This window comes from Punica granatum, chromosome 8 (genome assembly GCF_007655135.1).
Source record: "Punica granatum isolate Tunisia-2019 chromosome 8, ASM765513v2, whole genome shotgun sequence".
NCBI classification, from domain to species: Eukaryota; Viridiplantae; Streptophyta; class Magnoliopsida; order Myrtales; family Lythraceae; genus Punica; species Punica granatum.
The window spans coordinates 6,878,493-7,016,798 of record NC_045134.1 but is presented as its reverse complement, the minus strand read 5'-3'; the positions used below and the strand labels follow the sequence as shown (position 1 = coordinate 7,016,798).

The following is a 138,306-nucleotide window of genomic DNA, read 5'->3' as shown; positions in this document are numbered from 1 at the left end:
GAATTGTTCAACTCAAATTAGGTCCATTAGTCTTAAAAATTTCGGGTGTTGCATCGGTGTTTCTTTCGAGTGTTGGTCGCTAGCACCGCCGATCTCGAAGACTCGTCGACAAAGTCGGTGTGGACACCGGTAGAGGCGTCACGCGTGGGACGCTTGGTCGACAATTTTAAATATTCCAGGTACGCTTTTATTTACTCTTATTCTTCTAGTAGGTCTTGGAATTAGTTTCACGGGTATGAAATTTTGAATTTCTGTTCTTTTTTCGTTTCCGTTGCGCCCCGTGAAACTAGCAATTGGTATCAAAGCCTAGCTAGTTAGAATCTGAGTAGATAATAGCATAAAATATGATTTTATGCTTGGTACTGGTATGATTATGTTTGATAGTTGCGGTGCATGACTGTTAGACATGGACAATGTCCTAGTTGTGTTAGTATAATAGTTATACGTGTGGACTATTATGTAATGGTTACATAATAATGTATGGTGAGATCGATTAAATGTTAATAAGATTCCTCAAAATATTAAGTCCATATCCTTCCATTGTGTAACGCTCTTCAATACCAAGATCGATGAGTGCGTAGACCTTGCTCTCGCAGGATGCCCTCATCTATCCTAGTAAGACGTGGTGTTTACCAGTGGGCTGGACTTAACTGAGCAAGCCTAATAGGATTAGGAGTTCAGAGGCATGTAGTTGGGCATCGATCTATAAGATAGATTCGAATAAGGAGTTATTCACCCAACTAATCAAGAGTTGCATGTGATGCAATTGGGAAAGTGAGTTCCCTACCTAAATAGCCAGTTCTGGGTGAATCAGCCCTCGCTGACTCAGAGCTTGGTGATATATGGATCTTGAGCTACTATGAGAATGATATTCTCTGAATCAATGGTGAGGGTCATTGATTTGATATAAATAGTGGGAGCAATATTTAATAAAGTCCTCATTAAATATTGTTATGTCGTAATACTTATTTTGCATATTTCTGTGGTAGTTACCATGGCAGGGAGCACCTCTAGTACTTTCTGTTTGCGATCCGTCCTTGATAAGGACAAACTATCAGGGAATAATTTCCTTGGTTGGTATCGAAACTTGAGAATTGTTCTCACCCAAGAAAAGAAACTATATGTCTTAGAGCAACCTCTTCTTGCGCCACCACCTGACGATGCCCCCCAAGCTGAGAAAGATGCTTATAGTAAGCATCATGATGATGCCGTAAACGTCGGATGTCTCATGTTAGTCACCATGGACTCGGAGCTTCAGAAGCAACATGAGAACATGAAGGCGTACGATATGATCGTGCATCTCAGGCAGCTCTATCAAGAGCAGGCCCGACATGAGAGATTCGAGATCTCTAAAGCACTTTTTCAGGCAAGGTTGACTGAGGGTAGCCCGGTGGGTCTTCATGTACTCAAGATGATTGTGTACGTCGAGACTCTGGGAAGACTGGGATTTCCTCTGGGTCAAGAGTTGGTCACAGATTTAGTCCTACAGTCGCTGCCCAGCAATTATAGTCAGTTCATCATGAGCTATAATATGAATGACTACAATAAACCATTGCCTGAACTGCTTAACATGTTGAGAACAGCTGAGCATGATATCAGTAAGGGGACGTCTGTTCTAATGGTCCAAGGGACCAAAAGAAAGGGCAAGGGCAAGAGTAAAGGCCAGAGGGCTAAAGGTGCATCCAAGTATGACTTGGGTGCGTTGAAGCCTAAAGCCAAGGTGGCAAAGAAAGATTACTGCTTCCATTGTGGCAACACTGGACATTGGAAGCGGAATTGTAAGGTATACCTAGAGGAGTTGAAGAAGAAGAAGGGAAGTGAGACTTCTACTTCAGGTATCCATGTTATAGAGATCAATGTATCTACTACTTCTACATCTTGGGTATTAGATACCGGGTGTGGTGCTCATATTTGTGGAAATATGCAGGACCTAAAGAACAGTAGATCGTTGGCAAAGGGCGAGGTGGACCTACGAGTTGGAAATGGAGCAAGAGTTGCTACATTAACTGTAGGGACTTATCACCTAGTTTTGCCTACTGGGCTTGTATTAGATCTTAACGACTGTTATTATGTACCTGCTATTAGTAGAAACATAATATCTGTTTCTTGTTTGGACAAGAAGGGATTTTGTTTCACTATCAAGAACAAGTGTTGTTCTATGTACATGAATGATGTATATTATGGCAGTGCACATTTAAGTAATGGTCTGTATGTTCTTGATCTAGATACGCCTATTTATAATGTGGAAACCAAACGGCTCAAATCTAATGATTCGAACCCGACTTACCTCTGGCATTGTCGTTTAGGCCATATTAGCGAGAATCGCATCTCTAGACTCCATAAAGATGGATTACTGGACTCGTTTGATTTAGAATCGATCGAGACATGCGAACCTTGCTTAATGGGGAAAATGACTAAGGCCCCTTTTACTGGAAAAGGTGAGCGAGCTAGTGATCATCTGGCTCTCATACATACTGATGTATGTGGACCAGTGAACAAGCTTGCTAGAGGTGGGTATCTCTACTTCATTACATTTACTGATGATTTCAGTAGATTTGGATATGTGTATTTGATGAAATACAAATCTGAATCCTTTGAAAAGTTCAAAGAATTTAAGAATGAAGTGGAGAATCAGTTGGGTAAGAGTATTAAAGTTCTTCGATCAGATCGAGGAGGTGAATATTTGAGTTATGAGTTTGCTGACTATCTTAAACAGTGTGGGATTTTATCTCAACTAACTCCACCTGGAACACCACAGTGGAATGGTGTAGCTGAGAGGAGGAATCGAACTTTATTAGATATGGTTCGATCTTTGATGAGTCATGCAAACTTACCTGACTCCTTCTGGGGATATGCTCTACAGACAGCTGCTCTCATATTAAACAATGCTCCGTCGAAATCAGTTGAAAGGACACCATATGAGATGTGGTATGGGAAACGTCCCAAGATGTTTTTTCTAAAAATATGGGGTTGCGAAGCTTATGTGAAGAGATTGTCTTCGGATAAGTTTGGCCCTAAATCGGACAAATGTTACTTTGTGGGGTATCCTAAGGAAACTCGAGGATACTATTTCTATAATCCCATCGAGGGCAAAGTGTTTGTCGCTCGAACTGCGGTATTCCTTGAGAAAGAGTTTCTCTCCAAAGGAACTAGTGGGAGGAAATTAGAACTTGGGGAAGTTCTATCACAAAATGACATTGACAAATCGACGGGCGATGTTGCAGAACAAGTACCACAAGTTGTTGTGGCACAATTTTCTACACAGGTGACACAGGAGCCTCGTAGGTCTAGTAGGATACGTCATGAGCCTGAGAGATATGGATTTCTCGTGACTCAAGACAATGACGTATTGCTCATAGATAATGATGAGCCTACAACCTATGCGGAAGCCGTAATAGGCCCTGACTCTGAGAAATGGCTGGTGGCCATGAGATCTGAGATGGAGTCCATGTACACTAACCAAGTATGGACTTTGGTTGATCCACCTGAAGGGGCAAAACCCATTGGGTGTAAGTGGGTCTTCAAGAAGAAGACTGACATGGACGGTAATGTGATTACCTTTAAGGGCCGACTTGTGGCAAAAGGTTTCAGACAAGTTCATGGTGTTGACTATGACGAAACTTTTTCCCCGGTGGCTATGCTTAAATCCATAAGGATCTTGCTTGCAATTGCAGCTTATTATGATTATGAGATCTGGCAAATGGATGTCAAAACTGCTTTCCTGAATGGGAATCTCCTCGAGGATGTGTATATGACGTAACCTGAGGGTTTTGTCGATCCACATAGTGCCAGAAAAGTTTGTAAGCTACAACGGTCTATATATGGGCTGAAGCAAGCTTCTAGGAGCTGGAATCTTCGTTTTGATGATGCAATCAAAGAGTTTGGCTTCATCAAGAATGAAGATGAACCCTGTGTTTACAAGAAGGTTAGTGGGAGCATAGTAATCTTCCTGGTGTTATATGTAGATGACATACTTCTGATCGGGAATGACATTCCTTCCTTACAGTCTGTGAAGACTTGGTTGGGAAGGTGTTTCTCTATGAAGGACTTAGGCAAAGCTACCTACGTGCTAGGTATCAGGATCTATAGAGATAGATCCAGGAGACTGCTTGGCTTAAGTCAGAGTGCATACATAGATAAAGTACTTCGGCGATTTAGCATGCAGGATTCTAAGAAAGGGTCGCTGCCTATGTTACATGGCATAAGCCTTTCGAAGGCTCAGTGTCCTTCTACTCGAGAGGAGAGGGACCGCATGAATAGGATTCCATATGCGTCAGCTATTGGATCCATCATGTATGCTATGTTATGCACTCGATCAGATGTCTCGTATGCTTTGAGTATGACGAGTCGATACCAATCAGATCCAGGTGAAAGACACTGGATTGCAGTAAAGAACATCCTTAAGTACTTACGAAGGACTAAGGAGATGTTTTTGGTATATGGAGGCGAAGAAGAGCTCGTTGTAAGAGGTTACACCGATGCTAGTTTCCAGATCGATAAGGACGACAGTAGATCGCAGTCAGGGTATGTGTTCTGCCTGAATGGAGGTGCTGTGAGTTGGAAGAGTTCCAAACAGGAGACAGTAGCCGATTCTACCACAGAGGCCGAGTATATTGCTGCCTCTAACGCTGCAAAAGAGGCCGTTTGGATCAAGAAGTTCGTGACAGAACTTGCTGTGGTTCCTAGCATCGTAGACCCAGTGGATCTCTATTGTGACAACAATGGAGCCATTGCGCAAGCTAAGGAACCCAGGTCTCACCAGCGATCCAAACATATACTCAGACGCTTCCATCTCATTCGCGAGATCATCGACAGAGGAGATGTGAAGATATGCAGAATACCAACAGATGAGAATCTCGCAGATCCACTTACGAAGCCTCTTGTGCAGCGCAAGCACGAGGCTCACACTAGATCTATTGGCATTAGACAGATGCCAGATTGGCTCTAGTGCAAGTGGGAGATTGTTGGGAATTGGTGTATGCCCTAGAGGCAATCTATAATCAGTTCTGTAATATGATATCCATTTCATTATATTACGAGGCATATCTGTTATTGTGTAGATTGCGCTAAATATGATTTTACACAATAATGTCCTTGGAATAGTAGGTTCAATAGGCATCAAGTGTGACTTGATTGTGAGATCCTATAATTAATGAACATTATTCCTAAATGTCCATAGTCAAAGTATTATCGTTAATTAGGACAACGATAATACGGTTAGACTAGTGTGAGTGTTGATTGATGACCAAGTCTCATAGGTCATGGATATGGAGATATCAAATCACACCACATGTATACATTAAGAGTAATGTGTATTGGACTGACCCACCATGAGATTGCTACATGGGTTGTTACGTGACTGTCATTAGCATATCTCAAAGTGACTATAGTGTAATGGTCCTTTGACTTGAGGTCACCATAGATTCCTACATGTAATGTCATATACTTTGATACTGTCAAACGCCACTGTAACAGGATGGTTATAAAGACAGTTATTGGGTATACCACAGAGCATGGAGAGGAATGTGAGTGATCAAAATAGAATTTGTCCCTCCTACGAAACGGGAGCGATATCTCACGGCCACTTGGTGGTTAAGTCTAAAAGTGTATGCATACCCAAATGAGTCGATATAACGATATCGAGCTCATTTGTTCTGATAGACTTAACCGGTAAACCAAGAAAGAGAAATATTGAGCCATACAAGGATGTCATCGACCATGCCTTGGGCTCAATAGAGATATAGGGGACAATGGATTATATTACACGGTAATATAGGTCACGAGGTTCGTCGAGAAATTGACTTTCCGATTACTTGAGTAACGGTGATGCATTGCTAGATGCCGCTCACTGTTTGTAATATTGAAATAGAGATTTTGATATTACTATCAACGTAATTGGGAACCTACAGGGTCACACACTACGACTAAATTGACGAGATATTTTGAAACAAATAAAATTGTCTAATAGAGATTAGATGATTTAGGATGTGACTAATTAATCGGATATTTAATGAGATTAAATTTGTCGATTAATTAGACCCGATTTATTAGATTAAATGGACTAAATTGATGCACGATTAATGCGGTGACACATGGGCCAATGGTTTAATGACATTTACTTGGACACATGTCACTTGGAGCTTTGATTTTCCTTATCCCACATCGGCCAGGGATTTAAATTGCTTCCTCCCCTGTTGCTTATAAAAGGGGGGGCAGAGTACATAGAATAGATATATATGATATATATAATGTGTGTATATGCATATACTTTTTATATATAAAAGCAACACATATTTATATGTGCTGATATATGTGTGCGTGCATATATATGCATATAAAATATATATATAATTTGGGTTGAATTGTTCAACTCAAATTAGGTCCATTAGTCTTAAAAATTTCGGTTGTTGCATCGGTGTTTCTTTCGAGTGTTGGTCGCTAGCACCGCCGATCTCGAAGACTCGTCGACAAAGTCGGTGTGGACACCGGTAGAGGCGTCACGCGTGGGACGCTTGGTCGACAATTTTAAATATTCCAGGTACGCTTTTATTTACTCTTATTCTTCTAGTAGGTCTTGGAATTAGTTTCACGGGTAGGAAATTTTGAATTTCTGTTCCTTTTTCGTTTCCGTTGCGCCCCGTGAAACTAGCAGTTAATGTGTAGGGTCAATCCAAATGGTTAATTCTTTGAGGTTGGAGAGGTATTGGAACCACCCAGGCAAGTGCTCTGCATCCTCCATGTTATGTATGAATGGGGAGGGAGGTCAGTGCAAGGACAGATCTCGAAGATACGGAGGTCAACGTCATCCTCATCCTCGATGATCGAGTTTATTACCAGACGCAGGTGTTGACCATGCATGTACGAGAATAGTGGGCAATTAGATATGATGACCTTGACCTTGTAAGAGAACGCGGAGAGCATCAATACAGAATCCTCCTCCTCCTCCTCCTCCTCCAATTCCTCCCGACCTTCTTCTTGATCAATTCTATTGCTGCTCCTGCTCCTCCTCTCCCATCCCCTGAAACTCACCGAACCATCGAACTCTATTTCTTCTAAGAATGGAAAAGAGTTTAGACTGATGTGTCCCACTGATCTCCAATAATTCTTGGACTTGGTATCCAATTAAGGTATCATGCTATTCGAGAAGAAGATGGTTATTGGCCAACATAAATCCAATTCCTTGGAATGAAGCTCGCAGATGGCCAGTACCAACCATAAGCTCATGTGTCTGAGGAGCTATTAAAATACCCTGAAGAATCATTTACTAAAAAACAAATCCAATAGTTTCTTGGAACTGTAAATTATCTCAGGGACTTCCTTCCTAAGATCGCCCGACTCACTTGCTTACTCGAGAAGATGCTAAAAAAGGACGCCCCAGCAAGGGGGCATCCCAAACCAAGGCAATTTCGGAACTCAAGGCCCAGTTGCAGTCCCTGCCTCCTCTCCAGATACCTTCTATGGGAAAACAGATACTTCAGACAGATGCTAGTGATAAGTACTGAGGTGCAATCCTGATAGAAGAGCTCAATGGCAAATGCCATATTTGTGGATACAGGAGTGGAAGGTTCAAACCGTCTAAACAACACTATCATTCCATATTCATGGAAATCTTGGCGGTTATGAATGAAATAAAAGAAATTTGAGTTCCATCTGATCGGGCATAAGTTCACAATCGAGATGGATATGTCTTCTTTCCCAAAGATGATTCAGTTCAAGCAAAAGTAAATGCCTCATCCTCAACTTCTTATACGGGCTGAAGGGTACTCTAAGTTTGAGTTCGAGGTCAAGCATATCAAGGGAAAACCATTATCTAGGCAGAGCTCGAACAAGACGACAACAAGATATTTTAATGCAGTCGACAAGCATATGACTGAGGCCAACTTTACATGATCGTCCTTATCGGCTTGATACAATGGTCGACATTAATAATTCTACTAATCTAATAATACAAAGCCCAAACAGTCAGTGGAGATAAGGGGGAATCTCCATTATTTCCAAAACGGCTCATGAGATGGTGACATGCTGGGGTCAGGGTCATCTTCAGGCGAATACCACCACGGCTTTTCCCAAAGCTACTATTCTGCCACATTTAGGTCTTCTTTTGTCACATCTTTCTACCAGCCTTCATCAGACATTGTTGGTTGGAGCCAGTTAGTAGGGTCCCACAGATCATTATTGCGAGAACTTTGTCTTAGTTGGTTTCTAGTTGGAACTGATGGTTGAGTCGTCGTGTCAGCTGGTGAATTCAAATCCAACTGCATGAAGGCTTCCGGATTTGGAGAGTTTGGATCTTGGGAGTCCAATGAAAGGACCGGGTTGTCGCTGTTGTAATTTTCAAGGGCCTATTGAATTATGGGCTTGGTCAGCACATAATCTCCTAGATAGTCCCAAGGGACTTAGACAATTGCAGATGGCCGGATGACCTAGAGGATTACTCTGATCTTTTCACGGATCATCTTTTGGAATTCTAGGTATTGATCCTTGAGATCTAGAATATCTGTGGTGAAAGTCCTCCACATCTCAGAGGATTAGGTTTGTTGAAACCTTACAGGTTATTGACATAAATCGGCGTTAATAGTGGATGTGCATGCAACACAATATAGATATAAAATCCGCAAAGATACTAACACGTTTTTTCAAGCGAAATATAATTGTAAAGTGTCTGCATAAACGGTGTCTTTTTTTTTTTTTTGATAACGAGGAGTTTATTCTCCTCGAGCTCATGAACACCCCACGAGTCCATGGATCCAGATAAGTCTATGTTCAAGCACATGTATTGGTGGCCTCACCAAAGACTACGCACGAAATGGGGGATTCGAACCTACGACCTTGTAATCTACTTACAAAGCGTACGCACATGTCTATTTATCCAACTCTTATATATAATGTTAACTTTGTATGTGCAATATATATCTTCGACTATATATATATACTGACGTTCCTATAATATATCAAACAACTATATATATATATATATTATATATATATAGCTGCCAAATAAAAATTATAATATATAATGTTAATTTTGTATGTACAATATATGTCTTCGACTATATATATATACACACATTCCTATAATATACAAACACTATATATATGTATTATATATACCAACCAAATAAAAATTACAATACATATTTCATGATATCAAAACATATGTGTATTCCTATAATAAATGTGTATTCCTATAATACAATATTGTGTGTCATTTTTAGATTCCATTATATATTCCATATATATCAAATCAAATATATATAAAGGTGGTATTTTGGCTAATTATGTATACTATCAAAAGAATGTTATTAATATATTTTGGTTCATCGGTTTGTTGTTCAATTTTTATAATTTAAAAAATACTTTCATTGCTTTCCTCATAAGGCTAATAACGAAATATTCCTTTCTCTTATAAGAAAGGTGATACATATTTAAAAAGACGATGTGGTTGCGCAAAAGATGTGGTTGTCCAATAGAACCTGATATGGTTGACTATCCAGGGCCTTACCTTTCGCAAAAAGAAAAATCTCCATTTGCTTGCCTCTCTTGGTTCAACTCGTGCAGTAAATGTGTGTGGTGTATATATATATATATATACACGCACAAACGGCACAATATAAACGGTAATATAAATAATTAATATTATATAAATGGAAATCTGAATGGGGTTAATATTATAAGAATATATTTTTCCATAATGCAAAGGACAACTTTGAAAATATTATAAACTCTCGTTAATGTTGGTTTTCAACTCTATATTTTGTTACAATATATATTAACGGTAATTTGATTGCTACAATATAAAAAAAATCCCTAAATAGTAGCTAATGTATATAGTACATATTTTGTTGGGCTACATGCAAATAATATATATATTTTACTGCATAATTAATGATAAAAAATTTCGTTAATACATAAGTAATGACGTGACAAAGTGAGAGAGCTCCATTACTTATTTTTGAGGATGTGGCGGCATGAGAATTCTACTTGAATTTTATTTTCATATACATATAGATTGTTTGTTTTTATATATTTTTTTTTATATATATTTGTTCTTGCTTTCGCATATGTCTTCTAATTATTTATTGTCTTCCTTATATTGTTTCTTTCCTATTGTTCATAAGAAACGTGTATCCCTATAATTGGGAATATCTCCTACATAAAGATAAATATGCTTTATAAACAGTAAACATAAAAATAATTACTCGAGAAAATTCCATAAAAAATTATTATATTTAATATATATGTTTATAGACTTTATGATTCCAAATATGATCATCGTATTGCCTTCTATAGGAGATCATTATAACATCCAAGGATTTTTTGATATTTTCGACAGATAAATAATTTGATCATATTGCTTTCAATTGGAGTTCACTGTAGTATTCAAAAGATTTTATGATGTTTTCGATTTTTAAATTGAATATTATAACAAAAAATAATTCAGGAAGTTTTTCTTGATAATTTTATAACCAAAAATAATTTTAAATTTAAAAAAATCGAGAAAATTTCATTCCAAAATTGAACGTTTTGAGGTCATCTGACTGGGTTTATCTCGTCCTTGCTTTCATATATATAGATATAGATAAGATGATTTGTCGAATTGCTCTCCAATTTTTACACAAATCAATCGCATAGAAATTGCGAACGAGATTTAATTAAAAAAATGCAAGAAATATTTAACCAGCTCTCTCAAGATATGAGGAGCTGATCAACAACACGGAATGCGAAAAGTTGAGAAAAATTAAAAATGAATAAACATTTTTAACTAATCATTTTTCAAACTTGTCTGCCCATACAAACAGAGGGATTCCACAGCAGCTCAGCTCAGCCTCCAATAAGATAAAGCTGCTTCAGCATCTCAGCTGGTGTCTTCAGGACCAGATCCACCGACATGGAAGAACGAGCGACAAACAGGTGCTGCCGTCGAAGTAACTCCAAAAGATTTACGTAAATTATCAAAACTCTCCATAAAAATAAAAGCATTGGCTGTGTTCATCATCGAGAATTCCATACCTTTGAAGCTTTTGAACATGAATTCGTGGTTATTCTGCTGACAACTCGGAACGGTTGTCCCCTTTCATCCTTCAGCAAATTCGGATTCTATCTTTGCATAACATAATCTGTCCTATACCAGAAACAGAGAATATGAAATGGGACTCGCCCAAAAGAAGGATGATATTCCAAAAGATCCAAAATGTAACAGGAACTGTAGATGGAGAGATTAATCATTTAAACTCAATGAGAAAAGGTTTAAGAGAAAACACCTGAACGAGACCCACACCAAGCCGGCCAAGCCAACTTGATCTGCAATGTCCCACATATCGAAGATTAATTAATGAAGGACCCTCCTCTGTTAATCCTGTTTCGACAACCAAAATTAAGTATAAAGAGGTTGCTTGTGAAGAATAGTCCACTTGTATGGATAAACAAATTAATGTCGACATCTGACGAGGACGGCAAATGAGGTAGAAGTATCGAAGCAGAATCGTGTATGAGTAGTTTGTGGGCAAGGCCATTTCCATGAGGCCATGCCATTATATTTCTCTCTATACAAAACGAATTGAGATCAATCTTTTCCACCGTACATATTCTTTTCATGGGAGAACTCTAACTTATGACAAACATGAATTAAGGTATACCAGCCTGTCTGATGACGGAGCTTGGGATGTGACAGGCAGCTAGTTTCTTTGCCTCGTTGGGTTGCCTTAGGTGGAGCTTCAATAAAAATCAGAGAGATCAAGACAGCAGGGTCTCTAATAAAAGATTCCAAAAGACGCTGAATCAACAAGACAACGAGTTGGTGGGCGATGTTGCAAAGGCTAAATTTTGTGTGAACCCGCAAAGAAGAAGTTCAGGAGAAAACCCTAAACAAACCCCAAATTGCGCCCACCAAACAACTTCTCTCTAAAACATCCCCAAAGTAAGAGGTCAATCTAAGGAGAACCTGCCACCGATCCCAAATCAATCTCCCTCTTCCTGACCTGTTCAGGCCTCGATGAAGCCATGTTGAGTATATATATTTACTATAGTTAGGAGACAACTGATGGAATGGGCGCGCTAGTGCCTTGCCTTCTAACTGGCTGCATTGATGAGGAACAATGACTGCCAGCGAAATAAAGTGCAGAAAGCATGGAAAGAATGTAGCTTGGGAGGTTACACTATTTGTCCCCGAGAACATCTCTCCATGCATCCGGCCACCTAACGAGTGACAAAGCCTTTTCGATCTGTCAGAAAATAAAGGACAAAAATTGATAAGATTATTTCTTTCCACTGACCATGATAACATCATGGGACGAGAAAATCTTAATGGAAAGAAATAAGAGGCGACAGAAGAAGAAGAAGAAGCTAAACCTGGAATGGGAATGCTGATCTTTAAGATAAAATTTATCCAGCCTCTTCACATATGCTCAAATTCGGAAGTTGGTACAACAAAATCAGTAATTCATCAGTCCCTCTTCCAGAAACTCGACTTCAGAAGATGGATTTGTGAGCTTCAGATAAAATGATCTCGACAGCTTACAGAAAGTAACATACGTCCTGTTTAAATTTGAGGCAACCGAGGAAAGAAGAACAGACCATGAGTCAGAAAACTTGGTATCTCGATTACTCGTTAAATATCAAAGAAGTCTTATAACTTGCCATTTGGAAATGCGGCAGTCAGATCACTCAGCAGTAAAAGAGCTTTTTAGCCAAACACCGGAAGTAGGAAACAGAGGAAAAGGCCCTTCATATCTTCTGCAGATTGAGGTTTGCCAGAACTTTAGAAGAAAACAATGAAATTAAACTCAATTCGGTAACAGAACAATGAGCGAATGCAATGCAAAGAGAGTATTGACGATATGACAGTAGATTCTTTCCTGCTTTTTTCTATCCGTAAAAATGTAAATGGGTATTGTCGAGGAAAGAATTTGTGGTGCAGGAAGGAGAAACTCAGAATTTGCCTAGATCTATATTCGAACTCTCCATGAAACAACGCAAATAACATGTGTTAAGGAAGGAAGCATTGGTTAAACAGGTGAGTGAGAAATGTACAAATATTTAAGCAAGAATCATAAAAATGAGAATGAGAAATCATTGACCTCTGGAGGCCACACATTTATGTCCGGGATGTGAGAAATATTAGGCCAGTCCTCTCCGATGTCCCTTCTGCACCTTCTTCTCAGCTCTTCCCCGCAATTTGAAATCTCAAGACGTTTGAGTGAGGTAAGCTGTGGAAACCACTCAGGAAAAGCCTTCAGATCCCTGCAAATTTTGATTTTTAAGCTTTCGAGGTTGGTGAGGTGCTGAATCCACCATGGGAGAGTCTCCATTTTTTCAACCCCACTGAATTCCAACTCTCGGAGTTTATAAGCTAGTCCTTCAGGCATGTCTTCTTGATATCCTGACTCCCCCGTCGATAAGTCAAGTTCTGGACAGAGGGATATCGTCAACGACTCGAGGGCAGTTAGGTATCGGAGGATCGCCCACACAGGGGGAGCTTTCAGGCGAGGGCAACGGCTGATTGCAAGAGACTGGAGAGACGGGAGGGACTGAAACAACTCCACCGGTAAATGCTCGGAGTCCTTCACTTCAGAAATGGTGAGGCAGGTCAGTGCGAGGATAGATATAGAAGATAGGGAGATCAACGTGATCCTCGACGACAACGACGATGATGATGCTGAAGCATGGCGTATAGTTACATTCCTCAAAAGCTGCTTTATAATTCTGGTTAAGTTTTTCTTCAGATGCAGCTTTTGACCATGCATGTATGAGAATGTTGGGCATCCAATTATGATGACCTTGACCTTGTCAGAGAACACGGGGAGCATCAATAAAGAATCATCATCATCCTCCTCCACCTCCTCCTGAATAGCTTCTTCCTCTTGTTCAATTCTACTGCTGCTCCTCCTCCTCCTCCTCCTCCTCCTCTCCCATCCCCTAAATTTAGGCAAATCACTCAGATGTATTACTTCTAAGGATGGAAAGGAATTAGATTGCAGCGTCCCACTCTCATTCCCCGACAATTCTATCCTCTGCAAATTCATCAAACCTACTAAGTAGATTCTTTTGAGTGAAGGCAGCTGGTCTAGAGGTGGTAGACGCACGCAGTTATAACAATGCCAAAACTCAATACGGACTAGTTTATGAAGTTGAGAAATCCAGGATGAAGGCTGGACACCACCGTATCCTTCTATCATCAATCCCTTTAGATCTGGATGGGGCCGAAATCTTTTTAAAACTTCTGCATCAGCCTCCGTAGCTCGTAGAGGGTTCCACCTTAGCACCAATCGTTGGAGAGCTAACTTCTCAATTGAGAAGGAAGCTTCCAACCCGCTCGGAACACTTCTTTCAAACCATTCGATAGTTAATTCTTTCCTCAATCCAGTAAGTTTGCTCAACTCATTCAACCCTGCAGCAGCATCTCGAATCGAATCCTTCCCCACCGCAAATTTACCTAGCATTTGCAGATTAGTCAACTTCCCAATCCCCCTTGGCATATGTGTTAAGCCATCACATTCACTCACATCAAGCTGTCTCAAATTAACCAACTTCGTCAAGCCTCTGGGTAATCTCTCTAGACGCCTACAACCTCTAAGATTAAGCTGTCTCAAATTAACCAACTTCGTCAGGCCTCTGGGTAATCTCTCTAGCCACTGACAACCTCTAAGATTAAGCGTCTCGAGATTGCACAACCGGCTTATAGAGTTCGGAAGATACTGAAAATAAATCCCTGATAGATCGAGGCTCCTCAAATGCTTCAGTTTACCGATTGAACCGGATATCTCACTTACTTGTGCATATTGAATACGTAGCGCCCGTAGGCTTCTGAAACATGAGACATCCAAATAAATATCAGTGTGGCTTGTCTTGCTGGTGAGAAGCAGGGACCTTAATCTTTTGCCTCCCTCAAATCGGCTCTTCAACGCAAACGGATCGTCAGTGGATACATGGCGAGCTCCTTGTGGTAACTTTTTCTCATGGGAGCTGTCAATGGTGATGCAATTATCTCCTGCAACCGACTGTGCGAGGTCATGCATCAAATCATGCATTTTGCATCCCACAATGTTGCCATAATCATCTTCTTCTATGTCTTGGAAAAAGGATCTCGAAAGCAGCTCCATAAAATAATCATGGCCAACTTCTTCGAGCTGGGTCTTCCTATTGCCCAGGGGTTTGATAAATCCCTGTGCCATCCAAAGATGAATGAGCTCAGATGTGTCTAGCTCGTAATCTTTTGGAAACAAGCAGCAGTAAGCAAAGCACTGCTTCAAATGTGATGGCAGAAAATCATAGCTTATCTTCAGCGATGGCATGATATCACCTTCCTCCTGATTTATTCTCGATAACTCTTTATTCTTGAAGCTCAACCAGTCTTCCTCCGTATTTCTCAAAGATACCAACAATCGCCCAATCGTCCTGATTGCAAGGGGAACTCCACCACACTTCTTCAGAATTTCTTTTGCGATCTCTTCTAAATTCTGAGTTTTCCACTCGTATTCTTGCTTCCCTGCCATTCGCATTAGCAAATCGAGCGACTGATCCTCAGGTAAGCCCCTCAACTCATAATATGTTGGTGGTGTCATAGTTTTGACCACTTTAAGATGGCGAGTGGTCACTAATATTTTACTGCCTTTTGCACCATTCATAAGAAATCCTTCAAGTTCCAGCCATGTAGACCGATTTTCATTCCATACATCATCTAACACAAGTAAAAACTTCTTCCCATCGAGCTCTTCTCCCAGCTTTTTTGTCAACTCAGCCCCCTTGAGATCTCTATGTTCCCTGCCAGGAGTGGATTCTCGCACTATCTTCCTCATAATTTCCTCCGCATCGAAATTTGTGGACACACAAACCCAAAGCTTAACAGAGAAATATTCCTTAATGCTGTCGTTGTTGAATACCTGTCTTGCTAAAGTTGTTTTCCCGAGGCCTCCAATCCCAACTATAGGTAGGATAGATACATTCTCCTCAAAATCAGGATTGAGTAAAAACTCGATGACTTCTTTTATGTCTTCATCTCTTCCAACCACATATCGTTCATGCTTGTACGGATGCGTTTCCGGCCTAGGTTGGTTCTCCACCAAATTTCCAAGTGTATTATTACCATCGTTTCCCTCGGCCTTATAAGCGGACCTATCACTGTTAATGGCATCGATCCTCTCTCTAATCTCCTTGACTCGATGTGCCATCGTACTGGCATAAACAAGCTGATTAGAAGAGGAGAGAAAGATACGCACCTCATTCAGAACTCGCTTAACTCCTCCCACCACTCTCGGACGACGCAGGGCTTCAGTGGAGAAGTCATCCAACAGATCGTCAGCATCGTAAACCACAACTTTCAGCTTCTGAAGCCAGTCTTTCACGTCCTCAGCCTCGATCCGTCTCTTTTCAGCCTCACGAAGCAGAGCAGCAATAGCAGAGACAGTGTCCTGGAGTTTCTCGAGCTCGCGTTGGACACCGCATGTTAACCCAATCTCCTGGGCAATGAGGGAAACGAGATGTTCGGTGATGGAATCCACGATGCTCCCGAGGATCAGATCAGCCATGGTTTCTATCGGCCTGGACAAAGAGATTGAGAATGGAGCGTGACAGAGGAAGACCTTGACTCTGAATAATATGGGTACAGCTGAGACAGAGAGTCCAAAATGGGTACACCCGCAGGCACACTGCTTGCTGCCCCCGAGAAATATATATTTAATTGGGTTTGCATCTGATCTTTCTTGGAAAAAGCTTCCGATGTTAATGCAAGTATTCAGTACTGGTGATTCTGTTCGCACCGGAGGGAGATTTGCATCATCTAAACTAATCATTCAGGCACTGATGCTGAGAGTGAAGGCAAAATGGTGATTTGCATTCCCTCAAGTTGGTGACTTGTCATCACTGATTTGCAACTCCAAGAAATGCTCTGAATTTGTCTCAGCTTCCTCTCTAAATCCCTTGAATGGATCAGACCCATAGAAAAATCGAGACTTTAGCATCCCGAAATAGACAGCTTCCGGATGCTACGGTACCTATTGGATTATTGACTGATGGCATGCTGAGGAAAGTGGGTAGGAGAAGCATGAGTTTAGCAACAGAGGAAGCGCAAGAACTTTATCACATGTACTGAAGAGGAAAATGAACCTTTCTTCTATTAATGTTTGTGTTTGCCGCATCTCCTATGGCAAGATCCACTCCATTGGCAGAAGCAGAGGCGGAGGTGAAGCTGAGGGAGGGTCGAAACAAGTCGAGGCGGAGCTGCAGGGGGTTCTGGCCAACCTGGAGAGGCAGAAGGACGAGACCACGTGAAGACCTTCGGCTCCTAAACTGCTGCAGGAGATAAACTTAAAGCCCCAATGTCTGTAATTTGTGTTTCCCGGACTAGATACTCAGTTAGTGTTATCCATTCACACTATAGATCAATAAAAATCAATCAGAATTTTTATAAGTGGAGAATTCGTGGGGACGAGACTAATTTTCCACTTACAAGCATTCTGATTATGTTACTCATTCATAATATTTGCTCGTGTCTTTCAAGATCTCAATGTGTGTAATCATTTTGGTATGCACCATGGTCTCTAGAAGCTCAACGAGTCCTGACTAATCCAGTTCGAGCTAGATCGGTCCACTAATAGGTAAAGCTCTTCCGATCAAATATTTTCTCCATTTACAATACTTGAGCCTAATACTTTATTTAAGGAGAACAAATGCTGAATCGCTTTAACCAACCCTTACTATTAATGCGTGTAATCATAAATTTGATGAATTATTTCCATAATAATTTTTTTGCAACAAAGTGAGTTGATTTAAGATATCATTATTTAATTTATTCTTTTCTTAAATAAAATTTTGAATTGAAGTCTTGTAAACTGAGAAAATTCAAATTGAGAAATCTTTACCTTTTTAGTGGGCCGATTGGGCTCAATTCATTTGTCGGAATTTATAGGGCCTCTGAATCTTAGGTGGTGTATACCGAAAAAAGAAAAAGTTTTATGTCACCCTTTTGCTGCTTATCCTTGCTCTAGGATTAAGTTAGGATTCCAGAATTCCGTATCGAAATAATTACTGATCCTTTATGGCCAATAGGAAATTAAAATGATTTCTCATGAAATATATATTGTTAACGGCTATTTATAGCTCAATTTATCCACATTCTAGAGACCTATCCAAAAAAAAAAAAGCCACACTCTAGAGATCCCGAACATTATTATGATATCGAAAAAAATAATTTGTAGAATTCTATTGCCTCTTCAGTTAATGTACTTCCTAGCATGTACTTCAGTAGTATAAGCACATAAGAAAAGTAACTAAATATTAGGTTTTAGATAATAAACTCATACACATTCGACAAATTCACTTTTTAGAATAGAATAGACAGTTGCATCACAACTTTCACAATAAGAAAGTGAGGATTGGTCCATTATTTTGATCACTTCCATATGTATTAAACAAAACAGTATAGCACTCGAATATCCAAGCTGTTTACTGAAAAAAAAAAAAAGAAGAGAAAGGAGTAGAAAATGAACCTTATAGATTGAATGTTATATCTTTTTATCCGAGATATCTATTAGAACTGCTGCATTATAGTCCACTCAAAATGGTATACTAACGCGTCCAACTCAAAATAGCACGCGGTGAGTTGCAAAGGTCCTCTTAATCACTAAATTAAAGTCACTAGATAGTAATTCAAGAATTGAGTAATTGATGGATCTATGAATTTTGTCCAAGGCGGCGAAGTCCAAAGGAGTTTTGCATCATAAAATTAAGAGGGGCAAAATATGATAATTCCATCAAAAAAATGATAAATTGATAAAACTAAATAAAAACTTTGTAACTTTTCCGAGTTCCGGGGGAGTGCCCCCGGCGCCCCCCATTAAATCCATGCGAGTATACTAATGGCGGATTATTCCTAACCACGAACGGGATGGTTTCTCTACTACTTTATGGATGAATGGAAAGCAAATTCTATATGATGGCAAGGATTTGGATGATATTTTTTTCCCCCGATTACAGGGGAGGCCTATAGATATAGTAAAAGGTGGATGACATTTCCGTAATCGTCACCGTTGCTATAATCCACGCTCTTAGCATGCTTCAAGCTGGGGCCTGGGCCTGGGCTTGGGCTTGGGCTTGGGCTTGGGCTTGGGCCTGGGCCTGATCACATTTTCATTTAGGGATGCACTATTAACTTAATTTTGTGTCCGGAAAAGATTAAAAAAAGGCCTAATACCATTTGAATAAGAAAACCTGGTCAATGAGGGTCCCAAGGACAAGGAGTTTCCTGATTAAAAGGGAAAAAAAATTCTTAGGACGGACCGCAGAGTTGATCAGCTGTCCAACTAGTTTCATGCAAATATTGAATTATATATGCCGACCATAATATAATAATATCGCCATGCATGAAATTCTGTGAGAAAGTAAAAACAAAGAAAACCTCGTGACATGGGCTTCTGAATTAATTAAGCTCGAGTTGTATTGGGCTTATCGAACTTACACTGGACTACAAAGATAGACACTCGATTGAGCTCGCAAACTACTCATATTCTGAGAGCAAGTGAGAGCTTGAGCTCGACTCACTCGACTAAGAAGCTTGACATGAGCTCAACGAGACCAAGACCTTACCGAGCTTCCAGTCAGTTTCGTGTATCTGGGAGTAGGCTTGGTTACATCGTTAATTACCTATGAGAGACTGTGTCTGAAGAGCGTGGAGGTTCAAAGGACAACATTGTTGACCTTTGGAGCTAGTGAAAGGGCAAGATCTAGAACACGGTCATGAAATTTTGTAATAAGAAAGTAAATTCTCGTAACATGGGCTTCTGTTACGTATTTTCAGAGGAAAGAACGTGAAAAAGAGCATATTACAGAAGAAATGATATTCATCAAGTGTACTATAAGAATATACATATTTATTGACCACCATCACATATGATATATTATCTTAAAAACTTCACGCGTGAATGACATATATTAAAATAACGAGGTAACATAAATAAAAGCTCGATTCACTCTGCAATGTAATTCCAACAGAATTATGCAAACACATGCATCGTCGGCTGAGGTTCCTCGAAAGACATTAAATATAGGAAAGCAATAAAAATAAATATCATACGTGTTTGTCTATATATGCCTGTCTATGTATTCCTGTGTATGCGTTTGAGCAGTCTGCAATTGGTAGCTAGATGATTTATGACAGAAATATGAAACCATATAGTTTGCAAATTGATTCATCAAGAAGGAGGACATCGAGACTAATAATGTGATTTATTAGTATGACTGCTTAATCAAGTCATTTGATCATTGGAGACTACATCCATAACAAAAATGTATGACATATAAACTCTAATAATGTTCAGTTCATTTTCCAACCAAATACCAATCATGGTCAAATAAAACAATATATATACATATAATGCAAACTCAAACAATTATTTGTATTTTGTAAGATATTTTGTAATGTCATATACATTTGTATGTAATGATGGGCAGATATGTGCGCACCTGATATGTGTTAATATTTAAATTTCCAGGAGAAAATCTAGGCATATCATAGCAAGACAATGTCAAGCAGTTTGGACGTATAGCTAGATCCAGTAAACATATATATACATTTTTATTTCCTTTTCTGGACATATATATATATATATATACATATATCAGTGCATTAACCAAATCAATAGTTCACTGAAAAGAAAAAAAAATCAATGATTAACAAGCTATTTGTTAAGTGGTAGGCAATATTATTCTTTTTTGTAAGAAAGGAGTAAAATCTTACATGATCCTACCTATCTCTGACGTGGTGAGTAAGAATCAATGAGATTTCTTCTATGAATAATAATTATGGCAATTGTTCAAGTGACTAGCACTAATTTCTTTATTTCATGCAATCTGATTGATACTTCCTCACACCACGTGACGAAGTAAGATTACTCAAGCAACAGTCAAGTTAAGAGGTCCATCGAAAAAAGAAGTCGGTCCATTGCAATGAACAGTCAAGTTATGAAAGCTGACATGCGCCCTAATTACAACTGTATATACACGAAAAGAATCTGATATATGGGCAGAATTAATTGTAGAACCTATTAATTTTCACGTTATTTCAGAAAATGACCTCGACTGGACGGTGTTCTTAACTTGGATTGAATAACTTGACGACAAGCCCTTCTTTGTCCCTCTATCTTTCTGTCCGTTTATGCCTTAATTTTCACGTGACTGATTTATGAAATTTGAAATAACTGGGGCGGACCACAATGGTCTAATAATTTGTCCCTAATAAGGAATGTATCCAACAGATTACTCAAAACGAATCTATATATATAATTTTTTGCTTAAAGAGCTTTACGGCTACATCCGAATATGAAAGTGTGATGATGAACTCAACCAACACAGACACAGAGACAGATATATATATATATATATATATATATATATATATATACGCGATAAGCCGATCATATAAAATATTATCGTTACTTAGATTAACAAAAGTCATACAGCTACCATTCATTACGGACGCGCGGGTCAAAGACATAAAGAATAACATTAGCTAAAGGATCAATTTATGTACAAAATCATGTGGCTTGTTCATTTTTACAAAAGAAAACAAAAATATTTCAGTTTTGAAAAATAAAATCATGTGGTTTCATGGTTTTCTCAAATCAAGCCAACTCTTTTTTTTTTTTTTCCTTTTTTTTTCCCCAAATTTAAGTGAGACATGGGACCCAAATTAATTGAAAAGTTAGAGAATTAAGGTTAAACACTCGAAATTTACATTTGGTGGCCCCAATGTTTATTCTTTTTTCTCTCATTAACTAATCTACGGGGAAGAGATTAAATATAGCTGTTTCCCTGAGATTATCGCATTTCGTCAACTCAAGAAATCCGAGAGCTTTTCCCCTGTGCGATCTTCTCGTCAAGTGCCATTTGTTTATATCAGCAAGTCCTGGCCAATGGCGGCCCTCAGCACCGTATCGACCGCTAGTTTCTCCGAACATTCACGCAGCCTGCTTGAACTAGAAAACGTTACTGTTTTCACTTTGTCTACTTGATTTTGTGTTTCCAACTTCATTCTAGTGACTTTTTTTTTTTCCAATGTAGTTCATTCTAGTGACTTTGGAATTAATTTTAACGTGTTGATTAAGAAATAAGCTCATTTCACGGTGAAAGATGCTCTTTCTTTGCTCAGTTAGAATTGTTACTAGACGATACGAAAGATTAATTAAATATGGATTACTCGGGACACAAAGAGTTTCCGAATACTAGGTTACACCGTGAAAACAAGAACGAAAAAAAAGGGATTCATTTCAGATCAGACAATTCTCGTATCCTTCCACTCTGCTTTGATCCACGGCAGATGTATATATACATTATACAAGGCAAAAGAAGAAGAATGGCAAGAAATAAAGACAATTAAGACAAATTGAACAATAAGATCTCCAAGGAAAATAAACAATCATGTGAGCAATCAACAGAACCAGCTGTGAATTTCCTTCTTCAATTCTTGCCTTAAGTGAGAAGCCAGATTTCAAATGAAGAAATTTAGGACATAACCTCAATTATATAATTTTCTAATTCCAACCCTAAATTACACTTAAATTTGCAAAATAAAACAAGCTGGCTTGATTTGGGAAAAATATGAAATCACATGATTTTATTTTTCAAATTGGAAATGTTAGATTTTTTTTTGGGAGAAGATGGGTACACCGTATAATTTTATATGTGATATACTCCTAACTAAAATATGGAAATTGTAATTAATGTGGACTAGTTTAGGTGGCGTAGTATCTCTTTCATCAAGTAAGATATCGGATTCGAATTTTGTGAATGGAGAGAATCCATGAACGAGAGAACTTATTACCATAGTGAGCCAACCTAACTCGAACATGAATTAATCGGGACATATCGGATTTTTTGATGCCAGGTAGTGCCGATTGAAAAGAAAAAGAAAAATGAAAGTTGTATATTGGAAGGCAGTTAACCAGAAGATTTTGCTATTCTAATGGCGAGAGGGCAAACATGACACGAGTACTTCAGAAATTGTGATGAAGAAAACGAGAAGACCATATGATGGTTCTAGAATACAATTAAAGATTGTTGGACTGAAACTGAAGAGTCATTTCGTGCTTAGTTTTCTGAGTCGTTTCTGCACTAAATAGGTTCAAATAAGATGTCATTGGAAAGCCCTAGAAGTCTAGTTTCCAATGAATCAAACTGTTCGTAATTTGGAATTGTCTAGGAAAAGTTATTGTCATTTTCGTGAGTCGTGTCCAGAAAAATCCGAGAAGATAGAATTAGAGTTAATTGGCTGTCTTGGGAAGCTAAAAAGTCCTTGTGTCCTTGTTCTATAAATAGGATGATCGTGTAAGGATATGGCAAGTCATCTTTGAAATAATCAATTTATATTCTAGAGTAACTCATTCTTTGAGTTGTTCTTCTCTGACTTCGAATAACTTAGGTGGATTCCTAAGGTTCTTCGGGTCGTTCACTCGTTATTTTGGGGGCTTCATCCTCTCTTCTCTCCTTACCGCCATCAGATTGGTATCAAAGCCATGGTTCTTTCCATGGCGAACCGTCGACGTAGAGTACCTGACGTCAACGTGGCTCCCACGGAGCGTGACCTTCGTGATGTCGAGATGGATGAGCTAAGGAGGCAAGTGCAACAACTCCAACAGCAACTTGAGCATCTCCAAGCTAAAAACCGTGACGAGACACGTCATGGTTCGGATGTTGGCGAGGTTGGGGAGGTTAACCCTTTCCATGACGAAGATTCTGATTCGTCCACCGAAAGAGCTTCTCCTCGACTTGGCCGGAGGAATCGTTTTGAGGATTATGGTGTCAAAGTCGACATTCCCGACTTTGAAGGTCAAATGCACCCAGAAGATTTCATTGATTGGTTGGCTACCGTTGAACGAGTCTTCGACTTCAAGAACATTTCCGAAGAAAAGAAGGTGAAGTCAGTCGCCATCAAATTGAAAAAACATGCTTCAGTTTGGTGGGAGAACTTGAAGAGGCGTCGAGAACGTGAAGGAAAACGGAGGATTGTGACGTGGGAAAAGATGAAACGGGAGCTCAAGAAGAAGTTTCTTCCCGCAAGCTACATGCAAGATATTTTCTCTCGGCTCCACAACTTCAAGCAAGAGGAGTTGACCGTAGAGAAATACACCGCGGAGTTTGAGCATCTCATGATGAAGTGCGATATCGTGGAGCCCGAGGAACAAACCATTGCTCGGTACCTTGGCGGTCTTCGATCCGAGATTCGTAAGGTGGTCCAATTGCAACCTTATTGGACTTTCGAGGATGTTTGCAAGCTGGCCGTTCGTGTGGAGAAGCAATCTAAGGAGAAGAGTACTCATAAGACCTTGGGAAGAGACGGGGTCTCTAACCAGGGGAGTGCTCCGACTCCGAAGTCATCATCGACTGGTAAGGCTTCTTCTTCCAAGGCTACACCCGCACAAGGTGGCACTTCTCGCAACACTTCAAGCACGATATCAAAACAATGCTTTAAGTGTCGAGGATTTGGTCACATCGCTTCCGAGTGCCCGAATCGGAAGATTATTTCCTTAGTGGAGGAAGTTAATGATGAGCCGGTGTACGACACTTACGACGACGAGGAGAATGAGGTTGAGCAAGAAGAGGTCACTTATGGTGATCAAGGGAAGGCTCTCGTCGTTCAACGCATCTTGAAGTCCGCACATGTTGAGGACGATAAGTGGTTGCGGCATAACATCTTCCACACCCGATGCACTTCCCATGGCAAAGTGTGCACGGTCATTATCGATAGTGGGAGTTGTGAGAATTTCATTTCCACTACCATGGTGGAAAAGTTGCACCTCAAGGTGGAGCCTCATCCGGATCCGTACAAGCTCTCTTGGCTCAAGAAAGGTAACGACGTTCATGTCAATAAACGTTGCTTGGTGCAATTCTCTATCGGCACGCATTATAAGGATGAGATTATGTGCGATGTGGTTCCCATGGATGCGTGTCATTTACTTCTTGGACGGCCGTGGTTATATGATCGAAGGGTGATTTATGATGGCTTTAAGAACACCTACTCCTTTGTCAAGGAAGGTGTCAAGATTATTCTAGCACCTTGTAGAATGGAGGACAAGTCTAAGGCCGTCACGGGAGAAGGGAGCTCTTATCTATCCAAATCCCAATTTCTCCAAGTCATGGATTGTTCTTCGAAGGCTTATGCACTCGTGCTCTTGGAGGAGAATGAAGAACGAGGGGATATTCCACCCGTAGTGAAGTCTTTGCTCGAAGAATTTCGGGATGTGGTGCTCGATGAGATTCCATCGGGACTTCCTCCCATGCGGGATATCCAACATCATATTGATTTGGTGCCCGGGGCTGCTATCCCAAGTAAGGCGGCGTATCGAATGAGTCCAAAGGAACATGAGGAGCTTCAACGCCAAGTCGACGAACTTTTGCATAAGGGGTTGATTCGGGAAAGTTTGAGCCCTTGTGCGGTTCCCGCTCTTCTCGTGCCAAAGAAGGATGGATCTTGGAGGATGTGCATTGATAGTCGGGCTGTGAATAAGATCATCATCAAGTATCGCTTTCCAATACTGCGACTTGATGATTTGCTTAATCAACTTCATGGAGCTTCGGTATTTTCCAAAATCGACCTTAGGAGCAGATATCATCAAATTCGAATGCGTCCCGGATACGAGTGGAAGACGGCATTCAAGACTAGAGATGGTCTCTACGAGTGGCTAGTTATGCCATTTGGCCTCTCTAATGCCCCGAGTACTTTCATGCGCCTCATGAATCATGTGTTGAAAGCTTTCATCGGCAAGTTCTTGGTCGTCTACTTTGACGATATTTTGATCTATAGTACCAGCGTGGAGGAGCACTTGGAGCACCTTCAAGAGCTCTTTAAGGTGCTTCGAGAGCAACGCCTATATGCCAATCTCAAGAAGTGTCACTTCCTCACAAATAGTGTCAATTCCTTGGGTTATATTGTCTCTCAAGAAGGCATTCGCATGGATCCAAGTAAAGTGGAGGTGATCGTAAATTGGCCGACTCCAAGATCTCTCCAAGAGGTTCGGAGTTTCCATGGGCTAGCTTCTTTCTATCGGAGGTTCATTGCGGGGTTTAGCACTCTTGTCACTCCTATCACGGAGTGCTTGAAAGGAAATATTCGTCAATGGGACATGGTGCTGCCTCAAGCGGAGTTTGCTTATAACCGGTCTCAAAGCAAGTCTACCGGTAATAGCCCATTCGAGGTTGTTTATGGATCTAATCCTATTGGTCCGTTGGATTTGGTCCCTCTTCCAATTAATCACTCTTTCAGTAGTGATGCTAAAGAAAGAGTGAAGCAAATTCGGAGTATGCATGAAGAGGTTCGCAAGAAGATCATCCGGCAAAATGAGAAGTACAAGGAGCAAGCCGACAAGTTCAGGAAGCCGACAACTTTCAAGGAAGGAGACTTGGTATGGATTCATCTTCGCAAAGAACGGTTTCCCCAAGGTCACTTTGGTAAGCTCAAGCTTAGAGCTGATGGACCTTTTCGCATTTTGAAGAAAGTGGGTGAAAACGTATATAAGGTTGAGCTACCGGGAGACTATGGAGTTTCTGTAACTTTCAATGTCTTTGACCTATTGCCCTATGCTGGAGAAGACAAAGGGTCCAACTTGGGGTCAAGTCTCTTCCAACCGGGGGAGAATGATGGAGAAAACGAGAAGACCATATGATGGTTCTAGAATACAATTAAAGACTGTTGGACTGAAACTGAAGAGTCATTTCGTGCTTAGTTTTCTGAGTAGTTTCTGCACTAAATAGGTTCAAATAAGATGTCATTGGAAAGCCCTAGAAGTCTAGTTTCCAATGAATTAAACTGTTCGTAATTTGGAATTGTCTAGGAAAAGTTATTGTCATTTTCGTGAGTCGTGTCCAGAAAAATCCGAGAAGATAGAATTAGAGTTAATTGGCTGTCTTGGGAAGCTAAAAAGTCCTTGTATCCTTGTTCTATAAATAGGATGATCGTGTAAGGATATGGCAAGTCATCTTTGAAATAATCAATTTATATTCTAGAGTAACTCATTCTTTGAGTTGTTCTTCTCTGATTTCGAATAATTTAGGTGGATTCCTAAGGTTTTTCGAGTCGTTCACTCGTTGTTTTGGGGGCTTCGTCCTCTCTTCTCTCCTTACCACCATCAAATTGTATGGACGGAAATTAATGAGGTACGTTTTATATTGAAATTTATGCTGAATCCATCCAAACCTCTATCAGAAACACTTAATAATAAGGGCCATGGTTCTCATATATTTAATTAATTCCTTCTGCTGGATCCTAAGAAAAGAACGATAATAAAACATGAGGGGATCTTATCTTCAGATAATATACATTAAATTAAAAGTTGTATGTAGCGGCAGAGCAAGCACGTCCTCGCCTAAGTTTGGTTTCCATCACTAGAGTTACCGGTAACCCTTTATATAATTTTAGATTTCTTTGCATTAAGACTTATGGGTATCTCTCCTAATTGATAAAGAAAAAACTAAATGTAATGTGATTATATATTAAGGATAAATTATGCATAAAGTCATGTAATTCTAAAATTGTTTTAGATATACATCAGGAATTTTTTGGACATAAAAATTATGGAAGAGATTATTCTAGTAAATTCAAGAAATTATGCATTAAAAGTTATACTCTTCCCCACGAGTACACTTGTTACGCTCAAGCTTGTGTTTTGAAGAAATCGGTATGAAACCGATAATGGAGACAAAATGAGATCAATGTTGCACAAGGAATCTCTGCTGAATGCCGTAATTCATTAATCAGTAAAGCTTGCCTTTATGAACAAATGCAGAGGGATAATTCCTAGGAATATGTGTGTGTTTGGATTTTGAATATTTTTTAAGTTAACTCAAGTTAACTTTACTTATCTTCAATTTAATAATATAATTATTACTTAATTATTATTTTATTTCAACTATTCATTACTTTTTCACACTTTTTTCTTATAATTCAATAACACAATCATAACTTAATGATGTCTAGCCTAAAACAAAAATACTTTACAAAGTTACATGATTTTGGTGATACTCGAGATATAGGCAACTGTAATACTTCCTCATCAAGTTGGAGCGTGAGGATTCCGAACATCCGACTTACTGAGAAGAAATTGAAAATGCTCTGGTCCCAATGCCTTAGTAAAAAGACCCGCCAATTGATGCTTCGTGGAGATATATGTGGTAACTATGACGTTATTCTTAATACGATCTCGAATGAAATGATATTCAATTTCAATATGCTTTGTGCACTCATGAAGAACTGGATTGGCAGCAATCACTTGTAATTGTACTTTCATCTGCCAACATGATGTTCTAATAAAAGATTGATTTTTTACATAGTAGAGTTTCTTCTTCGATTTGTCCCTCGAGAGTTCTTTGTAGTGTTTGCATGGAGCAATAAAACCATCGGGTTCTGACCCGGATAACACGTTTCCCTTTTGCCGTCTGTTGTGGGACATTTCTCTCTGTCCTGAGATCCGTGAGAGGACTTTATGCGTTCCTAAAGAGGAGAATGAAAGAAATAACTTTGTTTTGCTTTATGGTGACTCTAAAATCCATCAAGTGAGCCTATGCTTGTGGATTAATCAAAAGATCAGTCCAATCTCGGTTACGATTATGACTTCTGAGATTCATAAACCCGGAAAAAATCATTAGGCAGTGCAAATGAGATTTTGTGATGCAGTTTGAAGACAAAAGATGAGTCAGTCATAGTCATAGCTCAACGTACCTTTTTTTGCTCTTCTGATCTGACTCTTCCTTGGGAGTGCAATTGAATTAAGTGTGAATTCAAATTCTTGTTCCATTTGAAGATACTGTAATGTGACCTTATGAGAGTCTGCTGCAATTCCCAATTTCTTAAATTAATTTCTTTAAAAAAAGAAAATAAAATTATGAGCTAATAATTGCAAGCTTCAAGTAACGATGGTTTAATTTTTTATATCTATATCAGCTCCTTTACGGAATTGGGTAAAAAGGCAAATGGAAAATTTGTATTTTGTCAATTTTATTTAACCTTATGTTAATAAGAAAAATAATTTCCTATGTTTTGAGTCAATTCCCTTTCGATACCTATTAAAAAAATTCAGAGTATGTCTTTTTCATGTACTATCTTTGTATTTAAAAATTGATATTTTTAAAAAATGTACAAATCCATTATTATTATATATATTATTTTAGACTCCTCTAATGAGATTGCTCATTCGTTTGAGTGAAACCTCCATATAGCTTAGTTCAGCTCATGATCATCTGTCCCTGTGACTTCCCATTAGGGTGTCTATATGCTTATGAGAGTAATTAATGAATTAAAAATTAAAAAAATTAAATAATGGCCGGATTGATTCATCCTTGTGATTTTATTGCAAGGAAAGGAAATTTCAATGAACTCACCGGGTCCATAAGCATATCGACCAAGGATGAATCAATGAATTTTCCATCCTACGTTAATGTCAGTGGATTGAGCAAGGCTTGTGGGCCATAGCTGATGTTTCCCAAGTTCGATTGTTCTTTTCCTTTTCTTTTAGTTTCAAGCAATCAATTAACTATTTTATCCGTTTTAATATGACAAGTGAATGGCATGTTCCATCTTTTGGCTGGGGTCATATTGTTTATTTTTTGATATGGTCGGGGGGATTCCTAAAAAATTTGAAGGTTAGGGGGCAAGCTCAAACTCATCACAAAGATTGGGAGGCAAAGTCCAATTTAATTGCAAATACGTATACAATGCATGAATAACACGATACGATACAGTAATGTGACAAATGAAACTGTTATTTTTAAATTGGCTTATATATATTTAGAAAAATTATTAAAGCACCTTAGTTGATAACAATTTCTTAGTTTAAGCAACAAACATGATTATTTGTCAGATGTACTCTTTTTTTAGGGTAATAATAATAATTAGTTTTCGACGTAAATAATTGTAACCGGTCGACTTGACTGTAGTTTGATTTCTGTTTATATTTGCTCCCTACTGTTAGTTCAGCTCTTTGGGGCTTTTTAGGGACTTAAGGCAACGGCTTTTCACTTTCCTGGAATAGTTTTTGATGCATAGTTAGTTAAGTGCCCGCTGAAGTTTGCCATACCGGGGAGTGGAAAACTGTTTTTTTTTTTTTTTTTTTTTTTTTTTTTTGCAATCTCATGTCCCTATGTTGCATGGAGAACCGGAAGTAGAACATGGTTTCCTCACGTTTCTGCTTAGGGAAAATCAGATGACCGGATAAAGTATGACTCGATACGCATGACATGGTCCTAAAAGTTTATGCTGGTGTTTTTCCCCTCGAATAATCTTTTCAAGTTTTTAGAGTGAATATTTTTCGCTCAGAATGCGTCATTAACTTTCTTTTGCTGGTATGTCGAGTTGGTATGTGGTAAAATCAGGTTTGTAGGATTCTTTCTTTTTGTTTTTTTGGTTGGAAAGCAATGACTATAATTCATTGATGAATTTTTCGGTTTCTTTGTTTTGCAATCATTTGGTTATGAATCTTTTGGTTGTGAAGGTATTTTTGCAAATGGAATGCCTGTATGACGTGGAGCAGCATAAGATATATGAATTGTTTCCACCACTTTGGGATTGCGATGTCTTATGTTTGTTTACTAAATTTTGGCTCTTAATTCAGGACGAGTCATGGCTGGAAAAGTTGTTGCTCCGGAATCGCTTTGTTGTGACACTAGGATTCCGATGTGAGCTTACTCTTGATGCGCTTGAAGATACTGCAACGCGACCATGTGGAAGCATAAATTATACCCATGCAATGCACGGGCTAATTTTACATGTAAAAGAAATCACTGTTAACAAACAACATTTTTCGTTCTCCATCATTTACGTTATAAACAAAGTGGAGAAAAAGGCCAGAAGCTAGATGCCATGTTCTCTTGGATCACAGTGACCACGATACAGAATCCTCTCTAGACCGTGACTCGTGCTAGATCCGAAATCCTGAAGCTGAGAACCTGCTCACAGAATGTTAAAATTACTTGACTAGACACAGAGAGGAGGAAACTTCTGCAAATGTGAAACGGAGACGCTGGAACGGCTCATCCGGTTTTTTCATTGAATAAGTGAAAGCGGAGAGACCCTAAAACGATGCGAATGAAGGGGTCGGATTAATTGCGAAAGAGCTGTTATAGACCTTATTATTTCCCTCCATGCAAACAGAGCCATCAGCTCGACAGCAGCTCAGCCTCCATTGAGATAAAGCTGTTTCGGCATCTCAGCTGGTGCCCTCAGAACCAGATCCATTGACAGGGAACAATGAGCGACAAACTGAAAGTGGAGACACCAGAAGCCATGCAAGTGCTGCCATCGGAGTAACTACAAAAGATCTACGTGAATTATCAAAACTCTCCGTAAAAAACAAGCATTGGCTGATGTTCATCATCGGAAATTCCATACCTGTGAAGCATCTGAACATGAATTCCAGGTTCTTTTGCTGACAACTCGGAATGGTTGTCTCCTTTTGAGGGGAAGGATGATTGAGCTGCTAGAGGCACATCTGGATGGCATTCAGAGTTAGCAGAAATTGGATTCTATTTTTGCTTCCGTCAAAGATAGAAGACAAGAAAGGCAAGATTCTCTTTGAATACCATAATTTGCCATTTACAAGAAATGGTACTGCACATGAAGAGCTTGAGCTAAATACTGTAAATAGGTTGGAGTGAAGGCCCTTCATATATATCATCTGCAAATTGAGGTTTGCCATAACTTCAGGGAAAAAATGACAGGGAATTTAAATTCAGTAAAAGAACAATGAACACGATGCAAAGAGAGTAATTGATGACAGCAGATTCTTTCCTTTTTTTCCTATCCGTAAAAATGTTCATGGGTATAGTCAAGGAAAGAATTTGTGGTGCAGGGGGAAACTCAGATGTGACAGCGAACAATGATAGCTGAGACCTACGGCCAGCAATTCGAACTCTTCATGAAACAATGCAAATGAGTCTGATCGATCCTTTCCTCATTCTTCTTTTAAAATTTATTGTAGAAAATGTATGTGAGTATTCCCATATATCAACACATGTTAAGGAAGCAAGCATTGAATCAATTAAACAGGTGAATTATACATGTTTTTAAGCAAATACTTAAGCATGAATGGAAAACTGAGAATGAAAAAGTTATTGACCTTTAGAGGCAGTGAGTGAGGGAGGATTTACTCCACTCTCCAGATACATCCACAAACTGGATGTGGGAAATCTTAGGCCGGTCCTCTCCGGTATTATCCGGGCGCCTTCTTGACAGCTCCTTCCCACCACCAAAAACTGTAAGACTTTGGAGTGAGGTGAGATTGGGAAACCACTCAGGCAAAGCCTTCAGATTTCTGCAGTAAAAAGAGTCCTCTTTCAAGTTAGAGAGGTGCCGAATCCACCAAGAGAGAGTCTCCATTTTCTCTATGCTATAGAAATTCGATTGTCGGAGTTCATAAGTGGCTGGTCCTTCGAATTGACGGCAATCGGGCAGCATGTCTTCACACTAGCCTGAGCATACAAACAGAGGGATTCAGCTCCACAGCAGCTCAGCTGAGCCTCCAATAGGATAAAGCTGCTTCAGCATCTCAGCTGGTGTCTTCAGGACCAGATCCATCGACATGGAAGAATGAGCGACAAACAGGTGCTGCCGTCGAAGTAACTACAAAAGATTTACCTAAATTATCAAAACTCTCCATAAAAATAAAAGCATTGGCTGATGTTCATCATCGGGAATTCCATACCTTTGAAGCTTCTGAACATGAATTCGGGGTTATTCTGCTGACAACTCGGAACGGTTGTCCCCTTTCGAGGGGAAGGATGATTGAGCTGCTAGATGCACATCTGGATGGCATCGAGAGTTCAGCAAATTCGGATTCTATCTTTGCATAACATAATCTGTCCTGTACCAGAAACGGAGAATATGAAATGAGACTCGCCCAAAAGAGGAACAGGAACTGTAGATGGAGAGATTAATCATTTAAACTCAATGAGAAAAGGTTTAAGAGAAAACACCTGAACGAGACCCACACCAAGCCGGCCAAGCCAACTTGATCTGCAATGTCCCACATATCGACGATTAATTAATGAAGGACCCTGCTCTGTTAATCCTGTTTCGACAACCAAAATTAAGTATAAAGAGGTTGCTTGTGAAGAATAGTCCACTTGTATGGATAAACAAATTAATGTCGACATCTGACGAGGACAGCAAATGAGGTAGAAGTATCGAAGCAGAACCGTGTATGAGTAGTTTGTGGGCAAGGCCATTTCCATGAGGCCATGCCATTATATTTATCTCTATACAAAACAAATTTAGATCAATCTTTTCCACCGTACATATTCTTTTCATGGGAGAACTCTAACTTATGAAAAACATGAATTAAACTCATCTATAACAACCTAGAGATCTTTAAGGTATACCAGCCTGTCCGATGACGGAGCTTGGGATGAGACAGGCAGCTAGTTTCTTTGCCTCATTGGGTTACCTTAAGTGGAGCTTCAATAAAAATCAGAGAGATCAAGACAGCAGGGTCTCTAAGGTTCCAAAAGACGCTGAATCAACAAGACAACGAGTTGGTGGCCGACGTTGCAAAGGCTAAATTTTGTTGAACCCGCAAAGAAGGAGTTAAGGAGAAAACTCTAAACAAAGCCCAAATTGCGCCCACCAAACAACTTCTCTCTAAAACATCCCCAAAGTAAGAGGTCAATCTAAGGAGAACCTGCCACCGATCCCAAATCAATCTCCCTCTTACTGACCTGTTCAGGCCTCGATGAACCATCCTGTAATGCAGGCTCCAAGCAGTGTCAATCATGTCCTTCAAATTCTGATTGAGCGTCCATTAATATATTCCTGCAAGACCGATATCCCGTTAATGATGACCGCATCATAGAATGGGATGAAAATTGACATATATAGTAATGTTGTTACTGATGGGATGGGTGCGCTAGTGCCTTGCCTTCTAACCGGCTGCATTGACAGGAAACAATGAGTGCCAGCGAAATAAAGTGCAGAAAGCATGAAAAGAATGTAGCTTGGGAGGTCACACTATTTGTCCCCGAGAACATCTCTCCATGCATCCGGCCACCTAGCGAGTGACAAAGCCTTTCCATCTGTCAGAAAATAAAGATAAAATTTTAATGGAAAGAAATAAGAGGTGACAGAAGAAGGAGGAGAAGAAGCTATACCTGGAACGGGAATGCTCGTGAAGATAAAATTTATCCAACCTCTTCACATATGCTGAAGTTCGGAAGTTCGTACAACAAAATCAGTAACTCATCAATCCCTCTTCCAGAAACTCGACTTCAGACGATGGATTTGTGAGCTTCAGATAAAAAGATCTCGATAGCTTACAGAAAGTAAAATACTTCCTGTTTAAATTTGAGGCAACCGAGGGAAGAAGAACAGACCATGAGTCAGAAAACTTGGTATCACGATTACTCGTTAAATATCAAAGAAGTCTTATAACTTGCCATTTGCAAATGTACGATATATACCGGGAGCTGAGTGGAATAAGAACAAGCTTCATTGATCAAAGTTATTAAATGAGACATTTAAACTTCCCCCTCTTGACAAAAGTACTGAACCGCGACAGTGAGATCACTCAGCAGTAAAAGGCCTTTCATATCTTCTGCAGATTGAGGTTTGCCAGAACTTTAGTAAAAAAGCAATGAAATTAAACTCAATTCGGTAAATGAACAATGAGCGAATGCAATGCAAAGAGAGTATTGACGATATGACAATAGATTCTTTCCTGCTTTTGTCTATCCGTAAAAATGTAAAGGGGTATCGTCGAGGAAAGAATTTATGGTGCAGGAAGGAGAAACTCAGATCAGATGTGACAGGAAGGAGAATCTAAAGACAGCAGTTTCGAACTCTCCATGAAACAACGCAAATGAGTCTTATCGATCCTTTCCCAAATAACATGTGTTAAGGAAGGAAGCATTGGTTAAACAGGTGAGTGAGAAATGTACAAATATTTAAGCAAGAACCATAAAAATGAGAATGAGAAATCATTGACCTCTGGAGGCCACACATTTATGTCCGGGATGTGAGAAATATTAGGCCAGTCCTCTCCGATGTCCCTTCTGCACCTTCTTCTCAGCTCTTCCCCGCAATTTGAAATCTCAAGACGTTTGAGTGAGGTAAGCTGTGGAAACCACTCAGGAAAAGCCTTCAGATCCTCGCAAGATCCAATTTTTAAGCTTTCGAGGTTGGTGAGGTGCTGAATCCACCATGGGAGAGTCTCCATTTTTTCAATCGACACGAATTCCAACTCTCGGAGTTTACAAGCTGGTCCTTCAGGCATGTCTTCTTGATATCCTGACTCCCCCGTCGATAAGTCAAGTTCTCGACAGTAGGATATCTCTAACGACTCGAGGGCAGTTAGGTATCGGAGGATAGCCCGCACAGGGAGAGCTTTCAGGCGAGGGCAATCACTGATTGCAAGAGACTGGAGAGACGGTAGGGACTGAAGGAACTCCACCGGCAAGTGCTCGAAGTTCTCCACTTGAGAAATGGTGAGGCGGGTCAGTGCGAGGAGAGATATAGAAGATAGGGAGATCGAAGTGATCCTCGACGACGACGACGATGATGCTGAAGCATGGCGTATAGTTACATTCCTCAAAAGCTGCTTTATAATTCTGGTTGAGGTTTCCGTCAGATGCAGCTCTTGACCATGCATGTATGAGAATGTTGGGCATCCATATGTGATGACCCAGACCTTGTCAGAGAACACGGGGAGCATCAATAAGGAATCATCATCATCATCCTCGTCCACCTCCTCCTGAATAGCTTCTTCCTCTTGTTCAATTCTACTGCTGCTCCTCCTCTCCCATCCCCTAAATTTAGGCAAATCACCCGCCTGTATAAATTGTAAGGATGGAAAGGAATTAGACTGAGGCGTCCCACTCTCACTCTCCGACAATTCTATCCACTGCAAATTCCTCAACTCAAGTAAGTAGATTCTTTTGAGTGAAGGCAGCTGGTCTAGAGGTGGTAGACGCACGCAGTTATCACAAGAATAAAAGGAAATTTCGACTAGTTTATGAAGTTGAGAAATCCAGGATGAAGGCTGGACACCACTGTATCCGAATATCCTCAATTTCTTTAGATCTGGATGGGGCCGAAGTCTTTCTAAAACTTCTGCATCAGCCTCCGTAGCCTTTTCAGGGTCCCAGATTAGGTTCAACGATTGGAGAGCTAACTTCTCAATTGGGAAGGAAGCTTCCAACCCGCTCGGAACACTTCTTTCCAAGTGTCGGATAGTTAATTCTTTCCTCAATCCAGTAAGTTTGCTCAACTCATTCAACCCTGCAGCAGCATCTCGAATCGAATCCTTCCCCACCTTAAATTCACCTAGCATTTGCAGATTAGTCAACTTCCCAATCCCCCTTGGCATATGTGTTAACTCATCACACCCACTCACATCAAGCTGCCTCAAATTAACCAACTTCGTCAGGCCTCTGGGTAATCTCTTTAGACGCTTACAATCTCCAAGATTAAGCGTCTCTAGATTGCACAACCCGCTAATAGAGTTCGGAAGATACTGAAAAGCATTCCCTGATAGATCGAGGCTCCTCATATGCTTCAGTTTACCGATTGAACCGGATATCTCATTTAAGCAAGCTTCACGAATACGTAGCGCCCGTAGAATTCTGAAACATGAGACATCCAAATAAATATTAGTAAAGTTTCTCTCGTTGGTGAAAAGCAGGGACCTTATTCTTCTGTCTTTCTCAAATCGGCTTTTCAACACATCCAGATCATCGGTGGAGACGTGGCGAGCTCCTTCTGGTAACTTTTTCTCATGGGAGCTGTCAATGGTGAAGCAATTATCTCGTGCAACTGACTGTGCGAGTTCATGCATCAAATCATGCATTTTGCATCTCCAAATGTTGCCATCAAGATCTTCTTCTATGTCCTGGAAAAAGGATCTCGAAAGCAGCTCCATAAAATAATCATGGCTGACTTCTTCGAGCTGGGTCTTCCTATTGCCCAGGGGTTTGATAAATCCCTGTGCCATCCAAAGATGAATGAGCTCAGATGGGTCTAGCTCGTAATCTTTTGGAAACAAGCAGCAGTAAGCAAAGCACTGCTTCAAATGTGATGGCAGAAAATCATAGCTTAGCCTTAGCGATGGCATGATATCACCTTCATCCTGATCTATTCTCGATAATTCATTATTGTTGAAGCTCAACCAGACTTCCTCCGTATTTCCCAAAGATACCAGCAGTCGCCCAATCGTCCTGATTGCAAGGGGAACTCCAGCACACTTCTTCAGAATTTCTTTTGCGATCTCTTCTAAATTATGAGTTTTCCACTCGTATTCTTGCTTCCCTGCCATTCGCATTAGCAAATCGAGCGACTGATCCTCAGGTAAGCCCCTCAACTCATGACATGTTGTTGGTGTCATAGCTTTGGCCACGCTAAGATGGCGAGTGGTCACTAGTATTTTACTGCCTTTTGCACCATTCATAAGAGATCCTTCAAGGTCCAACCACTTAGACCGATTGTCGTTCCATACATCATCTAACACAAGTAAAAACTTCTTCCCATCGAGCTCTTCTCCCAGCTTTTTTGCCAACTCAGCCCCCTTGAGATCTTCCTTGCCAGGAGTGGATTCTCGCACTATCTTCCTCATAATTTCCTCCGCATCGAAATTTGTGGACACACAAACCCAAAGCTTAACAGAGAAATATTCCTTAATGCTGTCATTGTTGAATACCTGTCTTGCTAAAGTCGTTTTCCCGAGGCCTCCAATCCCAACTATAGGTAGGATAGATACATTCTCCTCAAAATCAGGATTGAGTAAAAACTCGATGACTTCTTTTATGTCTTCATCTCTTCCAACCACATATCGTTCACGCTTGTACGGATGCGTTTCCGGCCTAGGTTGGTTCTCCACCAAATTTCCAAGTGTATTATTACCATCGTTTCCCTCGACCTTAAAGTCAGACCTATCACTCTTAATGGCATCGATCTTCTCTCTAATCTCCTTGACTCGATGTGCCATCATACTGGCATAAACAAGCTGATTAGAAGAGGAGAGAAAGATACGCACCTCATTCAGAACTCGCTTAACTCCTCCCACCACTCTCTGACGACGCAGGGCTTCAGTGGAGAAGTCATCCAACAGATCGTCAGCATCGTAAACCACAACTTTCAGCTTCTGAAGCCAGTCTTTCACGTCCTCAGCCTCGATCCGTCTCTTTTCAGCCTCACGAAGCATAGCAGCAATAGCAGAGACAGTGCCCTGGAGTTTCTGGAGCTCGCGTTTGACACCGCATGTTAAACCAATCTCCTGGGCAATGAGGGAAACGAGATGTCCAGCGATGGAATCCACGATGCTCCCGAGGATCAGATCAGCCATGGTTTCTATCGGACTGGAGAAAGAGATTGGGAATGGAGGGTGACAAAGGAAGACCTGGACTACAGATAATATGGGGGCATCATTGAAATGTGGATATGTACCAGTTACTTTTTTATAAAAGAAAAGGGAAAGAGAAAAAGAAGCAGCTAGGGACATTGATGAGCGTTGCTGGCCTGGACCCATGAAGAGGGCCCTGCAGCATTGATATCCGTTCTTTTTTCGACAAAATACTAGTTAAAATATTTAACTACAAGGGCTGCGTAAGACTAGTTGGCATTGATTTCCTCCAATAGACGCTTTTGGGTGCATTCAGCATCGTTTGGTTTTATTGCCCGTGAATGATCAAAGCTAATGATTAACCAAAAATATCTCTTCTTTACAGCCATAAGCCTTTTCTTTTTCCTATCCAAATTAGTCCATTCATTTCAAATACATAGAAGTTAAATATATTTTGCCCCACAACTTTTGATGTGAGTTTGGGTTTGCCCCCTACATTTAAATTTTTTAAGAGTTCCCTCAATCTTATAGGAAAATAAGCAAGGTTCTCCCTCAATCAAATTCTGATCAAAAAATGGCACATGCCACACACATGTCATGTTAACAAGAGCAAAATCGTTAATTGATTAACGATTTTGCCCCAATTTTGTAATTTCTTCTGCTATGACATGTAGTCACTTGTAATTTGTACTTTTATATAGCAAAGTTTCTGGTTCGACATGTCCCTTGATAATTTTTTGTAGTGCTTACGTAGAGAATTCTTTGATAGTTACTACTTTCAGGATTCATAAACCCGATAAAAAAAAAATCATTAGTCCGTGCAAATGAGGTTTTGTGATTACAGCTTGAAGACAGAAGAAGAGTCGGTCATACTCAAAGCTCAACGTGAATTGGCTTATTTGCTACTCTGATTCTTCCATGTGAGTCCAATTGAATTGGATGCAAATTCAAATTCTTGTTCCATTGGAAGATACTGTAACGTGACTGTATGGAATTCTACTTCAATTTATAATTTTTTAAATTATTTTCTTAAAAAATAAAATAAAATAAAAATTATGAGCTTATAATTATAAGCTTCTGGTAATGATGGTTTAATTTCTTATATTTATATATCAACTCCTTTACGGAATTGGGTAAAAAAAAACGAACAGAAAATTTTTATTTTGTCGATTTTATTTAAACCTTATGTTAATAAAATAAACTTAAATAATTTCCTTTATTTTGGGACAATTCTCTTAAGACACCTAATAAAAAAGCCTGAGTATATGCCTTTTTCATTTCCTATCCTTTTATTTGAAACTTGTCATTTTTTAAGAATGTGCAAATCTATTATATATATTATTTTAGACTCCTTTCAATTAGAAAATTACTTTTATCGTTTGGGAGAAGCCTCCACATAGCTTAGTTCAGTTCATAGTCATCCGTCCCTTTGGCTTCTCATTATTTTGTGTAAGCTTATAAGAGTAATTAATGAATTGAAATTTAAAACTTTTCAGTGAAATCTTTCACTAATTTATTATCTTCGATTCTCAAAGTCATTGATATCTCATCTTTTTCAGTAAAATATTAAATACAAATATTTAAATGCAAAGGTCTATGTAGCACATGTAAGAGGACTAGTTGGCATTGATTTCCTACATTAGATGGTTTTGGGGGCTTTCATCATTGTTCCATTTTATTGCCCACGAATGATCAAATCCCATAGGCATTTCTTCCTTTTACTTTTTTTTTTTACTTTCAAATTAGTCCGTTCATTTCAAATATATATACTTAAATAACAGATACAATACGTAATATGAAAACACCAAGTTTATGACGAATGGAACTATAATTTCTAAATTGACTTATATATAGAAATTTATAATTTATCAAAACGCCTTAATTGATAACAATTTTGAGTACAAGCAACAAACATGATATATTTTGTTTTTGTGCATAAATAATTGTAAAAACTAAAAAAATAAAAAAACCCTTTAATTAACACAAGAAAAAAGAAAAGAAAAAAACACAAAAATTAGTAATTTAAGTATCTTTCACTTCATTTCTTCGATAGAGACCAGAAGCAGAAGCTGGAGAGAGTATCTTCTCCTCCTCTGTCAACAACAGGGGTGTGCACGGATACCGGGTGTACTCGAAACCGATATGAACTTACCCATTAGGGTAGGATCCGGGTAGCTCGTATTGAAAATAGGATAGGGTCCGGGTATTAAAATAAGGAACTGGTGACAACCGATTCCTGTTCCGATTCCGGCATAAGGGTACCCATGACCGTAACCGGACCAGTACCCGAAACCGGATGATATTATTTAAAAAGAAAACAATAAAGTTCAACTCCCTGTCGCCCTGCGTCTGTCGTCTGAGACTTCGAAAACCCTACTCTGCTCAGACTCTCTCGACTCCGATTCTCCTGGTTTGTTTGATTTTAGAGTTAAGTAGAGTTGAGTTTTGATTTTAATTGAGTTGTAATGATTATGTTGTTGAATTATGAGAAAAAGTGTGAAAAAGTAATTAATAGTTGAGAAAAAGTAATGATTGTATTGTTGAATTGTGGAAAACGTAATGGATAGTTGATGAAATTTAATATTAAAAATTGAATTAAATGGTTAAAAAATTGAAGAAAAAGGAAAATGTACGGTGCGTTTGGTTTTAAAGTTAAAATAATTTTGATTTTGATTGTGGAAAATGACAAATGAGTTGGGATTATAAATTTGACTTGGGAAACGTGTGTTTTTGTTGTGTAGTGCGTTTTAAAATTTTTGACTTGGGAAATGTGTATTTTTGTTGTATAGTGTGTTGGAGTTAAAGTTAAAGTTAAAATCAAAGTGATTTTAACTCCCAAAACTAACAGGTCGGTAATATTTGTGTTGTTGATTTTTGTTGTGTAGTGAGTAAAGTTAAAGTTAGAGTTAAAATTTAAAAAACTCGATTGTGAAACCAAATGGAGCGTTAAAGACCGCCCAATCCCCTCCGTCTCCAACTCTCCTTCAAGTTCTCTAAGGCACCGCGCGAGGGTTTCCTTTTCTCTTCCTTTTCTCCAAAACCCTAGCAGTCGGCGGTCGCTTCCTCTGGCCATCCTATGGTACGAATCCATCCCGTGGTACAAAATTACAAATCCATCCTCTGCGCGGGCATTTGTTTCATTTACATTCCTCACTGGTGAATGCATTAGTCCATAACTAGGAAATGGTGCTGAATTCTTTGTTGTTTGGCTTTGTTCCTGTTATTATTTGGTGGCTGTTTCTCGAGACCTGATTGGATTCCTTATCCAACGAGCTAATATGCTTGGTCCTTTAAAAATTCAAGGTGCTTTAATTTGCATGCCGTAAGAAATTAGCAGTTTCAATTTTCAAACGCATCCAATTTAGCTGCAGGCCCTGTGTAGTGACAATTCTAATTTGTTATTTCAAAATTTGTGGATAAGAGAAGAGTAGATGCTACTTTTCAATTCTGTTGCAAGACAAAAACTTACCGTATCATATCGGAGCGCATGAACAATGTATTCCATGCTCTTGTATCTCCACTAGCTTCAGAAGCCTTTCTTTCTTCTTCCCTCTGTTGCTTGAAAGTTTTTAGTGCTCGGTTTGAAGAGTAATCACTGTATAGTAGGAATATCAAGTTAAGACTACCTCAACCACTATAGTCCAGATCAGATGCATTATAAAGCAGGGAAAAACCAAATAAAATAAGAGGAGTAGATGCTACTTTTCAATTTTCAAGCAAGTCACATGCATGTACTATGTGCTATCATCGTGGAAAATAATTTTGAGAACTAAACCTGCGACTCCAAGTATGTCAGCTTGCTGCAACTAAGCATGAAACTAGAGTTGATACGTCTGTCAGTTTTTTTATTCAAGTTTTGATGTCAGTGAAGCATTCTCTCGTGAGACAACATAATGCTTCTTTGATCTTTCATTGGTTATGCTGCTACCTGACTTTGTATTCTTATCAATTGCTCGTTTCTGCAATATCTCTATCAATTTTGTCCATGCACTTGAGATCTGATGTTATTTGCAAGCATTTTCTGCAAGATTGCTGCACGATTTAGGTGTAATTTTACACAAGTTTGGGCATGACAAATTGGATCAAGCAGTGGTTTGGTTTCGCTGGAGTCAGAGTTGGCTCCTATTGTATTAGTGTCAAAATGTTTTCTTTTCGCAAAGATGTTTGATCAGTTTTTCTTCTGTGATGGATGTGCGATTTCCATTTCGATCTTAGAAGGTGCTGCTTCATTGGTGAAAATGGGAGGACCAGATTATTTGGCAAAGGAACAATTGGTGGAAACATGAACTGTACTAGTAGATCATAAAAAAAAAATTCTAAATTTGGTTTCTGATTAACCTTGCTTGGTTTGCAGGACAAATCGGATATGCCCTTGTATGTGTTGAGCAAGTGCTGAATGAGTGTCAGGAGAATTTTGGTGATTCGTGTAGGATTGTTCAGACATATATTACTCAACCATGTTTGTGTCTCGCTAATTTTTTTTCAACGTTTAGTTCATAGATGTATTGTAAGAACATATTTACCCTTTGTTGTGTGAAATCGTATTACGGATGTTTAGTTCTATACATGGATTGATGAGATATATTATTTTTATTATTATGGATTAATCTAAATCTATGTCGATATTATATTTGCCGTGATTATTGATTATAGATGAAATATTTTTTATTTTATTTAGTGATAAAAAAATTTACAGGTTTCAATAGGATATTCGGAACCTGTATTATTCCGGGTAGATTCCGATTTCAGGATTCAACAGTGTAGGGTCCGATTCTAAAATTTTGGAACCGGTCTTCACAGGATAGGGTTCGGGTTCGGATATGGTGAAAAAAAGTATCGGAAACGGTCTTCACCTCTCTCTTCCCACCATCCCCAGGGTACCCAGATCTCTCTCCTCACCCCTTTGAAACCCTTCACTCAATTCTCGTTTCTCGACTTCTGGGGCGATCAAAGTTGGCTCCTTTTCCTCTTGACTCTGTGATTTCTATTACCGATCACCCAATTCTCGTTTCATCTTCTCGTTCTCCGTTTTCCAAAACGATAATATGACGCACGCTCCTGGCCACAGAAAAAGTTAGATCGCCATTACTTCCTCAACCAACCATCTTATGTCGCCATTACTTCCTCAACCAACCATCTTAAGCCGCCATTACTTCCTCAACCAACCATCTTAAGTCGCCATTACTTCCTCAACCAACCATCTTACATCGCCATTACTTCCTCAACCAATCGCCATTACTTCCTCAACCAACCATCTTACGTCGCCATTACTTCCTCAACCAATCGCCATTACTTCCTCAACCAACCATCTTACGTCGCCATTACTTCCTCAACCAATCGCCATTACTTCCTCAACCAACCATCTTACGTCGCCATTACTTCCTCAAGGAACCATCTTACGTCGCCATTACTTCCTCAACCAACCATCTCACGTTGTCTTACATTCGAATGCTTTATTTCGGGCTTAAAGAGCAACCCATATATTTTTATTTGCGGGAACGGTCCAGTTTGAAGTCCACGGAAGAGGCCCATAGAGGGGGAGCCCAAGCTTTTCCAGCTTCCGCAGCTTAAATAATTTGATATAATTTCCATTTACATTTCGATTTTGTAAACCTTGCATCGATTCTACTTATACTTTAGATTTTGACAGCTTTGCATTAATTATTTACAAACAATGTTTCTCCAACCTATCAAGTCGAAATGCTCCATAGCCAAATTCTCCAAAATTTACATCCTATCAACTTAAATAGGAATTGCTGCCATTACAGCTGGGGTTCAGTTCAATGCAATTGTCACATCATTGATTCGGAATCGAGAGTTTTTAAGTTTATTCCTCATCTATTTAATTCTTTTAATTCTTTTATTTCTCCGGTATGAAATTCCCGATTATATTCATGTGTACCTATCATTAAAAAAAAAAAAAGAAGGGAAAGGTATGCGCTACTTTTTCATGTCCTCCTTACTGGTGATTGAAAATATTTTACAATGGCTGCTCCTCCATTTTCTGGTTATTTTATTTTATTTTTTAATTTCCCCTTGTAAAGCCAATATTTGTTTGGGTAAAATAAAGATAATAATTTGACTTGGGTTATTTCGATCGTTTTGCTCAAATAGATCAATTCTATACTATCAAAAACTCGATTATGACTTCTAACACTAATGATTTTACCTTTTTAATTTTCATAGCGAGTCAACTCACTCTAAAAACTTAAATCTAGTAGACTGGTATAGGAATAATGGCGTAACTTCACTTCTCAATTTGATCTGCTATTTCTCCTCAAAGTCTGTTGGGATGCCGAGAGACCTGCGAAGAGGTCACTGGGGGCGGAGAATACTGACCGGTCAACTTCACTGTAGTTTGCTGATACGATTCCCATGTTTGGTTTATGTGTATATTCGCTCCGTACTGTTAGTTCAGCTCTTTGGGGCTTTATGGTTTTCTCGGGGACTTACGAAGACGACCTTTCACTTTCCTGGGATAGTTTTTGATGCATAGTCCGCTGAAGTTTGCCATACTGGGGAGTGGAAAACTGGTTTTTTTTTTGCAATCTCATGTTTCAGCTTAGGAAAAATCAGATGACCGGATGAAAGTATGACTCGATGCGCATGATATGGTTTGTGCTGGTGATTTTGCCCTTGAATCGTCCAATCAAGTTTTCGGAATGGAAATATTTTTCGCTCGAAATGTTTGATCAGGTTTCTCTTGCTGGCATGTTAAGCTGTTATGTAGTAAAAGCTTACATGTTTGATTTTCTTAGAAACTTTTGTCTTCACAAAATAATTCATGAAATTCAAGGCAGGTTTGTAGGTCAAAATTCCGTTACTACCGTTACGGGAAAATGACATGAATGCTTATGTGGCATCTAGTAGCCAAACGACGCCGATTGACCGTGCACATCAGCACGTACGACGTCGTTTATGGCCTGAAATTTTTTTTTTAAAAAGAAACCCGAGCGAAACGACGCCGTCTTGCTGCCTCTCCCTCCCCCAACTGAACGGCGTCGTTGCTACCTATCTCCTCCCTCCCGCCATCTGCAATCAAAATTAGGCCATAAATGACGTCGTACGTGTTGACATGCACTGTCAATCGGCGTCGTTTGGCTACTAGATGCCACATAAGCATCCATGTCATTTTCCCGTAACGGTAGTAACGGAATTTTGACGGAAGTACCAAAATGTTATGGATTCTAGTTTTTCAATGATCATTTTGTTTCAAAATATCTTTCAAATAGTAATTTGTTAGTTTTAAAATCTTTCAATGATTATTTTGATAGTTTTCTCTTTGATTTTCTTAGAAACTTTTGTCTTCACAAAATAATCCATGAAATTCAAGGCAGGTTTGTAGGATTCTTTGTTTTTGTATTTTGGTTGGAAATCAGTGACTATGATTCGTTGATGAATTTTTCGGTTTCTTTGTTTTGCAATCATTTTGGTTATGAATCGTTTGGTTACAAAGGCACTTTTGAAAATGGAATGCCTGTGTGACGCGGAAGGAGGAAATTACTCCAGTAGAGGATCCTGTGATTTCCTTTTCATGAATTGTTCAATCTTTCAAATTGCATAGCTCTTGCAGCATAAGATATATGAATTGTTTCCACCACTTTGCGATTGAGATGTCTTATATTTGTTTGTTAAATTTTGACTCTTTATTTAGGACGAGTCATGGCTGGAAAAGTCGTTGCTCCGGAATCATCTGCTGCTTTTGAGTATGACCTATTTGAGGGCGACGCGGACAATCTACGAACCATGGTGGCTGCTTCGAATCATTCAACTCCGTGGATTGACTCTGCAATGTTCAAGCTTAGGCATAGGATTGGACGGGGCCTTTTTGGAGATGTTTATTTAGCAACTCGCCACCAGTCTGATAAAGATTATGAACAGTTCCATTAAGTTATTGTCAAGATGCTTCGCCCTGTTAAGGAGGATTGTTTGAGTACTGTGTTGGACAGGTTTGATAATGTTTTCGCGAAGTGTCAAGGTGTGGGAGGCGTTTGTTTGTTGCATGGAGTATCAATTATACGCGGAAGAGTGAGTTTTTGAGACCTCCTCTCTTTGGTTTTATTTAACACTGCTCGAAAACGCTATTGCTGCAGTGCTATCGTTGGCTTGGTAAGAAATTTTTGTTCCTGCTTGTTCACGGATTTGCTTTGTTATGAAGTTCTATGAGGGATCAATCGGTGACAAGATGGCCCGCGTTAAAGGAGGCAAGCTTTCACTTCCTGATGTTTTGAGGTGAGGTACTGGCAAACCCAGGGCTAGTAATCTAGCATACACTTTACAGGATCTTTTCATAATTCCTTGTCTCCCGATGAACTTGTGCTTATATTGCATTTGTACCCTTAGCTGGAGAATGGGAGCAACATTCTGGAGCTTTTGTCAAATCTACTCAGTTTCTTCTCACAGCAACTTAAATCTATTCGTGTTTATGCAGGTATGGCCTCTCTTTGGCTGAGGAATATCGGAGCTCCACTCGAAAGGTATCCTAATCCTTAATCTCAAGCCCTGCAACTTCTTATTGGACGAGAACGACCAAGCCTTTTTAGGAGATATTGGAATCCCATTCCTTCTGCCTGGAGTTCCATCGCCGAGTTCCAATACTATGACTCACACCCTTGGAACACCGAGCTACATGGCCCCTGAACAGTGGCAACCAGAGATAATGGGCCCTGTTTCTTTAGAGACTGACTCATGGGGATTTGGGTGTAGTATTGTGGAGATGTTGATGGGATGTCTGTTGATGAGATAAATAACTCTGTTGTGAGAAAGCAAGAGAAGCCAAGAATCCTAGTGGCCTTCCTCCCCCGGTTGAGAATGTTCTCCTTGGATGTTTTGAGTAGGATTTCAGGAGCAGGCCTCTCATGAAGGACATCATACAGGCATTCAAAAGGTAACTTTCCCGGGAGAAACTAACCACTACAATGCTTTTCTTTAAGTCAGTGCTTAATACGGGGTTTGAACAGAATCACTGGTTCTAGTATTTGATAAGTAAGACGAGAATTGGATCAGAATCAGATTTGAATGAGGCTAATTTCAGAAAAACTTGTTTGAGGTCAAATTTCTTGATGAGACCTTATTGAAGAATGTATGAGCATACTGAGAGAGCCTTCATGTTCTTCCTGAAAAATGGTTGACTCCGAATTTCTGCTGTTCAGTAATAATGATCTGTGGTTATGAGCATAGATACCTAATGATACTATTATTGCAGTGACTCTAAAAGAGGTTGCCTAAGAACTATACTCTCAAGAATCGACATGTACAAATAAATTTGTGAAGTATCTCAAATCTAATCAAGTGATCAGCAAAAGTGTGATTTAGTTGATTATCATTCTACTGCCACTAATGTAATTGCAACAAATTGTCCAGTGTTTTGAATGGGGACTATAGCGTTGCTAGACGAAGAGCTACAGAAGATAAAGCTGCTGATCTTGGATACCCCAACAAATTGTCCGGATCTTGTGTGTCTACCCCAACGGGTCTCTACTCGTGAAGTTTCCTGGGCTACTGATGTTTGGGGCCGAGGAGGACACTTTTGTGGCCGACCCTTGTGAGGTTGAGCTTGTGTCGTTTCATAACTCTTCGGGGATTGTCAAAAAGTACGGACCCCTTGAGGACTTCCACTGGGCTGTGAGGCCCGCTATGATCGCGCTCTGCCTCTCTGCGACGATAAAATTCGTGTCATTCGTTCTGGGACAGTCAAAGAGGAGGCCACATGGAAAAGAATCTCAGACAGAGGCTCAGAGCCAACAGAAACCCGTCATTGAAGCGGTTGTAGAAGCTGCCAATGGGCCTGGTTGGCTTCCCCTACAATTGCGAGTTTGATGTTCTGACAAGGATCAGGGCTGCTGCATATCAGGTTTAAGTCGAATGTCATTAATAGATTAGCAGAACATTGGCCGATGTTAAATGAATTCATTCTGCACAGGTTGTGATTGTTCACTTTCATTGCAAGCAGAAAACATTGTTGTCCAGGGAAATATTGTAAATATTTGAACTTTATAATTACAAAGTACTTTCTTCTTCCAAATAGCGAGAGATTCGGCCTGAATGAAGTTGAGGAGTAGGTTGAGCTTTTCATTTGACAAGGCTTGACCTGGTCTTGCTTGGCTGAGCTCGGCACTGATCTTCCGGTCTCGGGACGAGCTGTGGGCAGAAACGGCAGTTGTTGGGATGGCAGGGTAATCACCTCTATTGGATGCAATCTGCTTGAAATCCACCTTGATCCAGATTTAACCAACGATTGGTTAGAGTGAGTTTCTTCTAACGGGAATGTTACCAGGACCGATGCGGTTTCTGTATTTTCTTTTTCCTCAATTTCCCCTTCATTTTCTCCCTTTGAAGTTTGCACTGCCCAATTATAAATATCGAGGCCTCGGCTTGTTATTTGGAAGGGAGGAATTCTGACAAATATGGGCCTCGAGACCAATCTGATATTAAAAGCCCAATGCCACTTTGGATTGCAATTACAGGGTGCGTAATCTAATCCAATAGACTCGGTTTGTTGCTTATAGATCCTTGACAAGAATTAAAAATGTGACATGAGCGTGAAAGGGATTCAAGCATCAGTTTTCTTTTTATAAGGGCTAAAATAATTTATTTTGGTCTTTTGACTCCCTATTGTAGGGTGAATCTAGAAAGATATGAAAGAAAGATCTCCCTCTAAGTCGTACATACAACTTTCATCGAATACGGCTTTTTATAGAATTCTATATGTATCCGTGAGATCGAGCATGTAATTTTATTTACTCACTATATATTGTTTGTATATTTTCATCTGTTGTCCAAAATTTTAAACTGATAGATGATGAACTTTGTAAACTCGTGATTGCCTACTTAATATTTTCATAAGGGACTCCTAACTCTCAACATTCATCTTCACATGACATTTTGATATGCACTCGAGTTGGATTGACATGATGCACTTTGATTGATCTCGAAACTGGGTGTGGCGTGATACGAGCATACAGGATGCGTAACCTATTCCGATACCAATTATTAGATCGGGATTGTTTGGTATGGGAGTTAGGATCTAATTCTACTTCACTCTAGCCGCTAGAGACAAAATATGTAATACTGGATTGAAGAATTTATAATTAAAAAATTGATGTGATAATCGTTATGAAAAATTATAACAATGCCAAAACTCAATACGGACTAGTTTATGAAGTTGAGAAATCCAGGATGAAGGCTGGACACCACGGTATCCTTCTATCCTCAATTCCTTTAGATCTGGATGGGGCCGAAGTCTTTCTAAAACTTCTGCATCAGCCTCCGTACCTAGGGAACGCTTCCATATCAGCGTCAGTGATTGGAGAGCTAACTTCTCAATTGAGAAGGAAGCTTCCAACCCGCTCGGAACACTTCTCAGTCTTTCCAAGCCTTGGATAGTTAATCGTTTCCTCAATCCAGTAAGTTTGCTCAACTCATTCAACCCTGCAGCATCATCTCGAATCGAATCCTTCCCCACCGCAAATGTACCTAGCATTTGCAGATTAGTCAACTTCCCAATCCCCCTTGGCATATGTGTTAACTCATCACAATCACTCACATCAAGCTGTCTCAAATTAACCAACTTCGTCAAGCCTCTGGGTAATCTCTCTAGACTCCTACAACCTCTAAGATTAAGCGTCTCTAGATTGCACAACCCGCTTATAGAGTTCGGAAGATACTTAAAATCATTCCCTGATAGACCGAGGCTCCTCAAATGCTTCAGTTTACCGATTGAACCGGATATCATATTTATGCCTGCACCATCAATACGTAGCGCCCGTAGATTTCTGAAACATGAGACATCCAAATGAATAACCTCTCCAAAATGGAAAACCTCATTGGTGAAAAGCAGGGACCTTAATCTTTTGCCTCCCTCAAATCGGCTTTCCAACACCAACAGATCGTCAATGGATACATGGCGAGCTCCTGGTGGGATACTTTTCTCATGGGAGCTGTCAATGGTGATGCAATTATCTCCTGCAACCGACTGTGCGAGGTCATGCATCAAAGCATGCATTTTGCATCCCGAAATGTTGCCATAAAGATCTTCTTTTATGTCCTGGAAAAAGGATCTCGAAAGCAGCTCCATAAAATAATCATGGCCGACTTCTTCGAGCTGGGTCTTCCTATTGCCCAGGGGTTTGATAAATCCCTGTGCCATCAAAAGATGAACGAGCTCAGATGGGTCTAGCTCGTAATCTTTTGGAAACAAGCAGCAGTAAGCAAAGCACTGCTTCAAATGTGATGGCAAAAAATCATAACTGAGCTTTAGCGATGGCATAATATCACTTTCCTCCTGATTTATTCTCGATAATTCATTATACTTGAAGTTCAACCAGTCTTCCTCCGTATTTCTCAAAAATACCGACAGTCGCCCAATCGTCTTGATTGCAAGGGGAACTCCAGCACACTTCTTCAGAATTTCTTTTGCGATCTCTTCTAAATTATGAGTTTTCCACTCGTGTTCTTGCTTCCCTGCCATTCGCATTAGCAAAGCGAGCGACTGATCCTCAGGTAAGCCCCTCAACTCATGATATGTTGGTGGAGTCATAGTTTTGACCACTTTAAGATGGCGAGTGGTCACCAATATTTTACTGCCTTTTGCACCATTCATAAGAAATTCTTCAAGTTCCAACCATTTAGACCGATTTTCATTCCATACATCATCTAACACAAGTAAAAACTTCTTCCCATCGAGCTCTTCTCTACCTATCTTCCTCATAATTTCCACCACATCAAAATTTGTTGACACACAAATCCAAAGCTTAACAGAGAAATATTCCTTAATGCTGTCGTTGTTGAATACCTGTCTTGCTAAAGTTGTTTTCCCGAGGCCTCCAATCCCAACTATAGGTAGGATAGATACATTCTTCTCAAAATCAGGATTGAGTAAAAACTTGATGACTTCTTTTATGTCTTCATCTCTTCCAACCACATATCGTTCATGCTTGTCCGGATGTGTTTCCGGCCTAGGTTGGTTCTCCACCAAAACCCCAAGAGTATTACCACTATTTACCTCGGCCTTATAAGCGGACTTATCACTGTTAATGGCATCGATCCTCTCTCTAATCTCCTTGACTCGATGTGCCATCATACTGGCATAAACAAGCTGATCAGAAGAGGAGAGAAAGATACGCACCTCATTCAGAACTAACTTAACTCCTCCCACCACTCTCCGACGACGCAGGGCTTGAGTGGAGAAGTCATCCAACAGATCGTCAGCATCGTAAACCACAACTTTCAGCTTCTGAAGCCAGTCTTTCACGACGTCAGCCTCAATCCGTCTCTTTTCAGCGTCACGAAGCAGAGCAGCAATAGCAGTGACAGTGCCCTGGAGTTTCTCGAGCTCGCGTTTGACACCGCATGTTAACCCAATCTCCCGGGCAATGAGGGAAACGAGATGTTCGGTGATGGAATCCACGATGCTCCCGAGGATCAGATCAGCCATGGTTTCTATTGGCCGAGAGAAAGAGATTGAGAATGGAGGGTGACAAAGGAAAACTTGGACTCTGAATAATATGGGGGCACCATTGATATGTGGAGATGTACCAGTTTACTTTGCTTTGAAGGCAAGCAACAAATTCCAGCATACTCTTTATAAAAGAAAAGAAAAGAAAAGAGAAAAAGAAGATGCTGTTTATCATGTACAATAGAAGAGATTCATGGCCTCAAGTACTGCTTCTGAAGATAGGTTTTAGCATCTGATCTTTCTTGGAAAAAGCTTCCAATGTTAATGCAAGTATTCCTAACCGTACTTTCATTTGAAAGACGACTCGCTGTACTTTCCCTGCTACACGTTTCCCTTTGGCCGTCTATTGTGGGACATTTCTCTCTGTCCTGAGATCCGTGGGAGGACTTCACGCATTCTCAAACACGAGAATGAAAGAAACAACTTTGTTTTGCTTTATGGTGACCCTAAAATCCATTGCGTGAGCCTATGCTTGTGGATTAATCATAAGATCAGTCCAATCTCGGTTACGGTTAGGACTTTTGATATTCATAAACCCAGAAAAAATTATTAGCCAATGCAAATAGGACTTTTTTGCTCTTTTGATCTGATTCTTCTTTGGGAGTGCAATTGAATTGAGTGCGAATTCAAATTCTTGTTCCATTTGAAGATACTGTAACGTGACTGTATGTAAGTCTGCTGCAATTCCCAATTTTTTAAATTAATTTATTTAAAAAAGAAAATAAAATTATGAGCTGACAATTGCAAGCTTTTGGTAACGATGGTTTAATTTCTTATATCTATATCAGCTCCTTTACGGAATTGGATAAAAAAGCGAACGGAGAATTCGTATTTTGTCAATTTTATTTAAACTTATATTTATAAAAATATATAAATAAATAATTTCCTATATTTTGGGTTAGTTTAAAAAATATTTTAAGAAAAAAAATAAAAATAAATAAACAACTGCAAGGATCTTGGGATGGGAGTCACTGTCGCCCTCCACCCACCTCATGAAGTCATAGGTGACCACTGAGGCCGTTGACAACGTAGTTGGCAACGACCGATGAACCCTCCTAAGTCCTTCGTTGAGACTTGGGAAATTTTAAGGAAGAGAAAGAAGAGAAAAGAGAGCCCTGAGAGTTGGGGGGTTGCACTGGCCACCATCAGCCCCCACGAGATCATTAGTAGGCTCAGTGATCGCCAGTGACATCGTGATCATGGCTTGTGGCCAATGGCGATCCTCAAAGCCCCCTATTGAGAGATTGCCAGAGAGAATAGAAAGAGCTAGGGGACCACCCATCCCCACGAGGTCACCAACAACCTCAACAGTCACCGGTGTCTCGTGGGGGTGGGTGGTGGCCGGCGGCAACCCTTTTACCTCATCTCTTCTCTCTCTCTCCCTCTCTTTGTCCTAGTACTCTCAACTCTCTAGTCTCAACAAGGGGCTTTGCTACAGTCAGTCACAATTTGAAAAACAAGGGTTCAAAAGGGAGTAATTAGGGCAAGTCATCCAAAGAGAAAATTAACTTTGACAAGTAAGTCGAAAATATATATTGATCTTTTTTTTAAAAAAAAAAGAACAAAAACTTCTTAGATCTCGTCAGACCAAGAAAAAAATGGTGGATCCAATTGGAAGCCCCTCCAATTGTCATTTTCGCGTCTTTAAAGAATCGATCCTCGTACATGTACTCTGTGAGATTAGTATTTTAATCCGATAATTTGCAGCAGAAGAAACGGTGCCTTCCGAATTCGTTTCTTACAAGAGTATATGCATCGTTTGATCACCCAAAGCATGTCCCCATCTCTTGTTTTCAATTTTTTGCCGAATATCTGAATTTTCATCATCGATGGTTTCCCATGTGGTGGGACATTAATTCTTAGGATTTCAATTACGTTTCTGATCTGAGTATGGGAAAATGTCTGGATGCCCGACGGACCAATGCTCCCATTATCCTCAGCACTTAACAGTTAACTATCCCTATTCTTTTTATGAATTCAACATTAAATTACCCGCTCACGCTGGAACTACTTTTCTATCATGTACATTGCACGGATTCGTTATCTCAGTACCTATTATTTTTTATGATAATAAAATAGTAATATATATAAAATAATAAAAGTTGGGTTGACTCGCCAAATGATACAAACGTAGGACGGAGGAGAGCTATCGTCAATTGACCTTTTGCATTACTGCAAAGAACAATTTGATAAGTGTCATTGTATCGTTATACCACCTCACTTTTAGAAACCGAAATAACATGCACTTGTGGAGATGGGAAGCCTATGCTATAATGAATTTATTGGAAAAAAATCAGCAGATGAAAAAATATAATGAATTTGTAGAATCGGTGTCTGTAACATATTTTAATGGAATCGACAAATATTCCATGCACTTTCTTGATTTTACACGTTGAAGTTAATCTTTAGCACTGGCACTGAAGGGCGCTATAATGAATTTATATTGAAAAAAATCTGCAAATGACAACATATAATGAATTTGTGGAATTAGTATCTATAACATTTTCTGATGGAATCAACAAATGGTCATGCACTTTCTCCATTTTACATGTTGAAGTTCCTCTGTAGTATTGGCACTGAAGGGCAGGCCTCGCTTGGAGGGGTGGTCCTTTCTATCACATTATCAAATCAACCTTACGGCAAGTGTATTCATATTCTACGTTATTGCTTAACGAATCCACTGGAAAGTAGTTTCCTTTGGACTGCTCTCTTGGGAGTGGAGACTATATTTGCTATTAAAAATTAAGGTGTTTCTCTTGTGGTTTGGCATTACTTAAGAAACAATAATATGGGTTATCAGTCTGGTGATTCATATCATGATCTTAATCTTAATATTCGAAGGTAAATTTGTGACATGCGATTTGTTGAGAATTGTGTATTGAATTTTGACCTGATTTTGTATCTTATTTTATAGAATCAAATATCTATCTTTTGGTTAGGTAATATCTTGAGAATGTCATATTTTTGGATATTATTGATAGAGATTATATGGAATATTACGTTGAGAGAGAATTGGGATCTATATATATGTATCGAGAGCTTTGATGTAAAGTGTGGGGAGAGCATTTAGATAGTGGAAATATTCATGAGATAAGATATCTCTACGAGGGGTAAGGGTTCCTCGTTTGTGTTTGACCATTATGTCTGTTAGGGATGCACTCGTATTGTACTCCACTTCATATTTCTAAGTCAATTAGAAGTCACCGCTGAGCCTCTTTGCCCGTGGATATTTCCTCCAACGTTTCCACCGCGTTTGAGGGTTTACCATGTATATCTTGTGTGCAATTTATTCTTGCTTCCGCATTATTTTCATCGATTATTGAGTCGATTCCCTACAAACTAATATTAGAGCTAAGGTTATGGCGTTTCTGCGGTCGACTTAATTCCAAGTGGCTACAACGAAGTTTGACATCGAGAAATTCGTGGACACACCAAGATTCAGCTTTTGGCTTCACGAGAAGACAACAAGGGTTCTGACGATTATTCCAGTTGTCTTGGTTGGTGTGCGGATTGAGCGTCACGGTGTTCGTATCGGTCTCGAAGTTTTGGGAATTTCAAGACAAGGTGGGGATTTTATTGAGAATTGTGTCTTAAATTTTGATGCAATGTTGTTTCCTATTATTGTAGATTTAGATCTCTATCTCTGGTGAGAGAATATTTTGAGAATTTTGTATTTATAATTATTTTCGATAGAAATCAAATAGGGATTTTCTATTGAGAGTGAATTAGAGTACTATATATATGTATGGCGAGTCTTGATGTAAAGTGTGGGGATAGAGTTTAGAGAATGGGAGCATTCCTGAGATAAGATATCCCTACTAAGGGTTAGGGTTTCTCGTTTGTGTCAGACCATTGTGTCTGTTAAGGACATACTCGTATTGTACTCCACTTCATATTTCTTATTCAATAAGAAGTCACCATTGAACTTCCTTTTTTTTAATGAATGTTTCCTTCAAACATTTCCACCGCAGTTCAAAGTTTACTACATATATCTTGTGTACAATTTCTTCTTACTTCCACATTATCTCTGCCAATTATTGAGTCGATTCCCAACACGATTTTTGTTTTGGTTCTAGGTAAATGGTATACTGAGCTAAATATGTTGAAGATTTAAGATTGCTCATATTTTGCGTTATATTCTTCTTGGTAGTTGGAGTCACTTGATCGATTGCACTATAATTTCAACTTGAGAGTGGGAACAATTTTTCGCGATTATATGGGAAGAATTCTGTCATCCATTATTTGTGGCCATATTAGTTCTTACTTCTTTTGATTATAGATGTACGAATGATGTGCGTTCATTGAATCGACCACACTATAAGATTGTGCGGTTAAAAAGAAGGTTCTGTCATTTCTATGAAGAGCTGATCAAAGTGATTTGCCGGAAAGTTGCTTCACTTGGAAAGCATAATTCTACTGGTACAATTTAAGATTGAGCAAGATTGGAACTCTTAACTTTGAAGAGGGAAAAAAATTATGCTCAAATCGAAGGTATGACTTGTTCACTATGGATTTTTTTTTTTAACTTCAATTGATATATTGAATATGGTGCAAAAATGAAAAAAAAAAAAACAAGTGATTATATATCTTACAAAAGAATGTGGGTAATTATCTTAAAAGTTCCAACTTAAATTTTAATTTTTATAATAAAAAATGAAATTCTACATTTTTGAACTTTAACGGTTGTCTCTCTCCTTTATGATATTAATGGATTCTATGCGTATTTTTTGGTAGATTTTATATTTGTATATTTAACAAATATTAAAACAAAAAAAAATCTTTTGACCTAATAATTTTAGCCCGCGCATATTTTCTAATTTTCAATAATATTAGACTATGTATAAACGATTCAACAATAATCTTGCAACTAATTATCTTATTCAATATACATTATATTTATTTAATAGTCAATCACAAACAAACATTTATCACGAATATTTAGTTCATATATTCACTTTACAAATTTATTTTTGTGGTGAAAATAATATTTTGTGACATTTTAATTTCAAATATTAGCTTTGTTCCTTTTTATGGATTATAAATTCATAAAATTAGTGATTTTTAATAATTTTTAATATTTTAAATGACCTTAATTTCATAAAATTAGTGACATGCAACTATATTTTTCTGAAAATTATAATAATCAATAAATTGCCTTTTAGTGCTATCTTTCGCGATGAACCAATTTGTTATCATAAAATTATATGATTTATCTAGATTTTTGAATGAAAAAAAAAAAACTTGCTCATTAAGTCATTTGGTTTGATTGACTACCCTTTGGCTTTCAACAATTTCAGTTTAGATTTTCAAATTTATAAAATTATGCATCGTCATTTATATAAAACAATTCTCACAGAAATATACATAAAAATTAATTTGAGTACTACATTTCACCTACAAACTGATAGACATTTACTTGTTAAATATTTTTAAAATTATATTATTAGATTTTATGGATGTAGATTTATTTAATGTACCATTTATACTACCATACACATCAACGTCATTTGAAATTCCATATAAACTGCTCAGGTTCAAGTTCGAAGACATCCATTAGGCTACATTTGATATCATCAACATAAAGCATCAAAAAACTCAATCCACTGGAAAACGAAAATCAAAGGATCCTAAATTTCAAGTGTGCAGTTGAATATGTACTCTGTTATCTCAGCTCTTCACTTAATGTGTTCCTTCCCCCCTCCTTTACGCGAATGACCTCCGTCGACTTCTCTCTCCATTCATAATGACAATTAGCAAGACCAAGACACTACCTCAATTCGTCAGGAATAGCAGCAACTGACGTGTGCATAAAAAGATCTACTCCAATTGAAAATCCTCATGATTCTATAGAACACCAGTCTATCTTTTCAGTGTTACAAGGACAGTAAGGTGAAAAACTAACAGCTACACAACAGAGCTGATCACATCCCGACTAAATGATCGCAAATTCCTACCAAAATTTAAATAAATTTGTAGCATAAAACACAAAAAGGAAACGAGATGGGCACCGGCCAGTTATTCCAGCTTTATCCTGTCCATATCATTCATCATGCCTTCAAGCTGTGAAACGGGGCCAGAAATTTCAATAAATACTCCATCTAAATGTCAACCTTGATGACATAATAAATGAGAGGATTCATCAACTAAGGTTGAGATGAGTACCTTGACAATCTGGCGCAGGAAGAAGTCCCCATATCGCTTTGCAGGTTTAGACTCGACAACGTGAATCATATCCTGCGTTCAAGAGGGAGAGATGAGACACATACACTCGTCACAGGCAGTAACTCGCCTTGTCGTCCTATTCAGCCACTGAAAAACTTTTCCAAGACTATTCGCAAGCATGGACTTGCACAATGAAAAGCACAATAGCATTATCCAACATTCATGCTGGCTTACAGGCTGGAATAATGAGGGAATGAGATTGAATTAATTGATGCATGTAGACACACCGCATGCAACTTTGAAAGACCTCTTGCCAGCTGCCCTTAGTATATAATCTTTAAGCTTCCAATGAAGGGATTGTACTATGCATTACCTAATGCAAACAGCACAGCAACCCCATCGACCCACCAAAATAACATGGAATTGTAGCAAAGCTGATAGATTTTTGTCAATTTTGACCCTAAAGCCAGAACTGTCCTACACAATTTGAAGCAAAAACCACTTCTTTGTCGTTCAGGATTTTAGTTTCATCGTTTGACAACTTAAAGAGTTCTTACAAAAATCTTATACAAAACCAAAATTTGGTTTAATTAGGTTTTGGTAAAAGATCTTAATAGAACCAAACTATGCCCAACACTAGAAGAAATGGCTATAAAAATCTTATAGATGGAATAAGGAAATGGATGGTAAACATACATCATCGATGTAGAAATCAATATCAGCATTTGAGATGATCTTTCCATCTGCATCAACTGAATGTGTCTTGTGCTTATATGTCAACAATATAGTTCTGCAAGAAAGAATTTTGGCACGAGTATCTTTAAAAAGGTAAAACGAATTAAAATCCATGATGTCAAAAAGAAATTTGTTGTAAATCATACCGTAGGGTAGGTTCGTCCACTTCCATGTAATTTGCAAGCTTGGCAAGGGAGATGGTCGAGTACACTTTCAAGAAAGTCCTTACACCAGACAACAATTGCTGCTGTTTGACTTCATAGAGGAATAGCTTTAATTGAAGTCTATAGGCATCCTGGAAAAAAATTTGACAGCGTGAGAAGAAAGCAAGATGATTCTCCATCATAACCGAACATTAGCAGTTGATTGTTTCATCCATTCTATCATAAAGGTAGGTTAACAAACTCCTATGAACATCTTAATCTAAAAAAAAAAAAAAAGGAGGAGGAAAGATGAACATAAGTCAATTAAGGCATCACAATTGAAAATAGTAGAAATTTACAACCATCAGTATATAGAACCAATAAGCGGCAATAAGTTGTCCAAAAATAGTCCAGAACAAACTGCTCACACATACAAGATGAAATATATAATCATGCACCTGATTGTAATTGACAAGGGGCTCTTCAAAACTCGGAGCTGAGGGTGTAATGAATTTTGGGCAAGCATAGGAGAAAAGCTCATCATAAATGGCAAAAGCCTCGTCATCAAATCTCTGCATTCTGGCCATCTTTTCACCGTACTTCTCCCGCAACTGGGAGTTCACAGTTTCATCAACAAGATTAACTTGGGGGCATAGAGAGAGACAAATAGCGAGCAAGGCATACATCTGCTCGTTCTTCTTCAGTATCTGCTCATACTGGGAAGACTTCTGGTGATACTGCTTGGTCTTATAAATATAAAGAAGAATTTTATTGAATTCCCTTATTGCATCAACATACCTGTCAAATTAACTCAAAGACTGAGTGGCTATAACGCCTAAATTTGAAACAAGTGAAAGAGCAAAAATAACTGACAAGTAGAAAGCTAATACGAACATAGTTTGACAGGGATAATATCTATAAGCATATATACAACACACATATATACAGAAAGGACAAAAAGAATAACTAATAATCGAGTTACTACCTGTAGGCTCGGAACTGTTTTTAATTGATTGGAAAATGAAAAGAAACACAAGTTGAGCATCGCATTAACAAAATTTACTCTATGTGATAGACCTATAACAGCTTGCATTTTCATGTTTTCATATACCCTTTCAATATAATAAAATAAAAAAGCTGGAGCTATTTACACCTTTGAACAATATCAACTTGCAGCATATTGTAGAATGACAGTAAAAATATATCACAGCAACGATCATTGGGCAAACATACAGAGCGAATGTGAGAAAGACATACCTCCTCAGCATGAGGCAGGCAAATCCATAGTGATAAATGGTGGCAATGTGGCTTCCTATGACAGTAAAGTAGACACCTTGCTGGCTTATGTCAATTGGCTGCAAGCACTTGAGACCAGTTTGATAATCACCTAACAGGCAATGAACTCGGAGCAATCCTACCATGCTGAAATATCCCAGCACCTTCACCACATTGCTCCCACCATCATAGTGATACCCGTCATTAGCAGTGAATTGTTCCAGGCCAGCCTTCTCCCGCTCCAAAATCTGAATGATTGCAGACTTCTCCACAAGTGCTTGCAAATAATTGAGCACACCATACACATTCCAGGCCTAGGATAATACAGTTAGGCATTAAATACAAACAGAAATACTAACCTATATGCTGAAAAAATTCAATCAACCTAGATAGAGGGGCATTGAGCATGGTAGATGTACAAGTAAACTCCTCTAGAGAAAGTGCACAATGAATGGAAAAAGAGGCGGATATATAAAGCAATTGCCAATTTAATATGTTATTTGAGAAATGATGGTTTGCAAGCATTCCAAGATTAGACACTACCGGATATGCACCTCCCATATAAGATAGACAAATGATGAGCTGATTTTTGCTTTCGAACTACAATTACCTGATCATATTGCCGAAAGAGTGCAATCTCCTGTTCTGTCTTGTTCTTCATCTTTGCCCTGTATTGACAGAAACTCTGGAACTGGTACACAAACTCATCCACCATATCCCACAACCACTGGTTTGGCAATTGCATATTCACCACTCCATGCAGCACAACCTTAAAAGAACGAGAAAATTTATTTCAAACCATCTATATTTCAGGTCAACCAAGAAATAACAGAGACAACAGCCCATACATGCAGAGATGCTCACTCCCAAAGAAACAATATCATAACTACTTGATTACTGAAATGCTAATAATTAAAATTCACTTCCGGAAATTAGGATAATTCTCCTATCTGGGTGTATAGTCAATCATAGGAGCAAACTATCAAAATGTCCTCGGCTATCCATCAATTGTTCTCAAAGGCAGAAACATTAATATACAAAAGTTGATAAACATGTAGTAACCATATCGCACTCCCTGCCATGCCTTGAACATAGCCAATAGTTTCTCAATATGCACCACTGAATTTGTCATAACAAAGTCAAATTTAGCATTCGTACCTGAAAGAGGCTGCAGTAGTTGTCCCAAGAATCGATCCTCTGCTTCAATGTCGGCGACAGCCTCGCATACAAATGTCTAAACCACATCTCGCGATACAGCAAGCAGAACACGTGGTCGTTGTCAACATAGTGCGCCACAGCATCGACGGACGGCCACGGGGTGTCCTTGAACAGCCTGTCCGATAGAGTGTGGAACGAGGTCTCATACATCTGGTGGATCTCATACACGTTCTTCTCCCGGATGTGTCGGTACAGGTGGACGACGAAGGACTTTACGGAGTCGGGCACGAAGTTGGGGTCGTAACCGACGTCCTGCTGCTGCGACTGGCGATGGCCATCGTCGTAGCTCCCGGCCGCCTCGTCGTAATCGTAGCTAGCAGACATTGTCGCGGAAGGGTGACAAAGCTCACCGTTCAGCTACGGATTGAGCTGAAATCCACACAGGGATGTAAAACAAACGGAACTGAGTTTGAGCAGATGGAGTAATCGGGACCCACGGCCAGATTCGAATTATACCGACGCCGAGAACGGAGGCATGTGATTAAGCTACTACCACAGAGCTAACGAAATCACTGCAACAGATCAAACACATGGAAGAGAAGATTACCGGCCGGCGGCGAGATTCAATGGCGGGATCTGCGACGAGACTGCGAGAACGAGCCGAGGAGGAGGAGACTTAGGGTTTAGAGAGAGAAGAAGAGAGATGAGATGAGAGGAGAGTCCACTCCACAACAGATAGTCTTGGGCTGGGCTTTTATTTATGGGCTTGGACATATTCTCTAAACGAAGCCCATAACTTTATTTATTTATTCTTTTTAATTAATTTTTATTTGGTTTTTGTTTATTAATATTCATGAAAATAAGAGCTAAGAAGTACTACGTTTGCTCCTAATCTTGCCGATTTTTTGCCGTTATTGTTGAATGAAAAGCTTTTCTTATCATAATTTGCTCAAGTTGCTCTAACCATTCTCACTATTCTGTGTTCGATCCATCTTAGAGTAGTACAAAATCTACATAGAAGCTCAATTTTCTTAACCATATGCGTAATCTCTTTATAGAACCATCCACACATCCCGCCATTGTCTCCTTCGTTAAAAATACTTGTAAGATACTTGTTCGACCTAAATTCTGCTCTCCTAAGCTCCTAAAGAATTAGCCGGACACTGATGATTCGAGACTGTATGTTCACGCAGAACGTCCATGGTAAAATAGAATAACTCGGAAATCGTGTATATATGAAGAGAAAAGGCAGAAACAAAGATGCTATTGCACCATAAAAGAGCCCGTAAACGAAATATGAACATCAGATTGGTGAAATTTCATTACTAGAAAGCCCAAATACAGAGATCTCGGTGGAAAACTCAGAGTCATCCCTTTGCCTACTTTTCACTTCATACGAAACCCAAATACAATTAGTATTCACAAGCTACAACTATGAGGTGTCACATATAGGCCCGAATTCTGAGATATGGCCTTTGCCCGACTTGTACAGCAGCGGAGAGACGCATTTTGTCATATCAGTTTATCAAAATTGAAAGGTTGGGTGGGTAGTGTATGTCAGTAAACTTCCATATGACTCAAGACTCACACTCTCTGCTTTGTGGAGTCGATGCGGTCATGCTGCGGTGCTTCCATGTAACTCTCCGGCTCGTCTTCTTCGTCCGAGGAGAGGAAGGAAGAACCCATCCATGACTTGAACCCTTCATTGACCCGTCTCTCGACATCTGGAGTGACTTCCAAGGGATTCGTTTCCAGCATCTCAAGCCCCAAATTCCGAGCTCCGAGCTCTCCCTCATCAAGGATTGCAGCAGCTTTCCTCCTCAGGAAGAAAGCTGTTCCTCCGTATAAGGTCACAAGCCCCCAAGATGCTAGCTCATAGCACCAAAATAAGGGCACGGAGCAGCTGCTCCCTAGAGTGAGGAGGCTTGAACCGAGAAACAAGGCAAGGAGTCCAAAAATTATAGCAAAGACAATGTTGAGGATGGAGAGACAACGAACCCCACCTACATAATAGGTACAAATGAGTATCATGAAATGATAAGTATGCTATAGTTCCAAATGTAATTTCTCCTCAAACCTATCCTATTAACCAACTAAAGGCTCAATTCAAAATATAAAGTAGCCAATAACAACAGTGTAGAAGTTCAAAGGGCAGATCACACACCCCTTCTGGAAGCACAGTAATTGTTTTCAACCACCTTCAAGCATCCATGTCTTGTTGGTGCAGAATAAGCAACAAGAATGCCTGAAACATTTACAGAACTCTGAGCAACTGAAAACCGACAATGTCAAGTACTTTGCCACAAGTAAAAGATTCAATAGCAGGATCAGATATACAAAGATAAACTAGAAAAGCAGAAAGGAAAGTGTTCTTAAAGGGGAAAAGTCTATTCTTGAAGTTTCTCACTGAATATTGATATGAAATTTCATTTTTCCCACAAGCAGGCTCTCTAGAGATGCTTAATTCATACCAATCGGGTGTTACTTTTGCCAACAAATGCGCGACTCCAAAACCCGCTTCTAGGAACTTATTTCCATTAAAACACAATGCCAATACTTTATCTATAGCAGCAACTGCATTATTTTGGAATCAATTACAGTGACAAAATCGTTAGCACTCACTTTCCCTAGAAAGACAGCTATCATAATACTACGATCTAACGACACTTGTAACAGGAACGTAAAGTGAAGAGGAACAACATAGGCACAAGAAGGAACAGCAGCAGCATATCATGACTTGCTTACCGGCAAGAAGATAAACAGCGGAAACTGAGAAAATGATCGTCGAGGGCACGAAAAGAACTATCCAGAAATATTCAACAGTCTCAGCATCCGTCAAGTAGAAAGCCCCCGGCAACAAATCTGAATCCCGGTGTTTGAGATTAATCTGCAGGGGCTGGAGCCTCCTGTCCCTGCAGAACGGTCTCTTCGCGGGATCACTCGGAAACACTATGTTCAGGCTAATGATTGTACAGGTCATGACAACTAAACAGATCAAAGAAACCGACAGCACCAAGGACGGTCTTTGGAGCTTCGTCCAAGCTTTGTCCTCGTCCCGGAGGCTCTCGTACTCGTGCTTCGGCATGAATGCCTGCCGCAAGGCGTCTCCGATTATCGACATCTCTGATTAAACTAGCTGTTGTACCTGAACTTCTAATGCGATCTAGGGATCTAACATAAAGAACCCTGAGGTGGAACTCAACAGGAAACTCGGTTGCCAAGATCGCTTCGAGCCAATGGAAGCTCAAATTCAAGAATCCCAGCTGAACACAAAGATCCAAGAACTGGAAGCTTAGGGCTTCCGAGGTTTTTGAGCTGAAGAAGAAGAAGGAGAGCAGAAACCACCGTTTGCTCGACCGGGACGGAGATATGGTCGACGGAGGAACTTCAGTGGATCAGAAACTCTGCAATTGAGCCCGATTGGGAATCCGCGGTGGGGTTTGGGTCAGGGTATCAAATCGAGCAGCAAACCCTAATTTGGACGGACTCGAAATCGGAAAGCAGAAGATGCTCTCCGCCGGCGGGTGAACATCAGGGCTCGTTCGGTTGTGGAGTTTGAGCCTGATCGAAGACCGTTGATTTTTAATATTTGAGAAAATGTTTTATTATCATCGGGGTTAATGATATAATAAAATACGATGTTTCCACGAATCCTTATTTTTAAAAATTAAAAGTGTATGGCTAAAAAATGATTGCCTTTGAATGGATTGTTCCGTTTTGATTCAAAATGCGATTTTAAGATCTTACTTTAACTTAATTTTGTCCATAACAAAACAAAATAATTCATACAAAGTCAAATGGTGAATTCTATTTATACCACTCTTTTTCAAAGTTAAAATTACATAATTTATACAAAATCAAAAAGTAAATCTTATACATAATCATTTATATCACTCTTTTTTTAAATCTGATTTTAATATGTTACTTACAAACCAAACGGATCATAAAAGCCTTTTAAAAAAATTAAGGAAAGGTAATGTTCTGTTGATACCAGGATTGATAAAAGGAATCGCTAAAAATGATTGTTTTAAATATTTCTTTATGTTTATATATTTTATATATATCTAAATAAGATATATCTGCCTTTTACTTAGGATTTTGGAGTAAACTAACAAATGCTGATAGATATTAAAAACAAAAATATCTCTAATTTGCGCAAATATAATAATTACAATTTTCAAATAATTAATGCGGTATCAATAATTTATTAGTTTTTTATTTGCTGAATAATTGATGTTAATTTGATGAAAAATACTTACTTGAATAAAAAATTAAGTAGAAATATTAGTAAATGAGAAAAAAAGATATAAAGGCTGGAAAATAATTTACAAATAAAAATTGTAAATGCAATTTTCAAGCAAAATGCATTAACAAAAATGTTATGTAAACCGTACAATGAATGAGATCATTTATATTATAATTTTTAATTTTCCAGGTAGAATAATAACCTTAATTTTAATTAAAATAATTTTATTCATTTTATTTTATTATTTTAAAGTATAAATTAATGCTTTTTTGAGTAAATAAACCATAACTACTTTTTTACGTAAATAAAGTATTTAATATTACTAACTCAATACGGTGAAGTCAACATCTTTTGTTCATTGTTGTATTGAGAATGATAAAAAAAATTAATATTTATAATTATAAACTAATTAATATTTTTAAAGATCCAATTATTAATAATAGAATATGTAAGGTTCTGTTACGTAACGATTCCGCAACAGGAAAAATTGCCTTGGCGGGACCTGATGGTGGCCGGCCGGCATAGAGATTCCCAGTCACTGCGTGATTGATTCTCTCATAACTCAGTCTCGTCTCTGTTACTGATCATCAGTTCTCATAAAGATACAGACTCAAAGATTCCTACTCTGCTGCTCCCATGGCGTCGTCCCTTACCTTCTCTCGGGCCCTCACAAAAGCCAACGATCGCCACTCCGATCACCCAACGAGGATCACACGGCAATTCCCCTTCGCAAGACATGGGCGTCTGCTCCCATTGCGCAGACTGCCGAGGGCACTGATGGGCAGCAATTCGTCTTCCCGAGCTGAAGCTCTGATCGGTGACGACTCTTCTCTTTTTACTAAGCTCTCCTGTCTATAAATCTTTATCCGTCGTAGTTCGGTATTTTCTGGAGTGATACATTACATTTAACGAATTTGTTGTGTACAGATTCAGGGAGTCAAGTAGCGGCAGCGGATGTTCCAGTACTCGACGGCTCGGAGGTTATTAGTTTCCTCTATCTAATTAGTTCGTCGAAAATATTCATTCTGTTTCATATGTTTATGGACACTAGCTTCCGCCATTGCCTGGTAGTCGGTTCTTCAATGTTACTCATAGGCCTTTCATAAATGTCTAGTCCGGTATTCATGCAGTTCTTCCGAGGACCTCGGTCGTTGAACGTGCAGCCTCCTGTTTGATTGAATAAGCTCACCAAGTAACATGGTATTCGGCAATTATGTTGTTTTTCTGCGAGGCTTTAGGAATATCGAACTTTTGCGTAAGATCAAGACGGAACACTTAAAAATGAACCTTCGTAGCAGCGCACAAGCATAGAAATCTCAGTAAAATGATTCGTTCTCTGTGTTGGGAATTGAGAGCCTAGAATTCGAATGCCGCAGTCTGTTGAGGTGAATATCGCAATCTGATATCTGTTAGCAATTCTGTTTACTTGTTCAAATAGGTAATCCAGAGGATGAGGGCAAGGCGAGAGGACTGGCAAGGCAAACAACAGTTTTTGGCTATGTACTCGAGTATTCTAGGTGGAATAACGACGGATCCAACTGCAATGTTGATCCCGATGGACGACCATATGGTTCATAGAGGGCACGGTGTGTTTGATACAGCGGCGATAATGGACGGGTTTGTAAATCTTGTGCTCCCTGAAAAATATGCCTCCCAAGTATAGTATGTTTGATTAATCTTTGATTGTTCTTATATTAGATTTCTCTACGAGCTGGACCAGCACTTGGATCGTATTCTAAGGTCGGCATCAATGGCCAAAATTCGGCCCCCCTTCGACCGTGAAACCATTAGGCAAATACTGATACGAACGGTGAGCATCTCCAAGTGTCGAGAAGGTTCCCTAAGATATTGGCTCTCAGCAGGACCGGGTAACTTCCAGCTTTCTTGCTCTGGCTGCCCTGAATCCGCCTTATATGCCATAGTCATTCAAGACCAGTCGCCCTTCGACTCAGGGGGTGTTAAGGTAATTACGTCTTCGGTTCCCATAAAGCCGCCCCAGTTCGCCACCACCAAGAGCGTGAACTATCTTCCAAACGTGCTCTCAAAGATGGAGGCCGAGGAAGATGGGGCCTTTGCGGCCATCTGGCTTGACGGTGACGGGTTCGTGGCTGAGGGCCCGAACATGAATGTGGGGTTTATCACGAGGGAGAGGGAGCTCTTGATGCCCTGCTTCGATAAGATTCTCAGTGGATGCACAGCCAAAAGGGTGCTCAACCTCGCAGAAGGGTTAGGGAAGAAGGGTGAGATTCGGGGAATCACATTAAGAGATGTCACAGTGGAGGAAGGGAAGGCAGCCGAGGAGATGATGCTTATTGGTAGCGGGGTTCTCATCAGACCCGTGGTCCAGTGGGACAATCAGTTGATCGGTGATGGTAAGTGCTCTATCCTACAGTCGATGATGTCGCTTAGTAGTTTTTCTTAGCTGCAGTTCATGTAAAATTGGATGTCTGCAAGTTTCTAATCTCTCTTTATTGCTGTTCTTTGAAGGCAAAGAAGGTCCAGTAGCTCGGGCTCTCCATGATGCTATTGTCGAGGACATGAAATCCGGACCATCCTCAGTCCGAACTCCTGTTCCTTACTGAGCCCATGTTCGCAGCATTTCAGATTGTCACTCGATATGCAGCAAGTCGGGATGCGGGTACGAGCAAAATACAGTTGTTGTCCAACTTAGTCCAGTGGCTGTTGTTAGAGTGTTAAGTTTAGGACGAAATTTGTATGTGCAATGTAGCAACGTTACTGGCTATTGCTTTCTCTGGTTCTCTTCCAGACTTCAAACTGAAACTCCACATTCTTCCTCATCCTTGGCCCATTTTTCCTGAAAACTGATATAGTCTTTAAATTTTCCATTGCGTTTCACACTGAAATTGAAATTTGACATTGGTGGACAAAAAGGAAAACAAAACACTTATAAAGGAGCTTTCTGTGGCGAAGCAAAGAGATGTGGCAGAGCCGCAATGAAATGTTCATACGACAACATCCATTGGACTTGAGAATGAATGTGAATGAAGCAAGAGAAACCCAAACTGCCGAGGAAAGAATATATACTATACCATGGTAAAGTTTTGTTCCCCCGAAGAAAGAATACTATATCACGGTCAAGCTTTGTTCCCTTTGTCAGCTGAAATCAAACCTTGCTCTCAATCTTGATCTCTGATTTCTCCTTGCCCATTCCCTATCGACAATCCAATGTTCAAAAATGGATCGGGACTAGAGGTTACACCTCCAATGACTGCCTGAGACGATTGTTTAGTTGATGCAGCTGGAAAGGCTACCGTGCCATTGGAGTAAGGCTCCTCGCTGTGTTCCTTCCTTTTGCTTCCACCATTCACGTCCATAGCCACTGGATTTTGCTCGTTTCTGGTCTCAGTCCGGAGTGCTGGTCTCAGTGCCGTACCTGCATCGATCTCAAAAATTTTATTTTCCTTTAAACTCCCTATAATCTTCTCCACACTACCCCGTGGTTACACCAATATGCTTTGGAAAGTCTAGACTTCTGTTAAAAGAGGAAACTCACCGTCAGTACTCCCACCAGTCAAACTGATGAGCTTGGTAAGAAAATCACAGAAATTTGTCAAGACGAGTTTCTCCTGTTCTGCATAGATTGTGGAGTCACATCTATATGAATTATTACTTGTGATTCGGGTACGCTCGGTAGTCCCCTCTTGCAACCCTTCTTCGAGAAATAGAGAATCTCTCTCATCACACAATAGAGCGAGAGTTCCAGGAGACATCGGCCTCTCATTCTGCTTATTATCTACATCTGATGCAGAGCTACTAGTTTCATCTCTTTGGGATCCGATCCTACAAAAGTGATCTCCGGAAATGCCACCATCCTTCTGACTACAATCCGTTCTTTGGCTGGGCTCAGAAACCGGGAGTTTGAGGTCATTCCTCTCTGCTGGCTCACCAAACTTGCGTTCTTTCTCTGTAAAAGTTAACCAGCGACCAACATGTATCAATCAGTATTAGGGTACTACAATGAATCTGTGCTCAAACTAAACAACAATTTGACCTGTTATCAAATCATTTTAGTCGATTAACTAACATTTTAAAGCTTATGATCATAACAATTGCAAACAATCATGGAATATATATATATATATATGGTCTAAAGTACATCATACATGTATACTACACTTTATTGAACAAGCAACTTACCTAGCAGCATCTATTTCACAAATTGCAGGAGTGAGTTGGGGTTTTTTTTCCAATATTGCTCATAGTAAAATAAGGTTGAAAATTAAATAGTATATTATATAGTATATGATTTTCCGATATTGCTCTAGTATTTTTCATAACATTTATAAGTATATAAAAACTAATGTAGAGTTAAAAAAGATTTTTTTAACATTAATAAATTATAAATCAATAATTACAAAAAGGAATGGTCAGAGGAGAGAAGGAATAAAGTTACGGTGGAAAAGAGAGAGAGGAGACAGAAAGGAGTAGAAGGAGTTGGGAAGTTGATAGGGAAGTATGATGTACGGAGTAGTTAAAAATAATGGGAATTGATTAATTTATCCTCAACTATATAATTTTCAACCTTATATTACTATGAGCAATATCGGAAAACAAGCCCCAACTAACTCCTCCAATTTGTGATAGATATGCGGCTAGATAAGTTACTTGTTCAATAAAGTGTACTATACCTGAATGATGTACTTTAGACCCATATATATTATATATATATATATATATTCCATGATTGTTTGCAATTGTTATGATCACAAGCATTAAAATGTTAGTTAATCGACCAAAATGATTTTTAACTACTCAGTACATCATACTTCCCCATCAACTTCCCAACTCCCTCTACTTCTTTCTATCTCCTCTTTCTCTTTTCCACCGTACCTCCCTTCCTTCTCTCCTCTTACCATTCCATTTTGTAATTATTGATTTATAATTTATTATTATTTAAAAAATCTTTTTTAACTCTACAGTAGTTTTTATATACTCATAAATGTTATGGAAAATAATTATACATTTGCAGAGATTTTAAAAAGTATTAAAAAAAATTATGTCAAACTGCGCAACCAGTACTGCATCTTGTATAAGTCAAATGATTGAGCAATACAATAGTAAATTCTAAATGCAACACTAAAAGGATTTATAGGAGCAAAATTGATTATTGTATATAATGTTGCAATAAAACTCGATAAAATATGAGTGCAAAGAAAGATCCGGAGTTCAAGTCAACACCATACTGAAGTCAATACCTGCATGTGTTTTCCTAGCATCTCTAGAAGTGACAACCAGAAGTGAGCAGAGCTTCTTTATATCTTGTAGTTGGAGAATATTCACCAGCGGTGATCTTCAGCCACAACCAGCAATAGTATGTCAGTTTTTCACATGATAAATTGAGGGAGGGGGGTTGGAATTCCCTTCCATGCATGTAGATACTCATATAAAAGCATAAAACCTGTACTTGGAATATCGGAGTGCTATATTGGCAGTGTCAGCTGCAGAGACAGGAAGTGAAGCAGCAGATGCTCTACGGTTGTCTTCCTAAAGAATTCCAACAAAAAAGATAATAAATAATAAATAAAAACACATCATATCATGACAGATAAGAAGATGGGCGATTAGGCACACAAGGATGTAGTATTCTCCATCTATGATCTGAATCACAACAGAAAGGAAAGAAACATTCCTAGAGTGTGCATCCTACAACTATGCAGAAACATAAAATGTAATATTTAAAACTGCTCGAAATAATAATATCTGACTGACTGAAAACATGATTTTGTACTTAACAGCTGCACATCTGCTTGCAAAATGATGGTAGATGTTAGTAAATTCTTACTAGTATTCATATAGCAACTAATCCAAATCAGTACTTCCGCGTTCAAAATCATGCAAGAAACAGAATACCTGTTGAAGTTTAGCACTTCCCTGCATGGATTTGCCATTTGTTGTTCCACTGAACATACTAACTCTACTCAGTGTAGGAGGGACACCATAACCAGAGGAACCAATAGCACCACAGATAGCCGCATTGGCTGCTTGTTGGATGTTAGCCATGCTATCGTGGCCAACATGATAAAGAGCTGTTCGTTCTTTGCTTCCTTCAAAGTTTCTGCAGTCCTTGCATCTGCAATTGTCGGAGCACAGAATACCAGCTTGGAAGCACTCACAGTACTTCTTGAGGCATCCTGATTTCTTGCACTGACAACCTTTGTAATGCTTTCCAACTATTTGAACTGCTTCTGCTTCATCCTGGAGTATTTTCAAATGGAGAAATATTTGACACAAGCTTTGTTAAAATAGTTTTTGCGACAGGAATCAAGTTTTCTATTTGTTGACAAGAGATGCTCCAGCTTCTATCCTTAGCAAACAAAAGCTTACATTCTTCAATTAAGATCAGCCAATCCTTGTTGAGCAAGGAAAAATATTACATCCTGTTTTTTACTTAAAATAAGATTCACACCCTAATGCTTCAACCTTAAAAAGTCTGAACCGGCATAATCCACAGTTTATGAGAGCAGGAAGTATGATGACCAGCCAGGGTCCATGGCTGAGAAACGCACAGTGACTGGCTCATACAAATGCAGTTTAAATTGCAAATAATTCTAGAAAAAAATTAAGAAACAGAAATCCAGCATGAAAGTCTAGTAGCAGTTGCAGCAATCAATCCGCATCCATAGAGGCATGTTGCTAGGCAAACAAAGATGTGAGCAAATTATCATTTAGTAGATCAATAAATGCAAAAGAAATTCTCTTAATCTAAAAAAGTCAGATTACGTACCCCACAATCCTTTAACCGTAATGGACTGCTATCAATCTTTGGTTTAAACGCATTTGGGTTCTTCCCTAAAGTTAATTCAACTGCCTCTTGCCTGACAGCCTCATTTTCCACATTATTCTGACAACTGGTGCAGTTGCAACCATCACAATACATCCCAGCAGCATAACACTCGCAGTACCTAAGAACTGACAAATTCAGTATATTCTAGGAGGAAAAATGAAAGACATTGTCCATATATAGATTATAAATAATGATTCAGCAAAGTAAGAATCTTCTGAATCATACTACAACGGAAGTAACATGTTGAAAATTGCTGAAGAAGCAAGGATCCACTTACAGCTTCAAGCACCGGGAACTTTTACAGTTACATCTCTTCTGTTTCTTGGGTGTGCCTCCTTTCACTTCACTACTTAACCTTATGCGTGATATGGGAGATTCTTGCTGCCTGAAAACAAAACGGAATCGGGGAATGATTTAAAGAACGTCAAGAAATGAACAATTAAGATCATCCTATTAGGACAAAAGAATATAGCCATTCCTAAATGCTAGGTTAACATTATAAAATGAGGACTAATCAAACATTATAAAATCGATTTTTTTCCCTCATGTGAAGGTCAACATATTTGGTTCAACTTCTCGATATGCAAGGTTTTGAACTTGCATTTGCGGAGCATGTTGAATAGGTTAACACCTAAACCTCTGGCAAGAGTCATGGTGCTGAAGGTTCAATCCCACATTTCTTGCCATCGAAGGTAACATCACTATGGCTGTATCTGTCGTGTATTTGTTATTTCATTAGAAACAGCATATCGTCTCGCAAAAGCTAATTTTTATAATGTCTCCAATCTTAGTCCCTCTTTCACACTTCTTCAAAATGCCACACTACAGAAATTGAAGTAATTAACTTCAAATCCAACATTTCCTGGATTATAGCTCAGATGGATCGAGAAAATTAATAATTTAGAATACGAAAGACTTAACCTTAATCCACCAGAAAATTAAACTCATTTTGGTCATGTTCAACTCGATCGGCTGCCTCCAAAGAGTATCGAGCAGTGTATAACAAGAATTACGAGTACTTACGAATCCTGTGCGGCTGGTGACAGAGGTCTGTGCGCGGGATGTGGTATCCGAGGTAGCAAAGGCGGTGACTTCACCAGCATCTGTGAAGATGACTGCACCGGTGATTGCGGCAAAGGCTGCTGCAACTGTAACGGAAACTGCACTAGCCGTTCCGGTGGCTGTGAATGGGACTGCGCCGGCTTCTGCGACACTGACGACGACTGCTGCGGCTGTGACTGTGACTCACACTCCAACCCCAAACCAGACCGTAACTGCAGCTCCAACTGTAACCGCGACGGATTCCGCGGCTCCGACGACCGCCGGAGTTGCTCCGGCGATGCCGCATTGGCAGAATTCCTGCAAGCCGCGGTGAAGTCCAGCTGCCTGGCCAGCTTCCGCGGAGCGACCTCCGACACCGTTTCGCCCGTCTCCATCACTCCTCGAGGAAGAAAACTCGAAGCAGCTGTCCGCCTCCGAAATCACCGACTAAATTCAGCAGGCACAGTGAGCGAGGACCGGCGAATGCCACCTCGGAGAAGAATCGCACCTAAGGACACGGCACGGCGTCAAGTAATCTCATCAGTGTCCGCCGTCGCCGGAATGTCGGCGAGATTCTCCCGCGGCCGCGAATCCGAGCCGCCGGACGGAGTGGCTTTAGGTTTAGAGAGAGAGAGGGGGGAGAGAGAGAGAGAGAGAGAGAGATGATTTCAGAGCTTTTGAAATTTTGACTGTTCTGTTTCTTTTCGGGAAGTCAAAAAATTTGATTATAAATCTGCATCAGTGGGACTGGGGAGGTGGGGGGAGGGGAGCGATCGGACGGTGCAGATTGAAACCTTCAGTGGGGGAAGGGCGATCCTGGCCGTCAGTGAGGGAGGGATTTGGCGCTAGTAATAAAGGGAGGGAGATGGTGACGCGTGAATTGGAGGGAAATACACGTGTACGGCTCAGATGCGATCGTGATAACGGGCGTGGATTTTTTTGTACTTGTCAATTTAATGAACGGACAATATTTGAATTTGAAAATCTTACCTACGCACTTTATTTGAAGCACATGATTTAATGAGAGACATACTCCCGGTGCACCATGAGCCCACCTAGCTCGATTGACCTGTACTGCACCAACGTGGCAGTTCCAGAATGGCTGAATCATCGCACTTGTCGGAGTTGACTTGCAATTGACCTCACAGTGAGGAATCTTAAAGAATTAAATTATATATATATGTAGTATATTATATAATTATAAAATAGAAGACACTGAAAACAAATAGACATATGTGTATAAAATAATAAAATAACCACTTAAAAATGGAAAGAATATTGAAATTTCCTATTTAGGGATGTTATGTGATAATTGTGGACTAATTCGTCAACTTTTTTTCTTATGTATTTCTCTTTCAAGATATTGAGGAAAATAAGGTACGAAAGTTTTATTCCTAATATACTGCCAAAGATGATAAACTACTTAGATGACATTTCGAAAGCATATTATATATGTTTTTTTTAATAAAACATGTATCCTCTTTGCATCGATATTAAAAGCTGCAAAATACTGAATCCTCAGAAAAATATATCTGAGCATCCTTCCGATATTCATATCTAATAAAATTTTCTTGAATGTGCAGTTAGAAAGATTTTTATGATGATTTTAAAAGCACTCGGAGGATAAAATATATATTTATAATTAATTTGAAAATTCTCTTAATTAAAAAATGGAAAATTGACTCTAATATGAATTGTAAATTTACATAATATTCAAGAATTATCTAATATTTATGAATATTATTAAAAAATTTACGTGAATTTTTTTAAGATGATTTATGCCTTGTTTGGCTTTAGAAATTGTTTTTAACTCAATCCCACTTATTTTCAATTCAACAACACAATTATGACTTTTTCCTTTTTAAAAAAAAAATTAATCATTCAATTCAATTTTTAATATTAAATCCACTCAATTATTCATTACTTTTTCCATAATTCAACAACACAATCATTACTTCATCATTACTTTCTCTCAATTATTCATTACTTTTTCATATTTTTTCTCATAATTCAACAACACAATCATTACAAATTAATTAAAATCAAAACTCAATTCAACTCTACTCAAACCAAAACATTTTCTTTTGGTGAATTAGGGGGTCGAAATCCAATTGCATTAAACTAAACAGTTTGAGAAATACAAAGTTGGGGTATGGTGTCCCTTATAATGGAATATCCTCAAACGAGAATAACAAAAGAAAGTTAAGTCCAGTAGCACAGTTAACGATATATCAAATCTTAAGGAAAGAGACAGTTACTTTTAATAATTTGCCAACCAATCAGTACATTTGAAATACATACACGTGCACATTGCCGTCCAAGAAAATATAGACTGTCTGTCAATTGTCGGATCAGTGAATAATAGCTGTTAGCTCCCACAAGAAAAGGATAGATGTTGCATGGACTTTGGCATAATGCGCAGAAAGAGTAGTATATAGAATATCTTCTTCTTTTTTAATTGAATAGAGACTATAGAATGTCATCTGCAATACTGAATATATCAAAAATTCTTTCATCGACGCGATGAATGAATGGTTCGTAAGATTTTCATAGTTATTGGATCAACATGGGGTCATCCAAGCAATCGGTCATGAGGCCCCGCATGAACCTTGTCCAGGTAATGCACTGAGCAAAGTTCCCATGAATATATTATTTTAGACCACATTCCCTTTTCATATTTGCACAAAACCGATGTTAATGTTATTTAATTAGTTGTACAGAATCCAAGATGCACATAATCTATGATATATAATATATATGATGAGATATATCTACTTGAATTAGACCACACAACTGATTAAAATATATGTGTTTCCCTCCTTTTAATTGATCCGTTTCAATGACTATAATATAATATATAATGTATATCAAACATTAGAAAAGGATGGGTAAGATCTAAGTTTGATCCTTATGCTCGGTCCAGCTGGTACAAGAACTACATGTGAACTGAACATAAACACTTTTTCCCCATAAAATGTAAAGTCTAAGTTTGATACTTATGATGGGTATGAAAAACCAGTTGAGTGGCATTTATATCCATAGTCCATACTTACGTTTTCGGAGCTATTCGTATATCGAAAGAGTAATTCATCAGACAAGACCCGGTCTACAATATGTCATTGATTTAAACAGAAGGACGAGGATACAAACTAATTCTTTTATACTCGACGTATTGTTGTTCCTCTTGATGAGGACTCCATCCCGGACGTATTCTGGGTGCAGGTATTACTCTAAGGCCGGCCCATAGAATAATCGAGTAGATATAACTGGGTATCCTCGCCATCTCAATGTGACAGCAAAAAATCTACATTGGATGAGGGTGCCATTCATCATAATTAAGTTGAACTACAAAAACATGTCGGTCATTTTCTTTCAATCTCATATTCTCCTCTACAAGAGGGGCGCTGACTTACGAATCGTTCGGAAATGCAGTCGTCTTAGTTGACATTTTCTCAATCTAGGGTGTCAACTCGTCACGAGAATGGAACTTGCCGATCGTTAATTCGAGAAGTTGATGAACTTAACGATGATTTGTCTTGGCATTAGACCAAGCTTGACGCAATGACGCCATGCATGTCATAATTCTCTTAAAATCAAAACACGAGCTCGTAGTTGTATGCCTTTCTCTGATTTAATTATATAAGAAAATCTACATCAAATTACAAACGATTATATAAAATGTGCATGTGTGTGTATTTATATGTATATATATATGTATGTATGTATGTATGTATGTATATATCTTGTCGACCGTGGGATGGGACTAATTCGTACAACTGTGTGTAGTGTGTGTGTGTGTACAGGCTCCATTATTATTTTGTGTAGGCAATAATGGCAACTAATCAAACTTTTGTGGGGCAGCCCTCTCTCCTTCCCCTTCTGATCTTTCCTCTGCCACGAGAAAGAGATCTCCTCCTCCTTTCCCTCCCTCCACTATATTTATATTAAAAGTATCGAAAAAAAAAAAAGGAATCACTGTCCCATATTTTTACTTTTACGTCGTTAGAAATGGAATAATGGTTATTGTTACACTAATTTATGGTTACACCAATTTTAGGGATAATAGCTGGAAGGGCATGGGTTTCAAATTTTGAAAGATACTATAATATGGTCCTTTAAAGATCAGTCTTTTTAACAGATATACGATCATGGACTGGCTGGTCCGAGTTGTCCTGACACCGCTTACGGTTGAACCAACAATATTGATCGACACTGAAGGGATATGGGCGAATTTCCCTCTAATTTTGGTCTGCATGACGAGTCTCTAATTTTGGTCTGCATGATGAGTGCCATTTGTGTATGTTCTCAAGTGAGCTTACAAAAACATGTAGATGGACATAGCGTTTTTGCCCGATAGCTTACCCAAACTTAACTCAGGTATCATGTTTCCTCGAGAAAGGGATGTCCACGTAATTCAATAGCACACGATATTGCTTGTGAATGAAGAAGTTTCAAGTTTAACTCTTGACCGTGGGAATACCTAGCTATTTGCCTCGCTGTTTGACTTTTTATCATACTAGCTAAATCTTTAACTTCCCTTATAATCGAAATATATATATATATATATATGCCATCTCTCCTCTGTTATTATTATTATTATTAGTATATCTTCCTCCAATTTAATCATTTCATAGAAGGCCCTCTCATTTTCATATATATTTTATTTCATTTTTTTTATCTTTCATGTATATATATACACACGCACTGACTCTAACTCTATTTCTTCACAGTTCACAATAACATTCGAAAAGAATCGAGATCTACCCAATTTATTTAGAAACTCAGAAAATTTTATTTAACTGTAAAACACTAACCTGCGTACTTGGGCATGAAAAGTGAACATGAACACATGGGTCATGCTCTCGTTGCCCGCGTCAGACTATATGAAAGACTAAGGTACTGTAGTTTGGGCGAGAAATTCTTTTAACAAAGATGAAATGTTATATGGATAAACCCGAAATTTTGAGGGAAATCACGAGACTGATATAATTTACTCTTTCAAATTGAAATTGAAATCCCGTAACTATTTTGGCAAAGAGGCGCGACATACGTTACTGGCGGGGAATAACCTTTTTCTTTTCTTTTGTTTACGAATTCGAATTATATGAATGGCTTTTTTATTTTTCTGTTCTAATATAAGCTGATGAGGTCGAAGATTACCTGCCATCAGAAATGGATAAAAGAAAAATAAAGACAATAAATAATTTGCGCCTCCTTAAATAATATTTCAATATTAATAAAGTTCTTTTTTCTTTGCAAATTATTGGGTATATTTCCACAAAAGGTGGGTTTTTTTCTCAATTTTCTGTCCCCTCATGAACCCTAATTTGCACAGCGACGTATATATAGTAGCTTTGATTCGGCTCGGTTTCAAATGGAAATCGCTTGTACCTACAGTATCTTCACCGCGAAGAGAATGGTATCATCTAATGTTTATAAAAACTCTGATGATTATCAGAGCATGACTCGTTGAACAAAATGCAGTTCGTTTTTCATAAGGATCTCCTGCAGAAAATCAGCAGAACTGCACCTCATTCATGTTGCAGAATCCATATTGGATGAAAACAAATGACGGGCGGAACGAACAGATTAGTTGTTTCAGGATATTTCCTGATCAGCGAACAATAAGAAAGAAAATTTCGGTCAGACCATTAGCTGTGAATTCAAGTAAAGCAGCAGCTGAATTTCTGCAAAAATTGATGTCTTAGGAAACACAAAAACTGAAGTAGGAACCAATCTTTCTTGATATACGGAATACTATGATTTAATTGGTTCCATGTAAATTAACTTTTAACAACAATGTTCTTCTGAAAAGATGTATGAATTGCTGCAAATATACTTCTGCAATCATGATCGAATAAGAGGGTTTCAGCTTCTAGTGAAGAAAATTCTGCCCAATTGTTCCTTTATATCCCGAAACTCCAATTTTCCATTTCTTGTTTGTGCCGATATGGAGCCCGGAGTTTTGATTGCGACCAGGAGAATATAACTGTGTGATGTTGTACTTTACCCCATAATCAACCACTTAATTGGATCTTGGTCAGTCGAGATTCGCCGAGGCGATATTACTGCAAAAGCCAATCAATAAATTACGATTACAGGAAAATGATTAATTAGCTAGCAAGCTATTGATCTTATAAATAGTTTGCATGAGTAATGACGAAGGAAAATTTCCGAAAGAGAGGGAAAAGGGGTCCTTAAGTCATGGTGATGGCATTTAGCCATATAAAATTATACTTGTGTGTGTGTTTTTACTTTTTGTTTTTGCTTTTTAATGATATTTTGGAACTTTGCCTAATAAAAGGAAATATAAAGAGGCTTCCTCAATAAGAAGGGTGAGGTATCCCTTTCAACCATCAGATCCGTCTATACATACACACTCATAATTTCTCTTCTGATCTTTACGTCAAAAATCCCCATCAATTCCCATCGCATACGTATACATACCACAAAAGAATTAAATATATATGATCCACCTAAGTTCAAGCAAAGAAAAAAAGAAGAAGACCTCCCTAAGGTTCTTGCGCAGATAAAATTACAATAAAAATATCTCAACTTTCTTTTTCTTTCTTTTTTCCTCCAGCCAATCGGTACATTTTAGCCCTTTTTTTATTAGGGTTTCATACAAACACGCATTTCACGGTAAACTAGCCAAACAGTTTGACCATAATTGAAAGGGGTTACCATACTCTGAATTTGTATTGCTTAACTTTTATTTTAATGCAATTGTGCTTCACAGCCAAATTCACTAAAAAAAATGAGAGGTGATTTTTCGATCTTAGGCAATAGTTTATAACATAATGATTTTCTTGGATCTTAGGCAATAGTTTTTCGACATGATTCGATTTTTTTTTGGATAGTTGACATGATTCTTTATGTGAATGGATAGAATGAACGAGATGTACCAATTAATGTTATTAATTTTATAGTTATAAGTACGCAGCTATTAGTATTAAACTCGAGCACGAAATTGGCACTATATTCTCATCGAAAGGAAAAGCACTATATTGTCTTTATATTTGTGTACATGTACGTACAAACATATATGAAATATATATATGCAATTATGAATTATGAGACCTGACTTCTCGGTAAACATGGTGGACAAACCGATGTAAGAAATCATTGGTGTTTGGTATCACAAAGTGATATATAATAAACAGTCTTAATTTTTTATTTATCACATCTATCCATTTATGTAACTATAGTAGATTTTTATGATAAAACACAAAAAAAAGGCCAAATAAAAAATGGTGAAAAAAGAGAAAAGGGTATATTATCACCAAATGTTCCGATCATGAAGAACAGTATGTGTTTGCTCACCAATTGGATACTTACTAAAACTGGTGATAAGATTCTTTACTCTTACCAGTCTCAAAAAAATAAACGCGGTACGGTTCAACCACAACAAGAAAAGTATCACTAACCAAACGCATAAATGAGTACAAATCGATCAAAATATCGTAAATTATTGATGAAATTATTATTCCTAACCCAAAGTTGACTAGGTATGCCTACTTCATCATGAAATTACCCCCAACAATTGGAAACCCTAAAATTGTGCTGACCTAATCATTCACACTGGCTTTGAGCCTTTGATTGACGCGAAGGGCCTCAGAAAATGGGTCTAGGGTTACAACTTAACGCACACCCAACCAGCAAAAATAAAATAAAAAAACAAATTACAAAAAAAATAGAGCAAATAAAAAAATAATAGGCGGAATAAAAGGCTTTATTAGGGTTTTCTAAGGTTAACAACCGCCACTCTCCTTGGTAAACCGTGAAGCTCACGCTCCAATGGGGACAGGTTTATATGCAAAGGCATCTTTTGGGCCGGTTGACACACGACGGGGACTATTTTATTACCTCCCCGGGCGGGAGAGCGTGGGGGCACGCGCTGTGGGTGGTAACAGTAACTTTTTTTTTTTTGCTTCTACTGTTCCTTTCTTTCTGCCGTTCTAGGGTTTCATAGAGAGGGAGGCCACAAGCGATGAGTTAATGGAAGGTGATAAGAACCGCACAACTTAGCCATGTGTCGGCCCCCCAGTGGTCAATGCTGCTTCAACCCTCTCTCTTTCTCTCTCTTCCCTCTCCACTTTCTCTCTCTATCTTTTGTCTCCTTTCCACATCAATGAGAGCATCGACTCTCACACATATACATACATACATACATAGAGTTGAATGCCATTCATCAAAACATATACAGTATAGATCCACGCATATATACTAGAGTGTGTGTGTGTGTGTATATATATATATAAGAAACATAATGACTACAGAGTTGCTTGAAAATAACACCTTTTGGCAACTGTGCAGCTGGTAATAATAAAGGTTACTTATGTAGATTTTGCTATAAAAGGCCAGAGATTTCGTTGTGAACCAAGTCATGCATACACCTCGTGTATTAATAAGGCAATCTCTTCTTACATATTGAGCCTATTAAGTACAAACATTTATATAAATTTTAAACGCACAATATGTTTAAAACTTTTCACGCGCGCGCGCACACACATATATATACATATGTTGTTTTTTTCTACACATAGTTTAGGAATATGCAATCTCACTTTCACATCTATATGTGCGTACGTGTAGATGTATATAGAACGATTTGTATGTACCGAACAATGATATCATATGTACAATAGTTTGTTTATACGAAGTAACCGTGCTATATGTATCGCCATACATAAGCATATCGACTTAAAACTTCCATTCCAAAATTTAGTCATATGGTTATGTAGAATACGTGATACTTACTAGAATGAAAACGAATATTAGAACCTATAGTCATTTGATGTTGATTCATGATACCGATGAACTTAACCTTATCTGCAGGTTGAACATAATACTCTAATTTTAGTTGAATAAGACCGTTAAAAGGAAAAAAAAAGAGAGGATAGATTTAATTTTAGTTGAATATAATTACATTTAGAAAAATGTATTGTAAAATAAATAAATAAATAAATCAGGCTATCTCAAACACTCCTCCCTAAACACTATAGAAACCCTAAGACATGTAAAATGTACGTAGCATTTTATGATGCATGCGTGTAGATGTACATATACATGTATGCATGGAACACTATGGAGTGCATGTATGTATGATTATGATGGATGGAAACATGCATGTGCAATGTCATCATCATGGTGGAGGTGGTGGTGGTGGGAATCACAAACGGCAAATGGCCTTCACCATCCCACATGACTCCAAGCAAATATACAAATTGGAAAAATTAGGAAAAAAAAGAAAGAAAGAGAAAACCTCATTTCAAGGCAAAAAAATGAAAATAAAAAGATAAAAACAACAACACAACACACCCCACACTCTCTCTCCTCTCCCCCCCCTCTCTCTCTCTCTAAAGAATCGAAAACCTTACCCACCCAACCTGTCCTCTCCTCTTCTTCTTCTTCTTCTTCTTCTTCTTCTTTTAGGGTTTCTCCACTGCACGCGCACTCAAATTGCAGCCATCTGCCGGAAAATCCCCGCCACGGGCCCGCCTCATCTCACTCCCCTCGGCATGCTCTCCCCGGAGACCCCAGTATCGGGCCGGCCCGTCTCGGATCCGGGTCGAACCGACTCCGCCGCCCGGTTCACCTAGCTCCCGGCTCACCCCCACCCTCAATAAACGGTGCGTCCCTCAGCTCAGCTGCTGGTCAGCTCCTCAGCTCCTGATCGGTCAGCTCACCGATCAGCTGGCTGGCTCAGTCGTGAGCTGAGCTGAGCTTCTTGAGCTCATCTGGGTTTCTATTTTTATCCTCTAATAATTCTTCAATTTGGTTCTGAAATTTTTGCCCTTTGGGCTGTCTCTCTTTCACCATGGAACCGATTAGATTCCGCTCTTCGGTCTGAAGGCATGGCTCGATGGGGGGGAGGCCCGGTGTCGTGCTCACGGGCAAACCCTAGTGATTATGCCTATTGTTGGATCGGATGTGATTTTACTTTTATTTATCTTTTATCTATTTTGATTAAATTGGGACTTTTTGGGTATATACAGTGGAGGGTTTGGTTCAAGCTTGGATCTTTTTTGGTCATCTGTTCAGCCTTTATCATTGTCCCCCACCCCCTTTTTTTTAAGGTGCCCCCCAAAAAAAAAAAAACCCTAATTTGTCCTTTTTTTTCCCTTCCAACTCTTAACACATTTCCATCTGGGTCTGGGTTTTGTCCAAGTTGTATTCATCTGACGACTGCTCCACCTATATTGGTAAGTAACATCAGTGGATGGAGATGTCGAGATCTGATCGATGGCTAGCTGGCTAGGGTTTTGAAATTCATCACATGGTCACACTGAGACCACCTCTTGGTTATGTATTCTGAAACAAAATCTGTTATTTTATGTGCTAAACCGTGGTTTCTCGGTCATTTAGAAACCATTCTTGAGTCGGGTTCCTCAGTAAGTGTGATTGGCATTGTTGTTCTTCGTGTATGGGTCTTTCCTAAATGATCGTTTCTTAATCATGCGTGATTCGTTATTGAGTTGCGCTTGTATAGCTGTCAAATATTATTGACAAGTACTGGTCTTGCTGCAATGTTGCTTAGTACTTGCTAGTAAATCTTTGTTTATAGTTGCATATGTGTTTGTTGTGTAGTTCCCCATAATAATATTCAAGATGGAGAGCAGCTCAAATCGTGAGGGGGAGGAGGGTGTCCAGTGCACCCGATCATTGTCAGGTCCTAATTTGAAGCATGATGAATCGTTCATACAGATAGACTCAATATCGATAGATCTCCCCAATGTTAACAGTAAGAATGACAAGACAACAAAGTGTGAGCACTTTTCTATACGGTAAGCACTCGATGAGATGCTATGCATTGTTCTCTACGTACGTGTCTCTTTTGCTGATTAGATCATAAATGTTGCTTGATCGCTCGACAATGAAAATAATTATACAGTGGCGGTTGTAGTAAAATGTTATAGGACGTCATGTAGGTGGTCTGTGAGTTGCAGCTTATATGGTTTTGCTCATTGAGAAATTACTTTGGACTCCTCCTTTTAGTTGTTGATTATTTCTACTCTTTGATTGTTTGTGCCATGTTAGTTAATGATGCAATATATTGCAATAAGATTTTACTTGCGGATCGATATAATATTTGGTGCCACAATTATTTTGAAGCATCGAGTTTTTACTTTCCTTGAGTTGTTACAATATTGGAAGTGGCTGGGCTATTGGTGATGATTAAGAAGTATCATAATTTAATATTCTTGACATATTGTGTTGGCACTTTGCGCAGCAAATATGTCTCCGATATGCGCTTAAAGGACGATAAGGCGTGTTGGCCGTTCGAATCCAATACGAAATCTGGTCCCACAGAGTTACAGTCAAAGTACCCTCTTCCTCCACTCGATGTGCCAAAATTCCGTTGGTGGCAGTGCCAAAACTGTCTCCAGGGAATTTGCGATAAAGAAAATGGAAAATCGGTGCTCGTTAACGACCTGAGCGTTGAATGTAATTCTGATGGCCCATCGTGCACCGACATTGCCTTGACAAGGAGTGAGACTATGGTGCTTGTCTCCGATTTTAAGCAGATTCTCATATTAGATAATGGTGCTGATAAAAGAGAAGCTGATGCTGATTGTTTGGTTGGAGTGACTGCAAATGAGCCCCGTGCTTTGTTGCGTAGTGATAAGAGAGAAGAAAGAGATGGTGGAAGTGATGCTGCTGTTGAAGGTAAGACTTAACCCAAGATTAATTAGTTTGGGCATTCTTTAATTTTTGACTCTGGAGCAATGAGAAGTCTCTCTCCACGTAGATGCCGCTGTTAGTACAGTAGCTGATTCCTTGAAAGTATATTAGCACTGTCTTTCCTTGAAATTTAACAAATTCACATGCACTTTTTTTTTTAAATGGGTCGGCCATGATTGGGGGTATTGTAAGAAACTTACATTGAGTCCTTGTCAGACTGTTAATTGTTTGATGCTTTGGTTTTTTGGACAGTTCCCGAGAATGGCTTGGAAGATAATGTTTATTCAGAACCTTGTAGACCAAATCCTAATGCGGCAAAAGTTAATGATGTGTCCCAAGGGCAGGAACAAGAGGCAGAAGATGCAGGTAAAATGATGTCTATGATGATTCCTAGTACAAACAGCAGGAGTTCAGTCTAAAACTTGAAAATCATTGTTCTCCATATGGTTTCTGAAACAGTGTGTCATCAATCAATATCAGTCAATCACAACAGAACTGGTGTTGCAGGTTCGCCCAAAAATCTTCAATTGCAAGGAGATGCTTCTCATGATTGTGATCGGGAAACGAAGGAGATCAGGTATTCTCAAACTTTATCGGTAGCTGTTGATGGGGTTAATGGTGGACCTGACAGTCTCACGGTTCGGCAAAATGGGCATACCTCTGATGAACTTCACTACCCGTCATCTGACAGCGCAGAGGTCGGCCCTGGTTATAGATCTCGAGATAAGCCTGGTGCTTTACACCGTAGAAAAGTACGAAAGGTGAGGTTGCTGAGTGATTTGCTGGGTCAGAGTGGAAATTTGAATATGAATAATATCAGGAGAGAAGAGTCTCCTTTGCCTGCAATCTCTGATGCATCTGAAGAATCTGGTGCGAAGAAGGTTTGCCCGGGGAGGAAAATGAAGAGGAAGTTTCCTCTGGACAATGAATATAAGGCGGTTGTTTCGAACAAGGATGCTAATGAAGTTGAAATTATCATGGGAGATGCTGAAGAAAATCGGAAAGAAGTCGTGGGTGATGTATTTGCTAAGATGGATCCAAGAAGTTTGGTGAAGAGTGGGTGGACTGTGCATGGGGAAGAAGCGCATTCAGGATTACTTAAGAAGAAAAGAAAGAAGAAGAAGAATGAAGTAGAACCCCTCCAACCTGAAGTTGCAAAGGCTGTTGTATCTGAAAAGGAAAACGATGCGTATTCTTTGATGGGTCATGTACGTGCACTGAAGAATGACTTGACTAAACATATTGATGACGAGAGCATCAGAACTGTAACAAAGATAAAGAAGAAGAAGAAGAAGAAGAACAAACTAACCCAAGAATCTTTCCAAGAAAAAATTAGTGAAACAAGGGGCAAAGTTGCTGTTGATGTCTCTACCACATCATATGGCCAAGATGCATTAACGGGGAGAGAAATGGGTTCTCCATTCTCTTCTATGCTTAAAATGGACGGGAATTCATGTATGTGTAAGAAGAAGAGTAAGATGCCTCAGGGAGAAGATGATCATACTGCCCGAATATCTCAGAGTAGCAGTAGTAAGCTCAGAGAAGATTCGGTTACTGGGATCAAATTTGGGCTGGTGCAAAGCCCTGCCACCATTAGATTTCTTGCGGATGGTGATGGTACTGTAAAGAAGGGCATCGGTTTTTCTTCATACGGTGATAAAACTGAAGCAAAACATGGTCTTTCTCTTGATTATGGGCCAGCTTCGACAATGCCATGGCGACAGGTAGGTCCAGAAGAAGGTCAAGTTCGTAAGGAAAATACAGTGAGCACTCATCTGGAGCCAAAATATGCTTCTAATAGGCCGGATGAATTTTCGAAGAGGGGAGTTCATCATAATCACACAAGCAAGGAGCCAACTTATAGCATGCCTTATATAAACGAGAAGCAGAGTTACACCTCTCAGTTCGGGGATATGGGTCGTTTTCTGATGCCACAAAAGGTATGGTATTAATATGTTCATCTTGCCTTCTTTTTCTTAACACTGCAAGCCTAAACTCTGAATTGTCATGTTCATGCTACTCTACGTAGGATCAGAAAGTTATTCTACTGCCTAGGATTCTCTCTATTGAGTTATTTTCATGAGTAATGGGAGATTTTTGTTTTTCCGGCCAGAGGATGAAAAGGGTTCATTTAGACATTTTTTGTCACCGGACCAGTATAATAGTCTGGAACAAGAACTTTCATTTTTCTCTGTTTTCTAAGAAAATGACAAACTTTCTTTTGCTTTCTATGCAGGAAATTTCTGTTGCAAGTAGCAAGGGAGAATTTACTGGATCCAGGGAGAAGTCAACTGTTATGAAGAATCATAGCAGCAAAACATCCACTAAAGCATCTGCTCGGGGAACTTGTTCGGATGATATACCGATGGAAATTGTGGAACTTATGGCCAAGATTCAATATGAAAACTCTCTCCATGATACCGTAACAGATAAAACCCAATTGGATACCGGGAAATCACCAAGTTACCAGAATCTGAGGTATGGTGATGAATATAAGAATGGGGAGCCAAACTTGTCGCACAAAGAAGGCTTTACGAGAGACCAAATTCAGCCGAAAAATGTGAAAAAGCTGCGCAATGCAGAGCACAAGGCAGCCGATGTCAACTATTCTCCCCACATGAACACAAATGATCCGATTATGAACCAAGTTGAACAAAATCACTCGAAAGGGCATGGCATACTATTTTCCCGTTATACTGAGAAGGCGAGCGGGAGCAAAAGGAATGAAAATACCATGGCTAACCATTACAAGAAGTCCTCTGTGGCTGTTGAGGGTTTATCAGCTTGTAATACGTGTCATGTTGCAGGAGCCGCTGAGGAGCCATTCCATCTCTGGTCATCTTCTACGATTCCCATCGTCCGCACTCCTGCTCAGAAAAATGTTCCTCATAATGCCATATTTCAGTCTTCAGGTTTGAAGTCCCCTGGGTTAAAAGTTAGCAGCAAGTATGAGAAGCCAAACAAGGGCTTCCTTATGGAGAATTCCAGTGCAGAGTACTCACATGCTTATTCCAGTGCGGAGAACTCACACGCTTCGAGACCAAATGGGGTGAAGGGTCAAAGCTCGTTAGGCTCATCGGACTTCTACTCAAATGAGAAAATACCCGCATTACATTTGCTTAGCCTCATGGATGGTCGTTATGGTCCGAATATCAAAGGAAACTCAAGGCTTGCAAAACAGCCTTCTTCGATTCCTTGCGGGTACCCTCCTAAGGAGTTAAACTTTGGAGCATACAGGGCATCGGAGACGTTGAGATGCCCGTCTTCTGATTATCGTACCATAAATTTCCTTGCTTCAGGAAAACACGACAACCTTTCATCTGCAGTCCCGATAGGCTCATCTTCGTCATGGTTTGAATCACATGAAAATCTCAGAAATGGAGTGATGGGTCAGGTCCCACTCAAGGTTCGTGAGAAAGGGAAGAACAAATGCTCTGATCTCATTGGGTCGATTGGAGGCTTGGGCTCACAAAAGTATGTGCCTTCTGGGTGTATTCCTGTCTACCATCAGGAGACAAAAGAACTCATCGGGGCATCAAATTCTGTGGTATATCGGTCGAAATGTCCTCCTGTGGATAATTCTGAGAAGGAGCACCTGAGAAGTACTACCAGCTCTGTTTGGCCTCCGAGATACAGTTTGGAGATGGGAATTTGCACAGTTAACAGAAACCCAGCTGAATTTAGTGCTCCAGAGGTGGGAAATGTGTACACAATTGGAGGAAGTGAACTGAGGTTCGGAAAGAGAGTTCGAGCACCGGAGTGGTCTGCAGCGTCGATAATAGACTTGGAACGACCAAAGCGAGGGAGGAAAAAGAAGATTGCCACCGCAAATCACCAACAAGCTGAGCATCCTCAGATTCTGTGACTGACTCTCTAGCCCAACATTCTCAGGTAGCTGCTCTAAAGTTCCGTTTGTTAGTGAAAATTTCAAAGCGTCAGCATTCATGTGGAAAAAGCACATTCGGATCCACCGCATTTGTCGACTTTTCTTTCATTTTCGTCGTAAAAGAAAAGAGAGAAATGGGTCTCTTCGCAATGGCCAATTGCTGTCTAAATCTTCCAGATCTGTAGAATTTGTCTTGTATCGGAACCGGGAGAAATTATTCCTTAATCTGAAGTCGCTGGTTGTATATGTCCTGCTTTTACTAACTCGACCATCCGTCTATTTCTTCACAGGCAGGTTCTTCATTTGCCTACCAGAAAGAAATCGAAACGACAAGAATACCTCAACACCGATCAATATACTGCCGCTTTGTTACTACACCAGATTTTGGTTCAGTCAGGAGGCGGCCCATGCTCGTTTCAGAGAAGCTCTGGAACCCCTTCCACTCTTGTATTTTATCCATAGATCCGTGTTTCTACAAAGGTAAGGCCTGTAAATACAGACGAATGTCTTCATCCTTTGTTTAATTTTGGTCATCGCGCTTCGAATCTGCGGAAGTCCTCGAGAGTCTGAAAGCATATAATCGGTCCAAGAGCTGCTTGGTCGGAGACAAGTGGAGGTTCGGACGGAGGTATTTAGAAGGGACCCCATGGGGGGTTCGACAATAAGTTAGGAGTTTGCTTAGCACATACACGAGTTGTAATATAACAGTGATGAAACTTAAAAAGACAGACATAGGATGCTTGTTTTGTTGTTGAAGTGTTAAATTCAGTCGGCAAATAAGAACACCGAGACATCAGATTTTGGGGAATGTCTTGTTTTTTGTTTTATTTTTCTTATGTTTTTATTTATATATGTTGCTTGTCTGCAAATAAATCTTCTTATAATATGCTTAAAAATATTAAACAAAGAGATATACAAATAAGATCCCAAAATTGCTATCTAAAGTTTTAAGGAAGATCAATGTCGGACTGAAAACATTCTTTAGAACGATTGTTGTAGGCTCCTGCACAAGTTACCGCGTGATCCTCATCAATCAGCAGCTGCCCTTATGCATCGCTGGTGGCGGAAGTTCACGTGTTTCTAATCAAAGATGATGGCGTGAACCTGCAAACCCGAGCCTCCTTGTACATGAGCCCTTGCCGGCAAAGGTACCCTTTGCTTAGGCTGCAATGCCGGTCCTCTGAGCAGATGCAGAGCCCTTCCAGGGCACACCCGTCGCCCTTTTCACCTTCCTTCCCGAGCAAGAACTCGTCGGACCACTCACTTGAGAACACATTCTGTGGGTCCAACTGGCTCTTTGCTTTCAAGAATGCTGCGAAATTCGGGTACTTCTGGGCCACTCCAATGAAGGCGACCTTCCTGTTCTTTGCCCAATGCGGCCTTGCACCGTACTTGAAAAATGCCATTTGCTCGACTTCCTCCCACACGTCCTGGTTCAACCTCGGGGTCGAGGCCTCATTTGCTCGATAATAATTGAAGTCCACCACAACCGAGTCCTCGGTTTGGCCCAATGGAGCCTTAGACCCTTTTATGAACCTAATCAGGAGACCGTTGTATATATCCACCCCGCAAAAGTTTTGCGGGTTCAGGTCCCTGAGCTTTTTAACATCCCTTATGAAGTCCCCGAACTTTTGGGCCGGGAAGATCGCCGTGCTTTCATAGAAGAAGAGGCCATCGATCCGTGGGTCCCAAGCGCAGGTCTGGTCAATCCTCGCAGAGGATGTGTACAGGCACGATCCAGAGGTCTGCATCTTCCCCTGGAGGCCGATCACCGGGTAGCCGGTGAAGATTAGGCCATTTTTCAGTCCGTTAGCTATCAGCTTCTTGTAAGCTATGGTCGTGGACGCCAGCAAGCATTTGCCAGCCACATTCTTCGCACTCTCCAGCGATTTCTCTGCATAATTCGCAAAAGAACACAGTTCTTGTTAGTTGTCGCAGAGAGGTAAAACGATGTTCTGCCAAGACAAGATCATACCGGGACTTCTTCCTGCTTTATCTACAAACTCAATTCGAAAATATAACATGAGCCGAAGAAAGGGCATTAGTGCTTAAGATAAGTCTTCAGTACTTACCGGTTGCTCGCACCGACTTAGAGACGAGGACTGAATTGGACTGGAAGCCGAGGAAGTCGTAGATGCCATCCCCCGACTGGTTCAGAGGCACCCTGAAGTCATACCTATAGACGGCGGTGTGCTTCGACGGGTACCATGTAATGTCTGCAAACTCGTACTTCCTGGCATGATCCATGAACATGTTCTCCAACCCTTCGTCCCCGGTGAAGTTGTATGTGATGCTTCTCTTAAACCCTTTCTCTAGTGACAGCTTCACCTGTCATTCGCCAGAAAATCCATAGGTTCTTCAAGATCGTCTTGACGCATCATTCAACTCGATAATAGCATGGCAAATTTTCTTAGAACGTGACCAAGGTTGTCAGTTACATAGTCAGTGACCATTAAAATCTCAACATGACCATTATCTTTTCTTCAGTCCATTACAGGCATATGAAAAGTCTCATAAAGATTTCCTACAACTCTGATGAAACCTTTCGCTCCAAAAACTGTCCGAGGACCATCCTGTGTCAAGAAACGGTTTTCGGTTGCGGAAGGCTTGCCCGAACCATAGAATTTTCGAGCGTAATAATACATTTTTATGCCTTATTTACGGTCTTTTGAAATCAAGCCATACCTTAGAGATCACACCCAGGGTTCCCAGGGAGACCCGGGCAGCATCGAGGAGTGGATCCTGGCCCTCTAATCTGATGATCTTTGCGTAGCCGTCCGATTGGGGGGCTGGGACCACGAGGCTGAGGCCAATCACGTGGTCGTGAACAGCGCCACCGCGTCCCCACCATGAGCTGCCGTGAGCCCCGGTGCAGATGAGCCCTCCCACGCTCACTCCCTCCCAATACGGCGCAGCCACCAAGCTCAGCCCCGCCTCTTCAACCTATTAAATTAATTAATTAACATAAAATCTCGTTAATCAATTCTTAAGAAAATAATTAAGCCCAGGAAAAAGAAGTTGACCGGAATCGTAATTTCTGAAAATTAACTTATGATAGACATGATCGTAATGGAGCAAGTTGAAATATTAACGAAATATGATTGAACAAGTGAAACATGCTTTGCATGACGAATGACTAGAGCGAGCAAGTCATGACCACGTGAAAAATCGAGACACGCAGTTGCGTCTCGAGCCGTAGATAAAAAGTGTCATAACATAGACATGAATTCTGATGAAATTAATTAATCACATAGTTGGTCCCCTCACACCTTGTCAATGAGACTCCTCAGCGGAACCCCAGAATTCACGGTGACAGCCAAATTCGGGACGTCGATATCGATCCCGGAATTGTACTTCTCGGTGCTTATGAGGATAGACTTGTTCACGGAGTCTGTTCCGGCCGGGCACGCCAGTTTCGAGATGGTATGAGAGAATTTGCTGACCACTTTCACCTTCAGCTTGTTCCTAACTGCGCTGGCCACAGACGATCTCAGCTCTTCTTCCGTGGTTGGATAGGCCACGTTGGAGACGGTACAGTCCTTCCGGTCGCCCCACATGCCGTACGAGTTGGAGAGTTTGCAGCCGGCGGGCCCGCAGAGGATCGGGGACTGCGGTGGCATTGCTAGGAGCCCGGGGACTGTGATCATTACCTGGACCCATAGCAAGATCAAGAGTAGTTGTGATGACATGAAGAGATTCGATCCGTTTTTATTTTCTTTCTTTTGGATGAAAATGTTTGGTTTGGTGGGGGAGAGAGTGGGAATGGAGGGAAAGGGAAAAGAAATACAAAGGGAATGCTTTGAAGAAAGGCTACGGAACAAATTATTTTTGGGTTTAATTGGGCATAATAAGGAATTATATATATATGTTTGCTTGTGTTCTGTCCAAAGCTGTCATGGGAAATTATTAAATAAGAAAACGTATATGAAATAATCGAAATTGCTTTGCTGTAGTCAGAGGAATAGTATATTGGCACTTTTCGGCAACTAAATGGGCCATTTAGAATTTCGACAAATATATAATAATAACACCACTACTTTGTGATTACCTTCCAAATTAATTAATTAATAGAAAGGATAATGTGGAATATATATATATATATAATCATCTATATATGTGTCTGTGTTTCTATATGATCTTACAAAGGGAACTTTATGTATTTAATCTTCATTCAGTAATGGCAATATATCTTATTAGTCAAGGACATTTTCTTGCAATATATATCCATTTAATGAGCAATAAATATCGATATAGAAAGCTAACATTGATGTTTCTTAAACTAAATTTAAGATTTATGGGAAGATAATCAGTGAGTGAGTACCTTTATATGTACCTGCCCCATTGGCCAGCTGTTGTCAATGGGAAATTGGAAACTTCAGCTAGCCATACATTATACGGCAATGATTTAGAATTAAGTACCACTATTTTAGGAAAAATGAATATATTGATTCTGTAAAATAAAGATTTTAAAACCAAGCATGATTATTTCAAGTGGTTCGGCGGTTGTTTTTCTTAAATAAAATTTCGAGTTTAAGTATTGTGAATAGTGAAAATTTATGTCAGGAGAGTTTTACCCTCTTAGTGGCCCGATCTGGCTCGAACTAAATTAGTCGGGATTCGCTAGGTTTTTAGGTAACAAGGTATATATATATATTTTAAAAAAGCTATTATGCATGGCATGTCGATCATTATATCAATTGCAATATTTTGTTGAATAAGTCTAAAATTATTCCATACCTTTTTTTTCGATGTGAATCATGATATCCGAAAGTCCAATTAAGCCCCGGCTAATCCAGTCGAGCATGGTCAGCTCACTAAGGGGTAAAACTCTATCAGCGTGGATTTTTTCCATTCATAAGACTCGAACTTGAGACTTTATTTGAAGGAAACAAACGTTGAATCGCTTGAATCAACCCATATTCGTTAAAATTATTTGATACCTTTAAAAAACCAGTTCCTTGCGTCTTATACCATATATATGAGCACTTTCTTGTACATGCTTATACATGAATTCCACCATGAAAAGCTTCTTAACTATAATTAGAAGTCTCGCTAAACCCTAATTATTCTAATTCTCCTTCAGAAAGCTTTAAGCTCAGAAACTGCTATTTCAACAAGCTTACCAAGCAAATTCACTTTACAGAATTTGGACCTTAAACAGAAGAATTTCGAATACCATTTTCGACTTTTCCCTAGTTATTTACATGGTCGTATACAAGCAGGTAGATATAGATATAGATATTGATGGATGTAGTCATTGATATAATACGTTACGTGTATGTGTTTCTCACAATCTTTGGTCTTTTGATCCGCGCATTAATTAAGATATGGCCCTACTATGTATATACACAATGGCAATGAACATACATTTCATAATCTCTTTTCAGTATTTCGCCTACCAGTTTCAATTCGACCAAACATTAATTACAAAGAAATTAATTAAACTAGTCTCTTGATTATGAGGCCTCACATACATGTTCTGGCAACCCCGTTTAGCTAGGGTTACGGTAGCTAGCTTTCTTGCAGCGGTGCGCGTGGACCCGGCCGGCCTAAAAGTAGGGAAGAGGGAAGCTTGGCAGAAGGCATTCTCATTTACAGGAAAAGGGGGAAATTAAATTCGGGGCCTACAGCGGGGAATAATGGAAATTTCACAGACCAGATTTTCGAAGCTATTGTTCAAAACCGCATATATCGGTCCTCAGTGTTTCGAATTTTCGAAAATCAAATCGGCCTAGAGTAGTGATCAACAATGGATGATCGCTTCAAATTTACATATGTCATTAATGGGACTTGGCATTATCATGTGTAAGGTATTTCTTTAGATTATCATCAAGATATAATATGCTGTAAGTAATATTGTGAAATCAGCAAACCCCAAGAAATTTAGTTGGTGACTGAGGAGGAGCTAATGTATCTACCGATTCTAGGTTCGAAATTTCTTGGGGGTCATTGGAGCGCCTTTAATATGACTACCCACTCCGTGCGTCGTTGATGGTTCATGAAACCTCGGGGAATTAATTGGGCAAAGTCCGAATATTCCCGGATGCAGGGAAAAAAAAAAAGAGAAGAAAAAAAAAATATCAGCAAGAACTTAGCTTATATGCCTTGATCATGAAGCTGCCAGCTAGCTTTTTGGATGGGTACTAACCCACTCGAAATTATTGGCACGGTATCTCCCCAGATGTCGAACCCCTCATTGAGTGGCGCCGCATTTCCCACTTCTATGCTTAGAGAAAAAAGTCGCATGGAAGCGTCAACATTAATATTTTATACAGTTATTATTAATGAAAATATTTCTTTGCGTATCTTAAAGAACACGTTAATTTAGCCAATCACAATGATGCGATTCAATAGCAAAATTGAGTTTTCAATAGCATACTTTACTTATAGTGCAAGATTTTAAAATTAACTGAAAGTATCTTGTACGTACATCATAAAGAGATATCGAATGGTAAAAGAGATCGTTAATCATTAGTTAAAAAGTGTCGAGTTTGACTTTTTTGGTGATGTGGCACTAAGTAATTCTCACGAATATATATGCTAGTTCTAATGGTAAATGATCTGCTTGGAATGACTTGGAGAGGAATTATAAATATGCCTCAAATCACGAACATTATAAAAAGCATAAGAATACTCAACGTAGGAGAACGACTAGTATGAAATGAACCGTATGAACTTGGTAGCGTTAAGAGATCAGCCAGAGCACCCCGATCGATAGTCCCCGAGTTGATGGCACCAAGACGAGGTAATTCGATGCATCTGTGCCTGAACTCTAATTACCAGAATTCCCGTCTATATTTATCGTATGTACGTATGGTGAACCCCCCCCCCCCCCTACCTATATACTAAGCAAGTGAAAATAGCCAATTTATCCTAAATAATAGGTAAGGACCAATGTAATCGTGCCATGTCCGAGTTTGTCAGTCTAATATGAAACCCTAATCCCAAGTCACAGCTAACATACATGGGGCTTATTGAAGTCCTCGGATTGCCCTGGAGTCCCATCCCATATTGAATGATCTGAATCAAACGTTCAACGAGCCACCTTCCCCTTCAGGCCCATATTGCGTGAGCCGGCACGACTTCCACCCCTATGTATACCATCGATCGTCACTGTGACTATGTACAAGAAGAAGAGGCCGCGTGCTCTACGAGCTCCGAGCTACAAGAAGAAGAGGCCGCGCAGTCTTTACCTCTCAAGTAATGGAATGAAGCTCAAAAGGTTTTTACGGTCCCCGTAATGTTATTTCTTCTTCGTAAAACTCAATATGGTGTCTTTGCTTCCACTTCGTGGTTTGGGGGGGGGGGGGGGGGGGGGGGGGGGGGGCGGGGTTGTGAAAATCAACTTTGGCTTCATCTTTCTGAAAAAATTTCTGACAGTTTTTTACCCAACAGATTAGAGAGAGAGAGAGAGAGAGAGAGAGAGAAAAATAATAAAAAAAAACTCTCGTCCCCACCACATGTGAATCCCTGACAATTACAGTACCATAGTAGATTGTAATTAGTACGAGAGTAGATTTTGAAGCAAAACACGAGTATTGATGTTTCTAAGGAGGGCATAGGTGTTAAAAGTGAAAATCGAATCCAAATTCTCTTTGATTTCAAGTCAATATTTGACTAACCGAATGTTAACTCGGTTGGTTTTGAAATTATATACTTGGAGATTTATCTTTTGTACAGAAGTTACGTGGATATATAATTATACGTATATATATATATATATAATAGATTACATAAATTATTATAGTTATATGTGTACATATAATGCATGAGATTGATGATGGACTGACGAAAACAACTCAGCTAAATAAATTGTAGACGAGCGAAATCATTTTCCTTTCTGATGATGTTAACCCCACGGAGACAGAGACAGACAGTGGATGAGTCAAAGATCGATTATCGTTGACCGGGCCCCACCGACTGAACCTCAGATCTATGATCGACCAATCTGGGACCGTTCATCCTCCCTCCTGCGACAGATCCAACCGTCCGTCCCCGCTCTGCTGCAGCAGCTTCAGCAGCTGGGCCCCTTTCCTCCTGCACCTGGCGCTGCAGTCCCCCTGCAGGGCCAGCACCACCGCCCGCGCCACCTCCTTCGGCGGCGCCACGGCCGCCAACCCCTCCTCCCCGCCGCCCCCGAATATCACCGCCATCACCCCGATCGCGTGCTCCCGCCCCCGCCCCTCCATCCTCGCCATCATTGCCACCATCACGGGCACTGCGAGCGCGTGGGCACGGACCTCCGCCGCCCCCTCTGCCACCGTGCACATGAGCTCCAGCGCCGCGAGGGCGCGCTCCGCCGACGTTACGTCCAGCTCCATGGCCAGCTCCACGACCGCCCCGACCGCGCCGACCTCCACCGCCACGCGGCGGTTGTCTCCCGCCAAGCAGAGCGCGAATAGGATCTTGGTGGCGGGCTTCGCGCTGGGCTTGGTGCGCATGCAGTTGACGATGCGGCGCATGAGCTCGGCGGGGCAGGGGGGCTCCGGGGGCGGGTTGGGGATGAGGGAGCGCTCGAGGAGGTGGAGGGCGGAGAGGCGGTCGGGGTCCGGGGAGCCGGGAGAGAGCTGGAGCTCGGCGAGGTGGAAGACTTCTTGGAGGTTGGCGGCGGATATGGGCGGCGGGAGAGGGAGAGGCGGGGGAGGAGGCCGGGTGGGTGGTGATGGGCGGAGGGGGGAGGTGGGGAGGGGGAACTTCCACTGGGTGAAGGACTGGGAGGTGGAGGCGGAGGAGGATGACGATGATGACGAAGAGGAAGGCTTCGTGCCGGTGGTTGTAGGAGGAGGTGGGGGCGGAGGTGGCGGTGGAGGGGAAGGAGTGGTGGGCGGAGGAGGTGCCGCCTGGGGGTGGTGGGAAGGGGAGGGGGAAGGGGAAGGGGAGAGGGGCAGGGGAGGTGGGGTGGGGGCGGCCGGGGGGCTTGGGGAGGGTGGTTGGGGGGTGGCACAGTGGCGGAAGAAGGCGCAGGAGAAGAGGGTCCTCGGCGGAGGCTTCAGCTTGGAGTGGTGGTTGGTTTTCATGGCTGCCTTGCCTGCCTGCCTGCCTTGGAAATGGAGGGAAGAATGGAATGGGGTCAATTGAGAAGGGCAGAAGACAAGGTGGGCAGAGTCAATTTATTTTTCCCTTTATTATATTTATTTATTTATTTATTTTTGCAATAAATTGAGTTTTTTTTTTCACCTTATATTCAGAAACTCAAAAAATATTGATTAATTCAATTAGAGCCGAGTTGGCTAGTTAAGAGATAAACTTCTATCAACATAAATTTTTTCTATTAATAAGACTCGAATTCAAGACTTTATTTAAGGAAAACAAGCGCTGAAATACTTGAATAAACTTTCATTAATATATATTTTTTCTTTTCTTTTTGGATATATAAATAATTAATTGCATTATAAGAAAAAACAATTGAGGAACAAAACAATCTTCTATCTTGTGCTGGGATTAACTGGGAAAAAATTAGTACTTCTCAGCGAAAATGATTACATTAAATTGAAAATAAAAAGGCACATGAAAATAATGGTACAAATATACGAGAGAAAAGAGAGAGAGGGATGGCTCAGCTCAGTAGCCAGTACAGTAGTACTCAGAACTTTGCTGAGAACAGAGGGGTGGTCCCCGCCAAAGGTCGATCGCAGAAATAGGAGTCCAGGACAGACCGTTGTTAACATCGTCAATTTACGGCAGTAGAAATAATAACAATAATTCTAACATGACGTGTCACATTTCATGTTTCAATTCAAATATTTAGTACTTTAATTTAAGTTGTTATGATCCGTTTGATTTTACAATTATTTTTTTAAAATTTTAACTCGAACTTTAACTCTACTCACTACACAACAAAAAGGAACAAGACAAGGAGGGGGGGGGAAGAAGGGAATTTAAGGGGGAATAGGAAAGGGGGGAACGAGCAATTACTTTTTCATAATTTAATAATACAATCATTACTTTTTATCAACTATTTATTACTTTTTCACACTTTTTCCCATAATTCAACAATACAATCATTACAACTCAATTAAAATTAAAACTCAACTCTACTTAACTTCAAAATCACACACACCATAATAATGTTTTCATTACTTGTAATGAATTATACATAGTACTAAACCGTTAATCTAAAATATTAAATACTTGAATCGAAGTAAAAGTAAAAAATTGTAATAATGACATGTCTAATGACATTAAACAGTTAAACTAAAAGTACCAAATATGACTTGTTATCATGTTAGCAAATCTTTAATAATGTTAGGCGAATCTCTAATAATAAAAAAGGAGGAAGTACATATCGATACTGCTTTAGTCAGACCACTGAGTTATTATGAATATTATTGCAACGCCTTATGATAATTCTCGTCAAAATTAATCATGAGATACACATTAGTTCCTCACTATCAAAAAAGTAAAGAAAAGAGGCTACGGGTTCGCAATTTTCATCCATCAGTGCTCTTTCAGAGAATTGAAGAACGACAGCATAACATCGGAGTCACTCTTGACATATCTCACAATTCGTGGAGATAAATAACGAGCAATGTTTAGACACGATCTAAAAATCCCGATTTTACAAAATTCTTGCAACAGGCTAAGGATTGCCCCGCTGAGAGGAGAATAGTCGCTTGCTACATGCTACAAGAATTGAATATATAAGTTACAAGTTAAAAGAGCCGTATTCTATGCGAAATTCAAGGTAAAAGAATGCAGGAAGTTCAAGAAGGGAAGAACTACGGGAAAACGATGAGACATGGCCAACCTCATCTCCACTTCTCTTGGAGCTCTTTCCTCTCGGACCAAACCCACGTGACGAAGATCGCTGCAATGAGTGCTACTATCGTGATAAGAAGCAGTGCGTAACTGAAGTCCTCTGTGAGGGAGTCATAGGTCCTCGAGGGCGCGAGACGGGTGAAGAAGATATCGACACCATATGAGAAGACGAGGGTTGTAGACTCCAGCTTTGCAGGTACAGTTACTATGCCTCGGAGCCCTTCAACTTTAAGGGCATGTGTCACGTAAGACTGCACTCAGAGGGAAGAAAAAGAGGAGAATGGATCAGTGTAAACGGATAGTCTTGCACCAAACTGGGCCCTAACCGCGTCTCATGCAACCTGAGACCCGCTTAGTTATCAGCTTACACAGCATGAAAGAGGAGGAACGGGCTAAGGTTCTGGACCTTCTGGAAGAAATAGGCCAATTTACCTAGACTTTTCTCGCACTATAAACGGCACAAGCACTACTTTCTATTACGATACTATGGGCAATATTTGTGCAGTCTGAAAAGAATATAATAACAGACCTGAGGTATAATTGGTAATGAGTCTGTAAGAGGTATAACTCCCTCCTCTTTCTCGGCTTGTGAAGGATTAAGTGAACGACGGGGATCCAAATAACGCTTGTCCAAAGCCAAAACCTGTAATATCCAGATCCAAAATGTAACTGTTGGACATTTTATTATCGAACTGCGCTTTCAAGAAGCTTGTCTAGTTTAAGAATCTTAGACCAACCTGATCGCTGATAGTACCAATGAGCAGCTGCTTCGAAGTTATGCCCTTGGCAGTTAAGGTCACTGTTATAGCTTTCACTGAATGAGTGAAAAAGTAGGACTGTGACTTTGCTACAACCTCTGGTCGAGAGTAAGAAGATGTGGGTGAAGTGAGATTATGCTTTCCCACAACGAGCTTCAGGACATCTTTGTTGTCCTGTGCAAATCAATATATAGTATATTAGAATCAAATAAAGATCACAATAGTTTGGTAAAGCTACATCTTCCAACGACATCAACTTACTGCCCGAGACTGGTCATATATCTCGATGACAGACATCTCATATCTATGGGCTCTGAGATTGAAGTAGTGGTAGACAACCCAGTTCTCACTGAAAACCTAGAGAGAGAGAGAGAGAGAGAGGATATGCATAAGGAAAAGTCAGCCATTATGACACCAAAAAATTAAGAAGTTAAATTCTTTCTTCTCTGTCTTGAAACAAAAAGTGAACAGAAGTAGGAAATCTTACAGCGTGTACTGGTGCTTGACAGCCCTGATGAGTCATACGCTGCAAAATACGGCCTGTTATGGTATCAATAAGATAGACTACCAAAAATGACTCATCTGGGATGGCCGATCCGATCTCATGGCTTGCTTTTGGGGAAGCTGTTGCCACAAAAAGAAGATTCTTCGATATGTATTTATACATCAATTCTTGTTCAGCCATTACCTTTGCCTGAGTGTGAACCACCTAGAAAATCCACGATAGCAAAAATATAGAACATGAGTAATATATGCAGAAGCACAGCCTGCTCAATATATACATACATATATATATATACATATATCCTCCTCAATCTAAAGCAACAAAAAGCTTCAATTCCTATTATTCTCCTTGAATAAGAATTTCAAAATTCCTCCTTGTTTGGAATTTTGGAATTATATCTCAATAAAAAAATCAACGCAAAGGTGCTATACCTCATTTAATTTTTGGGTGACTGTTGAAACAATCTTCTCTGATTTCCCAGGAAATACAACTGACCACAAGTCCCTGGGTTCAAAGCAGTAGTCACCTGCATCCTCATGAACGCAGGTTCTCTTTATCGCATATCCCCGGATAATGCTCTTGTCGGCTTCAACAGAGTACCAATAAATGTTTGAACGCTCCTGTTGAAAGATACTGAGAGCCTCCCGAGATCGTGGGTACAAGTGTACACGCTGTTTAGCATCTATCAGTAGGTGCAAACGCTGTTCTGTTGAATCTGTGAATGGGAGGGGAATAACTTGCAACACTGAATGAACAGGACCCACAGATTTAATCTCAGATCCTGTATATGCATCAACAAAAGAGAGAATTCCCGGAGCATCCAGGTTCTGTTGACATCTGCCAACAACAAGAACAGATGGATTTTCATCCATTGCATGGTGATGGGGAACCTGCCAAGTATAAATACGAAGGCCGGTTGGATGTTCACAAGCCTCAGATTTACGCAGAGATTCCAACAGTCGAGACCAGATTATGCGTCCATCTCCAGTGTGTAAGGCAAAAAGTTTGCCACCCCGAGTAAGTACTATGAGCAATTTACGAAAGCCATTGTGGTCTCTAGTCATTTTGCTCTTCTCAGAACTCTTCAGCCTCATCCCTTGGATTACTACCATATCTTCAGGGCTTGCAAGCATCAATGTTCCCTTGAGCTTCAGAATATGCCCCTTTCAAGGAGAATGTAAAAAAGAAGACAGCATAAGATGATGGCATATTCCAGAATATACAGAAAACTGTACTGGACCCTAATTATGAAAACACTGTTTAAATTTAAGAGTAGAAAAAAAAAGGAAGGAAAAATTATTATGTTAAAACATGACACCCCACAAAAACGAGACTTTGAGATCGATAAGAACATCATAGATGCAAATTGAATACCTTGAGCCACTCAAAAAGGTTTTGCTCTACTTTTGACACAGAAACACCATCTTTCTCCACAGGTAGTTCGGATGTTGTCACATCTAAAATTGACGCGAGCCCGTCCTCCCTACCCCATACAATCTCACCCTGCTGTACTAATAGAAGTGAATGATCTTCCATAACAACTAATGCCCTAAAACCATGTGATCTGTCTGTCCGGATATAGTTGTTTATAAAGACCTTCCGGACAAATCCTCTCTGGTGGTCCATATTGATGGTCTCCTTGAGCAAATTAGTATTCCAGTCGTTGCCAAGCTTGACAGTGAATTCGACCTTATTATCTACCTGTTGAACAAGACCAACAGCATGCCGACCATCTGAGACTGATAAGGCGTCACTAATAGCTGCTGCACTGTTGATTTTTTCCAAAACATCCAACTTGCCATCATTACTGATACTTATGAATGTTATGAGCTTATTAGCTTTAAGCGCAAACATTCTGCCAAGCTTCAACGCTAATATCTCCACTGGTCCAGCAAAATCACCAACGAGATTGGAAATAGGCTTCTCATTAATGCTAAGTCCTCCACCTTGGAAACTTATTGTTATCAAATGGGACATGGCTGCGTCCAAAGCCACAAGCACATCATCTGAAACAAGTAACGTATTCCCAGAAAAACCACCAGCAAAACTTGCGGTGTCATGGTGCATCACCTCTCCATTTTTCCCATTTATTTGATACGCATCAAAACTGGAAGAACCAACAAAACCTAAAACATAAACCACATCTCTTCCAGGGGACTGAATAATCTGTTGAACCTCAAAGCTGTGTAAAAGACATGGACATAAAACGTCAAACGTGAAGGTGGATTTAGTGAAGATCGCAGAAATTTGATGCAATAAATTCCAGGAAGTCAAACCTTGCATCAGCAAAATCTTTCTTCCAAAGCACCTCACCGTCTGCGCTTGAAACAGCAACTAGACAACCTTCACCGAAAGCTAGAATTGTGTTGTCCTTGTCAACTTTAGAATTTGTCTGACAAATATTATAGCCAAAGAATCTTTAGAAACCATGAAGTTTACCAAGTAACAAACATATACACCATCAGCAAGAAGCATTACAGAGAAAAAAAAAAGAAAGAATAAAAAAAAAAACACTCAAGCTAAAAATCAGAGGATGCAGTGAGTTGAATGCACATTTTATCCAAAAACATGTCCACAAATAAACACCAAGGAGGCTTGGCACAAAAGCACATGAGATAACAGATTAGCTACTTGACCAAAAAATCTCCTCATGATGGAAGATAAATAAATAAAAAAAGGTAGTTAGAAACCTCCAACTAGATTCGAAATTGATGCAAAAGCATAAAAAGATTAATGAAGAAATAAATAATAGATTCAATTACATATAGGACATCCATTACCCCTGATAACAACAATGACTTTGAGGACTTTGAGCCACGAATAAAAGTTTCCCAGACCATCAGCCCATCTGGTAGATTCCATGCTCTAATAGTACTCCCATCCGATGATAGGGTAATCACAACTGGTAAATAACAAAAGCAAAAAAGCCTTTAGGGAATAAATTGAAGAATTTCAATATGACTTTACGTGTAATTCGACAGAAGAACTTCTTAGAGAAAATAAGCTTAAAAATGTCCACAAAAATTAAAAGCACCTAATGCCTGTTAATAATGATTGGGAACAAATCTTCGTTTTAGTAAAGGACAGTACAGAGCAAATCACGAACAAAACTAAAAATAAAGAAATTGAGAAATGGTTGGCATGATAACAAAGTACTTAGCCAAAAACTTTAGTTAAGAAATACACAGGTCATACAAAAAGAAGGCAAAGATAAAACATGAACATTTAAGGATGCGATGACATTACATTTTCCAAGCGCAACATCAATTGCATCCACAACATCATTGGCCCCGAGAACACGTCTCCAAACTGCAAATATCCACCATGTATTAGCAAGTGCAGATTTGAGAAACAGCAATATATCAGCTACTGAATGGAAGTTAGTGTTACACTATTAACTATCTGGCAATAGCTTCAGCATTCTTTCTCAAAAGGTACATAGAACTATAATTTGGCTATAGCATTTATTTGCCATGGAACTCTACTATAAATACATAAAATTATGAAGATCCCAGCTGGAAAAGCTTCTCACAGGCAAGAAAACTCACAAATATCCCCGTGCCGTAGATCAAGTGAGGCAATAACATTCTCTTCGGTCGACACCACGACACGCTTCCGTCCAGACCTCTGTGTATGGAAAACTGCATGCTTCACCTTGCCAATGTACTTCTGATGCCTATGATTATTATATCGCAAAATATGTAAAAAAAACAAAGATGTTCACTCAATGAGTCAGATTAATTAACACATATTATTTAAAAAAAAAAAAAGCACAGGGCACTCATTTAATCATAATTAAGCGATGAAACTAAGAGCAAACGAGATTTATAGAATAGAAGCGCCTTAACCCACTCGACAATAAACAAATGGCACAATCTTCACAAATCCCAGCTGACACAGTGAACGAATTCCTATGGCTGTAGAGGTGTTTGTTTTCCATATTAGCATTTTATTCATTCTCACTGCATCCTCATCTTACATTGACATCGGCAATTGAATGAAAATTGAATGAAACAATCTCAAAGCCTTCAACTTTTTCTTCATAGTTGTGTTTGCAAACAAATAAAACAGATAGGCAAAGGCAGTAGTCAAGAACTGTTCATCAGATTGCATACCAAAGGACTCCCAACTTCTTTTCTAATTCAAATTCAAAACATGTCAACACATACAATAAATCAAAGAGGAAAGGCAGCAATTCAGAACTCCCATGGCAGGAATATAGACATCGCGATCAATTGCACAACCGAACAAACTTCCTGATCCTATGCAGGCTCACCGTTTCCTCAACGTTCACTCGCAGAACAGTAAAAAACTCTGATCGAATTGCCTATAAGAAAATCTCACATCAAACCTACTACTTTCATCCTAATTCAGTAAGAAACAAGCAAACCAAAGTTAGAAAACGGCAGGACTGGAACAATTTCGGCCACTGGAGTGGGGGCGCAGTAACCAGAATCGAACAATCTGTTTCTGCTATCGAGAAGCTCGTTCGGGAACCATAGGAAAGAACTGAGAGATAATATGATTGGAAACTGACCAGTCCATGAGGCCGACCTGGTCCTCGTAGAGGGAGGAGCCGAGGGGAGCGGCCGATAAGAAGAGCAGCAGGAACACGGCCAAAATCCGAGCCGCCATGGCTGGTAGGGGGCGATCAAGCTCTTCCCCTCTCTCTGTCTCCGTCTTCGGGTCTGCCGCCACTGACGGATCTGAGAACTGAGAAGTCGAAGTTAGTCGGACGAGATGAACTGTGAGTTTTAGTTAAATTACGGAAAAGCCGGCGAGTGAGATGGTTCGGGCAGGTTTGTAGTGGGCTGGGCCCAAAAGCCCATGAAGTTCCTAGCCCATGATGATCTATGGCGTCGTTTGCGATGCGCGGTTGCTTTACGGGCAAGGAAGCCGGCTGTCCGAGCTCGTACAGCGGGTGGAATTCGGTCCCGATGTTACTTCGTGTAAAGGAGTTCATGAACGTAGTTGAGTATACGTTCGATTATTTACTTTGAGATATTCTTCGGGCTTCTGGTCATGTTAAATCTCGAGCTCGATATTGAGCGTCAACTTGAGCTCGATCTTAGGTTCGGTGTAATTCGTTCGTCAACGTTGTTGGGAACCTTGCTAATAATTTTTATTTTATTTTATTTGTTTTCTAAATTAATTTTCATTTTTTATTATAATTGATGAAGAGAATGAAGTACACCTCACTTCATTCCTTAGTCCATCTCTTCCTTTTTCATCACCCAATCCCCCATTTTTTATGACATCAATCCCTCATTTCCTTCCCATACCATCCACGCATCAAATAACCTTAATGGTGCCCAACTTGGACCTCATCCTCCTCTCCTTCCTCTACGGCGCCTTCCTCTCCTGCATCCTCCTGCTCCTGGCCGCTGCGGCCCTCTTCAGCCTCCTCCTCGCCTTCGCCTCGACTCTCCTCTCTATCGTCGTGTTCGACATGTATGATGTGTCCTCGATACTCGGACGGGGTCTCGGGTCTGCCAAGGCCGATCTTGAGCTCGGCTCTGTCCTCCTCCTCTACCTGGCGATGCATTTTGCAGTGCCGGCTGTTCTCTCTTCCAGACCTCTCATTGAACAGAGGGTTGCCGAGCTGAAGGAAATCGCGCAGCGTGTCATGAATCATTATCATGTGTTGTAATAACTTACAATAATCGTAGATACATCCGAGTCGGAACCATTCTTTATTAACTGGTGCATGCTCAGGTTTAGGATATTCACGATGATAAATCTAATTTGTTCTTAGCCATCATAATAATACCCGGCGAAGATGTAATAATTCCTCTTTGGTGCATACTCAGCATGACATATGTAACGTCTTTCTATGAATAATGCGACCATAATTCATGGACTTCCAAGGATCATACTAAATTCTTAAACCAAGTCGAGCTGACATTAATTACGTACTATCTCGATTTTTATTCAAACTTGATCGACTTTTGATTCTTAGCTTACAACTCGAACAAAACTTCATCGAAAAACAAAATTATCGATATAAAAAAGCTGGAGCTTAGACGGTGAATTTACCTAAAGAAAATTAAATTGTGTTTCTATCTTTTTATGAAAAAATTGTGCTTCGTTAGGCTTGCAAGATTGGCAAGCAAAGTACGTCTGAGCTCGAGCAGTTCCTGGGCAGCTTGATCAGTCCATATAGCCGTGGACTGTATGAACTGCAGACCAGACCCAGGGCATATTAGAACCGCATTGGACCTGTATCGTGACCCCTCAAATGTATCGATGAAGTTAGATAATCCCATTGGAAGGGAGAAAACATTCGATGCCGAAAGAGCTAATTTCACTGCATCAATATATATTCGAGATTATTGACAAGCTTCAACGAATTACAGGCTCATGGAATTATAGAAACACCGTGTTCTATTCAAGCTCTACTCAGGGGTATGCTATCATCGTCTTTGAAAATTTCTCGACCTGGTTTGAATTGGAAGGGTAAAGATTTGTAGCATATTGTCTTTCCGTTTCTATGTTACAAGCCATGACCCGCGCTACCCGCACACTGAATATAATATCAATTTGCAAAATTAATTCACATTAAAGAGGGTGTTCTATAATATATACTGCTTGTATCTATATTTTGAAACTAGTTATTGACCCTGTACATTGTACGGGTTTTGCAAAGAAAAATTTATTATGGCGATAGTGATTTTAGTTCATATTAATATATAGAAAATTTGTTCTTATACTATGTAAACTTTAATATGGTAAATTTTAAACTTACGCTAGATAATGTAATTCAGGAGCTCATAAGCAAGTAATTCATATAAAATATATCATAGATAATCCCAATTATCAATTTAATATGTCCCAAGTACTCTATTTCGGATCCAGGAAACAAAAATCTTAAAAATTCAAAATTCCTAGATTTAGTTAATGAGATAATGATAATAATAAAATCTATAAATTTCTAAAGTAAAGCTCATTGTTGTCTTATTTTCCCTCATATTTCATATATTAACTTTTCTTAATATGAATAATTTTGGATAAAATGATCAATCATTTCGTTGAGAATTTTACTTAATTTAACTTTTATAAGGATAACAATGATTGTTAAAACTAATAAAGTAAGGTTTAATAGAATTTTAAATAATTCTTAATTTCCTCAAAATTATATTGTATATTTATCTATTAATAAAATAATAATAAGTGATTGACATCCTTCTTGAATATTTCTTTGGAAATATTTTCTTTAATTACAACAATAATAATAATTATTATTGTAATTTGATTTCAATATAGCATACAAATTTATTAAAATATTTACTATTTTACACTTATTTGTTAGGTTGTAGTGTATGCTATCAAATAACAAAAGAGAATAGAATCCTTTTTTTAATATTTCCTTGGATATACGTTTTTTAATTGCAATTATAGTTATAGTTATTATTATTATTATTTAATTTATATACAACATACTAAATTATTAAGAAATTTACTGTTCTACCCTTATTTATTAGGATGTGGTCAGGTTTATATATTATATAGACGTGAGTATATTTAATTTTGTATTTGTAAAATTATAAGGAGAATATGGACTTGAAAAAAAAATCAGGGATCTAACTGATGCAAGTTGATGGAGCTATTTTAGATGAACATTCAAGGATCTGCTTAAAATCTCTGAATCCTTCATGTGTCTTCATATGTAATTCATATGACCCCAGTGCTTCCTTCCATGCCATTGTTTAATATGATTGCATAATAGATGTCTAATGATTACTTATGGAAACTGAAAACCTGAAAACTGTATCAAGGCCAAGCACCGACTATTGAGCTGTGTAATGAAGAAGATTTTGATCGTGCTGACTTCGCGCAGGTTGAATTGGGAGGCACGACAGATGATCCCGGTACGACGGTGTGCGCTCCTACAGCTGAAGTTGGGCTTGCTCCAGATATGGGAAAAAGAGGGATGATGGCATTAAAGGCAAGGCGAGTCATCTTCTCCCATAGACATTATTTCGCGAGAACATTGATATATAGCTGTCCCGCGTCCATTTCAGTTTATGCTTCAACAATCATAACCGATTTTTAGATTGCTGCTACACTTGGAATCTCGATGATTTAAAACCCGATACAACCCCGCTTGCTGCTGGATAGTTGCATCTGAGGTAAAATTTGTTCTTGGTATCTAATCTTATCCCAACAACGAAGATTGCCATTTCCTTCCTGTCAAAATCATGTCCCTGGAATTTTCGTTTCCGATGCAGTTATGATATCATCTGCATCAGCTGTGAATGTATGTTTTGTTCAGTTAGACGCATCGAGTAACATGGCAGCACTAGAAGTCGGCGGAGGACCGTGGTTCAACACATGGAAGGGCAAGACAAATAAACCTAAGGTGCTGAACCGTGTCGTGGGAGCACCTATTGATGTGGAAAGCATCTACGGCTTCGCCCCATTTTTTAAGCCCCCTGGCCTGTAACTATGTGGCTACAAGCTATGGCACGGTGTAAAGGAGACCGTGACTTAATGTAGATATAGAAATGAATGCTGCATGGTCTCCTCTCTGAACCACTAGACATCTGAGGACGGATGACTCGGATTGATCCTCAGTAACAACTAAATGGAATGATCGGTTTCGGCGAGTCCAGTTTTCAGAGATCAATGCCTTTGAACTTTTCTATCATCTTAAACTTCTGAAAACAATAGAGCTTCTTAAGAACAGTATTGGTCCAACGATGATTTCATTTAGCTAGTTGACCGACGGATCGGTCTTTGGTGATTTTCTAAGTATAACGCCTATCACATCTCCAATCCACAATTGCCAATGAAATCATCTGTAACTCTCACGTGTTTCTCTATATCTTCACTGCATAATAGCGAATCATCTCTTGTTGCGACAATATGCTGAATTAGAGGCATTTAATCGACAAGTAAGAACAATGAACATCGGGATATAACCCTCATAATGAGGGAAACGTCCATGAATAAAGCAGGAGATTCAATTAGATCAATAAAATTGGAGACTACAATCTCGAGATCACGCTTGTGTTTTCCAACATCTGTTATAAGACCCAACTCGAGAAGAGCCTCACAACCATCTCAATTCTCTCTATAAAACCCTAGAGATTCCAAGAGAATACCCCGAGAACTTCCCAAGAGGATTACACGTAATCTCTTGATCTCACACATGATATCTACTTACAAGGCTCATCCTGTATTTATAGATTCAAGACCCAAAACATCCTTTAAAATATATCCAAAATATCCTTAAACCCAAAATCTCTCATTTGAATAGATTCTGAGTTGTAACGAAATCGCGCTAAAACGAAAACTAAATTGCGAGATATTCTCTCTCCGCCAAACTTGCCATGGCACATTAATGTGCTCGCCATGGCATACTTTGTTGATCGTCTTTGTACTTCGTGCCATGGCACATTGGCATTTTTGCCATGGTACGATTTGCTAATTGCTTCCTTTTCTTTAGTCAAACTTCGTTCTCATTTCCAGTCTGCGGGTCTTTGAATTCTCTACTGAATACGAGACATACTTCAACATCTCTCATTTCAAATTTATGTGTTGATAATACGATGGGATGTTAGACTTCGACCATAGTCACTTACTTTTCTTTATTGCTAGCTCTTTCTTTCTCGGTTCCAAGGCAGACTCACAATTTTTTTTTTTGGGAGGGGAGGGGGGGTGTGGCCTCGAGTGATCGAGGAGTGGCCGAGCGCCACCAGTTATATCTGGATATGCCTATGACTTTTACAGTGTGTTTGGTTTTAGAATTAAGTTGAATTAAGTTTTGCTTTTAATTATGTTGTAATGATTGCGTTGTTGAATTATGAGAAAAAAATGTGAAAAAATAATGAATAGTTGAGAGAATTTAGTATTAAAAATTGAATTGAATGATTAAAAAAATTGAAGAAAAGGAAAAAGTAATAATTGTATTGTTGACTTTTGTTGTGTAGTAAGTAAAGTTAAAGTTAGAGTTAAAATTTTAAAAATCGACCCTAAAACCAAATAGACAGTTTGTATTTCCTCATACTTTTTTTTTCGCGCGTAGTATTTTATCGTACTTTATTAAGTCTGATTGGGGAGTTTTTAAGAATACTTTTCTATTGTTTTTACCTCTAATCATGTCCATAAAGAGAGTTTGTTAAGGCAAGGAGCTTTTGTTGAAAGAATAATTTACTTTAAAAGATAACAAGAATCATACTATTTTATAAGATGATTTATCATTTAGTAAGAAATTTATTTAATTTATATTAATAAGTTTTTTCAAAAAGAATGAATAATCTTATTAAAATATAAGTTTGTTACTATTTAAGAAGTATTTTATTATATGAAAAATTTATTGATAAGAGTCATGCTATTTCACTGGACATCACATTGACAGTCGGGAGACATATCACATCATCACTCTTTCCGATTGGTCTCTATAAATCCCTTGGTTCAACTTTGTTCATAAATCGAGTTCTCAAAAAATTACGTAGTTATTGTTTGTTCCAAGTTAACATATAATTTATTTTTAATAATAAAATTTAATTTTACTTAACTTTTCTCTATATTCACAATAACATAATCATTACTTTTTTTTAATTATTTTCTTCAAATTACTTTTCATAAATTTTCTTATCAATTATCTAAATTAATTTTTTAATTCTATATCATCTCATCTATTCAATATTTTTTTCTTATATTTTTTTTCAATTCAACAATATAATCAATACTTTTTTATTATTTTATTTAAATCCTTCCAAGTACTTTTTTTAATTACTTTTATTTTTTTTACGAAATGCTAAGTAAATATGAGATGCTGAGCTAATTCGACTTCGGTTTACTTTTGGATTCTCATGAACGTGGATGTACGTATACCCACGAGAGCCGTTCCAGCCGGAACTCCCTCAATCTGTCGTCTTCCGCCCTGGCGTCCATTTGTTTGCCGTATTCTCTCTCTCTCTCTCTCTCTCTCTATCTCTCTATCTCTCTTTCTGCGTCTGAGCTCGCATTCCCTTCATCCAGTTGGCCGGGCTTCCTCCTTCTTCCGATGGAAGCAAACGCGATGTCGCTGCGCGGCGAGCTCCACCTCCTCTCCCCGGCGGCGAGGTTCCGGAGAGGAGTACCCCAGCACGCTCTTTGGCGCTCTCCTTCTATCCGCCACCGCTTGAAGTCCCGCAGCAGCTCTATAATCTCTGCTTCGAGCTCTACTACTGAAAGCGAATCGGTCTGTTCCCCCTCGTCGGACCGGCAGGAGGCCGAGAGTGGGAGTTCCTCTCGCGTGAATCCAGTCTATTCGCCGACACCGCCGAATCGGGAGCTGCGAACTCCTCACAGCGGGTAATTTGGGCTTAATCTGCTCAATGATTGTGATTCATGGAAATGCATGGGTCATTCTATTGAAAGCTCTGAACTTGGCCGTTGGCTTGCCCAGTAATTTGGCTCCAGTCTATTTGATTGTGCGATGCATTAGTGATTTCGATGATTGCTTGCGTATATCGTTGAATTGTATATATCTTTCATTGCTCGTTTCTTGCTTCCCTGCTGAACTGTGAGCTGATTGACCAGGTACCACTTCGATGGAACTACTCGGAAATTTTTTGAGGGTTGGTACTTTAAGGTGTCCATTCCCGAAGTGCGGCAGAGCTTCTGCTTCATGTATTCTGTAGAGAGTCCTGCCTTCACCAAGAAATTGAGTGCAGTAGAAGTGGCGCAATACGGACCCCGGTTTACTGGAGTTGGGGCTCAGATTCTTGGTGCTGATGACAAGTATATATGCCAGTATTCTGAGGATTCTTCAGACTTTTGGGGAAGTAAGTTCTTGGCCTTAGCAATGCTTAATTTGCATAACTTCTACCAGAAAAGTATATATTTGATTATATTGTGATAAAATTTGCTTATATGGTTGCAACTTCATTCTAGATGGCCATTAGGAAGGGGAAAAATGTTATGCTCGTCTAGGAGCGAATGTGGTTATGTTATGTTCCTCACTAATTTTTGTTGTGAATAAGTTAATTGGTTATGTCCTTTACTCTCATTAAATAAGTAGCCTTGGAAAAATGTTAATACAGGACACCTGCCTTTATTGGGGAAAAAAAAGGTTTGTGCTATTACTAGGAGATGATTTTACTTTTAGGCATCTTCACCAAGATGGGACTATATACTGGTCACATGTGTTGGAGCATTTTCCTGCTATATTATATCATTTTACTTTTAATTCCATCACTTGGCTGATGGCCGGTCCCCCAATTGGAAAAATTAATGCTTCTTCCTATTGAAAACTGCAGCTTATGCCCTGTATACATAGTTTGTGACAGTATCAGATTTTAATCTCAACATTTATATGGATAGGCAGGCACGAGCTGATGCTAGGGAATACTTTCATTTCTGCAAAAGACTCTAAGCCTCCAAATAAGGAGGTTCCTCCACAGGTAATCATGTATATTTACTATGAAAATTGCATTTTTTTGCTCATATGTATAATATGTGGACCTGTGCTGATCTCTAACCTGGTTCTGTGCAGTTTTGTTAGGATATATACTAATCATGACTGCGTATGAGAGTCTGTTTCTTATTATTTCATAAATTATATTTCATATATCTAGTAGTTTTACTAATATTTCTAGGCAGGGTTTATTTACCAAAAATGGATTAGGTCTTTCCAGTTGCGAACTTCCCAAGCAGCATCATTACTAAAATTTCTTTAATTGTCTGCTACTGCTCCTTTTTGTGGGTCAAAGCACATATCAATCACTTTTTTATTAGCTCCTGAAATAACCAGTAGTTACTATTGCTTATATTGCAATAGGTTGTCGTTTGAGTTCACTGCAGAGAGCAGGAGAACCTGCTTTGGTGATTGAAGACATAGCCAACCATAGGCTCTGTGGAATGATGTCTAGTGAAGTATTGAAATATTTCAAATTGATCCTTGCAGGACTTCAGTAGAAGGGTGTTGGAAGGCTTCCAAGTTACTCCACTCTGGCATCAAGGTTTTATACGCGACGATGGCAGGTGAATATTATACCTCTACATTTCATCACTATGTGTTAGTTAAGCAGGATTTTAGTTGATACAGCGTTAGTTCCCTTGGAAGAACTTTATTGCGGTTTTATCTCTTCCTCATTTCTACTCTTGCTGTCTCTGATCTTTGATGGAATTTCATGGTCCAGTGGAACACTAGTTTTAGAGAGATCGTAGTAGTGCATTTTATTTGCGAGGGCAGTTTAACTGTGTGAAACATTACACTCCGATAGACCAGCAATAGTGCGATTTTTTGCTATTAATGGTGGTAATTTTGAGGTTGACCCTGTACTAAATTACGTTAATCAGAATTGATGATGCATCGTCCATATTCTACCTGATTAGTTCTACTTTTTACATGAACAAGCTTCTCATGGCAGGTCTAATTATGTGGAAACTGTAAAAACTGCGTGTTGGGAATATAGCACCCGTCCTGTCTATGGGTGGGGTGACGTAGGGTCAACACAGAAGCCAACGGCAGGTTGGCTTGCAGCCTTTCCCGTATTTGAACCCCATTGGCAAGTTTGCATGGCAGGCGGGCTCTCGACAGGCAAGATCAAATGCATTATTCTGGCCAGCGGTTTCCTTGAATTAAGTTTGTTTTGGCTCCTTTTCTTTGACAAACTAAGGGAATTGAGTCTTATCCTTATTCATAGTAGAGGTTCCTTGGGTTGGTTACCGAATGTAGATTGGCAACTATGTTAATGCACTTTTCTTAGTCAGTATTGCTGCTTAGACATGCAGCGAAAACTGCATCTTCAGGATCTCCAATTGCACCTATATTTGATGCTGATTTCTTTATTAGCTCCAACAACTTTTGCTTAAGTTTGGAGACTTCGTGTCGAGTATGTACATGCTTTTTCAACTTGAGGATTTCCTTTTTTTTGCTTATCCAGGTTGGATAGAGTGGGATGGGAAAAGATTTGAATTTCAAAATGCACCCTCTTACTCCGAGAAGAATTGGGGTGGAGCCTTCCCAAGGAAATGGTTTTGGGTAAGACTTCTAGCATTTCTTTTGAATTTTTAGGAGCTGGTGAGATGTCACCTGGACTTCCCCTAATTCATGCAATACTGAATACTAGCGTCTTCGACCTTTTGCTTCTCTGAAGAAATCTCTGATGAGATTATGTATTTTTTCTACTTGTTGCTTGTTGTCATATCAGGTTCAGTGTAACGTCTTTGAAGGCGCAAGTGGTGAAGTAGCTTTGACTGCAGCGGGTGGATTGAGGCAGATACCTGGAGTGACTGAAACCTATGAAAATGCTGCGCTGGTACTTCTCAATATCTCCTGCCCACTGCATTGATATGACAGAACAATTCATTGGGTCTTATGGGAAATTGATTAATTTGTTGTGGAATCTACATACATGCCTTTTCCTGCAAAACCCTTCACTAGTTGGTTTCAGTGAGGAAGTATTCCTATTATTTAATACTTTCCTGGTTATTGTACTTGCAAGCTTCGGAATTGATTGGAAAACTCCAAGAACCTTGTTAAAAAATCATATCCAAGAGAAAAGAAGATGAGAACTGAAAGAGTATTGATTCAAACTATTTTCTAGGTTCCATTCTTGTTGCTCTCATCCATGACATATTTTTAGATCCCTAAAACGCGTTTATTTATTAAAGCCGCCCCAATATAAGCTAGAATCGAGTTGATTCTGTTAAGACAAGATTTCTGATATTATTAAGATAATGCATATTGTTGCAGGTTGGAGTTCATTATGATGGAAAATTCTATGAATTTGTGCCATGGAATGGATTTGTTGAGTGGGAAATTAATACATGGGGTTTCTGGTACATGACAGCAGAGAATAATAGTCATAAGGTACTGTATACTCCATAGATCTTGCAAACTTAGATTTCTTACATGTATCATTTATTAAGTTGACAGAGCTTAGTTGTGTACCTTGTCCATGTGCTGGACCTCCATCTCCAATTCTGCTCATAGATGAATATATATTCATCAGAATTGTATCCAAAATGTTCTGCTTAAAATCTCTCAATCCTTTATACGTCTTCATATTTAATGCATGTGAACAGCTCACCCAAAATCCCTATTAATCTTTTATGCCATTGTTTAGTATGATTGCATTTGCTGTGGAACGGCTCACCCAAAATCCCTTTCCTTTCATTCTCGTCTACATAATGGATGTCTAGAAACTGATGAGATTTGTGCTCATGGAAAACTGAAAACATGAAAATAGTGTCTAGGCCAAGCACAAGCTGTTGAGCTGCGTAATGAAGAAGATTTATTTATTTATTTTTGTTGACTTTGCCAGGTTGAATTGGAGGCCACTACAGAGGATCCGGGTACAACATTGCGTGCTCCAACTGCTGAAGCCGGGCTTGCTCCAGCTTGCAAAGACACTTGTTTTGGTAGGCTAAGACTGCAAATATGGGAAAAGAGATATGATGGCAGTAAAGGCAAGGTTGGTCTCTTTTCCCGTGATCAGATGTCATTTCGAGGGGACATGGTTTTTAAACTGCCGGGACATTTTTGGATGCGAAGGATTTTAATACCTCATATCGCTCTGCTTGCGGCCTGGTAGTTGCATCTGCAGGTTGAGTTTTCTAGGTTTCTCATTCCAACAATGAAGATTGCCCTGTGGCAATATAATCCATTTCCTCCTGATGACTTTAGATCATCTCCTGTCAAAATCACGTTGCTAGAATTTGCGTTTATCGTCAAGGTATCATCTGCCTCAAGTCTTGAAGGTTTTGTTATGCGCAGGTAGTTTTAGACGTAACGAGTAACATGGCGGCACTAGAAGTCGGTGGAGGACCGTGGTTCAGCACGTGGAAGGGCAGGACAAATACACCAGAGCTCCTTAACCGTGTCGTGGGAGCGCCAATTGATGTGGAAAGTATCTTTAGTTTGGCCCCAATTTTTAAGCCCCCTGGCCTGTAACTCTAATGGGCAATAAGCTTCTTATGAATGGAGGATGGGTGTCAGAGAATTATCGATATAGAAGCTTGAATTTGAAAATAATAATGAAATTGTTGTAATGTAACATTGGTAATTGACATAGCAAGCTTCATCGGCTTGCGAGAGCGGCGAGCAGAGCACGCCTGAGGTTGATGCATCAAGTTTTGTAAATCATGTGTTGGGCTCGGAAAACCCGAGCTCGACAAGCAGGCCGAATCTGTAGAACCGAGGCCCTGTAGAATAGCTAAATGCATATTGACCCCCAGGTCGTGACCCCTCGAGGAATATATGGATGGAGTTATATATATATATCCCTTTCAGAATTCCACGGAGCATTTTGTGTCTCAAACCTTATGCCCTGACCGGAAGAAATGTGTATGCGCTAAAAGCTTAAAATGATTCGCAACATTTCACTCGTTAGGTTTAGATGGTTTGGCAGTTTCATTGTAGTCTTTTTCTTTATATTTTAAGTTATTATTAATATACGGTAAGTTATAAAAAATTGTCTTAAATTTTTATTTATCCTGTTTGCCTAAAGTATGGCCTCCCCGATTAATATCTATGAGTAAATTAACAAATTGCTTATCGAGAGATTGATGTTCTATCAAATTTTACATTGAGCAATTTTTTACATCGACTCAACCCTTGACTGACTCTGCTACCGTTAGTCTCCCGTTATAAATTGGATGGAAGATATCAAAAAAATTATTTTTAATTCATTTGGTGATTCTTTTAATTCTTTAATAATATATTATTTTATTCGATCTTATAATTAAATAAAAAATCTGAAAAAAAAATTATGTAATCTATCTATTGTATATATGTAAAGTAGACTCCGATTGATGAGAGAGCTCCGTTTGATCGACGAGAGCTTTTCTTTTGATGTTCCCTCAGCTCGAGATGCAACGCAACGTCTTTTGGTGTTCCCTCTATCTATTCTGTTCTCAGTAATACTCAGAGGATTAACTATTATGGGGACAATGTCCTTACATATTTATGGTTGGTGGAAATTCATTATCTTTTCCCTCATATTATCAGTAGATCTCCTCGGAGATTGTCATGGCGAGAAAGGGATCAACAACAAACGACAAACAAAATGTTGATGAGACATGATTTTACTAACCGCTACGGCTTATGAATCTGCTCGTCTTCGGCCAGCATGGCCGCTGCTACAGAGATGCTCCCTTGAAAATGGTAAAAGTGCCTGGATTTGCTAAAAGAACTCTGTTAATAAGTTCAACTGGTAAACAACTTATTGTCCATAAGAAAGCCATCTAATATTCATGACGGTTGGAACAGGGAAAACCTGGCGATTTTCTCCATTTTCAATGAGTTCTAAGGGATAGATCGTCGATTTACTTTATAATACAAAATTTTTGTTCGCGGCATCGTTTGCCCTCTTTGATTTCTTATTCCAGGTGGGGAAATTATCGCTGACTCCTGCGTGGACTTGATTCAGTTCTCTCTTTTTAGCTGAAAAACGATCAGCCTTATTAGTTACTGGATCGCTTCTCATCCAACATCCAGATTTGCATCATAAATGTGGTGCTGTAATACCAGCCGGAGCAGTGTTGGTACTGCTGGTGCAGTCGGTACAGATGGATGATTCCAGCTGGGGGAAGGATGCCACCGAATTCAATCCATATCGCTTCTTATTGACAGCCCAAGAGGAATCTGATTCAGCAAAGGTTACAGGTATCACTTCAGTAAATCAGCAGTAGCAAAAACTGTGATCTTTCTTTTTGAGCACCCACCTTCACAGGGTATGGCACCTAGGCGCTCATAATGCAACGTTCACAAAGTACAAACTCCATATATTGTGGTAGATGGCTGTTTGGTTCAGCAGATCTGCATTTGTCACGTTTGAACAACTACCTTTGGACTACGGAAGATTGAACAACAATTATGAGATGCCGACAAACCATCTAAGTTCCTTCACCACATAGTTGCTTCTAGACTACCACAGCAACGCTCCCAGAGTGTTATGTGAGAAACAAAGCTTCGGATTGTGACACACTATCTGTTTCCCTCCTGTGTAAGATCCACCACTTCTGTTTCGGATGAATCGAGTAATCAGAAAACGAGTGGTCATATGCAATTCTCGTCCCATCATGCCAGACAAGACCTTTCTGTCATTGATGCATTCATGCAACCGAGATCTCATTCATAGTTCTATGAAAGTCTGATTAATCCTCTATTCGACTACTATGAATGGGATCTTGGTTGCTTTCCTCCGTGAAAGGGAACGATTCGGTGAGAGGGACGCTTAAGAACAGGGAGCATTATTGGGCTATGCTAGGGCCTTGACCCCCAGGATGAGGTCTGGTGCTGACCGCATGATCATCATTGAATGAGAAAATCCAAATCCAAAGAATTATAGACGGCAACAAAGAAGAAGCTGTAACTGGAAATGCTGATTATGATAAAATTTATCCAACTCACTGTCTATATGCTGAAGCTCGGGTAGGAAGTAACCTGTCGTGCTTAAATTGAAGCAACTAATCCCAATATGAATTTCTAGCATTTTAGAGCCCTCAATGTCACTCCCCCAGCAAATACTTACTATTTCATGGGTTGCAAACCGTGATTGGATTGATGATATTTACACGCCACTACTGATTAACCTGTGCTGGGGGCTCAAGGCAGTGTTCGTCAAGTCTACAAGCTGTGTATCCATTCCATGAACTGAACAATTTTGCAGTCACATAAATTTTGGGACCCCTGCTTTGATCAGATTCTGACAAGTTCGGAGAGTCTCTGGAATTTCGGTAGATTTTTGGACATGCTAGAGACTGTACCAGCAATGTGTGAATGATTAACCTCCAGATTGTTGCATGCCCAATTCAGCAAAAGTAAAATGTAGGACCCCAGAAAAAAAATGTTAAAGAAGGGCCTATGCACCTGCTTCATTGAATCCCTGAAAGTGCAGACACCGGAAGCCATATGAGCGCTGCTGTTCGGAATTACCACAGAAGAGTTACGTATATTATCAAAAGTCAAAACATTCCATAAAAATAAAAGCATGGACTGATGTTAAATTATCCAAAACTCCATACCATGTTGTGGCTGAAGCAATCATCAGTCACATTAATACTCCTCTCCAGCATTCAGCAGTGCCTTGAGAATTAGATCCATCGACAAGGAACGACAAGGGTGAGCTTAGTTTGGAAGGTTACACTATTCTGTCTCCAAGAACAGCTCTCTCTCTCTATCTCTCGCCAGCGAACAAGTGACAGGTTTCCCGTCTACCAGAAAAATAAAGGGGGAAGAATGATTCAGATTATTTCTTTGTACTGACCATATATGAACAGCATCGAAGGAGGAAATTTTAATTGGAAGAAATTTGAGAGAGCAAAAGAAGAAGCAGCGGGACCTGGAAATGCTGGTCTTTTGGAAGATAAAATTTACCCAACACTCTTCATATATGCCGAAGTTTGGAAGTTGATACAATAACGTCAGCAATTCACCTTTCCTCTTTTAGAAACTCGAATTAGGAAGATGAATTTTTCAGCTTGGGATAAAATGATCTCGACAGCTTAGAGGAACTACCATCCTGCTTAAAATTGATTGACGCAACTGAGGGAAGATGAAGGAGACCATTGGTCATTCAACGGATAGGAACATGGCGGATGTGAGAAATCTTAGGCCACTCCTCTCCTTCGGTATACTCTTTGAGTTCAAGGAATTTAAGTGAGGTGAGATTGAAAAACCACTTGGGAGATGACGTAACGTACACGCAAAGAACCTGTCAGACCCTTTAATTCAGCAAAATATCGAAAATACGACCTTCAATCGCTATTGATTCTTCGAATTCCTAGGAAATTGACATCCAATTCGAAACTAATCCGATAATGGGCAAAGAGCACGAAAGTTCCAATTTTTATAAATTGATCAAAAGACAACTACTCAACCCTAGGGTTTTACAATTCTTAAATAGGAATTAAAATGCCTAAATTACATGAAAGACATAACTTTTTCTAAAATTGCAAAAACGCCCGAATAACATAAAAATGCTTGTCTGAGGCCCTAAATGATGAAATTTGGCTTAAATCTTGTCTTTTCACAGTCATAGGCTGTCAGTTGTGCTCTGGAGGTCATTTTCCTTAGACAGGGTTGTTAGAACCTATTTTGCCGCATCAAGAGGTTGGTGCAGTAAGCGAGAGTTATGCTTTGTTTGGTTTCACAATATGATTTTAAAATCACACTTTTAACTTAATCCTACCAACAATAAAACAAAATAACTCATACAAAGTCAAAATGTAAACCCCATTTATACCACTTTTTTTCAAAATCAAAATCTGATTTGGTTTCAAAACGCAGCAAAGACTTTCACGGTTAGTGAGGTGTTGATTCCACCACGAGAGAATCTCCATCTTAGGGATACCATAGAATCGCAGCTCTCTAAGTTTAGCGAGCTGTATATTAGGTTGCCCATGTTCTTGATCTTCTGACTTCCCTGAGAAGTCAAGCAGTGGGCAGGATTCTAAGTGCAATGACTCGAGGGTGGTGAGAAGCGGAAGAATCAGTACTCCAGGCAGAGGCTTCAAGCCAAGGCAAAACCGAATCACTAAATGCTTAAGATTGGAGAGGCACTGGAACCACTCAGGCAAAGCCTTCATCTTTATGAATTTCTTCGATCCTAAGATAGCGGAGTTGGTGATGACCCTGAAGCAACTGCTGATTCAGATTGTGAGTGCCTTCACCACCACCACCTTCGTCATCGTCGTCATCATCACCTTCGGTGGATAAATCAAGCTCTTTGCAATTAGAAATTTCCAGCGTCTCAACGGCGGGTAGGTATTGGAGGATCGCCCTCCCAGAGAGAGCTTTCAGGCAGGTGCGGTGACGGATTACAAGAGACTGGATTGCGTGACTTGAATTTTTTTTTATATTTCAAATGGCATACATACACATACATACTTCTGATTTTTTTTTTTTAATTTCAAATGGCATACATACACATACATACTTATATATATACATATGTTATATATATGTTGCTGGAGAAATTATAAAACAAAAACAAAAAGGAGTGGAGGCATGGACCCCACGTGGTCAACATTCCTCCCCCATTAATTTTTCCTGTTCTTTGCTGTTCTGTTTCCTTGGGGGGGGGGGGGGGGGGGGGGGGGGGGGGGGGGGGGGGGGGTGGGGAGTCGAAGGGAAACAAAGCAAGGAAGTGTCGAGATAGAGAGAGAAAGAGGAGTGTGGAGATAGCAAGGAAGAGCTTGACTTTGCTCTCTGATTCGATGGTCGACCAATTCAGCTCCCTGCTCTTCCTCCAATTAGCAGCAGAACCCTCTCAAAAAAAGAGGAATCGGTGACATTTCTTATCCCTAATCTAGACTGTTAACTAGTGGACTGGTATGGGATGTTGGCCCTATTATTTTGGAGATGTTTTGCTTGGCTTTAAATACTGAAAATCATGGTGAAGTGCTAAGTTGATTGGTTAGATGGTTCTTGGTGTAATTTTGGGGCAATTTAGATCGGTTTGGATAATTTGAGGTTGGGGAAAACGCTGGATGATAAGATGTTATTAGTTCGAAAATTTTATATGGTTAGGCTTCTCTGATCATTTGAATGGTGTGGCCTTTTACGGAATTGGTTTTCGTTATACGGTTTGAAAGTTATCGCGATTCCAAATTTTGAAAATCATAACGAAACGTCAACTTCGACCTGCATTTTTGAACTGATTTCTTCATGTTTTGACATGTCCGTTTGTTTCTAAAACATAGCCCACACTATAAGCTTTCCAGAGACTCCAAAATTGTAGTATTCGGAGTTTTATAGAGAGAGAGCCGAGTTTTCGAAGTTGGGTCATCGCTTGGTCCGGGTTTGTTTCGCAACAGCCCGCACCAGCAACTTCAGGAGGCTCGTCAGGCTCGCTCAGACATCGGATTGCAATGATTTTTGTTCGTATAGATTCGTGTCTAAATCTACTATTTTAGGTAAAATTTTGGAATTTTTCTGAAATAACAATATTAACTATCATATTTTCCATAATGTGCGGGTTTATTGAATTTTCTTTCCTCGAGTCCAACATTGACCACTTTCATGTTCTTTAAGCTCGATCTTCCTTGTTGGTCATATTTGATTTTGGTATGTTAAGTCGATTTCTGTCTTCTCAAGTTAGAAATGTTACTTTTACTAATGTTTGGACTTTGGACCGGTAAATTCGTTTTAAATGTGCTCGTATGTATTTGGTCTTTTATGAATCTCTCATTTACCTTGAAATTAACAAGAGCAATCAATTTTGTTTAAATGAGAATTATGGAGATTGTTTTAGGTAGTTTTTGACATAGATGAGAAATGCACATAATGAATATGATATATATATATATATATATATATCTGGACTTATTGAAAATAATAGGCTATAAAAAAGATTGTGGAAGGTGTCAGAAGTTCCTAAGATGGTACTATATTTTATTATCTAATCTAACGCTTGCAAATAATAGGGATCATGGATACTGAATCCTTACACTCTGAAGGGTTGCCTCAATTTGCTATCTTTCTAGAGATTTACTTCATTCCATTGTGAAATGACATATATATATATATATATATATATATTATGTGAGTACTCTATTCACTTGTGAAATGATGTATTATAGTTATATAAATTATTTAAGAAGAATATTATGATAGTTAGAGATTAAGGAATCAGTCTTGTATATGTTGTTTGTGTATGAAATATGTGATGATAACATGCTGCCATTGTAATGTGATTTGGATTATGCTTGTGTATGATGACATATGATGTGAGATGGCATGTCTGCAATTAATTATGCTTGTGTTTTTATTTTAAATATAACCATAGGATTGCTGGACTCGGTGGATTATAAAATGGGCTTGATTGGCCGCTGGACCCGGCGGAATATAAATATGGGTCAGATCGGCCGTTGGACTCGGCGAAATATAAATAGGGGCATGATTGGCCGCTGGACCTGGCGGAATATAAATATGGGCCGGATCAGCCGCTGGACCCGGCGGAATAGAAAAAGGGACCCGATCGGCCGCTTGACCCAACGGAATATAAATTAAAGTCAACTCTTACCGCCAGAGGTTAATAGGCGGCCCCCGCTTATGAGATATGGATATTGAGAGTTAAGGATGATATGAATGAGATATGCGGGGTCACAATAATGTCATAACACTGTTGTGAGGAAATGCAACCCTATGGCTATATAGATTGATTGTGTTGTATATTGTTTGTTTAGTATGATTGTTAGAGATGTGATGATTGTTAAGATTGTCTGAAGTTATTCTGTGAAAGCCGTGTTGTTGTTAGAATTTGATCTGTCAAGCTATTGTGTTGTGAGTTGCTATGGAACACTAATGAATGGATATTTGAAGTTTACATGATATAGGATATTAGAGAAATGATTGGAAGAGTTGTGTGTATTTGTTAGTGGGACTTAAGTTTAGTATTGGATAAAATTAATTTTTGTTAAATATGTATATATATAATATAATATATACCGCTTATATATGCGGGTAAGCTGATAGCTAGATTGAATGTGATTGTATTATTTATTTGAATATTTGTTTCCTTGCAATTAAATATTATTTAATAATAATAAGTCATTTTGCTTTGAAATATAGTACTCATTGAGATACAACTCACATTCTGCATATATTTTTCAGATGAGCGAGAGCTAGACTAGCAGTACTGGAGAACTCTTTTGATATCGGGGATCAGCTCGGAGGACTAGGTAGGAGTATTAGTTATTTGATAAGTATTTTTTTTGTATAGAATGTATTTGAATATATTACGACATGAAATTTTTGTTTAGTTTTGGTTTAGTGATTGGTTGAGAAAAGAAAATTAATCTCTTTTGAGATATATATACATATTAGAGCTTGCTGGATTGGTTTTATATTTTTGAGAGTCTATTGAAACCTTGTTTTATGTTAATAGTTATGTGGTAACGAATATCAAAGAAAAATAAGGGAAATTCAGCTGAAATTTCGGGTTGTGACAAGACTGGAGTAACAGTAGGGATTGAAACAAGTCCACCAGAAAGTGCTCTGCGTCCACCACAACTTTGATGGTGAGTGAAGTCACTGCAGAGAGAGACATAGGAGATATGGAGGAGGCCATCGTCCTAATTAGGGCCGGCAATATTTGACACGACACGATAACACGACATGGATACGACACGAAGTTAAACGGGTTCGGGTTGAGGTTTTTTGATATTCGGTCTAAACGGGTTCAACCCGTTTAGACACGATTAATAAACGTGTCTTAACGGGTTGAACTCGCATAACCCGATTAGACACGATTAAACCTGTTTATTTAAACGTGTTTAATCGTGTTATTTAATCGTGTAATCCGTTAACCCGTTTATCTAATCGAATTTACCAATATACCCTTCCACTAACCCTAATTTTAAAATTCCTCCTGCTACTGCGCTGCTTGCTTGGGAAGTTCCCGTTCCGCCTCCACCTCTGTCACTGTCAGCAGAAGAACTGAAGAAGCCTCCATCGCTCCACCGTGACGCGCCCCTTGCTCTCAAGTCTTGATCGTCACTATCATCACTGCCGCTGGCCTTTTCTTCTGATCTAACTTCGGTTTCTTCCTGTTCTGCTAAAGGAAATTGTTCTTATCTCTGCTGATCCTTCATTTCTTTGCCGCAATCAGTGGATCCCAGCCTTGGTTACTGTAATCTGTTGGACACAGCGATGGTGGCAGTGATTCATCATTTGATCCGGTCAGTTCTTGTAACTTTATTTTCATTTCTATTCTCATCGTTGACATTCGAGCTGTTGCTGCTGTCCTCCTCTGCTCTTATGATTTTGAATGCATTTTGGTGATGTTATTTTTCGGTTAGTGTGACTGAAATTGCCTGAAGAAAGGAATGCAGGATGTTTCCAGTTTCATTTGAGCAATTGTACATGAGTGGGAGGTCTCTCTTTGTCTGTCTTACTGAATATTCAGCCACTATGAATGGCGCTCATAATGTGGTTAATCCCAATACTCAGTGGCAATGCTGAGACAAGGTAGAAATTCTAGGTGAAATTAGTATATGATAACTTAAAGTACTGAGCTTTCCCGTTGGAGGCACTGTTGATTGGGAGAGGACTTCTTTAACAATGAACTTTCTTAAATATACATTGGATAGTTGCCTGAAACATACTTTATGCACTTTATGCTGGCTATCTTGTCATATCTTGTCACCATACTTTTGCAATTTAATTTGCGTGTTCTTTTTCCATTTGCATTAACCGATTTCTCATTGTCTATTTTATTTAGAGATGAGTTCAGAAAATAATTTGGAGGTGAACCTGGAATCCTCTGGGAAGGAAAATCCTTTATTCACAATAAATGAAGATGATGATGTAATTGAGCTCATTGGAGATGAGATCAAAGACACTGTAACAGGAGCTCAGGCAGGGACATCGACGATTGATGGTAAGAGTCGTTGTAAGTGCAAGAAGTGCGGCGCTATTTTTATTTCTGATAGTCAATATGGGACTGGAAATCTGAAAAGGCATAGTGAAAAATGCGTTCGTAAGGATACACGAGATGTTGGTCAGTTGCTCATGAACCATGATATTTCTTTGAGAAATGCTACATTTGATCCTGAACGCTTTCGTGAGTTATTGATTGCTGCCATGATTATGCATGATCTGCCTCTTGCCTTCGTGGAGTATGCTGGAATTAGATCTGTGTTCTCATATTTGCGTGAGTCGGTCTCTGTTATATCTCGAAACACTGCAAGGGCTGATGTGTTGAAAGTTTATAAGAAAGAGAAGTCACGGATTAAATGCTTGCTTGAGGAAGCTAGTGGTAGGATTTGTTTGACATCTGATTTGTGGACCTCGATTGCTACTGATGGGTATCTCTCTTTGACTGCACATTTTATTGACAAAAATTGGATTTTGCAAAAGAGGATTCTGAATTTCTCCCTGATGCCACCTCCACATACCGGTGTGGCATTGTGCAATAAGATTACCTCTTTGTTAGCTGAGTGGGGTATTGAGGGAAGATTATTTTCTATTACTTTGGACAATGCCTCTGCCAATGACACTTTCGTGGGCTTGTTGAGATCGCATTTAAATTTGAATTATGCACTCCTAGCCAAAGGTGAATTCTTCCATCAACGATGTTGTGCCCACATAATTAATTTGATTGTGCAAGATGGACTAAAAGAGATTGATGTTGCAGTCGACAAAGTGCGGGAGAGTGTCAAGTATGTTAAGGGGTCTCAAGTTAGAAAAGAAAAGTTTCTTGAATGTGTGAGACTCATGTCTTTGAATCCGAAGAAAGGCTTGAGGCAAGATGTCCCTACTCGTTGGAATTCAACCTTTCTTATGCTTGAAAGTGCATTTTATTATCGCCGTGCATTTTGCCACCTAGAGTTAAGTGATTCAAATTATACAAATTGTCCTACCTCATTGGAATGGCAGAAGATTGAGAAGATAAAGAAGTTCTTGGGGGTTTTCTTTGAGATTACGAACTTATTTTCTGGAAGTAAGTATCCGACTGCAAATCTATACTTTCCTTCCATTTTCAAAGCATATGTAATGCTCAAGGAGTATAGTGATGGGACAGATGAAGATCTGAGAGCAATGTCGTTGAGGATGCTTATGAAATTTGAAAAATACTGGTCTGAATTTTCTGTGATTTTATCGATTGCGGTGATATTGGACCCTAGGTATAAACTTGAGTTTGTGGATTGGAGTTACAGAAAGTTGTATGGTAGTCAATCTTCAGAATTTCAGACTGTTCGAGACAAATTATTCTCATTGTATGAAGAATACACAACACATCAAAAGGTGAATCGAACATCTGCATTACAAGAGAAAGTGGCGTCAAATCTTGATCAAGAGTCAGAATCCGTAGATATGCTAGAGGTAAAATTTTAATAATGTTATGTATATTACTTTATCAATATTTGTATTTGTCCCCCATGTATTTTCTTTTTCTTGTTGTCATTTGCACTTGGAATATGTTTGTCATTTCATTCTCCTTGTTATTTTTAATTTTTTATCAGGAGTTCGATGATTATGCTGATAATGTGTATTCAGCGTCTTCGAAAAAGTCTGAGTTAGAAAAGTACTTAGATGAGACAAGGAGTGATAGAAAGACGGACTTGGACATTCTTGAGTATTGGAAGCTTAACTCCCAACGATATCCGACGGTTGCAAGGATGACTCGTGATATTTTGAGTATTCCCGTATCCACGGTTGCCTCTGAAGCAGCATTCAGCTGCGGAGGTCGTGTTCTCGATCAGTATCGGAGTTCTTTGAAACCCGATCTTGTGGAAGCACTCATGTGCTCTCGAGATTGGCTTTATGGATTAACTGGTAAGTTTACTTTTCAATTCTGATTTCTAAAGTTCTTTTGTTGATCTCTCTCTTTTTTGAATGTAGATAGTTGTGGGATTTCCATGGATCAAATTACAGAGGATGTGATGAACTTAAATATTAGTGAGGAGCCATCAACTCAAGGGTCTAATACCGTGGTTAATTAAAGGAGCGATCAATTCAGATGCCATCACTGCAAGGGCATCTTTGGTTCTTGATTGGCTACTACTAGCATTGTCAGCATTTCATCTGAGTTAGCCTAATTACTCTTTATTTGAACAATGCTACCTACTTTGGAAGAATTAATGATATGATGCAATTATAAGTTATTGTGATCTATTTTAAGACTAGACTTACATATCATGATATTTGTACTTCCTAGAAATTTCTGTTCGGAATAAACAGGTCGTAATCGTGCTAATGTGTCGAATAAACGGGTCGTGTTTACGTGTCGAATAAACGGGTCGTGTTAACGTGTCCATGTAATCGAGTTGATCGGATAAACGGGTCGTGTTAACGTGTCCGTGTAACCGGACTAATCGAATAAACGGGTCGTGTTAACGTGTCGGGTAATCGGATATAATCGTGTCGTGTACGAACACGTACCTATTATGACACGTTTCGATAAACAGGTTTAAACGTGTCGTGTCCGGGTTGACACGGATATAAACAGGTCGTGTTCGTGTTTTCAAAATCTGACCCGTTTAATAATCGTGTCGTGTACGGGTTATGACTTTGATGACACGAACCCGATTAGACACGACACGTATAAACACGACACGACACGAATTGCCAGGCCTAGTCCTAATCGTCGATGATGTTGGCACTGCCGTTAGTAATCGGGTGTAAAAGAATTTTCTCGATTCCACTCAGTTGCAGCTGTTTACCTTGCACGTAAGAGAACCTTGGGATGTAATCCGTGGAGACCTTGACCTTGTCAGAGAAAATGGGGAGCACTAACAATGAATCGTCGTCCTCGTCTTCAATTCTGTTGCCCCTCCTGCTCCTCCTCTCCCATCCCTAGAATTTCCACAAACCCATCAGCTCTTTTTCTTCTAGGGATGGGAAGAAATTAGACTGCGGTGTCCAACTTTCCGATGTTTCTACGCTCTCCAAATTCCACAAGGAGATGATGCTTTTGAGGAAAAAGGGAGTTGATCTAAAGGTGGTAGATGCCTCCTGCACTGATCACAACAGATAAACTCAATGCTGATTAGTTCATGCAGTTGAGAAACTCAGGATGGAAGTCTGCCGCCGCCATGTCCTTGCATCCTCATCAATCCTTTAAGATCTCTATGGGGTCGCAATCGTTCTGCGACTTCTTCTGCATTGGCCCGAGCTTTCCCATAGTCATCCCAATGTAGTACTAGAGATTGAAGAGCAAACTTCTCCATTGAGAAGGAAGCATTCATCTGGCTCGAAATGGTATGCCCAACTCTTTCCAAGCCTCGAATGGTCAAATCTTCATTCTTCAATTTGGTAAGTCTGCTAAGCTCATTCAAACGTTGCCGCCCTTGGGTTCGACTCCTCTCCCACCCTGAATGTACCTAACATTTGCATACTAGTAAACTTCCTGATCCCCCTTGGCATGTGCGTTAACCTATAACATTCACTCCCATCAAGCTGCTTTAAATTGACCAACTTCATAATGCCACTTGGTAATCTTTCTAGACTCCAACATCTTATCAGATTAAGTGTCTCCAAATTGCACAACCTACTGATGCAGTTGGGGAGATACCTCAACTTGAAATTCCACGAAAGATCGAGGCTCCTCAAATGCTTTAGTTCACCAAGAGTGGATATCGCCTCTATGCCGACATAACGAACATTTAGTGCCCGTAGATTTCTAAAACATGAAACGTCCAGATGAGCAATCTTAATCCTCTCATTTTCAATAATCCTCTCATTTCCAATGAGAATCAGGGATCTTATTCTTCTCTCTCCCTCAAATCCTTTCAACGCATCCATATCAATCGGGGATACATGGCGAGCTCCTTGTGGGAGCCTTTTCTCATGCGAGCCATCAATGGGGAAGCAATTATCTCTTGCTACCAACTGCGTGAGGTCATGCATCAAACCATGCATTTTGCATCTCACATTGTTGCCATACTTGTCTTCTTCTACATTCTGGAAAAAGATCTAGAAAGCAGCTCCATAATGTAATCATTACCAACTTCTTCGAGGACTTTCTTATTGTGCAAGGGTTTGATAAAACCCTGAGCCATCCAAAGATGAATGAGCTCAGATGTGCCTAGCTCATAATCTTTCGAAAACAAGCAGCAGTATGCTAAACATTGCTTCAAATGTGATAGCAGGAAACCATAGGTCAGCTTAAGGGATGGCAAAATGTCACATTCCTCCTGATTTATCCTCGATAAGTCATTATTCTTGAAGTTCGACCAGTCTTCCTCTGCATTTCTCGAAAACAACAATAGTCACCCAATCGTCTTAATTGCAAGGGGGACTCCAACACACTTATGAATTTCTGTTGCGATAACTTCTAAATTTTGACCTTTCCACTCATACTCTGGTTTCACTGCCGGTTGCATTAACAGAGAGAGTGACTCACCCTCAGATAAGACGTCAATTCATGATATGTTGGAGTCATAGTTTTGGCCACACGAAGAGAGCGAGTGGTCACTAATATCTTACTTTCTTTTGCTCCGTTCTTAAGAAATCCTTCAAGTTCCATCCACTTCGAGGGGGAAGGAGAAGGAGTCCTCGACCCGCAACAATTCCTACTGGATGCACGCCAATGGGACCCTCCAATAACTGATTAGTTGATAATATTAGTTGATAATTTCTGACCCTGCTTTACCTTAATTGTTATTTGAAAAAGTAAAAGTTAGGAAAGGTTATTTCACTATATTTCTGACCAGGAACAGTTTTGTTGGTTGGTTAATTGGTCACATTTTTTTTCATGAAATGGGTTATTAGTCTGATTATTTTATAGATTAGTTTAGGTATTTGGTGTTCTTACGCTTCTTAACATGCGACGTTCATGTCCATAATTAAACTGGACTTTCTGGTAAGCAATACATGTCAGACAGGTTCGTATACATTACCATATTTGGAATACTTTCATATCCCCAGCCATCTCCACGGCCATTGACTGTGCGACCTCGGGCTAGTTGGCTTATTTTGTTCTCGCTACGATTTCCTAGTAGGCGGACTGTGGATGTGGATGAACTACGGATCGATGTTACTTCAATTCGAGGGCTGCCCTTCGTCTAGTTCACCAGGATTCCGCCTGTGTCCAATGGAGGCAAACACGATGTCTGTGCATGGCGAGCTCCACCGCCTCTCCCTCGAGGCGAGGTTCCAGAGGGAAGTCCCCAAGCACGCTCTTGGGTGCTCTCCTTCTTTCCATCACTGCTCGCCGAAGCTGAAGCCCTGTCGCAGCTCTAGAATATCGGTTTCGAGCTATGCTACTGGAAGCAAATTGGCCATTTCTCCATCGGTGGACCGGCGGGTGTTGGAGATCAGTGGGAGTTTCTCTCGCGGGAATCCAATCTATTTGCCGACACCGTCGAATCGGGAGATGCGAACTCCTCACAGCGGGTAACAATCTTTGCTTAGTCTATTCAATGAATAGGAATCGTTAATTAATGAAATTGCACATCATTTTATCGCAAGATCCGAATTAACATGGCAGTTCGCATACCAAGTAATTTGGCGCTAATTCTTTTTTTTTGGGCATTTTATTTTGTATGTTTAATAAGAATATTTAGACAATTGAATCTAAAATGTTCTTTTGTTGTATCCGGGTCTAAAAACCATGGGAAAAACCGAAATGATGTGTCTTTCTTATCCTCAAGTGGTTTTTGGGCGGTTTTTTATACTTAAAAGCAATTCCAAAAAAAGAGTTAGGGCCGGAAAGTTTGTTGAAAATCCAAATATACTCACCGGTTTGTACTTCGAAAGTTGGAGGTTTCTAGTGTACCGCTAGCCGTATGGTAAAACTGCCTTCTTAACAGTTAGATTCGACTTTTTATTTTATTTATCCTTTATTTATTTTATGTATGAATGGTTTAGATTGCAGCGGTACCATACCGCTGGCAGTACGCTAGAAATCTCCCCAAAGTGAAGGGAGTGGGTGATGCATCATGTGGCATTTTTCGTAAAATTTTTGGCCTCGTCTAGCAAATTCTACAGTGTAATGTTATAATCACAAAAAAATGATCCGTACGATACCGCTGCCTTTTTAATAGTTAGATTCGATTTTTTATTTTATTTATCCTTTATTTATTTCAAGCATGAATGATTTAGATTGCAGTGGTACCATACAGTTGGCAGTACGCTAGAAATCTTTCCCAAAGTGAAGGGAGTGGGTGATGCATTATGTGGCATTTTTCGTAAAATTTTTGGCCTCATTTAGCAAATTCTACAGTGTAATGTCGTAATCACAAAAAATGATAATGCGGTGTACTCATATGCTTTAATTAAAAATTTAAATTCTCTCAAATTTTATATGATTTACTAATAGTGCAAGTAAATTTTTTTCGATATCCGTGTTATTTACTTTATTTAAAGTAATTTACTAAAAGTCTAAATAATTTGTTCCAATTAATTTTTAAAATATGTGAAATTTATTTGAAATACATGTGATTTACTTAATATTAAAAAACTTTAGTAGGATTATAAGTAATTTACTTGCATGTAAATGTAATAAATTATGATTGCACCTTTAAACCTTCTCATTGGCTTGAGGCTGAAAATCCTAATCTTTGTTTTGCCCCATATATATATTTATAGGACTCCTTTCATGCGTCGGTTGTATTTCACTGTGTCTCCTAATATTACCTATAAAACCACTGATGACGTGATTTAGGACAAATTGAACTTTTAATTGATGAATTTTATTTACAGTGTGTGGGGATTCGACAATTATTAAAAATACTTCTGGTCAAGGCCAAATAAACTCCCGAATGGATTAATCTCGTCTTAAAAAAAAAGAAGAAATCGTTATACTGAAAACTGAAAGTTCCTGTAGGATAGAAAAGAACGAAAAATCCAAATAGGCCCATGTTCAGAAGTTCTCTAAATAGGATCATGGGAATTTCTTGTGCTGAATAATGTCATGTCCAGGCATCAATAAATTAAAAAAAAAAAATCACGTCCAGGCATCTCTCGTGCTGAATAGTTTTTAGTGACATTCTAAATGGTCCTTTTTCTCCTGTAATGTTTTTATGATCTAATAATGTCAGTCCATTAAACAACTAATGTTAATCGGCCAAAAGAAAAAAAACATCTAATATTGTTAATTGATTAGATACCAATTAGATGGAAGTACCGGAAAATTCTTTGAGGGTTGGTACTTTAAGGTGTCCATTCCAGAAGAGCGGCAGAGCTTCTGCTTCATTTATTCAGTCGAGAGACCGAGTGCACTGGACGTGGTGGCATGATACGGACCCGGCCGATTTACTGGAGTTGGGGCTCAGATTCTTGGTGCTGATGACAAGTACATATGCCACTACTCCAAGGACTCCTCAAACTTTTGGGCAAGTAAGTTCTTGATTTGGCTTTGGAAACATATGTATTGCTACATATCGTGACGAGATTTCTTTATTATTGGGCTGAACCTGTTGCGCATGAGTCAATCGTTTTCACGCCATTGGAAAAATCGGTGCTTCTTCCTGTGAAAATTGCAATTTATGCTATGTATACATAGTTTGTGAACGTACGACGGTATGTAGATCTTTGATTTGATCTCAAGATTTATTTGCGTAGGCAGGCTAGATCTGATGCTGGGAAATACTTTCATCTGTGCCAAAGACACTAAGCCTCCAAATAAGGAGGTCCCTCCACAGGTACTTCCACGAGCATTGCCGACTGGTGCAGTAACTATGCTGTTAGGGATGTTGTTGGGGCCTCCATATCCTGTCAGTGTGTTTCTTAATCATTCTTCATTGTTTCCAGGTTTAAGGCCCCGTTTTCTGTCCGATTGTTATCTTTAACCTGATTCTTGTGCAGTATATGTCAAGCGAAGTATCGGATATATAACTGCGTGCTCTGCTTGCAGGACTTCAATAAAAGGGTGCTGGAAGGTTTCCAAGTTACTCCGCTCTGGCATCAATTTATACGCGATGATGTCAGGTGAATATATTTCACTTCTAGGGTTCTCATCGTTACGTTCTAGCTAAGGTGGATGTTAGTTGGTACGACATTATCTCCCTCGCGGCAGAAAAAACTTCATTGCAACTTCACCTCTTCCTCATTTCAACTCTTGTTGCCTTTGATCTTTCCTATTGTTGGAATTTATTGGCCTAAAAGAACACATAATCTTAGACAGATACTTTGCTAATGTACTTTAATCGAGTGAAATAACACGTTTAATTGGACTGATAACAGTTGTAATTTATCGGGAGGTTACTATGAAGGTTGACAACCATGCATGTCCTGAATCGCATTAATCAGAATAGAAGTTGCATCATCATTATTCAGTCCATGCTTCTGATGGCAGGTCCAATTCCGTGGAAACTGTGAAAACCGCACGCTGGGAATATAGTACCCGTCCTGTCTATGGATGGGGTGATGTAGGCTCAAGACAGAAGTCGACAGCGGGATGGCTTGCAGCCTTCCCTCTATTCGAAATGCACTGGCAGGTTTGCATGGCATGCGGGCTCTCGACAGGCAAGATCCAGTCCATTACCAAATTCATGAATTAGGCCATCTACTTATTCTTAGTAGAGGTTCTTCGCATTGCTTGCATTTGCTTATGTTTGAAGATTTTCTTTTGACGACTATGCTCGTGCTTCTAACTTCAGGATTTCCATTTTCTTGCTTCTCCAGGTTGGATCGAGTGGGATGGGAAAAGGTTTGAGTTTCAAAATGCACCGTCTTACTCGGAGAAGAACTGGGGTGGAGCCTTCCCAAGGAAATGGTTTTGGGTAAGACTTCTAGCTGCTCTCTAGCTATTGAACATTTATACGAAACTCGTACATCTTCGCCTTTGGGGGACCGACTAATGTTGATTGATGTACTATATCAGGTTCAGTGTAACGTCTTCGAAGGTGCAAGTGGTGAAGTTGCTTTGACTGCAGCCGGCGGGTTGAGGCAGATACCTGGACCGAATGAAACCTTTGCAAATGCTGCACTGGTACATTACTCTGTCTGCGACATGGACATGAGGGAACAACTAACTTAAGTTGTAAATTCGCTATCTATACGTCTTTCTGCAATACCCTTTACTAGGTCTCAGCGAGGCAATATTCCTATGATTAAGATTTTCCTGTTTATAGAGCATCCTAGCTCCGATATTAATAGGAAAACTATGAGATAAGAAGAAAAGAACTCGTTTATCTTACTATTTTCAGGTTCTGTTCTCATTGTTTCATATATTAGAGCAGCATTACTGGTTAGATATATGCCAGAATCGAGTTGATTCTGTTGAAACAGGATTTTGATCTGATATTATTAAGACGATGCGCATCGTTGCAGATTGGAGTTCATTATGGTGGAAAATTTTTTGAATTTGCGCTATGGAATGGAGTCATCAAGTGGGAAATTAATACATGGGGTTTCTGGCACATGACAGCAGAGAATGATTGTCATAAGGTACCGTATGCTCCTCAGATCTCGAACCCGACTTCCATCTCCAACTAACGGCTTTTAGATGAACATATATGCATCATAGTGTCCTAACTATTGAGCTGCGTAGCGAAGAAGGTTTTGATCGTGCTGCCTTTGTGCAGGTTGAATTGGAGGCCACAGTGGACAATCCGGGTACAACATTGCGCGCTCCAACAGCTGAAGCCGGCTTTGCTCCAGCTTGCAAAGAGACCTGTTTTGGTATGCTGAGACTGCGGATATGGGAAAAGAGAAATGATGGCAGTAAAGGCAAGGTTGGTCCTCTTTTCCTGTAATCAGATATTATTTCGAGTGTATATGGATGCATAGCTGTCCGTAAACATTTCAGTTTATGCTTCAACAATCTGAATCAATTTTTTAAACCTCTGTGACCCTTACGATCTCGAGGATTCAACACCTAATATCACCCTTCTTGATAATGGTAGTTGCATCTGAAGATTTAAATTGTTTCTTGGTTTCCTCTCCCGACTACGGAGACTGCCATTAACCCATATATTCCATTTCCTCCGTGACTAATGGATCTTTTTCTGTCAAAATCATGTTGCCACAATTTGCATTTTAGACGTGGTCAAGATATCATCTGCCTCAGTCCTGGATGTTTGTTTCGCTCAGGTAGTCCTAGACGGAACAAGTAACATGGCGGCACTAGAAGTTGGTGGATGTTGGAGATAAATGCATCAGAGCTGTTTTTACCTTTTTTTTTTGTTAGTCAAATGTTATTATCGTTTGTTTTTTTTTTGTGGCTATTTTTAAGGAATCAGTTAGCTTGTATTCAGGTGCTTAGTTTTAGCACGATAGGTGCAGTTATTTTCCAGCTTTATGTTTTAAGGGTTAACTGTTTTTTCTTTGATATATTGTACTGAAGTTTTCAGATGAATTAAAAAAATAGCAGACAGTTTTTTTTTCCTTCTCTCTGTAAAATCTGCATTCTCTCATTCTCTCTAAATTCAGTTTTGCTGGTCTTCTGTGAGGGTTAAATTAAGAGATTTAACAGTGGTATCAGAGCTGCAATTGATCTTAAGGGGCTGTGAGTTGCTTGGTCGAGAGTCTTTGCATCCAGTGAAGGCCAGAAGAAAATGGAATCAGGCTCAAGCAGCTTCCCTAGTATGGCGCCACCTATGTTTGATGGAGAAAATTATCAAGCATGGGCAGTGAAGATGGCTGCTTACATGGAAGGGTGCGATTTATGGGAAGCAGTGGAGAATGACTATGAGGTGGCTCCACTTCCTGAGAACCCGACCATGAATCAGATCAAATACCATAAAGAGAGGACAACCAGGAAAGCCAAAGCAAAGTCCTATCTTTTTGCAGCCGTCTCCCCAATAATCTTCACAAGGATAATGAGGTATGGATCAGCTAAAGCTATTTGGGATTTTCTTAAGTCTGAGTATGAAGGAGATGAGAGGGTAAGAGGAATGAAAGTGCTGAACCTCTTGAGAGAGTTTGAGAGGCAGCAAATGGATGATGCAGAAACTGTGAAGGAATATGCAAATAGGCTAATTGAGATTGTTGATAAGATAAGGGTGCTTAGGACAGATATAAAGGATGATAGAATTGTGCAGAAAATATTGATTTCTCTGCCTGAAAAATTTGAGGCTACCATAGCTTCTCTAGAGAACACAAAGGATCTGTCAGAAATAAAATTGGCAGAATTGCTCAGTGCATTACAGGCACAAGAGCAAAGGAGGATGATAAGGAGAGGAGAGCCCATAGAAGGGGCATTGCAGGCCAAGTTGCAGCTGAATGCTGCAGGCAAAGGGAAGAAATGGAACCAAAGAAAAGGAGAAGGTGAAGGCTTCAAGTCAGTAGCAAGATCAGAAGGCTCCAGTGCTCAAGATCAAAGCAAGAAGGGAAAGCAGACCACTTGCAAGCATTGTGGGAAAACAAATCATCCTCACTACAGATGCTGGAGAAGACCAGATGTAAAATGTAGAAAATGTCATAAAATGGGCCATATTGACAGGTTCTGCAAGGAGAAGAGCACACAACAACAAAATGAAGCTCAAGCAGCACAGGAAGTTGAGCACTTATTTGTTGCATCCTGCTATGCCTCAAGTATTGCAGGTAGTGGTTGGCTCGTGGATAGTGGTTGCACAAACCACATGACAAGTGACAGAAACTTGTTTAAGGAGTTTGATGGCTCTTTTTCTACAAAAGTGAGGATTGGAAATGGAGATTACATTGCTGTGAAGGGAAGAGGAATTGTGGTGATTGAAGGTTATACTGGTGCTAAGGTTATCACAGGTGTGCTCTATGTGCCCGAGATAGACCAAAACTTATTAAGTGTTGGTCAGCTGGTTGAGAAAGGGTATAAGGTCATGTTTGAAGGAAAGGAGTGTTTGATTTCTGATGCAAGTGGCCAGGAGCTGTTCAGGATACCTATGCAGGATAAATGTTTTTCTTTCAATCCTTTGGAAGAGAAGCAAGTTGCCTTCAAGACACAAACTGAAGCTACAGAAATTTGGCACAAAAGGCTTGGGCACTATCACAGTAAGGGCCTGGTGTATATGCAGAAGAATGAATTGGCTAAAGGGCTGCCAGTCATGGAGAAACAAGATTCCACCTGCAAAATCTGTCTACTCGGCA

At 39.5% G+C, this 138,306-nt stretch overlaps 13 protein-coding genes, 2 long non-coding RNA genes and 2 pseudogenes across 37 annotated transcripts; 7 read left to right on the top strand and 10 right to left on the bottom strand.

Annotated features, from left to right (window-relative positions):
- Positions 1-10,608: 10,608 nt before the first annotated feature.
- On the bottom strand, positions 10,609-17,334 carry LOC116187921 (putative disease resistance protein RGA4). Of its 13 annotated transcripts, none has more exons than XM_031516942.1 (8): positions 17,101-17,334; positions 13,077-17,014; positions 12,637-12,755; positions 12,349-12,534; positions 11,637-12,221; positions 11,262-11,356; positions 11,011-11,122; positions 10,609-10,929 (listed from the first exon to the last, which is right to left on the bottom strand). In XM_031516942.1, exons 2-3 carry the CDS (start codon positions 16,785-16,787, stop codon positions 12,660-12,662), a joined length of 3,807 nt encoding a protein of 1,268 aa, XP_031372802.1. In that variant the 5' UTR covers positions 16,788-17,014; positions 17,101-17,334; the 3' UTR covers positions 10,609-10,929; positions 11,011-11,122; positions 11,262-11,356; positions 11,637-12,221; positions 12,349-12,534; positions 12,637-12,659. The 13 variants fall into 13 exon arrangements, with proteins under 13 accessions (XP_031372802.1, XP_031372801.1, XP_031372800.1 ...); XM_031516941.1 differs by having other exon boundaries at positions 10,609-10,914; XM_031516940.1 differs by having other exon boundaries at positions 11,011-11,117.
- Positions 17,335-30,679: 13,345 nt separating this feature from the next.
- Positions 30,680-33,787, bottom strand: LOC116187924. Of its 3 annotated transcripts, none has more exons than XR_004152145.1 (8): positions 33,688-33,787; positions 32,947-33,041; positions 32,676-32,834; positions 32,091-32,593; positions 31,555-31,649; positions 31,364-31,463; positions 31,101-31,293; positions 30,680-30,921 (listed from the first exon to the last, which is right to left on the bottom strand). It is a non-coding gene; the product is annotated as an uncharacterized LOC116187924 (long non-coding RNA). The 3 variants fall into 3 exon arrangements; XR_004152143.1 differs by having other exon boundaries at positions 31,101-31,282; XR_004152144.1 differs by having other exon boundaries at positions 31,101-31,282; positions 32,676-32,829.
- A 100-nt stretch (positions 33,788-33,887) lies between these two features.
- LOC116187922 (putative disease resistance protein RGA4) lies at positions 33,888-38,416 on the bottom strand. 2 transcript variants are annotated; one of them, XM_031516950.1, is made up of 4 exons: positions 34,950-38,416; positions 34,426-34,559; positions 34,117-34,299; positions 33,888-34,041 (listed from the first exon to the last, which is right to left on the bottom strand). In XM_031516950.1, exons 1-2 carry the CDS (start codon positions 38,298-38,300, stop codon positions 34,551-34,553), a joined length of 3,360 nt encoding a protein of 1,119 aa, XP_031372810.1. In that variant the 5' UTR covers positions 38,301-38,416; the 3' UTR covers positions 33,888-34,041; positions 34,117-34,299; positions 34,426-34,550. The 2 variants fall into 2 exon arrangements, with proteins under 2 accessions (XP_031372810.1, XP_031372811.1); XM_031516951.1 differs by having other exon boundaries at positions 33,888-34,016.
- A 2,809-nt stretch (positions 38,417-41,225) lies between these two features.
- On the top strand, positions 41,226-42,925 carry LOC116187276. Its single transcript, XR_004152021.1, has 2 exons — positions 41,226-41,376; positions 42,652-42,925. It is a non-coding gene; the product is annotated as an uncharacterized LOC116187276 (long non-coding RNA).
- A 126-nt stretch (positions 42,926-43,051) lies between these two features.
- On the top strand, positions 43,052-48,116 carry LOC116188674 (annotated as a pseudogene).
- A 1,256-nt stretch (positions 48,117-49,372) lies between these two features.
- Positions 49,373-51,768, bottom strand: LOC116187355 (putative disease resistance protein RGA3). The gene has a single exon (XM_031516013.1). It carries the CDS (start codon positions 51,730-51,732, stop codon positions 49,411-49,413), a length of 2,322 nt encoding a protein of 773 aa, XP_031371873.1. The 5' UTR covers positions 51,733-51,768; the 3' UTR covers positions 49,373-49,410.
- A 5,753-nt stretch (positions 51,769-57,521) lies between these two features.
- On the bottom strand, positions 57,522-61,987 carry LOC116188536 (eukaryotic translation initiation factor 3 subunit L-like). Its single transcript, XM_031517962.1, has 9 exons — positions 61,834-61,987; positions 61,227-61,655; positions 60,679-60,837; positions 60,051-60,382; positions 59,252-59,591; positions 58,797-58,945; positions 58,612-58,705; positions 57,916-57,987; positions 57,522-57,813 (listed from the first exon to the last, which is right to left on the bottom strand). Exons 2-9 carry the CDS (start codon positions 61,608-61,610, stop codon positions 57,769-57,771), a joined length of 1,575 nt encoding a protein of 524 aa, XP_031373822.1. The 5' UTR covers positions 61,611-61,655; positions 61,834-61,987; the 3' UTR covers positions 57,522-57,768.
- A 525-nt stretch (positions 61,988-62,512) lies between these two features.
- On the bottom strand, positions 62,513-64,821 carry LOC116189271. The gene is made up of 3 exons (XM_031518863.1): positions 63,972-64,821; positions 63,391-63,471; positions 62,513-63,229 (listed from the first exon to the last, which is right to left on the bottom strand). The coding sequence occupies exons 1-3, from the start codon at positions 64,345-64,347 to the stop codon at positions 62,811-62,813; spliced, it is 876 nt and encodes a 291-aa protein (XP_031374723.1). The 5' UTR covers positions 64,348-64,821; the 3' UTR covers positions 62,513-62,810.
- A 1,108-nt stretch (positions 64,822-65,929) lies between these two features.
- Positions 65,930-68,270, top strand: LOC116188308 (D-amino-acid transaminase, chloroplastic). The gene is made up of 5 exons (XM_031517577.1): positions 65,930-66,289; positions 66,400-66,452; positions 66,911-67,089; positions 67,171-67,844; positions 67,960-68,270. Exons 1-5 carry the CDS (start codon positions 66,109-66,111, stop codon positions 68,052-68,054), a joined length of 1,182 nt encoding a protein of 393 aa, XP_031373437.1. The 5' UTR covers positions 65,930-66,108; the 3' UTR covers positions 68,055-68,270.
- Positions 68,160-74,026, bottom strand: LOC116188307 (protein tesmin/TSO1-like CXC 7). 4 transcript variants are annotated; one of them, XR_004152235.1, is made up of 9 exons: positions 73,301-74,026; positions 72,555-72,662; positions 72,218-72,395; positions 71,344-71,688; positions 70,892-70,977; positions 70,689-70,783; positions 68,987-69,397; positions 68,523-68,866; positions 68,160-68,294 (listed from the first exon to the last, which is right to left on the bottom strand). XR_004152235.1 is itself a non-coding variant. In XM_031517575.1 (8 exons), exons 1-8 carry the CDS (start codon positions 73,711-73,713, stop codon positions 68,610-68,612), a joined length of 1,893 nt encoding a protein of 630 aa, XP_031373435.1. In that variant the 5' UTR covers positions 73,714-74,026; the 3' UTR covers positions 68,360-68,609. The 4 variants fall into 4 exon arrangements, 2 of the variants coding, with proteins under 2 accessions (XP_031373435.1, XP_031373436.1); XR_004152236.1 differs by having other exon boundaries at positions 68,160-68,287; XM_031517575.1 differs by lacking the exon at positions 68,160-68,294 and having other exon boundaries at positions 68,360-68,866.
- Positions 74,027-82,633: 8,607 nt separating this feature from the next.
- LOC116188182 (protein EMBRYONIC FLOWER 1) lies at positions 82,634-89,716 on the top strand. 5 transcript variants are annotated; one of them, XM_031517373.1, is made up of 8 exons: positions 82,988-83,523; positions 83,909-84,105; positions 84,552-84,988; positions 85,256-85,369; positions 85,463-85,580; positions 85,695-86,943; positions 87,240-88,894; positions 89,180-89,716. In XM_031517373.1, the coding sequence occupies exons 1-7, from the start codon at positions 83,176-83,178 to the stop codon at positions 88,866-88,868; spliced, it is 4,092 nt and encodes a 1,363-aa protein (XP_031373233.1). In that variant the 5' UTR covers positions 82,988-83,175; the 3' UTR covers positions 88,869-88,894; positions 89,180-89,716. The 5 variants fall into 5 exon arrangements, with proteins under 5 accessions (XP_031373235.1, XP_031373233.1, XP_031373230.1 ...); XM_031517374.1 differs by having other exon boundaries at positions 82,989-83,523; positions 85,511-85,580; XM_031517375.1 differs by lacking the exon at positions 82,988-83,523 and adding an exon at positions 82,634-82,950 and having other exon boundaries at positions 85,463-86,943.
- Positions 89,717-89,752: 36 nt separating this feature from the next.
- Positions 89,753-92,725, bottom strand: LOC116188184 (L-gulonolactone oxidase 3). Its single transcript, XM_031517377.1, has 4 exons — positions 92,159-92,725; positions 91,575-91,832; positions 90,962-91,217; positions 89,753-90,783 (listed from the first exon to the last, which is right to left on the bottom strand). Exons 1-4 carry the CDS (start codon positions 92,576-92,578, stop codon positions 89,960-89,962), a joined length of 1,758 nt encoding a protein of 585 aa, XP_031373237.1. The 5' UTR covers positions 92,579-92,725; the 3' UTR covers positions 89,753-89,959.
- Positions 92,726-96,599: 3,874 nt separating this feature from the next.
- On the bottom strand, positions 96,600-98,065 carry LOC116188185 (formin-like protein 14). Its single transcript, XM_031517378.1, has one exon. The coding sequence runs from the start codon at positions 97,904-97,906 to the stop codon at positions 96,848-96,850; it is 1,059 nt and encodes a 352-aa protein (XP_031373238.1). The 5' UTR covers positions 97,907-98,065; the 3' UTR covers positions 96,600-96,847.
- Positions 98,066-99,309: 1,244 nt separating this feature from the next.
- LOC116188183 (ER membrane protein complex subunit 1) lies at positions 99,310-105,640 on the bottom strand. Its single transcript, XM_031517376.1, has 12 exons — positions 105,448-105,640; positions 104,459-104,586; positions 104,157-104,219; positions 103,691-103,812; positions 103,187-103,302; positions 102,285-103,092; positions 101,342-102,073; positions 100,893-101,114; positions 100,667-100,762; positions 100,385-100,579; positions 100,177-100,290; positions 99,310-99,898 (listed from the first exon to the last, which is right to left on the bottom strand). Exons 1-12 carry the CDS (start codon positions 105,543-105,545, stop codon positions 99,638-99,640), a joined length of 2,955 nt encoding a protein of 984 aa, XP_031373236.1. The 5' UTR covers positions 105,546-105,640; the 3' UTR covers positions 99,310-99,637.
- A 6,066-nt stretch (positions 105,641-111,706) lies between these two features.
- On the top strand, positions 111,707-117,141 carry LOC116188473 (tocopherol cyclase, chloroplastic). Its single transcript, XM_031517855.1, has 11 exons — positions 111,707-111,818; positions 111,897-112,211; positions 112,440-112,684; positions 113,223-113,302; positions 113,806-113,882; positions 114,272-114,441; positions 114,788-114,885; positions 115,055-115,162; positions 115,600-115,716; positions 116,171-116,320; positions 116,623-117,141. Exons 2-11 carry the CDS (start codon positions 111,922-111,924, stop codon positions 116,797-116,799), a joined length of 1,512 nt encoding a protein of 503 aa, XP_031373715.1. The 5' UTR covers positions 111,707-111,818; positions 111,897-111,921; the 3' UTR covers positions 116,800-117,141.
- Positions 117,142-126,227: 9,086 nt separating this feature from the next.
- On the top strand, positions 126,228-128,465 carry LOC116187349 (zinc finger BED domain-containing protein RICESLEEPER 2-like). The gene is made up of 3 exons (XM_031516007.1): positions 126,228-127,677; positions 127,818-128,130; positions 128,197-128,465. The coding sequence occupies exons 1-3, from the start codon at positions 126,364-126,366 to the stop codon at positions 128,295-128,297; spliced, it is 1,728 nt and encodes a 575-aa protein (XP_031371867.1). The 5' UTR covers positions 126,228-126,363; the 3' UTR covers positions 128,298-128,465.
- Positions 128,466-131,036: 2,571 nt separating this feature from the next.
- On the top strand, positions 131,037-136,626 carry LOC116187124 (annotated as a pseudogene).
- Positions 136,627-138,306: the final 1,680 nt, after the last annotated feature.

Bases quoted from the DNA above. Each gene is read 5' to 3' on its own strand.
- LOC116188308 (XM_031517577.1), top strand. From the start codon at position 66,109: ATGGCGTCGTCCCTTACCTTCTCTCGGGCCCTCACAAAAGCCAACGAT. The intron at 66,290-66,399 runs GTGACGACTCTT...TGTTGTGTACAG, and splicing joins CCGAGCTGAAGCTCTGATCG to ATTCAGGGAGTCAAGTAGCG. The intron at 67,845-67,959 runs GTAAGTGCTCTA...TGTTCTTTGAAG, and splicing joins CAATCAGTTGATCGGTGATG to GCAAAGAAGGTCCAGTAGCT.
- LOC116188307 (XM_031517575.1), bottom strand. From the start codon at position 73,713: ATGGAGACGGGCGAAACGGTGTCGGAGGTCGCTCCGCGGAAGCTGGCC. The intron at 70,978-71,343 runs GTATTCTGTTTC...GGAATTCTTTAG, and splicing joins GAAGTGCTAAACTTCAACAG to GAAGACAACCGTAGAGCATC. The intron at 69,398-70,688 runs GTATTGACTTCA...TAACTTTTACAG, and splicing joins TGCTAGGAAAACACATGCAG to AGAAAGAACGCAAGTTTGGT.
- LOC116188473 (XM_031517855.1), top strand. From the start codon at position 111,922: ATGGAAGCAAACGCGATGTCGCTGCGCGGCGAGCTCCACCTCCTCTCC. The intron at 114,442-114,787 runs GCAAGATCAAAT...TTGCTTATCCAG, and splicing joins GGCAGGCGGGCTCTCGACAG to GTTGGATAGAGTGGGATGGG. The intron at 114,886-115,054 runs GTAAGACTTCTA...TTGTCATATCAG, and splicing joins TCCCAAGGAAATGGTTTTGG to GTTCAGTGTAACGTCTTTGA.
- LOC116188185 (XM_031517378.1), bottom strand. From the start codon at position 97,906: ATGAAAACCAACCACCACTCCAAGCTGAAGCCTCCGCCGAGGACCCTC.
- LOC116187921 (XM_031516938.1), bottom strand. From the start codon at position 16,787: ATGATTAGTTTAGATGATGCAAATCTCCCTCCGGTGCGAACAGAATCA. The intron at 12,756-13,076 runs GTCAATGATTTC...TTTCTTCTAAAG, and splicing joins TAAATGTGTGGCCTCCAGAG to TTCTGGCAAACCTCAATCTG.
- LOC116188183 (XM_031517376.1), bottom strand. From the start codon at position 105,545: ATGGCGGCTCGGATTTTGGCCGTGTTCCTGCTGCTCTTCTTATCGGCC. The intron at 104,220-104,458 runs GTGAGTTTTCTT...GGATATTTGCAG, and splicing joins TCTACGGCACGGGGATATTT to TTTGGAGACGTGTTCTCGGG. The intron at 101,115-101,341 runs GTATAGCACCTT...TGGATTTTCTAG, and splicing joins TCACCCAAAAATTAAATGAG to GTGGTTCACACTCAGGCAAA.
- LOC116188182 (XM_031517370.1), top strand. From the start codon at position 83,176: ATGGCTCGATGGGGGGGAGGCCCGGTGTCGTGCTCACGGGCAAACCCT. The intron at 83,524-83,908 runs GTAAGTAACATC...TTTGTTGTGTAG, and splicing joins CGACTGCTCCACCTATATTG to TTCCCCATAATAATATTCAA. The intron at 84,989-85,255 runs GTAAGACTTAAC...TTTTTTGGACAG, and splicing joins AAGTGATGCTGCTGTTGAAG to TTCCCGAGAATGGCTTGGAA.
- LOC116187355 (XM_031516013.1), bottom strand. From the start codon at position 51,732: ATGGCTGATCTGATCCTCGGGAGCATCGTGGATTCCATCACCGAACAT.
- LOC116189271 (XM_031518863.1), bottom strand. From the start codon at position 64,347: ATGTCGATAATCGGAGACGCCTTGCGGCAGGCATTCATGCCGAAGCAC. The intron at 63,472-63,971 runs GTAAGCAAGTCA...TAAATGTTTCAG, and splicing joins CGCTGTTTATCTTCTTGCCG to GCATTCTTGTTGCTTATTCT. The intron at 63,230-63,390 runs GTGTGTGATCTG...CCTATTATGTAG, and splicing joins TTACTGTGCTTCCAGAAGGG to GTGGGGTTCGTTGTCTCTCC.
- LOC116188184 (XM_031517377.1), bottom strand. From the start codon at position 92,578: ATGTCATCACAACTACTCTTGATCTTGCTATGGGTCCAGGTAATGATC. The intron at 91,833-92,158 runs GTGTGAGGGGAC...TTAATTTAATAG, and splicing joins TGAGGAGTCTCATTGACAAG to GTTGAAGAGGCGGGGCTGAG. The intron at 90,784-90,961 runs GTAAGTACTGAA...CGAATTATGCAG, and splicing joins TAAGTCGGTGCGAGCAACCG to AGAAATCGCTGGAGAGTGCG.
- LOC116187349 (XM_031516007.1), top strand. From the start codon at position 126,364: ATGAACCATGATATTTCTTTGAGAAATGCTACATTTGATCCTGAACGC. The intron at 127,678-127,817 runs GTAAAATTTTAA...ATTTTTTATCAG, and splicing joins AATCCGTAGATATGCTAGAG to GAGTTCGATGATTATGCTGA. The intron at 128,131-128,196 runs GTAAGTTTACTT...TTTTGAATGTAG, and splicing joins TTGGCTTTATGGATTAACTG to ATAGTTGTGGGATTTCCATG.
- LOC116188536 (XM_031517962.1), bottom strand. From the start codon at position 61,610: ATGTCTGCTAGCTACGATTACGACGAGGCGGCCGGGAGCTACGACGAT. The intron at 59,592-60,050 runs GTATGTCTTTCT...TTAATTTGACAG, and splicing joins GCCTGCCTCATGCTGAGGAG to GTATGTTGATGCAATAAGGG. The intron at 57,988-58,611 runs GTATGTTTACCA...TCTTGAACGCAG, and splicing joins TTGATTTCTACATCGATGAT to GATATGATTCACGTTGTCGA.
- LOC116187922 (XM_031516950.1), bottom strand. From the start codon at position 38,300: ATGGCTGATCTGATCCTCGGGAGCATCGTGGATTCCATCGCTGGACAT.